The sequence below is a fragment of the Pholcus phalangioides genome, unplaced genomic scaffold (assembly GCF_987345545.1).
Source record: "Pholcus phalangioides strain wild (caught in Gottingen) unplaced genomic scaffold, Ppha-v1.0 ptg000014l_1, whole genome shotgun sequence".
NCBI lineage: Eukaryota > Metazoa > Arthropoda > Arachnida > Araneae > Pholcidae > Pholcus > Pholcus phalangioides.
This window is the reverse complement of record NW_028301607.1, coordinates 24,227,336-24,371,514: the sequence shown is the minus strand read 5'-3', so window position 1 is coordinate 24,371,514 and position 144,179 is coordinate 24,227,336. Positions and strand designations below refer to the sequence as shown.

The following is a 144,179-nucleotide window of genomic DNA, read 5'->3' as shown; positions in this document are numbered from 1 at the left end:
CTTGAAGTGATTAATTAACATTGTTGTTTCACGCAACTTTGTAAATTCTACATAGAAAAAAACACGGAATAGGGGGTGGTGGTGTAGGTATGCAAATCTCGTGGTTTTACTGACTTTTACGTGTCTGTGCGTATTGGGATAAAATATTTAACAGGGTCCCAGTGGTGGTCGGCTGAAGTTGGTTTTCTGTGATTCCCAAATTCAAGGCGCGAATGCGAGCCGATCTCCCCGTTGAAAAAGTCTCGCCACAGAGAGCAACAAGCCTACAAACGGTACAAATATTCAATCGTTTCACTTCAGAAATGTAGATGGCAACACTAAAAAATCAGACAACACTAGATACACACTCAAGACTGTTAGGCACGCACACACACGCACACACACACACACTTCCGGCACTGCTATTTGCTGCTAGAATGGGTAAATAGTGATTTACATGGCTATGTACAGCAGGGGTGCACAACCACCTGCCCGCGGGTCAGATAGAACGTCCCGGTGGAAAGTTATAACGATTGACGATATTTCCTTTTTTAAAATACTTCCCGTATTTTAAGTGGTCGAGGATCCATGGGGATGTAAGATTGGCAATTATCCCAAAGAATTGTCATATTCAAGTAAAGTTGACAATTATAGCCAAAAGTTATCGAAGGAAAGTAATGGTGCCATTTATAACTAAAAACAAAACAAAACAAGACAATGACCGGTGAAGTTGCTAATTACAGCCAGAAAAAATTGTCAAAGGCAAGTGAAGTTGCCAATTACAGTAAAAAAATAACAAATGTTGAAAGACAAGTAAAGTTGTCAATTGCAGATAAAAATTGCCAAATGCAAGTAAAGACGCCAATTCAGCTAAAAGATATAAAAAGGTAAATAAAGTTGCCAATAACACAGCCAAAATTTACCAAAGGCAAATAAAGTTGTCATTCACAACCAAGTCAAAATCAGGTAAGTTGGCAAGAGCTAAGCGTAGGGTTACCGAAAACTGAGAAAGGAGGACGCCTGTCCACGCGATCTTAGTGACGTCGCTTATCCCAATTTTCCCAATAGATGGAGCCACTATTCCTATTAATTAAAAAACCTTCCACAACAATAATTTTTCCCAACTCTAAAACAGAACCACTAAAAAAAAAAACCACAGAAATGGAAAAAATTCTGGAAATTTCGAGGGCTATTGGTGGATGCGTGTGGGGGGGGGGGGGAAACACAAAAACACTCTCATATCAATGAAGAAATATGCTTCAAAGTGGAAGGAACAAAGATTTCCACAGAAAAGAAAAATAATTCCGGAAACGTGAAAAGAGAGGAGGACAAAAGGGCGAATTTTCCGAAACGTAGGAAGACGGTCGGTAACCTCAAGCATGTTTCGTACTCGAGGAGTGCTGCCATCTGGCTTCGTTATTAGAAGCTGAAATGGCAGGTCCTGAAATTTCGTGTCTATGTAGTAAGTATCTCATTGAAGTTCCTAATGGCCGTATTCACGGAGCGACTGCGGCGAAAATATCTGCTTTGGCTTTATTCACAGCTGAAAAATATCTGCCTTGGCTTTATTCGCAGCTGAAAATATATGCCTAGGCTTTATTCGCAGCTGAAAATACAAATACAACGCCACAACAGGCAAATTGCCCAACGAGGTGGCTGACTTAAGAACATCATGGATCCCCGAGCCATTTTTGGAGGCCCTACCTACTACTACTACACCACCCCCGCGGAACCCCCCACGACCCCCGCGAACCCCCCACGAATCGGTACATGCGGGAATGTGCGTGTACGTGTAGTGAAACCTGACGTGAAGTTTTTTGTTGTTTCTCTGTAATGCTTGTTATGTGTAGTGCTGCCATCTGCCACAGTTTTTCTAACTATGAGTGAAGTGTTATGATTGAATGATTTATCGTTGTAGGACTGTTGCTCTCTGTGGCGAGACTTCTTAACGGGAGATCGGCTCGCATTTGCGCCTGGAAGTTGGGAACCACAGAAAACCAACTTCAGCCGACCACCACTGTGGGGTTCGAACCCGGATCCTCGCATCACGAGTCCGTCACTATAACCACTCGACCACCACAGCGGCCTAGGCTTTATTTGCAGCTGAAAATATCTGCCTAGGATGCTTATTCGCAGCTAAAGATGTCTACCTTGGTTCATTCAAAAGTAAAAAATGAGGGCGGGGGGGGGGGATTTATATCTGTCTCGTAAAATACGGGACGATTCAACGAACCGAAACAATAGATCGCCTCTCCCAACACGCCACCCTAGATCCACACCTGGGCGCCTATGGCAAATTCATTATATGAGGTATCATAAATTCAGTAGCGCTTCCAGTTGATTGATGACCGAAGTTCATCATCAAGTCGATTTTTCAGCTCAGATGCTGGCTTTAAAATCCATAAACCATATCCGGACCATGCACAGCAATCGACTCGGCGCACTAACTTGAGTAAAAATCGAATACATGACCATTTGTGTCCGGGATTAACGATCAAGTTACCGGAAAATTTCCCATGTTAGTGCTCACCTCGAGTTTTATACGGGTATTATATACGTATACACGTTTTATAAGAAGAGCGATAAATCCGGAAATTACTGACATTAATGTATTTCGCACTTAACACGATACCCCCCCTAAAAGCAACTTCGATTTCTGCGCAGAATTCCTCCAGATTACCCTGCAGATTCCTCGTTATAAGTTGAGGTACTCTAACCGCTGCTCATAACTCAACGCCGAAAGTACTCATTATGGTAATGGTCTACTTATTGAATGCCATCGAAGAACAGTTTCAACTTGTAACCCGAAGTAACGACGCTTTTGGAGCACATATCGGTCGGTGCTATTAGTTTCTCCTTCATCAATCACACCGTGTGACATTTTATTAGAAGGGCTGATGATAGAACAGAACCTTGCGGTACACCCTCGGAACTTGCCGTTCCGAGTTCGGTTTTTTGGCAAAATGCCCTAGGAAAATAAAAGCCGTGATTAGGAGCAACTGTGCGCAATATTTCTCTCAAATACAGTCGCGGGCAGAAGTATAGATAGAACCGGTACGGAATTGGATCGGAAGAAATCCAGAACTTTAGCCACCGACATTTTGCCCCCGACGTTTCGTCACCAGTACAATTCGCACCGGACATTTCACCGGTCCGAATGTATGAGTGACCGAAAGAGTGACCAAGTAACTGGCTAAATGCTTGGATGACCAAGTGATTGGGCGAGTGACCGTATGAGTGAGCGAATCAGTGATGACTGTATGAGTGACCAAGTGAGTATGGGATTGACTGTATGAGTGACCAAGTGAGTATGGGATTGACTGTATGAGTGAGTGATCGACCGAATGAGTGACCAAATAAGTGTGTGTGTGATTCATTGTATGAGTGCGTGGGTGACTGTATGGGTGAGTGAATGACCAATTGAGTGTGTGCATAGCCAAGTGAGCAGGTAATGAGTGTGTAGTATGAGTGACCAAGTTATCGTATGAGCGATCAAGTTAGTGATCGTATGAGTAACCATGTTGGTGACCGTACGAGTGATCACACTCACTTGGTCACATCACACTCTCTCATATGGTCACATACTATCACTCACTCATACGATCACCCACACACTCATGTGGTCACTCACCCCTTCAATTGGTCACTCATACGGTCACTTACTTGGTCACCCACCCACTCACACGGGCAGAGCAGGCGGAATGGCCAAATTTCCGTAAACCGAATCAGAAAGGGCACGTCTTACGAACATGAAATTTTCGTGATACTTAACATGAAAATAAGTTTAAAAAAAAATACTGTTTAACTCGGTTATAACGATCTCAGCTGTACGAAACGTTGGCTATAACGTGAATAATTGTCATATCTGCGTGACAATCATTTTCTTGCATATCTTGTGCATGCATTCACAAGTGAAGAGGACAAATTTCTCTACACCAAAGGGCCACCAATATGGCCGACATATATGTCGCCCTTTGGTGGCCTTGATGCCGTTCACGAGCCATTAGCTGATTGCTTGCCACCGTCCATCACACGGCAATGTTCAGCGCATGTGCTTCAGGGAAGGAATTCCTTATTGCTTTTATAGTGTAGTGGTAGCGAACTCGCTTGTGCTGCTAAAGGTTTGATTATCAGTAGAGGAAAATATGAATTTTTCTTCCCTAATTATCATTATCATCATCTCTGCTTAACAACCAGTTCCCCGCATATCTAGTGATAATTGGTGGTCCCAGCTGATTCATACAGCAGGGGTGCACAACTTCTCAGCCTACGGACTGCATATTCGGTTTTTCTGCCACCTGCGCGCCAGAAACTAGTGTATACACACACGGTGACCATACTACCCGTATTTTAAGGGACATTCTCGTAATTTTTGTCGTCTCAATCATAAAATATGTCCGGATATTTTTTGAAAGTTATACAGAATGTCTTTGTTAAAATGTCCCGTATTTTCAACGAAGCTTAATGAGTTTGCATTATTTACTTTACTGTCAAGTTTATGGACCTTTTGATAAAAATTTTTGGCTATATAATTGGCAACTTTTTCTCCCTCTGAAGTTATTTTTATTTTTTTGGTTATGATTGGCAACTTTTGGACCTTTGACAATTTTTTTGGCTATAATGTGTGGCTTCACTTTTAACAATTTTCTTTGCCGTAATCGACAACTTTACATACATTTGACAAATGTATAGATATAATTTGCAGTTTCATTTACTTTTAACAAATTTTCTTAGCAATAATTGGCAACTTTGCTTACCTTTAACAGATTTTATGGTTATAATTTCCAGTTTCACTCACTTTTAACAATATTTTTTGGCTATAACTGCAACTTCACTTACATTTGACAATTTAGCAATAATTGGCGCATCTATCCCGATTTTCCGTATTTTTATGAAGAAAATATAACTAGTTTTTTACTACTATTACTTTTCCGCCGGAACAACTTTCGCGGGTCGGATGGAACGCTTCGATGGGCCGCATTTGGCCCGCGGGCCTGAGGATATGCACCCCTTGACATAGAGGATAATCAACCCTGCTTATAAAGTCGATGGAAACACATCGACCTCGGATACAACGACACATTTTCTACCTATTTTCATAGTGTTTTTCTGAGGAATTCTTAGATTTAATAGCTCAACACACATCAAGTCAATGTGTGTGTTTGTGTTTTCTACAATACCTAACGCTAAAAATAAGATTTATTACATGTTTGACGCTCCGATTTGCTCACTGACATTCCCGTGTTATGGCTCTTCCTGATTTTTTTCGTTTAAAATAAAAATGTCCCGTTTTTCCGACGAAGCTGATTTTAATTCATAATCTTCACTATAATCGGGGGTAAGATAATTAATATAATTCATAAAATGTGATTTTATGAATATGAATATAAATATCTATTATCCACATGTTTGATTTTTCTTTCGTGAAATATTTTAAATGACTGCAGACTATATTTCACCGTATTTCTCGCCAATAGTCAATATTTGCCAAGGGATTTTATAAGGAATGTTTGGCAACTTCGCCGGCAGCTGTCAACATTTTTGGAGACAATTGTCTCGTAATTACGATCCCAATTTTTGTGAGCAAAAGATGCCACACTAAGTAGAAACAACGACTTCATAAGCAGTATTCGTTTGCAACTTGTTATATTGTTGCGAAAATTATGTAAATAGTCAATATTTTAGTCATTTTTTCGCCCGTAAATAACCATTAATGCATCACTCTGTGAATCGCCAAATTTACGACATAATTGGCCAATCTGGTGACAGCGATGTCATATCGTCAAGAGAAGTGTGAAGATGAAGAGAGAATCGTGGAAATTTTTCTTTCGTCTGTAAAGTGGCGCCACCAAAAGAGAACTATGAGTAGTCCGTCCAATTTCTTTGAAGAGATGAGATCTTATTTGTAGGTCGCTCTTTTTTGTTCAGCGTGTTTCGTCGAAATCGCTGTTTGTGAATACGTGTACATAGCTGTTCTGTAAAATAAATCTATGTTGTCCTTCGAATTGCTTCGTGGTTTGCTATCTCGAGTGGTTGTGAGAGATATTATCCGAAACAATATTTCTCTCGCCAAAAAGTTCTTGAAAACGTCAACGTCGGTTATAAAGACAAAATATCGCGTAATTTTTCGTTATATATAAGCGAGTTTGATCGTACATTTGAATTAACTGCAGACTTACTGTACTTCCCGCCAAGGGATCCGCAATAACTGCCAATTTCGCCAACTATTGGAAACATTTTTGGCGAGAATTGAAGTCTCGTATTTATAATCCATGTTTCATGCTAAAACATTAGTTTGAAATTTATATCCCATCATATACGCTGATATAAATTCATCCTCTTTCATGCTGACATCTCTCCTTCATGCAACATGAAGGAGAGATGTCAGCATGAAAGAGGATGAATTTATAGAGAGTCACTCTCCTTCATGTTGCATGAAGGAGAGTGACTCTGCCCTGAGTCAAAACAAAACATTATTTTCACTTTTTTTCTTGGCTAATTGGGTTGCTGTACATTAGAAATGTATGACATCCATATTCTCTGTTACGGGCATCTTTTTCTCAGCCACCTTGTTGGGCATTTTGCCTGTTGCGGCCTTGCATTTGTATTGCCATCTCATTCATAATGAGATAACTTCACGTATTTATTATATTATTAGTATTTTTATTAACATTTTATTGTATTATATAAGTATTATTATTTTATTAGTACAGCAAAGCCTCTCTTTTACGGACAGCAACGAGACAAAAAAGTTCGTCCGTAAAAGAGGAGTGATCGTTAATCAGAGGTTTGATATGCATACTTTTGTTATACATGGGAAATTATTATTTGGCTTCAAAAGAGTGGTGACCGAATCTGAGGGGGAGGGGGTGTGTCCGCCAAGAAAGGTGTAGTGATTAATGATGATAAAATCTATTCAATTTATTTATTAAACTAAAACAAATCACAAAAATCACTACATACGCATGGAACGGACATACACATACGCGACAACATGTGACACCTCAACCGAAAAACCGAGTGTCATCTCCAGACGGCTTTGACTTCTCTTCCAACCACAAGGAAAAATATGTATAATATCCGGACGGCTTTGACCGATTCCCCACAGGTAGTCCCCCACCAGCGATAGCGAGAGAACTACCTGCAAGGCAACCTGAATCTGACCCGTCTACCTGAGCGGGTGGTCATGAAAGTTTGGTCCTCGTCACTGGAAGTCTGTTGATCTTTTGAAGTTATTGTTGCTTGCTGATGCTTTGAACTTGTGGTTGCTTGCTGTGAAGTTGTTGTTGCTTGCCGTGAAGTAGTTGTTGCTTGCTGTGAAGTTGTTGTTGCTTGCTGATCGTTAGAAGTTGTCCGCTGATGCTTTGAAGTTGTTGCTTCTTGTTGATCGTTGGAAGGCTTGTGGGCATTGAAGGGCAGGTCATCACCACAGATGTAAGCCGGTTTGACTCTGTCTATGCTTACAGATACTGGTCGACCTTTTATTAGTATTTGGAACACCTTTTCTGATCTTGACAGTACTTGGTAAGGTCCCTCGTACGGAGGTTCTAGGCCTTTCTTCACTCTGTCCGTGCGGAGGAAAACATATGAGCAAGACAGCAGGTCCTTGCTGACAAAAACAGAATGTTTTCCGTGGCGAACAGTCTGTCTTGGGCTTAAATTTTCCATGGTGGTCTTCAACTGATCAACGAAGCTTGATGGATCTGGGTGATGACGACTAGGTACGAAAAACTCTCCTGGCAGCCGTATAGGTGCACCATACACCATTTCCGCAGTTGTAGCTTGCAAGTCCTCCTTCCAGGCGGCTCGAAAACCCAACAGAATCGTAGGAAGTACTGTTACCCAGCGGTTAGTTGCGTGAGCCTTGATAGCAGACTTAAGGTCTCGATGGAAGCGTTCTACTTGACCATTTGCTTGTGGATGGTATGATGTGGTCCTCTGGCGATTGGTTCCCAAGAACTTGGTTAGAGCCTTGAACAAAAAGGACTCAAACTGGACACCTTGATCTGAGGTGATTCTGTTAGGTGAACCGAACCGAGCAACCCATCCAGAATAGAAAACCTTGGCCACGGTGTCAGCAGAGCTATCCGGCATAGGGAAGGCTTCAGGCCATTTAGAGAAGCGATCCACACAGGTGAGGCAATATGTGTAGCCTTCTGATGGAGGCAAAGGGCCTACAATATCAATGTGGACATGTTCAAACCTGGCATCAGGTGGTGAAAATTCCCCATGTGGGCTCTTCGTATGCCGACTCACTTTAGACTTCTGACAGTTAATGCATGTACGTGACCAAGTGGTCACGTCAGCCTTCAGTGCGGGCCACACGAAACGCTCTTGAACTAGTTTCACAGAGGCCTTCACTCCAGGATGTAACAGTCCATGCAAGGCAGTGAAGATGTCCCTACGCATCGAGGATGGAACCAGTGGTCGAATGCGTCCTGTAGAGACGTCACAGTACAGCTGAAGCTTTGATTCATCAACAGGAAGAGAGTGGATTTTCAAGGAAGTAGATAAAGGATTGGTGAGTAGTTGCTGAATACCCTCATCTTTGAGTTGTTCCTCTGCCATTCGTTTGAAGTCGGTGGGAGATGGTGTGTCTATGGAAGATATAGATATCCGAGACAATGCATCTGCCACAACATTTTCTGCACCCTTGATGTGTCGGATGTCTGTGGTAAACTGGCCAATGAAATCCAAGTGTCGAAGCTGACGAGGTGAGCATTTGTCAGTAGTCTGTCTGAAGCCATATGTGAGAGGCTTCTGATCCGTGTACAGGACGAATGAATGGTCTTCAACCATGTGCCTGAAATATTTGATAGCAGAGTAAGCTGCCAACAACTCTCGATCATAGGCACTGTAATTCTTTTGTGCAGGAGATAACTTCTTGGAGTAGAACCCAAGTGGCTGCTAAGATCCTGACACACGTTGTTGCAAAGTTGCGCCCATGGCAATATCGGAAGCATCTACCACAATAGCCAAAGATGCTGCTGCCACTGGAAATGCCAAAGCTGTTGCATCTGCCAGATCCCGCTTAGACTTCAGGAATGCTTCATCGGCTTCTTTGGTCCAAACGATCTTCCTCTTATCGTTTCGCTTGGAACCCGCTAGAAATTTATGCAGGAGTACCTGCGTCTCTGCTGCTTTTGGAACGAAGCGACGATAAAAATTGAGGAGGGCCAAAAATCGTCGGAGCTCTTTGACTGTGTCTGGCTTTGGGTATTGAGCGATGACCGACACTTTCTCAGGAAGAGGTGCAACGCCAGTTGCAGAGATCATATGACCCAAAAATCGAACTGATGGTTGCCCCAGAACACATTTAGCAGCGTTGAGGCGAACTCCGAATTCTGAAAAACGTTTGAATACTTGGCACAAATGTTCCTTGTGCTCTTCAGCGTTTGTAGATGCCATGAGAACATCGTCGAAATACGGTACACAAAAGGTGAAACCCTGCAACACCATATGTATGAACCTCTGGAATGTTGCAGCTGCATTCGATAGTCCGAAAGGCATGAAGAGAAATTCGAACAGCCCGAATGGTGTTGTTACGGCTGTTTTCGGAATATCCTCTTGTCTCACAGGGATTTGATGAAAAGCTTTTGCGAGATCTAGGGTGGAGAATATTTGTTTCCCCTCTAGCACCTGGAGACAGTCCTGGATGTGCGGAACGGGATATCTGTCAGGGATAGTTGCAGCATTCAGTCTCCTGTAGTCGCCGCATGGTCTCCAATCGCCGTTGCACTTGGGTACCATGTGCAGCGGGCTTGCCCAGCAACTTTGAGATGGTCGGCAAACTCCTTGGGCAACTAGATGATCGAATTCCCACTTGGCTGCACGCAGCTTGTCCGGTGGTAGCCTGCGAGGTTTTGATGCAACTGGCGGGCCTTTTGTCTCAATGCAGTGTTGGACGTCATGTTTAACAGCATTAAACGTTGCTACAGTCTCTGTCAGTTCAGGGAACTCGGTGAGAATTCGATGAAATTCACTATTGTCCCGGATGCATTTCACTGCTGGGGATGGTACGTCCGCACCAGCAATCTTGCAATGTGAACGAAGCTGAGTGAGTGGATCGATTAATTGACCGCGCCGAACATTTATAAGCAGTCCGAAATGCCGCAGAAAGTCAGATCCGATGATTGGACGTGAAACGGCAGCAACGATGAATGACCAATGAAATGCACGACGAAGTCCTAGGTCTAGTTTTAACAGTCGTTGACCGAAGGTGTGTATGGCAGTTCCGTTTGCAGCAAACAACTGAAGCTTGTCTGGCTGACGTCGGGAATCTTCTTTGCGTAGTGGCAGTACAGATACATCAGCGCCAGTGTCTATGAGGAACTGCACGGAAGATGACTGGTCAGACAGATATAGCCGGAAGCATTCGAGTTTGCCGTCACTCCGAGTATCGAGTGACGGCCCAACTAGTTTCCCTGCTGGTTGAAACTGCAAGGCTGGACACATTTGGTTGCTTTTTCTTTGAAACGCCAGTGGTACCAGCAGTGCTGGTAATTTCTGTCACGACTGCTGGAACGCTGACGAGATCCTCGGCGATTTCTTGATTGGGATCGAGCACGCGTTTCGAGACGCTGCAAACGGGAAGAAATGTCCATTAGAATGGTCTGCATTTGCGAAGCTTCAGCTGAAACCGCATGAATTGCAGTGGAGCTTTCCGCGGCGGCAAGTATGGCATCAGCCATTTCTGCCAATTTATCCAGGCTATCATTGAATATCGCTAGTATTTGCTGAACATTTGTAGGCAGCCGCTGGAGGAAAAGAGACTTCAAAATATCATCACTCACCCGTTGCCCAGCTTTACTTCGCATTTCCAGGAGAAGGCGTGATGGTTTCCGATCACCCAGTTGCAATCCAGAAATCAGGTCGCGCAACCGCTGTTCCTCCGAGTCCGCATACTGCGTGCACAAACGGTGTTTTAGCGTAGCGTAAGATGTTGCGGTGGGTGGGCTGGTGATAATGTCCCCGACAACAGACAGCTCCTCTGGTTGCAAGGCAGATACGATGTGATGATACTTGGTCACCTCGGCTGTCACTCCTGCCAGAAGAAACTGACTTTCCATCTGCCTAAACCAGATCTCCGGATTTGCTCGCCAAAACGGTGGAGCTTTTACGGAAACATGGGCGATCTCTGCCGAACCAGTTGCGTTTTCATCTGCCATTTTGTTTTGCTTAAATCCTTTGGTTGCCTGTCCTCTTCACAATATAGGTCACCAGTTGTAGTGATTAACGATGATAAAATCTATTCAATTTATTTATTAAACTAAAACAAATCACAAAAATCACTACATACGCATGGAACGGACATACACATACGCGACAACATGTGACACCTCAACCAAAAAACCGAGTGTCATCTCCAGACGGCTTTGACTTCTCTTCCAACCACAAGGAAAAATATGTATAATATCCGGACGGCTTTGACCGATTCCCCCACAAAGGTTTCACTGTATTTGGTTGCACCTGGTTCAAATCAAATCATCGATCCCGGTTGTAACGACAGTTCAGTTATAACGATAAATCTTCAAAGAATCTTAGATGTCGTTATAACCGAGCATGACTGTACTTATTTCTGTGCTGCTTATTTTTTACATTTGGAAAGTCTTTAAGGCATCGTCCCGGTTGTAACGACAGTTCAGTTATAACGATAAATCTTCGAAGAATCTTATATGTCGTTATAACCGAGCTTGACTGTACTTATTTCTGTGCTGCTTATTTTTTACACTTGGAAAGTCTTTAAGGCATCGTCCCGTTTGTAACGACAGTTCAGTTATAACGATAAATCTTCCAAGAATCTTAAATGTCGTTATAACCGAGCTTGACTGTACTTATTTCTGTGCTACTTATTTTTCACACTTGGAAAGTCTTTAAGGCATCGTCCTCGGTTGTAACGACAGTTCAGTTATAACGATAAATCTTCGATGCCGTTATAACCGAGCTTGACTGCACTTTTTTCTGCGCTGTTTATTTTCACACTTAGAAAGTCTTTAAGGCATCGATCTCGGTTGTAACGACAATTCAGTTATAACGATAAATCTTCGAAGAATCTTCGATGTTGTTGTAACCGAGCTTGACTGTACTTTTTTCTGTGCTGTTTATTTTTCACACTTACAAAGTCTTTAAGGCATCGATCTCGGTTGTAACGACAATTCAATTATAACGATAAATCTTCGAAGTCGTTATAACCGAGCTTGACTGCACTTTTTTCTGTGCTGCTTACAATAAAATATCAGAGAATTCGGATGAATTAGATTAATAAAAAAAAATCGCATTATAAAAATACAAATTTGTGACACGAGTCTTTGTTGAATGTTTACGCAAAGCCAGCGAAGTGTTATTAATCATACGTCTCTTGTACTAATTGAGAAAAACTGAGGATTTTCGATTACGGAGAAAAGTCCATTTATTAAATAAAGAAATAGAGTCAAGTAAAGAAGTATAATGCCATCAAAAAGAGAATCCCTCTATTCATTATATGTAATAATTAAATTTCAAAATACTTCTTGCATAAAAGATTAGGATGTTGTTTTAAAAAACAAAAACCGAACTATTCTTGGGAACATTGCCAATGGAGAATTCGCAGCCATTTTGTTCTTTCCAAATCTGAATATGATAGAAACAAAGCTAGACGGGGAGGAATATCGATAAAACGGACACGTGTCAGATTCCAACCTCTCTTCTGGGAATCTTTTAAGAATCTCCTAAGAAAAATCCAATAAAATCCCGACGATTCCTCGAAGACGTGAAATTTATCCACGCTTGTGTCAGCGACAACATGCGAAATTTCATTTATGGATTAAAAGACAGAAGAAATGTTAAAACAAGGAAAAAGGAATGGAAAAAGGCAACTTTTTAATTTTCTGACATGATGATGAAAAGCTCTTTTAAAATGTTATAACAAAAAATTAATGTCTGTCTGGAAAAATGAACGTAATTGGATTTCCCAAGAACTTCAAACGTAAAATATAGCTTGTTAATGAGCTTTACTCGGTAAAAGAAAAAAAAAAACCAAGGTAAATGGTTTTGGCTTTTTACACAGCGGTCGACGTTATCGTCATGTCTTTGATGGGTGGAAAAAAATTAGCAATTAATGATTTATTTGTTAATTATTTCTGTTAATAAGAAGAGAGTGAACTAAAGAGTTGAGCATTTACCTAATATATATATATATATATGTATATTATAAAGAACTGAAGATAATATGGAATGCTAATTAATCTTCAGTGATGGAATATTTCTTGAAGCCAGTTCGGGAACTTAATGATGAAACATACTCAGGTATATTATTTATGCACAAAAATGTAGTGTTATTTTATTTATTTTTTTTGAATAAGTCTGTTTGCTATATCATAAACAGCGGTAATAATATGGAAAATTTCACTTGTACTGTGCGTGTGAGAGTGTGTACTTTTTTTATTTTAACAAATTAATTGCCATTTTCAAATAATGTTTGCACATTCATCTCTCCCTTTTCTAATTTTGAAAGAGAGTTTTCACATTTTTAGGATCCTTAAACCAGAATCATTGCAAAAATTTATGAAACTAATCCTCCTTCGATAGCGCAAGACCTTAATTTATTTTGATTTTTCTTTCAGTCACTTACTTACGTACTTGAGGAAAAATTTGTCTCTTCCGTCTTTACCACGACGAAGAGCATGCTTTAGTACTAAACACAATGCAAATACGTTTTCTTGTAAGTGTTCTTTCACAGGGCGAGCAAAGGAAAGGATACTTCGCTGAAGATCTCTTGGGTAAAGTATGATAATCCACTGTCTAGACACGAAGGACCACTCAATCTCATGCGTTTGATTTCCCATATAAGCGTTATTATACAGTTTATTTTCAATATATTCCGGAGACGAGATTAACATATGAAAGATTAGCCAATGCTTCGTTTTCTCCCGATTAGAATGAACTTTCCATTTACGTATGCTAATAAATGGAAAACTTATTCAGAACTATCTCAAAATTAATTTTTATTTTACTTGGTTGTAGTAATGTTCCGGTACTTCGTGGCTTATTGCTTAATAAGCGATTCCTTATCCATGCATAATATATGCGTGTATAACGAATACGTGCAGGCCTCCACCTATTACTTGGAGGTTGCGTCAAGAGAATATCGAGTGGAATGCCGTACTCAAGTCACAACATTACAGAAATTCACTGACTTGGAATTTAATGGGCCGGAAATCCGAAATAATTCCCGTTTATTCGTGGATGGTGTTTATCTACGTAAAATATACAGTCTGTAAGTTCTAATGAAGTTTAATATAGTAAGTGTAAGTATGGCTAAACTTCTCCGAGGATATAGATCAGATATCTAATATGATGCATGCTTCGCGTGTATCTTAATTTAACCTTCTTGCATCAGTTATGTCAGATGCCAGCTTATTTGTTAACAAAATGCGGTATTTCCTTTTCTCTTGGATAAGCTATATTTTTATGTTATGTGATGCTGTCATAGTCAAAAATGGAAGACGAAATTCGTAATGACGTTAGCATTAGGTGGCAATCGCGTTACCTGTCTCGCCCCTGAGGGCATACAGTAGGTTCTGAGGGTCATCACCGGCCCTGCTCCCATTGGTTGCGAGGACCGACGTTGCGAGAGCAAGCATGCTCAGCAGGACTGGTTGTGCGAAGATGCTGCTTGCATCTTTATGCGTATAAAATTAGATCAAACTTGGCCGATCTAAAACACCTTGGCCTTGTTGATCGACCATTTGCGTCAGGAGGGGCTGAGCCCGTCCTTTGGGTCAAATTAAAATTAAATTTACCTTCCTCTGAGCCTCATCGTCCCACTAAAAGACGTACATCACTGGGTGTGTCAGGACCACCGATAACTCTGGGTTAATTAAGACTTTAAGAGTTTAAGTTAAACTTTGCGAAATATGGCAACATATTTACAATATCCACTATCCCGACTGACGTCACACAAGAAAGCCATCGACCGCGACAACGACCTACGAGTCCGACTCGTGTTAGCGTTTTGACCTCCCTCTGGAGAAGCTTGCATCTCCCGGCTGTGCCGATGTGGTGGTCAAGTGGTCATAGCGACGGACTCGCATCGCGAGGACCCGGGTTCGAGCATCACCTCCTAGAGATAGAAGGCCTCCGCACTCTGCCTGTGACGTCAGTAAGTAGTCTATTTTCCCTCAGAATATTCACGGAAAAAAAATTCCCTGCTCGTGCCAGTATCAATGTTGTGAGGAAAAGAAATGATCGAGATCAGAATTGACGATTTCTACGCCCCACATCCAATCACTATGCGGTATTTGTGAGGCAATCAGGAAGATTCGACGCCAAAATAAGAAGAAACGAAATACGATGCTGTGTGGCAAACTTGCTAGGTAGCCTGAATGACGTTTATGGTAAACACTGCATAGGCGTTCTATCTCCAGGAGGTGATGGTTCGAGCCCCACCGTTGCCATAGTGGTGGTCGGTTGAATTTGGCTTTCTGTGGATCCCAACTTCAAGGAGCGAATGCGAGCCGACCTCCCATCAAAAAAGTCTCACCACAGAGAGCAACAGACCTACAAATGTAATTCGTAATTCAATCATAACACATCACTCACTTTACTTCTGAAATATAGATGGCGGCACTGAAAAATCAAACACAACACTACATAGGCACTGAAACTGTTAGGTACACACACAGGTACACTTCCGGCACAACTCACTAGGTAGTAAATCACCCATAGATGGTGAGTTGTACTCGATTTGAAAAAAAAAAAGAAGATCCTGGCTGTGCAGCGATGGCCCGTTGGAAAGGCCACGCCTCTCTCGCAATTAGCTCGAGCACAGTTCATGTACTTGCCATCGCATTGGCATTCCTCATGGCCCTCCCTCCTCACTCCAGTTTTCGCACACCTCTGGTCGTTTGAACTAACGTACAAGATGACCGAGCTATACCAGCACTTAAAGGCTTGAGGAACTTCTTTACCACACAGCGATACCAACCTACATAAACCGTGCCTCCCTACACACGCACTCAAAAAGAGCACGGGTCTACCCGCACTCGGGTAGACCCGTAAATGAAAAGAATCGACTCGGAAAATGTGTCTCTCTCTATTGCTCTTATATTTCTAATAAGCGCATCGGGATTTTTTCGCATTCCTCAATATAGAGCCGCTCGAGCTCTTCTACGAGCTGTCTGGGCACATAATCCTTGTCAGCTGCGAGGAGTTCGATCCCCAGCTTCTCGACCTCAGTTTTCAGGCTTCCGACCTCCCCAACGAGCTACGACTTTTCAGCCCTCAGTCTCTTGTTCTCCTCGGCAAGTTCACCTGCGGAAGTACTCTTTTCGTATTGAACTCTTACGAGACTGCGCTTGAGAGCGCCGATCTCGTTTTGCAACTCCTGTTTTTCTCTACTAAGGAGTAGGATCCCATGCTCACAGTCTTTATTTGACTCTGTTTTTTTATCCTGTAATTTTTCTTCTCCTTCAGGCGGTCATCTTCCATCTTCTCCACATTTTTGGTAAGGGACTGGACTTCGCGTTCTAACTCGAGTTTCATTAGCTTTTTTTCGGTGTCACAGTCGTGGTCGATGACCAGCCAATTCGTTGAGTGTCATCCTCCCCCCCCCTCGTCCGCTGTTTTTTCTCAAACCATCCAGGTCCGACCACGAGGAGGTGGGGGTAGGCTTCCCTACTTGTGCGCAGTTCGAAATGAGTTACAATTTACCCTACAAAAAAATTTTGCCAAGGCAAAAGTGTGTTAGTTCACTTTGCGAAAATTTTTAGACAACTGAGAACTCGAACTGGGGGCACGTGATACTCGGACCCTCTAAGCACTAGGTGGTGGAAATACGCTTCTATCACACAGGAACACTTATTAAACGCACATTCAAGAGGTTCGTTGCTCACATATCATTCTGCACATTCGGTTGCTTGATGTCTTAAAGAGATATAATACTACCACAATTACTTAACCGTACATGCACCTTGTAAACATTCTTCTGGAGGAGGGTAGGGGGAGATTTCTCTAACGAATTGGTGCATGGCGGAACGTGTGCTCTAAGTGTATGTGTGGCTCTAATGCTGTTGGAGTTCCATGTGTGTTACATGTTTTAGTGGTATTACCATCTGATTTTCCTATTTTGAAAAAAAAAAAAAAAGATGCAGATGTCTGAATTTTTTGTGTAGTGCTGCCATCTGCAATCAATTTTTAAACTATAAATTTTTCTCAACTCATAGTAAGTGAAGTGTAATGAATGAATAATTGTAAGGTTGTAGGCCTGTCGCTCTCTGCGGCGAGACTTTTTAACGGGGAGATCGGATCGCATTCGCACCTTGAAGTTGGGAACCGCAGAAATCCAACTTCAGCCGACCACCACCACCAGACCGACCGTGACCTCCGCTCTGTCCCCCTAGGGGATAAAAGCTGGTCCGTCCCAGGAGACGTAGGCCACGGTGGAAAAATCAAACGACATCCAAGACCAGCAAAACACCCACACCAAGCCACAAGCCAACCAGCAGCAGGACCCCTCATACAACTTCAACCCCCTCACATACTTCCCCCACTGTTTGTACAACACCATTGTGTCGCCAACGGGGCTCGAACCTGGGTTTTTCAATGAGAGTCGGGCACGATGCCCACATGACCGTTCAGTGGCTGCCATCATTACTACTACCGTACATTAGGGTGGAGCGAAACACGCTTTATTTATTTACTTAAGAAAGTCATCTGAGTTTATTTGAGTCATTAAATGGCACCAATCTGGCTAGAACGAATTGTCTCCAAAATATTGTCATCTTGGGGTTCCACACTTCAAGTGAATATTTATAAAGTGGGTCCCACTGTCCCATGTTGAAAAGCCGTGCTGTTGTTGACATATCATTAAAAATATTATTTTACCATTGATTTATTTCAAATTCTGTACACGTATATTTGATTGTATATTTGCCAACCTATGCCAATGTCAAAATTTTGCACATCGCATTTTCAATATGTAAAACCGGCTTAAAAAAATTAAATTTTCTCAATTTTTCAAAAAATTCCTTTTTTTGCGTGCATGATTAAGTAGCATGACATCAGTGTAATCGAATAAAAATAGCTTCAAAATAAAGAAAAAATTGTTAAGATTTTAAAATTATGAGAGGAATTGAGATTTGAGACTCACAATCTAATTTGAAATTGAATTTTGAATTTAAAATTAAAAAACAAAATTTTTTTCATTATAACCCAAGGGTTTATGAATGAATATCAAATCTTTTATGAACTGAATAGAGTTTCTTTTATTTTGAATAAATTTTTATTCAATTACATTGATGTCGCAGGACTGCAGCTATAGAAGAGCATATTGTTGTCTCAGAACCTGGTTCTGTTTATATAGGACATGCGACTCCGGATTCTGGGTCTAGTGCAAATATTATAAGAAGCATCACCAACTTCGTTACACAGAAAGGGGATTACGTTGTTGCTGGGCGTGATGGAATGAACGTCAACATTGAGAGGAAAAATGGCTTAGTTAGACGTGTTGAAATCTTTGTCGGCTATAGATTGCATTGGTTTGTATACTTATTGCATACCAATGAACTGCCGTTTCGTCGCCTTTTCCAGAAGATTGATGGAACATCTGGGCCAAAACAGTTTTCCGGAAACAATAGGAAAATCCCTGGAAACGTGAGAAACCCTTGCCGTGGCAATCTTTCTCCGTGGCTTGAGTCCATTCATATCATTTCATAAACACACTTGACAGTTTTCTTTATTTTGAATCAATTTTCCTTCAATTACATTGTTGTCATGCTATTTTACCATGCGTGCAATGTGTTAGCCACTTTACGATCAAGGACATAATTGCGTCCAAACGCATGTGGAATAAACTCAAACTAGCTCTCTCTCCGTTTTCTTTCCTCTCCCCTCATGATCGTGAGGCTTTGTTGTAACCCTACGAGAAGTTGTTCTTTTAACTTTCCTTTTATTTCTATACAATTTTATTAGTGATTTTTCCCCCACATATGATGTATCCTTCTACTGTATACATACAAAAGCAAAAGAGAACAGGTTGGGTGAGGTTGAAAAGAGAAATCTACTTCCTACACCTACTCTCTCTTACCCCTCTATCCTCCTTCTCTCTCCCCTCTTATCTGTACTTATCTATTATACTGTTTTCCTTTCATCTTTTTTTTCTCCCACTATTTTTTCCCCTTCAACTTCTTTCCTTTTTTATAACGTGCGGTTAAGTTAGGACAAGGTTACCATATTTATCGCCCATTCGCCAAATATATATCATCCGAATTTCTTGCCGATTCCTTGTAAGCGGAGGAGTTAAAAAGGGAATTTTTTTTTTTAAAACAGTGGAAACTTAAGTACTAGAAATATGTAAAATTCCGAGAAGGCATAGGTTGGCAAATGGACATTAAAAAATTAAAATAGGTGAACCAAATTTGAAGTAAAGCAATGTCTAAATAATATTTTTTAATGATATTTCAACAAGAGCACGGTTTTTCAACATGTGGGGAGGGGAGGGGAGTGGGTAGGGGGGGGGGACCCATTATAAATATTTACTTCAGGTGTGGAACCTCAAAATGGCAATATTTTGAGATGAAATTTGTTGGAGACAATTTGTTCTATAGAATTTCGGCCACGTTTAATGATGTAGGCAATAATAAAAAGAAAGTAAAGAAAAGTGTTTCTCACTCCATCCTTACCGCATATGCACCTCATATACATTCCTCTGCTGAATTTCTAACGAATCAGTGCATGTCCGAACGTGTTGTGTGAAAGTGTATGTCACTCAACACACATAAAGATTCATTATTTTTCACTCGCACGAGCTTTTGATTGTATATAATACAGGGGGGATTTTAATTAAAGTTAGTTTTCCGAATACTGACAGATGTTTAGGATATCTTAATCAGACCATGGAGAAAGATTTATGAAATGAAATAAATAGTTCAATTTTCAACCACCAGGTGAAAAAAATGGAGCTTTCTTATTGCATTTTAATTTTTGTCGCACCACGGCCATTTTCTGCACAAACGAGGGCTTAATTATTTCGGGACCTAAAATTTATTGCCGATTCCGAACGATTCCGGCAGGCTTGTTTTTATACTCATGTTGCCGTTTCCTGTAGTACCCCTGCGTCAGGAAAGTTTTCTGACAAGGACGAACCGGGTATCGAACTCGCGACATTTCTAAACATCCTTTGGTACTTTAGGCGAGTATCTTATCGACCCGGGCTATCGCCCCTTTTATTACATTTTACATTTTCCCATTGTCCATATGGCGTATAATACTAAGTTTCAATGGAATACGTTCACCAACCAGAACGAGCGTTACATCGGTCGGGGTAGCGTCACTATACTGGCAATTGCTACATTGGTCTGACTAGTGTCAGTATACTGAAACTACTCAGACCTATGTAGCGCCGGTTCTGGTAGTCATATTACATTGAAAGTTAGTATATACGCTATATGGACCATGTGAAAAATGGAAAACGCAATAAAAAGCACCACTCTTTCGCCTGGTGGTCGGAAATTGAACTATTTTTTTACCTCACAAATCTCTCTCTCTGTTTCTCTCTCTCTCTCATGGTTTCATTAAGATATCCCGAAAATTTTTCTGTATTCGAATAAGCAGCTTCTAAGTAAAAAAAAAAACTGCTCAAAGTACGGGAACTTTAATTTTAATCAACCTGTAGGTATATGGAACAGGACAACAAATACACTACATATTTTAATACGCAAGTCGGACCTACACGATGACATTTCGATGTCCAATGGAGGTTTCCGAACAACGCCTCCTTCTTGTTCGAGTTCGTGTCTCATTAATCTTTGTTTACGTCCACAGCTGCGACTGAAAGTGAAACGCGTGTGAAATATTCTTTCTCCCTCCCCCTCCCTCCCACTCTAAATCACACGACGTAATTAAGTTAGTATACGGAGTGCTCTTCAACAGGATATAAAACCCGTTTCTAATTAACTACCTTATAATTAGATAAGCGAGTTATTTTGACAATCGCAAAAACTCTATCTATCCAGTAAACAATTCCGTCCAACACTCGAAAGAACAAGTAAGAATGTGAACGCTGATTTGATCATGAGAAATTTCGTAACAAAATGAGCAAAAAAACCATGCTTAAGTTATTAAATGAGAAATGCAAGTGCTATTTTTATTTGCATGTGAATTATTATACGCAGTATCTCAGGTGGGTGCAGCTTTATTCTGTTTTAAGTCAAATGACTTCATTTTACAGAAAATTGATAGTTGTCTCTCCACCGGGGAGAATAACGCCAGAGATTTGGTACTTTCGAGCACGGGGCAGGAGGACAGTGCCATAAATCTTCACCAACTTCAAGTTTTTCTGACACATATAAGGTAACGGAAATTAGTTGCTTTTGCATCAGTTGCTATTATTCCGGGGTTGTGAGCGGTTCTATCCCGGCCCATAAAATAAGGGCTGTCTAATGACGCGCCGGAGTTGGTGACAGCTGGAGTCATCGCTCAGACAGAACCGGTTAATTGCCAATGGATATCCTGGTATTTCGAGGTAGCGCGCGCTTTAGTTAAAAAGTTTTTGAGCACTATCACTGAGTCAAGGTGGCAAGAGAAACCCTTAAAGGGATGAGATACCACTTACTATGTATAGCACTGGGCTCATATTTTTCTATCTACGAAAATATTCATCAGCGATTTTCACGCCAAAATAAGGAAAACAGGTGGCAGCTAAAGCAGAATACGAAAAAATCATAACTCTGACAACATAAATACACCACGGCCTCTCAGAACGCACGTTCCGACGTGTACCAATTTCTTAGAAATTACACAGAGGAATGTTTACACGGTGCATGTACTGTCAAGTAGTAGTATGATCAGGTAGATCAAGGCATTGAACAAAACAAGCCGAATTCACTGAGGGTCCACCTGGTGGTCTCTCATGGATGGAAACAAAGTCCTCTTCTGCCGGTTCCAAAGCCGATTAGCAAGTGCTGAGTTGATATGAATTGATTACAAACCATGCAGAGCCACCAGAATATCTCACATGGACCGACCGGCGAGTACGAAGACTCGGCTCGCATTCGAACCTCGAAGTTGGGAGAACCACAGAGATCTCGTATCCACTACTACTTTCTTTCTTTCTTTCAAACTGAACCCGGCCCAAGCTCTATTGGATCCACTCCTACTACCATTACTACTACGGAATCGGCACATGCCGGAATGTGTCCTGAATGTATATGTGGCCCTAACGTATTCATGCTGTGGAGTTGAGGTTGTTTCGTGTTCGTACTGCCATCTGTCTTTCATATTCTGAAGTGAATGGGGGGGGGGAAAGCTTGAATTTTCAAGTTATGTCGAAATCGTGCTGTAGGTCTGCCTGCTCTCTGTCGTACTGCATGGCGTGTGAGGCGGCACTTTTTATTTGTACCTACTCGGCACAAAAATCATTCACAACGTTTCTGAAGTGCTGGATCGACAGTACGAAATCGGAAGTCTATCTGTCAATCAGTGTTTATGCCGATTTCCTGCCGTTTCTTTCATTTTCCTTTAGCACGGCAGCATGTGCGTTAAAATTCGGAGTAGAAGGAGCGCGTGGACCACCAGACCCCAATGTTCATTTCAGTTTTATTATTAAAGCACAAGGAAATGAATTTGGTGTGGGTTTTTAATTCAAAAGACACCCAAATTAGACTCTTTCGAGTTTTCTTTCGCGTTCTTCGCTCTCTTCAGTTGCTCTGTGAGAGCGTTATGTATGCTAAAGTACTACATGGCTTATATTGGCGTTTTGTTCTGTAGTTTATTCGTCTACACTATTTTTGCCAATGGAAATCATCTTCAACCTCCACATTCCGTCTTCACAAGTTCCTAGTCAATGTTTCGAGACACGTTTTGGAAATCACGCGAAAACGTAACGACAGGCTGCTAGACAACAAATAGTTCCAGCGCATCAAAGAAAGGGACTATCCGGATATTAACCAGTCACCTGGCTACGGCAGTACCTGCCGTTCGCGTCCATACGTAACGATCGTTCTTACGACGGCATATGCCGTCATGTGGATTTTCGGTCTTTATCACATGGATATGATGGAATAATTCGTCATGCAGCTGCTGCCATCGCACAGGCCACTAGATGGAGTTGAACAATTATATTTCAAGGTCTGCGGTTATTATTAATATTATCTTCGCTAGGCTTTGCAAGACTGAATCCTCAAGCGATTTTTTAATATATGTTCTATCTTATAATTAGTAACATTCAAGGAAAAAATCCAAGCTTTACATATAATTTTACGAATTTCGTTACATTATTTTAACATGAATTACTTAGAAATATTTTTATGCATTCATTTTGAACTTGAACAACTCATGCTGTGTCATTGCATATTTAACTAAATAACAATTCAACATTTCTATTTAGAAATCTAATTAGTTTTACTAATAACTTTTATTGTTATTACTTCAGTGATTTTAAATACACATCCAAGAACATTAGTATTAAAGTTTTTATGAAAATTTGAATCAAAATATTTTAATAGCTTCAAACTTCGAAAAAGGGAAAACCGTGCTCATCTTTATAAAAAGGAGCACCGCGGGTAGCATACGGAGAAATTAATTCGCCAGATGATTGTGGTTAATACTGACGAGGGAAGGGTTCCAAGGTGTCGTCCTCAAAAAGTATGAAAAACTTAAATTACGTTTATTTCACCCAGGAACACATAAAAACCAAAAACAATTACCGGCGAAATGCAATTATTAAAGTCGCAAAAAATTGTTAGAAATGTAACAGTTGGCTACTCATCGCATTTCACGCTTCTTGGCAATATCTATACAAGAAACTTTTTTTCCCCCCACCTTCTTTCCCTTTCTTTCCAACAGCTTCTCTGTTCCATAGAAACTAGTTATGTATTTCACTTAACGTCTCTGACGTCATTCTAGGGTAGCGGGATTTTTTAATTCATTCTTGGCCTCTATTGGCGTTCGAAATATTAATATTTAAATTTTTTTTGAGTGACCCATAATATTTCCTCCGGATTTTTAAATATTTTTCCGCATATTTAGACGAGTATATGATCAGTGGTAATTTTTTCAAATCTTTTCGAAGACATCACCTTAGGACCCCTTCCTTGTGAGATGAACTTCCGAAAGAAAAGTTTGTTGTCACCGCAGGGAATCAAACTCCGATTTCTGTACCACAATCGAAATGTGAGAATGTTCCGAAGAAACTTCCCTTGAAAATTATCGCATGAATAGTACTTTTTCGGGAAGAGCTCTCTGGTAATTTTTAGGATTTCAAAATTATCACCACTTTTGCAACAGTTCGTTCAAGTCGAATAGAAGTGTATCTGGTAACTACGGACAAAAACTTGTTATTGAGAAAGGGAGTTATCTTCCTCCAAAATCTCCCTAAACGAATGTTGAAGATTATGTGACCTCAAACACAAAACCGCTTAAGAGACAACCAACATTTATTCCAGTAAAATCTGGTCAAAAGAAAGTTATGTAATGGTGACAAAATTACTCGGGAATTTTCCATCCGGATAAACAACGGGAACTCGGTAATTGTACCGTAAGTATTCCGGGTAATAACTTCAGTCCACACAATGGAGATTTTTCCCCCCACGGGGAACAACTTCTCTAAAACTGAGCCTGCGCAATGTTGAGGAAATGTCTAACAGTTCTTTGTCGGTAGAAATATTCCAGTCCCGTTACACAAAAACACATAAAAGACGAGGAACGAAGGAAAAGGCATTTTCCTCTCAGAAGGAAATACCAAACATACTCCCCGTCCATTTTCTTTCTACGAAAATGAAACTTATACTCGAGGACACAAAGGGACTTGCTGTGTATCAGCCATTTGGGATTTTTATCTATATTCGCTCCCTTGGTTTTAATGATTCTGAAGATCGTTTTGGAGCTAACAACAAAACGGATACTGAACTCTCGTCTTTGAGATAGGACTCGTGAAACTATTTGAATTCAGTCGCAAACATGCGCCGTGTATAACTTATAGTGTGTTTCATGTTTTTACTTAAACTTTATCCCATGCATTTTTTTGATACTAATGGTTATATTGTTCCGAATAATCTCCAACACAAGCACATGAAATAAGTAAAAGACGAAACAAAATGCAGGACACGTCACAGATTCCTTTAGAACAGCTATTTACTCGTTTTAACAAGCAGAGATCTGGCTATACACGCCAAAACCGAGACCCCCCCCCCCAACCCCTTTACGATCAAAAAACGCAAAAAACGCATTTGATCATTTTTTGTCGCACCACGGTCATTTCCCCCCCCCCCCCTTAAGAATAACGGCAGTAAATTGATTTATTATTTATGTTTGCGTTTCAAGAAATGCTGCCATCTTTCTTCGAATCCGGAAGCAACAATTGAGTATGTTGTTTTACCTGCATATGTATTACGACAGGAAAACGAGACGAAATACGGTCGAACTTCGTTACGAAATCGAAGAAATACAAACAAATTTCGTACTAAACGAATTTTGTATCAACCATCAAAACAGTTGATTTATTATATACGATGTGAGAAATATGTACTTAATTCGTATTGAGCAAAAATTATAGTGAGCAAGTTTGCCTTGAGAGTAGGTTCGACCACACGCCCGTTTTAGCCTTTAGTTTATAGATAAATTGGTTTATGGAAAACTCACAGCCAAAAATTTCACCGACGGAAAATTCACGCACTAACGATTCACCGACAACAGTTCGACACAAATCAGTGAGCGAGGAATGACCGAGTGAGTCAGTAAATGATACAGTAATTAGTGAGTAACTGGTAGAGTGGTTAGTGTTTGGGAGTGAGAGCAAACTAGTAATTGAGCGAGTGATAGAGTGAGTGACCTAGTGAGGGAGTGGGGGACCCAGTTGATGAGTAACAGAGTGCACGACCTAGTTAGTGAGTAAGCGAGTGGGAGTGAGTGAGAAAGTAACAGAGTGGGAAACTTGGTGAGCGAGCGGATGACAGAGTGAGCGATCTAGTTAGTGAGTAAGCGAGTGAGAGTGAGCGACTTAGTGAGTAAGCGAGTGAGAATGAGCGACTTAGTGAGTAAGCGAGTGAGAGTGAGCGACTTAGTTAGTGAGTAAGCGAGTGAGAGTGAGCGACTTAGTGAACGAACGAGTGACATAGTGAGCGATCTAGTCAGGGACTGAGTGAGCGATCAAGTCAGAGATAAACGGGGGTGAGCGACCTAGTTAGTGAGTAAGCGCGTGAGAGTGAGTGACCTGGTTAGTGAGTAAGCGAGTGAGAGTGAGCGACCTAGTTAGTGAGTGACGGAGTGAGCGACCTAGCCAGGGAGTAACAGAGTGAGCGACCTAGTCAGAGAGTGACAGGGTGAATGACTTAGTCAGAGAGTAATAGAGTGAGCGACCTAGCCAGTGAGTAACAAAGTGAGCGACCTAGTCAGAGAGTAACAGAGTGAGTGACTTGGTCCGAGAGTATTAGAGTGTCCGACCTATATATATATATATAGCCAGGGAGTAACAGAGTGAGCAACTTAGTGAGTGGGGGGGGGTGACAGAGTGAGGGACCAGGTGATTGAATGTATAGAAGAGTGAGCAACCTAGTGAGTTGATGATAGAATGAGTGTGACGTAGTGAGTGAATGACAAAGTGCGCAACCCAGTGAGAAAGTGAGCGACCTAGGGAGTAAACGAGTGACCTGAGACCCATTCGCAGACTCGTTTCTTCACTCATTCATTCACTCCCCTCGAACTGTTATCGGTGAATACTGCGGACACGGTAACCACCCTGCATAAAATGACACGCGCGTCACTTACGCAATAAATGACTTTATACACCAATAATTTCCAATTAAAAATGAATGGCGCAATTTACGGCTGTGGCTGACATCTTCTCTTGCGAAACACCGCACCATAACTACGACTAATGAAGAAAAAAATAATTAATTGACTTTAAATACTTCTTTCCCATTAAAAAATAATATTTAAATATCTATAATAATATAATAATTCTGAAAACTATTTCCCTCTAGAAATTGCAATTGCGAAAGAAATATACAAAAAACAAAAAAAGTATTCAACGAAATACTAAAAATGTTTGAAAAATGAAAACATTGTTTTTTTCCAGACGATTTACAACACAACAACAACAACAACAATCTTCACGATTATTAAACAATTTTTATATTTCTCTCTCCATCATTAACTATATTTCTTTGAACGAAATTGGGAATAGATTACCCTTTTATCCAGTCTTATAATGACCGGTAATTAAACAAGTTCCTTAAATTACGCGAATTTCTTGAGAAAAAAAAACTAATTCATTTTTAAAATTTATGTATTAATGAGTGATTTTTATTAAAGTATTTCCAAAAGTAACGAGTTAATTAATGGAATCGGAGATAGAAGTACGTACTTGGAAACTCGTTTTTTTTTTCATTTGGCACGAGAATTGAGTTAATTAATTGACTGTAAATATGCTTTATGAGGAATGTTTCGAAATGTTTTTGAAGCATATTAATTTTTTGTTATTGGTTGTTTTGTTATTGCTTTGTGGATTTTCGAATGGTTTTTAAATTGTTGTTTTTGGTGGCAATTTTATGTGTTTTTCTTATATTGATAATAATTCGAATTTTGTTGGTTTCGCGCTTGTTTTCATTTCTTTCGAGATGAATGTTCTAGAAACTTGACCTTTCTTGATACAGGGGTTGACTCAGCTGCTGCATTGTGTGTGTGTGTGTGTGTGTGTGTGACTGCGCTGTCTGCGGACGCCTCTGGATAGCTATCTTTTCCAAAGAACCCATTTATTTTTTGTGATTTACGGAAACTTTGCTCCCGATATTTCGCTTCCGACGTCTCGTCTCCCCGACGTTTCGCCCCAGTACATTTCGCCTGCCCTGACCGTATGAGTGACCAAGTCAGTGGCCGTATCAGTGACCAAGTAAGTAATATGTAAATGAGTCGAAGGTTTTTAACAACTGGCTGTTAAATTCAAGTCGCCATCTGGTGGCAACGTCAGCAGTTGTGAGCTTGGTCTGAATCTGGTCCGGCCGTCCATGTACGGTCCCTTTCAGTGTACACGAGCTCCAAGGAAAGATTGAGCGATTCGGTGCCTCTGTAGTCTAGTGAGTGGTCTAGGGCGTTGGTTCGATAAAAACCTTCGTATGGTAGCGGAGAGTGACGTCATCCTTGCATAATAAATGAGTGATCGCTTAAGTGACAATGTGAATGGCCATATGAGTGATCGTTTATATGGTCATTTACTCAGTCATACAGTCATGAACGCTCACTTATTCATACAGTCACTTACTCAATCCCTCATACAGTCACTTACTCAATCACTCATACAGTCACTTACTCAATCACTCATACAGTCACTTACTCAATCACTCATACAGTCACTCACCTCCTTATATGGTCAATCACTCACTTGGTTACTCATACTGTCAGAGCAGGTGAAATTTCTAGGTGTGAAATGTATCGGGGGCGGAAAGTCAGTGGCGAAATTTCCGGGCGTGAAATGTACTGGAGGGGGGGGGGGGTAAAACAAACTAAGGGCGGAATGTCTGGGCGAAATGTAGGAAGAGAAATTTCCGGATCTCATCTTCTCATATTTTGCAGCCTACACCTATGAAGCATTTGACTTTCCTTGGTGTCAGGTCTTTTCCAAAGAGCTCCCACATATTAGGCAAGAACCGCGTACGCGTCTTTTTCTAGACACAAGAGTCTCCGACCCTTTTCTGGAAAAAATAACCCTTTTCTAAACCTCCTTCCTCATTTCTAGCATTAAACAAGGCTATTTCGCATTACAAAACGTGGTAATATCGAAATAGCATTGTTTAATATCTCCGACCCATTTCTAACAGTAGGAAAGCCTCTCACTTATTCTCCAGGAGGTACTCAACCTCTCGTTCCTGAAGAAAAGAAGGCCTCTCGCCTTTTCTCTTGGGGGGGGGGGGGGGCTTCTACGCAGTTTTAAAGGTAAGAAAGTTTCCTAATTTTTCTCCAGTGGAACTCAGTCTTATTTCTAATGGTAAGGAAGAATCTTGTTTTTTTTCCAGAGGCACTGAAGCCTATTTCTAACTCAAGTTTTCTAATGGTAGAAAGCCTCCTTAGTTTCCAGAAATACTCAAGCTTTCTACGAATTTCCAATGGTAGAAAGCCTCCTACCTTAGTTTCCAGGAGTACTCAAGCTTTCTATGCATTCCTAATGATGGAAAGCCTCCTTAGTTTCCAACGTACTCAAGCTTTCCATGCATTTCTATCGGCTTCTTCTCTATTCTCCAGGAGTACTTAACTCAAGCCTTCTAAGCAGTCAAAAGACCGCTAAGCCTTCTAAGCAATTCTTACGGTAAGGAAGCTATACCTGCTGTCTCTCCAGTAGTATCCAACCAAGGCTCCCCACCCCTGAATTTCCAGGCGGCACTCGTAGCATGAAAGGTTGGAAAATCCGCTACTACACTCATAATTTTGGGAAGTCGCGTGAATGGAAATAGATGATTGGCGTAGAGTCATTCTCATGGGAATAGAGCGTCTGTGTTTTGGTGGCTTATTTTTTCTGAGTTTTGTTTCCTCTTCGTTGATGTTTTTAAGAAACGGATTTACTGGAGCGATTTCCATTTGTTGTTGATGCCGGCGAGGGGAAGAGGAATCGGTCGATAGAAAAGCACATTGATATGATGAGGAGGATCGCAATCGAGCGAAAGGGAGGATAGGATCCTTGTCAATAGATCCATCCAAGCGGATGAGGTGTAGCTTTCAACCATGGCTTCCAGAAGGGAGAGAGAGAGAGAGAGAGAGATAGGGACTATAGTATCATCATCAGATACCCCATCAAGACTATTGGGGCGTTAACAACGCAGCGACTCCCAGTAAATCCACTCTGTTTTCATATACACTTTAGAGTAACTTAAGGAGTATCGCATTGAAGCTTTATGTTACAGAATAGATGGAATTTTATATGAATTACTTGTCTTTTTTTCCCTTTGTTTCCTTTCCAGGGCATAAAAGACACAAGTTTTGAAGGCCAAGAGAATGTTTTCCTTTTCCAGGATAAAATCCCTTCTCATCCGAAATATCTCTTTAGAAACCGAATATTTCTATAATTTGAATATTCGGGTTCGTTATTGAGTGAACAAGTAACAGAGTGGGAAACTTAGTGAGTGAGCGAGTGACAGAGTGAGCGACCGAGTTAGTGAGTAAGCGAGTGAGAGTGAGTGACCTGGTTAGTGAGTGAATGACAAAGTGGGTGACCTGGCTAGTGAGTGAATGACAAAGTGGGTGACCTAGTTAGTGAGTAAGCGAGTGAGAGTGAGCGACCTAGTTAGTGAGTGAGTGAGTGACAGAGTGAGCGACCTAGTTAGTGAGTGAGTGAGTGACAGAGTGAGCGACCTAGTTAGTGCGTGAGTGAGTGACAGAGTGAGCGACCTAGTCAGAGAGTAACAGAGTGAGCGACAGAGTGAGCGACCTAGTCAGAGAGTAACAGAGTGAGTGACAGAGTGAGCGACCTAGTCAGAGAGTAACAGAGTGAGCGACTTAGTTAGGGAGTAATAGAGTGAGCGACTTCGCCAGGGAGTAACAGAGTAAGCGACCTAGTCAGGGAGTAACAGAGTGAGCGACCTAGTTAGTGAGTGAGCGAGTGATAGAGTGAGGGACCAGGTGATTGAATGTATAGAAGAGTGAGTTGATGATAGAATGAGTGACCAACAAACTTTACTTGCTTAAGAGATTGCGAAGTGGTTGAGGGATGGGCGTGTCAAATCCGTTGGAGCATAAATGTAGTGTGTGTGTAAGTGATCCCAAAACGGGAATGCTTCAACATGCTGGAACCATATGCGTTCTTTGATGGATGAAGGAAGACCCGGATTTGCACCCCACCAATACCACACTGGTCGGCTGAAGTTTGCTTTTCTGTGGTCCCCAACTTCGAGGCGCAAACACGAGTCGATCTCCCCCGTAATAAATCTCGATACAGAGAGAAACAGGCCAACAACAGTACAAATATTGAATCATTACACTTCACTTCTGAATGTAGATGGCAGCACTGAAAAATCAGACACAACTCTATATACTCACTCAGACTGTTAGGTACACACCCTCACACTTCCGGCATAACTCACTCGGAAGGAAATTGCCCATGGCGATAGACCGGAGTTGTGCTAGGTTTGAAAGAAGAAAAGAAATAAGTCCAGATACGAGTTCGCAAGAATTAGAATTATTCCTCAAGTAAACACAGGGGCCCTATTACTATTAATACTGCTACTTGACCGCACATGCACCTCGTCAACATTCGTCTGCGGAACTTCTAACGAATTGGTACATTCCGTAACACGTGTTCTGAGTCGTTCTAACTTATTTATGTTGTTAGAGTTATGTCTGTTTCGTGTTCTTCTGGTGCTGCCATCTGTTTTTACTATTTTGAAGCGAAAATAACTGATGCCCTAATTTTTGTATATAGATAGAACCGCTCACAATCCCGGACTGATGCAGAAGCTCCTCATTTCCGTTACCTCATATGAGGCAAAGAGTTGTGACGAAAAATTAAAGTTAGCGAAGATTTATGGCAGTGGCCTCCTGTGCCTGCGCTCGCAAGTACCAATTCGCTCCCGATGTTCACCCAGGTGCAGACAACTCAATTCAGTGTAAAATGAAGCTATTCGACTAAAAATCACATCCGTCAAGAAAGTTAGTCGCTCTCTCTCTACGAGCGCCCTTTGCCACCCTTGCTATTGTGGCACTACCACAAATTTTACTACGAAAGATGCTTGTTTCAGGTATGTTTCATCACCACTTGAGATAAGAACATACTTAAAACCATGTTTCTTTGAGCAAGATGTAAAACACCTTTATATTGGATATACAAAAATATAGTTACTACTTTATTACAGCCCTTCACTAAAAGCAAGTACTTTCCTTTTCCTTAATTATCGAATTTGTTACTACTACTTAACCGTACATGCTCCTTGTAAACATTCCTCTGAGGAATGTCTAACGAATCGGTACGTGTCGGAACGTGTGTTCTGAGGGTATGTGTGGCTCTCACATATTTTGGTTGTTTGTTTCGTGCTACATCGGTGCCGACATCTGTGTTTTAAATTTGTGTGCGATTGGAAAACCGCAGTGAAATTGCAGCATCAGGATGAGTCTTCAAACACCGGAGAGCTCATGTGATTCCAGCAATGAGGGAACTGAGGGGGGGGGGGGGCAAAGAGGGCAATTGCCCCGGGCAGCAAAATTTAGGAGACAGCTGATTCTTAGTGAGAACAGAAACCACCGTTATAAAATCATCGAATTTTTTAGTGGTGAGGGTGACAGTCATATTTTTGCCCCTTCCCACACACACACGCACGCACGCACATACACAAATCCCAGCTACAAAGCCCACCCCATGTTCATCATTAAATACGCACAACTGCCTTTACAGCGTATTTGTCCCTATTGTCTTTAGTGTATTGGAGATACACATATTGCTCTACATTTCTATTATATTTCAGTACGAGAAGCGCTTGTTTAGGAGAGTTCTCTAGTCAATTTTTTTTTTTACTTTAGTTTTGAAACACTATTCATGTTATGCCAACGGTAGAATTAAATCCCGCACATTATTCGTTAAAGTTCCTTGAATGGGAATTAATGACATGGGGGTATCTCTCATGATTCATGAGAAGAGATATGGCCGGAATGTTTGGTTCCTATAACACTCCCACCACTAACGAGATTCCAACTCCAGAAGCTAAATATATAGTAGTGAGACAATCAATTGCAACGAAATGCGATTTAAATGAAGCGGCGTATATACGTATACGTGAGTGTATATCAATGTGCGTGTCATCAAACATCGCCTGAGTGGTGCATGTTGCTTCGAAGTCATATAGTGATACGTATGTATACATAAGCTTTTGTGGAATTCGATTCGAGTGGATGGACGACGACGACGAAGATGGACTCGTCGGCGGAATTTAATGAGATTCTGCAAATACAAGATACTCTAACACTTTCCCTGTCTGGTAATGTTCTTCGATAAATTAGGATCTATATACACTATACACTGCCGTTACTGGCCGGGCACACGCAGGCCATTGCTCAACTGATGCTTGCTTGGTGTCAGTATGAGAAGTAGTGTTAAGGAGTCGCCAACGGATAAGGTATATACAGTATATACGAAAAATATATTTCTAATGCATTTCGACACACAGTGGGTGTCGTCTTCAGAGGAAAAAAAAATATTTAACCACTAATCACACGCTAACCGAGGATCTCACTTAGGTTGGATACTAAATCCAACCTCTCGTTTGCTCAGCGGAAAAAGTACGTCTGTTCACTTCAAACGTCGTGGTTAGAATGAAGCTTAGAGCTTGTGTGTAAGACTAATGCAGGGCCCTGATGGGATGCTTGCGAAATAATTTATGTTATTTAATATATATTTTTGATGGCCCGAATATATGTGCCTTCAGAAATATATTAGTAAATTACAATACATCAACACCACCGATCGCAATGTCATGGCTTACATTCGTTACGAACCGGAATTCTAAGCAAATTCGAGTAGACCAATCGGGTCGATCTATTTCGCAAGCGTCCAGTCAAGGCGCTGCATTAGCTTCACAAGGAGGCTTCCAGCTTCCTTCTGACCACGACGTTTGAAATGAATAGACGTACTTTTTTTTCCTGCTGAGCAACCGAGAGTTAAGATTTGGTGTCCAACCAAAGTGGAATCCTCGGTCAGCGTGATTAGTGGTTAAATGTTTTTTTCCTCTGAAGACGACACCCACTTTTGTGTGTCGAAATGCATCAGGAGTTTTTGTATTTTTCGTTTATTTGCATTTAACGAAGCTTCCCACCTTTTTTTCACTGGAGCACTCAAGCCGCCTGCGAATTTCAAAACCGTAAGGAAGTCTCCATGGGTACTCAAGCACTCGACACGACGCATTTGCAACGGTGAGGAAGCCTCCTACCTTATTTTCCAGGAGCACGATCGACTCCTTCCATGCATTTTTAACGACCCTTCAATAAGATTTGTTGAATAGGCCATTGTTTCAAAATTAATTGTTGAAAAATTCATTGTTAAATAGGTCATTGTTCAAAAATTTATTGTTGAATAGACCCATTGTTTTCTGTTGAATGGACAATAACTTCAACATATTTTGTAGAATAAGTCAGTGTTCCAAAAATCCATTGTTGAAGTGGCCACCGTGCAAAAATTCATTGTTGAATCGGCCATTGTTCAAAAATACAATGTTAAACGGACAATGACTTCAACATGTTTCGTTGAATAGATCATTGTCGTCACTTGTCCAGCTGGAGCTGAACATGCATTTCGTCGTCCCCATTTAATATTGGATTACAGGTTAAAGGTTCAGAAATGCCATGTCGAGAATAGGCTGCTTTTTAATGTCGCATTCTTGAATAGGCTACGTTTATTAAAATGCATTCTTGAATAGGCTATCGTTTATTAAAATGCATTCTTGAATAGGCTATCGTTTATTAAAATGCATTCTTGAATAGATATCATTCAAAAATTTCTCGTTGAATAGGCTATTATTTGATTATGAATTGTTGAAGAAGCTATTATTTGATTATGAATTGTTGAAGAAGCTATTATTTGATTATGAATTGTTGAAGAAGCTATTATTTGATTATGAATTGTTGAAGAAGCTATTATTTGATTATGCATTGTTGAAAAGAAATACGATAAACATGTTAAAGAGAAATACGATAAAAATGTTAAAGAGAAATACGATAAACATGTTAAAGAGAAATACGATAAACATGTTAAAGAGAAATACGATAAGAAATACGATAAACATGTTAAAGAGAAATACGATAAACATGTTAAAAAGAAATACGATAAACATGTTAAAGAGAAATACGATAAACATGTTAAAGAGAAATACGATAAACATGTTAAAGAGAAATACGATAAACATGTTAAAGAGAAATACGATAAACATGTTAAAGAGAAATACGATAAACATGTAAAAAAGAAATACGATAAACATGTTAAAAAGAAATACGATAAACATGTAAAAAAGAAATACGATAAACATGTAAAAAAGAAATACGATAAACATGTAAAAAAGAAATACGATAAACATGTTAAAAAGAAATACGATAAACACGTTGGGGTAAATCGAGAAGCTATCCATACTTAGGATAAGACAACCATAAGTATTCTTTATGGGCATTGTATAATATATTATCATGTGTATATATTGTTTAAAATTTTTTGTTAATTGCATTTTTAATTGGGTTGCTATATTTTTGAAATATATGACATCCATATTTGTTATGAGCATCTTTTTCTCAGCCCTCTCGTTGGGCATTTTGCCTGTTGTGGCATTGTATTTGTATTTGAAGAGGCTATTATTTGATTATGTATTGTTGAAGAGGATATTATTTGATTATGCATTGTTGAAGAGGCTATTATTTGATTATGCATTGTTGAAGAAGCTATTACTTGACTATGCATTGGTGAATAGGACGCGGGTTCTCGAACTGTGCGCCGCCAATCTTCCATCGCGGGGCGTGGGCTCCCGACAAAAAATTTTTCGAAGAGACTCCGTTAAAACTCTTTGTCAGACTCTGTACGCTCTGGGGTGCTCCGGATGAGCATTGTTCAGGGAAAGGAGTACCAAGGGTGAGAAAAGTTTGACAACCCCTGGAATAGGACATTGTTAAAAAATAAGGGATATTGAATAAGTTTATACATTGTTTTAAAACACATTTTTTATACATATCATTAGTTCTTCCAACAATCCATTATTCCCATCAGCCTTATTTGGAAGTTTCTGGAAGTCTACAGAACAATCAGCTGTGCTTCTGAAGATTAATCTGCATCATCTGAGACAAAAGGGTGAACCATGCAGGCCATTATTATTAACGGAACACACACACACACACACACATTTCCCAATATTTGTCATGGTCAAACGGCAAGTTATTGCCACGACCAAAAGATGATCAGTTTTAATCCTCTGCGGCTTCAGTCGTCCGCCCACTCTATTGAAAACATGTTCAAGAACTTGATGAGTTAATTAATCGCCAAAATGCAGCCAACTCTCATTAGTATTAATAATTAACGGTTGTCTCCTTCCTCCTCCTAATTGAAAAAAGAAATAGTAATTATGATTTTCACAGCAAAATATACACGCATATTTCCAACGTCTATTACTCATCGTGGTCCGATGTCCAAACTCCTTCCATATCTGTGTCATAATTTATAATTACACGAAGTCGCCATACCCTGGCGAGGATTATTGCTCGTTTCCAGCGCTGGAGAATTTATGACACTTCTATTCATTAACAGTTAATTAGTTTGCTCTACACATTCAACAACTTGAACTTAATACAGGGTGTTTGGTAAACAACTATACCACTGTGAGGGTTGAGAACGAAAGAAACGATTTACTGATAGAAATGTTCTGTTTGTTTTACTATAAAGTGCAACCCCCGCAAAAATATAACATGTCCGGCCAGTGGACTGAAAAGGTTGTGCTTCCCTGAGATGTAGTATATTTTCATTGGAGAGCTAGTAAATTTTTAACCAGTAAAGAGCTAGTAAAATTGTGGTCGGCTGAAGTTGGTTTTCTGTGGTTCCCAACCTTCAAGGCGCGAATGCGAGTCGATCTCCGCGTATAAAAGTCTCGCCACAGAGAACAACAGGCCAAAAACGATAAAATTATTCAGTCATTACTCTTCAGTCATAGTGAGAAAAATTGGTGGAAGATGGCAGCACGACACATAACAAGCATTACACAGAAACAAACTTCACGTCAGGTTCACAACACATACGCGCACACACATTCCAACACGTACCAATTCGCTAGAGGAATATGGCCGAGGTGCATGTGTGGTTCAGTAGTAGTAGTAAATTTTTAACCACAAATTGTCCATCGTCACACTTCACTCATGGTTAGAAAAATTGATGCAGATGGCAGCACACAGACACAATCTTCACGTTAGGTTCTCAATACGTACACGCATATCCAAACATGTACCAATTCGTTAGGAGTTCCGCAGAGAAATATGAACGAGTCGCATGCGTGGTTTAGGAGTAAATTTTTAACCACGCCGAGTTTTTCGTATTAGTTGCGAATTTCGCGGATAGATGGCATCAAAAAAAATACTGGCCAGTTATGAGCACTGCTGCTGCGGCCATAGTCATTCAGTCTTCAATTGAGCCTCGGAAAATCGTAGGAGGCTTGCGTACCGCTAGATATGATATGAGAGGCATGCGTTGCGTTACATAACTCTTGAAATGTTCAGGAGGCACGCGTATTCCTGGAAATACGTAGGAGAATTGCTTACCCTTAAACATGCTTGCTACAAAAAAAATGTGGGCGTGCGTACGGTTCCTTCGAAAACGTAGGAGACCTGCTGAATTCTAGAAATGCATAGAAAGGGTGAGGAAGACTTGAAATGCGTCGCAGGTTTGATTACGGCAGAAAGTACGGAAGAAGATCGCTTACCACTGGACTTGCGTGTGAACGACTCGATGATTTTCTCTGGTGTTCCGTGGAACCATGGGGATGTGGCAGTCTTTTGGGGTTTCGCATGATCAAACGCACATGGAACCCTTGAAAATCCCGTAACCCGGAGAGTTTTCAAAGAAAACTTTCTTGTTACTGATACTCGCAAAGCTGTCCTTTGTTACGAATCTTGACGAGATGGTGCCATTAAAAAAAAGACCACTTGTAAATGGCTGACCGAGAGAGCATGCAAGCATGTGAGTGACCAAAATTTTGGTTAATGCAACGGAGTAATTTTTTATTCGGTGAGAATTAAATTATCGAGTCTGCCTCTGTGCGGACCCACTCATGCTATCGTCGCGGACCATGGGTTGAGAAATGCTAACTTAGACTATAGGTGATTCCAAATACAATTTGAAAAAAGTTTCGTTGCAGAAAGATATATCGTTGTAGCGAGGTTTCACTGTAATATAATTTAGCTTATATTAATCAATTATCCACTGTGCCTCTCTGTGTGAATTACGAAAATTTGATTTTCTGTGCATGAACCATCAAAGTCGGTGGGGGGGGGGGGGACAGTGGAGTAGTGAGGTCAAGGATTACTCTGTTTAGTTGGTCGCTCCGCCTTCGGGGGGGGGGTCATATTATTGCTCTTCTAAGAGCGATCCCTTAACATGGTTCTACTGTCAGTTTAATAGGAAAATTCCTTTTAAAAACAGATTAGGAGTTTCCAGGCTAAAAAAAAAGACAAAACAAAATAGGGAATTCCGGAGAAACACAAGTTTTTATTTCCCTATTTATTTGTTATTTTCCCGTCGCCAACTCCCAGGAATGCGGCGCATGCGCAGAAACACATTTCGCGCGCGTGGGGGGGGGGGGGGAGGGCGCTCCCGTGACGACGACGCCCCGGGAAACCTCAGCCCCGGCCCAAAGGTATTCCGATAGTGTTTCGTTTGCCGGAAACACGCTCTTTTCGTTCCTCTCTTTCTGATACATGTAACAACACGTTCGAGAGACTTCTTATACTGAAATAAGTTCGTTCTAAGAGAATCTCCTCTCGTTGTTAATTTGAATATTCTCCGGAGAAAAATATTCTGGAAAATTGGAGTATTTTTGATTGGTTTTTGTTTTCTTATCCCGTGTGCGCAAGAAAATTGTTTTTCCTTCCTGTGTGAAAACTATTTCAATAACTTTTTTTACGGGTGCGTTCGAACTTCGTTGCTTCAAGTGAGTAAGAATTTGCATATATGTCTATTTGAAACTCAATTCTTAATTTTTATTTGCATATATTCCATGAAAAATTTGCATTTATCTTATTTTATATTTTCTAATAGTCCGTAGTTGTGTTTCTCGGAAGAGTTTCCGTGAAACCGTGGATGTTTTTGATTCATTAGGAGTTACGTGGAGAATAGTAATAAATACCGAAGTCAAATAGTTTTGATAATGTTCTAGAGCAGTGTATCTCAACCTGGGGAGCCATATGGCCCTCTTACGGTCCTGAGATACTCCACGGGTGAGAATCAAGTTGAAAGGAGCCGTGAAAGGCTGCTAAGGGGACCGCAAAGTGCTGCGAAAGAAAAATTCAGATGAAAATAAATGATACCTTAAAGTGAAATATGGTGGGGAGAAAAGTGTGACTATTTTTTTTCAGAATGAAGCAGAACTGCCCATAGAGCCAGGGTCGTCTTAACACATGCGTCCAGCCGGACACAACCCGGGGAGTTGAGGAGGGCCTCGCTATAATGAGATTCAGTACTATATTGTTCGAGAATAAGTATGCAAATTTGTGTACAGGCACTCCCAGCCAGGTAGCCCCATCCCACGATGATGCTAAAGTGGTCTTTCGTTTACCCTAAGGGGTCATTCAAGTATTATGTAAGCAGTTTTTCAGCCATTTTTGATCCCCTTGTCGGCAAAAGTCATAGAATATTTCATGTCTTCAAAAAGGGGAGGTTGATGACGTATTACTTGAATGACCCCTAAGCATCTTAACACATAGGCCCAACCAGACATGACCCTGAACCTGATGCCAATAGTGAGTACGGCCCCGCATATATCACTATATGATGAGATCTGGTAACATAATTTGCGTTCCAGCTAAAGTAAGGCGCTCTAGAACGTCTTTTGTTGCCCGAGGGCCAGAAGTGTTGATACGGCATTGCACAGAACCCCCCCCCCCTTCCACGAAAACCCTCACTGTCTAGTAAAGTCGCAATTGTCAATGTTGCTCTCAAGCACAACATGGTTTTCTTATATTTTTTAAGTAAATGCATTGTGTATATTTTGGGCTCGTTTTTCGGCATTGATGTTTTTTAAGTGACTCCTAAACAGTGGATTTTTACTTGTGAGCTGTTTATAAAATTTCTATAATTACCAGCAGAATGTGTGGCTCAAAGGTATATATACGTCTCCTATTTCTTGACAAGCCAAGCAAGAACGGTTTTTGGGCCTTGCATTTCAGGGGGAAATACATACCATGTGTTGAGGAGACTCATATTGTTATGCATGCTTCAACAGCAATAGGTAGCCCCATCGGCAAAAATTAAATGACATTTTTATACCATTCAAATCTGCATTAACTGCAGTGTGTTCTCATTTGCCAGGTACCTCAATGCAATATTTCTTATTTTCTTTGAAAGGAAACTTCGTTAGGGACAGTGCGAATTTTCAGATCCACGTCAGAAGAAGTGAAACGGAGGAACGGAAATGCCGTAACCTTTTCTTTCCCTTAAAAAAACGAATACCTTTCTTTCTTTTCTTCCTTTCAAACCGAAGACGGCCTAGTACTTGTTCGTATTGGCACCCGTACACCTTTCAAGGTGGTTCAGTCACTGGTGCCCGCTATTGTACTGCGGTTCTCGTTCCTCACGTGCGTGTTTTTAGAGGTGCTATGCGCTATGGGTCCTCATTTCTTCTTCATGGACAACAACGCTACACCTCATCATCGTACAGTGGCTGTCGCAGAGCTGTTGGAGAGTGAAGATATTCAACGCCTTGATATGCCGGCGGAGGATTCCCGCATCTAAATCCAATCCAACACGTGTGGGACACTCTGGGACAACCGTCTTCAACCCGTTGCTCGCGAGCACTATGGTGCTCCTCGAAGCACCTCAGTGCTCGTGTCTGATTTCGTGCTCGCGAGCACTTGATCTACGTTTTGATTTGACACCTTGTAAAAATTGCATCAGAACATAAAAATTGATGCAGATTTCAGGCATACATTATGTCAAAGTTGCCGTCATGGGGCACTCTTCATTTAATGATGGGTATATGCAGTGCTCGCGACTCGAGAAAGGTTGAAGACCCTACTCTAGGGAGACGCTTGACAGTACTTCATCAGTCGCCAGCAACGATTCCGGAGCTGCGATTGGCGCTACAACAGGAATGGGCAGCAACGCCTCAACATCTCGTTGACAACCTTGTACTAAACATGGGCAGACGATGTAAATCCTGCACAGCAGTGAGGGAGAGATGATCATATCCCCCCTACTAAAGCCTGAATTTCCCTTGTTCCCTTGCCAGTCACTTGTCACATAGACGTTTCTGTCTTCTGTCCAATTGCGTTCAACGCTATTTTTTCAATAAAGTTCCTTTTTATCCTCTGGAAAATTATGTTTACTTTCCCCATGTTCTTACGTCTTGGGGATCCTATGCTATTATTTGCGTCGCTTTGGAACACTTTTGCAGACGTTACATTAGAAAAACCATCTCGTCCTTAATTTTTGCACGCCAGTGTATTTTACGATCAAGACGAGACATATTTTATGATCAAGATTTGACTAAACATTGTTCGTTTAGTATATGTTGCTAATATAGAAAGAATATATAGTGTTAACAGGGTAATTTGTAATTTTACTCCGGCTTGAGCTGTACGTAATTTATGGTAATTTATACGACTGCTTAATTGCGGGAGGAATTCTGTGGTGTTTGAAATCGATAAAGAACTCGTTCTTCATCAGCGCCCTTTCTTAGCAACTCTTGTGTATTTAGTGTGTGGGTTGAGAGTGGTTTACAGAAGCAGCCGTTTGATGCAGCCATGTCAGGTGAAGATAGGGAGAGATCTGAATTCTGACTCTACTACAAGCGTGGGTTCGAAACGAAATGCCAGCTATTGCGGGGAGTACGTTGTCTATCCTTTTTTAGAATGGAATATAAACTAGTCCGATAGTTTCGTCCTCCATCTTGGAGAGGCTAAACCAGTTTTTGTTTGTTCAAATTGGAGTTTAATCGTTTAAAAAAAAGGGAGGGTGCGATAATGCTAACATCACACTTAACATAAACATCGCAGATCAGTCAAGGCTGACTCATCCGTCATCTCTGAAAAAAAAAAGTATCAGTATTACCGTTATATAGCCAATCGCTGTCCCTTATACTACTCTTTTTTTAACGATTAGACTTCACTTTGAGCTTTATTTTTTTTTCAAACTGAGCACAACTCCGGTCTATCGAATGGACAATTTACTACAGAATGAGCTGTGCCGGAAGTATGAATGTGTGTGCCTAATAGTGAGTGCGTATATAGTGTTGCATCTTATTTTTCAGTGTCGCCATCTATATTTCAGAAGTGAAGTAAATGAAGTGTTATGATTGAATATTTGTACCAATGTATGAGATTCCATAAAATTTTGGGACAGAGTATGCAAACCGAGAGCAACACCTTGCATGATTTAAAGCCAAGGTCTGTAATAATCATTTTAACAACACATATATGCACATCCACCCTTATGGGGTTTATTATACACTACCTCTATGTTTAGACAAAGCTGAGAGGATTGCGGATGGATTTTTGAAACACTTCAAAAGCTGTCAGTCACGCATTCTAAGTGTAAAAAACTATCACACCGAGAAGAATCCGTAATGGAAAAGTGTATAAAAGACTGACTCTAACTTGACAATGGCAACTAGGAAGCGGAGTGTGAACGTGACGGCTGGAAGTTGACACTCGTCACACACACACACACACACACACATGGGTCACGATACATCGGAGGACGTGTTACGGGTGTGGTTCCGAACTATATACAGAAAATGGATTTCGCTTTGTTTTTTCCGGTCGTGAAATGTCTGAAGTAATACATACAAAGTCTCAAATCTGTCACAATGAAAGAAACGTGCGAATCCGCTACTCAAACTCACATGACATTTTGGAAATTCTTGGAATATTTCATATTATTCAATTCTTGTATTTGGCACTTCCTATAATATTCAACGTTTATATTTTGAGTAAGGATTGTTTGCCAATATCTTTATGAAATAGTATATCTACTTATACGCGATTTAGCACACACATAGTGTCTTCCGATGTATTTTCGTGCATAAAAAAATATGCCATTTTAAATCATGTCGGCGATGTGTGTGTTTTGTGTTGTGTGATGGAGATAAAATTCGGTCCTTTCTAAACCGAAAGTGATAAAGAGATTTCTGACCGCAAAAAAAAGTTAGAAGAAAGATGACACCCCCCCCCCCCCCCCATTACAGATTCGTCGTCAGATCTATTGAGGGCACTCCGCTAACCGAATGACATGATTGATGGCGAAGTTCGTAGATGGGTGAGACTGTTCTAGGAAAGCCAGGAAAAATATAATCAGGAATCGCATTCGAGCCTCGACTGTCTCTAATCGTCTAATGAAATAAACTAATCTTGTGTGTACATTAATGTAGGTTCATGTTAGGCGTGGGTGAGGCCTTGTCTTAGAGCAGTGATACCCAAATGGGGTACTATCGCAAAAAATTAATAAATAAATGCTAAATTGAAAGGAAAAAAAACCAAAATAAATTGCTTAACAGAAAAGTTTGCAAAAAGAACCGCTGCAACGTTGGTAGACTGCAGCAGTAATATTGTTATGATTTGACAAAAATTGTACTTTATTGACATCTCGTCAAGGAGATGAAACGAGGAGATCTCTCTCGATAGGAGATGAAACGTTGTTTTATATCTTTTGGTTCTTTTGCAGTCCAATAGATGACATTGCTATCCCATCATATTAACTAGTACTGGATAGAATGCCTATCCCATCATATTAACTAGTACTGGATAGAATGTCTATCCCATCATATTAACTAGTACTGGATAGAATGTCTATCCCATCATATTAACTAGTACTGGATAGAATGTCTATCCCATCATATTAACTAGTACTGGTTAGAATGTCCTCCATTGTTAGAGAACATTCTCGCTGGTAGTTGGCTATAGTTTCTGCTGCTATAAATGGGGAGTCCATATCAAGATTTACCAGCGGGTAGAGGGTCCAGGACTAAAAGTATTTTGATACCGCTATCTTAGAGAATGCAGTCTTCAGCACGTGACTAGTGAGATACTTGTATGGGCCATAGAGGTCCTTGGTAACGTGTGTAAAATAGCTTAGAGTTTCGTGGGCCTCATTAAAATGTCATATAGCCTGCACTGTGTTAAAGGTTCTCTTTTTTTTTTCCTCATACCGAGAACAACTCAGGTCTATCGCCATGGGCAATTTACTACCTAGCGAGTTGTGCCGGAAGTGTAAGTGTGTGTGTACCTAACAGTCTGAGTGCGTATCTAGTGTTGTGTATGATTTTTCAGTGCTGCCATCTATATCTCAGAAGTGAAGTGAGTGATGTGTAGTGACTGAATATTTGTACTGTTTGTAGGCCTGTTGTTCTCTGTGGCGAGACTTTTTAACGAAGACTCTTGTCCTAGACTGATTTTCTGAGCTCACTCTTGAGAAGAACAGCATGACAAGTTGCGAGGTAGTTAACCAGTCCTTGGCTCTGAAGATCCTTCTCATGTTGATGTATCAATATTATTGCGTTACACCTCCCGAATCCTGTATGGCGCAAAATTGTGATGCTACGATTGCAATCAATTAGACACTAGTGGAGAGAAAAAAAAAAGGAAAAGCCAAACATTGTCTCATAACGAGTGAAAAACTAGTGGACCCGCCCCCAACATCTCAAACACAATGATTCAGACGTTGTCCTGATCCTGTCTTGGACAGTCCCGCTAACTTATGAACCTCACCATCGATGATGGAATTCGGAATATACGCGATACGCACCGCAAATTCGACTCCGACACATCGTTTTCCATAACGAATCTTATTTTACAGGTGGCTGGCTGCTTGATCTTGTACATTTCAATCGGATGACACGAAAGACACACAATGTCAAACTTATTCAAAATAGCTGAGATGCCGGAAGAAGCAAATGGTCCTAACTTCAAAAATAGCTTTTACAATTCCTTGATATAACTGAATTCCCTCTGAAAAACTCAGAATACATTCCGCAGAACAGTTTCTGTTTACAAAGATCGCTGTAGCAGAATTCGAGAGATATTTTTAGCTTTTTTCTCAGCCGGAGATATCAAGGAAACAGTTATTTTCCGGATATTATGCTGAGGTGAGCTCGGAAAGAAAAGTCATCACGTCTCCGCCGGGACTCGAACCCAGGCCCTCTTGCATACCGGGCAAGCATGCTACCATCTACACCAGAAGAAAGAAACCAGACTTCTTCAGCTATTCAATGATATGTCTCGGCTACTTGACAAATCTGGCGCAAAACTTGAATCAAATACCGGATACAACTTGAAAAACCGGATTATTGCAAAGAGCCTGTTCAACGACATGTGCGTAGGCTAATAGGTAAATCCAAACTTACTGATAAAGAGCCTAGATAAAACCCGGGAGGGGAGGGGCTACCATCCCTTCGAGCTTATAAAGAATAATCCGAGAGACAAGGATGGGTTCTCAACGATCGTTCCACGGATATATATTCGTCCAAAAGTAACCACGCCCTGATTCCAGAGAGTTATGCTTGAGGTCACGTGACACGAGAAGAAGGAAAAACGTCACGATCTTTTATTTTCTTATCTTCCGACACCTTATCCAGCACCTCCTAGAGACAGAAGGCCTCTGCACTGTTTGCCATAAACGTCATTAAGATTACCTAGCAAGTTTGCCACATTTTGAACCGAAGCATCCTATTTCGTTTTTTATTATTTTGGCGTAGAATCTTCCTGGTTGGCTCACAAATACCGCATGGCGATTGGATGTGGGGCATAGGAAGCGTCAATTCTGATGAAGATAATTTCTTTTCCTTACAACGATGATACTGGCACGACCAGGGAATTTTTTTCCCTGAATATTCTGAGGGGAAAATGGACTACTTACTGACGTCACGAGTAGCGTGTGGAGGCCTTCTATCTCTAGGAGGTGCTGCCTTATCTACCTCCGTGTAATACGGAGGGAAAACGCTGGTTGTTCGGCTGGTACGAAAATTTCCCTTTTATCCGTGAACAGCGCGGATTATCCGTATCTCTCGGATTATTCTTTACAAGCATGGGGGGGATGGTAGAAGGTTGTTAGAGCAAATAATTTCAAGCCGTAAAACTATTATGCTTAGAAAGTGTTAAACAATGACCAGGATTTTTGAAATAATCCGGATTTTTCAATTACCCCCTAGGACAGATACGTTTGAAAGTATTGTAATTAAATTTCTCCATATTACAGCGCTATTTATCGGTGATATTTGTCACTAATTTGAAAATTAATAGAATGATTTAAAACTTACTGCTTTTTCTTTATGAAGATTTTGTGAATTTTTTTATCGTCGACATTTTTTTTTAGCTATTTAAGGTGTGTAGTAATTTTCCGGACACCCCGTATGCGTGTAACCAAATGTATTCGACGTCTCGCGTTCGCCTTGTTTGATAGAATTTCGATCGGAAGAAGATAGAAGAGAAGAGTCGGAAAATGAAGGACCCCGTGGAAAGGACGTTTCTATTTTTAGATCAACATCTCGTCCACATTTTGTTTGTTATTTCTCTATGGGAATCTTCGAAGAACGAGACCTCTTTTTTCTTCTTCTTCTCCTGAATGACAAATAGATTGGTTAAATGGAAATGACGGCTACAACCATTATCCGACGTCGCGTCTTGAAAACGATCTTGTCCCCGATGCCCTTTCTTTTTTGTGCGTTTTCTTAGATCTTTCTCGGTTTATTCACTAAATAACTCGTATTTCGGCTATTTCATACTGATTTCTTTTACCATTTATATATGGTGTTTTGTCATTGCAGCATGTCTCATTAGTAAAAGTATTTATCAGTTATTCAGCTTTCAAATTAGTATTATAATTTGTCGCAGGAACTAAATTTGTGAATAATGCAAACTAAAATACAAAGCTTTTTCAAAAAATTCATTTGTTTTCCCATACCCGGCTGTTTGGCAAACGAAGTCAAAGCTATTTGAAAACTGCTAATTATCATAATATGTAATTCATTCTGACCATCTGTAATCAATTTTTGCCTTATGTAGCCAATTTCCGCCAAACATCGCCTATTTAAGGCAGCAGGGTGAACTAATTTGGTTGGATATGCTCTCTCGGGAACACACACACACACACACAGAGATCGACGGGAAACATTGAGACAGGTTTTTCAAATCGCGATGTCTGGTGAGTGATTATAGCTGTAAAGCAGGGGTTTTTTAACCTTTTGTGTTTTACGGACTTTTTCCGTTATTCTTCATGCAATATTTACAGGGTAGGACCCCCCGATTTTAAAATGAAATAATTCGGAAACAGTGATCGTAGAAGAATAAAACAAGTGATATGACCGTAAAAATCTGATACACAGGTTTCAATAATATTTACAAATGTTTTTGACCGATGCCGCTGTACGCTGTAGTCGCAGTACGGTGTCCAAGAAATAGACTATATAAAATGTCTTTTACAAGATGGCCGTTGCAATCACATCACAATCGATTCAAAACGTGCGAATTTCGCTGCACAGAGAGGGCGCAAAGGAAGAATGAATTTTTCAGTCTCATATCTCAACGGAAATTGACTCACATTCCCCACAGATCAAACCTTTAAACTCGTTCAGTGTTTTAGGATTGTGTGTTCCGGAAAAGAGTGTCCTTCAATTTTTGCCCCAGAGAATCACAGCCACAGAATTTGTGATCAACCGATCATGACTCTGTGGTTACAATGTTCGGACCAGCGCTGTCTCGATGCCAAACCATAAGGATACTTATACAGGGTGCATATATGTAGCAAACAAAGGGGGGCGGGTTAAAATGCCATACGTTGATTCTAGAGGCATAATTTCAATAATAAAAAGTTTTCAAATAACGTGTAGTATTCAGATATACCATTCATGTTTGAAGGGGTTGTATAGTTATTAAAATATGAAAAAATAACTTTTTTATACGATCCCCGTGTGCCCCAAAACACAATTACACAGTTGTTGCCCTAATGCCAACAAAAAAATTTCATGTTTCTAAGTGCAATATTCACTAAGATATTCGAAAAAAGGATGAAATTCGATTAAAAAAAAACAGCGTACGGTAAAAATAGTTTTTTTCGCATTTAACGCTGTTTTTCCAACTTCCCTCCATTTTTCGAATGTGAATATCTCAGTGTAAACTGCACTTACGAACATGTAATTTTTTTGGCATCAAGGGAGAGACAGGGAAAGAACTTTCTAATTGAGTTCTGAGGGGCACACGGGGACCGTATAAAAAGTTTTTTCTTTTTTTATATATTTTAATAACTATATAATCCCTTGAAACATGAATGACATATCTGAGTACTACAAATTATTTGGAAACTTTTTCTAATTGGAAGTATACCTCTATGATCAATAGTTCGCCAGTAAAATAGCATACACCCCCCCCCCCCGTTTGCTATGTACCCTCATAGCGTCCTTTACATAAATGTTGGTGGGTTGATAATTTAATGAATTCCGTCGAAATCACAGAATCGATACCGGTGTTTGCGCAAGCGTCTGGCTCTCGGTTTGATATAAAAACTCAAAGCTATTCATGAAATGAAAATATATTCGTAACTTTCATTAGCGGAATTTCGAAAGGCGAAGCCAACGCTAATTACAAAAAATTCGAAACAATGAAATTTTAAAATATTTTCGATGTCTTTTTTTTTTAAAGTTATTATTTATTTAGATTTATTATGATTATTTATGATTTATTCATTTGCAAAAACAAAGATTTTTAACTAATGATCCGTAAAAATCTTGTTTTGAAACAAAAAGCCATCATGTAAACACAATTGTTGAATTTTTTATGTCTTTGCATTCGTATAGAAATATTCTTAAAAATATTCATGTTTAAGTTTTTTTTCTTCAAAAATTTCAATCTCGTGTTTTTTTTGTAAATTTTATAATCAAGCAAATATTTAACAAAAACTGTAAATCGATTCTCGTGATTAAAAAAACTTCAAGTGTTTCAGCTGCAAATAAGTTGGACATTTCATGTAATAAACACATGCTGCCCTGCATGATCCCCCCATGCATAAAGAGAGGTTAATACCTCATCATACGGGGAGGGGGGGGGGACCAAAAAGTGATAACACTTTCTTTAAAAAGGGGTTCAAATTCATCGATAAAGGGGAGAGGGTTTCGGGTTTGCTGACTTTTAATGACGGGGGTGGGGTGTTTGAATGATGCTTACGTCATCAGCCACTCCTGCCTCTTCGCAAGGAGGACACGCAAAGTCGTGAAGCGTTAAATGTTACGATAGCGTGTTAAGAAGGAAGCACGGCATAACAATCATAGGGCCAATATCATACAATCCTTGAAATTTTGGTACCTAACTTGCATCATTACTAGCCAAAAGGAAAATAACAAAGAATTTCATGCACAGAATTTTTTGCAATCGTGTTTAGAGTTATTACATGGATTTTTCTTAAAATTTGACATGAAAATGTTTTTTTTTTCACAGAAAATGACGTAGGTAACTTAAAATGTATGTACCGTTTCATCATTTTGAGGCACTTTCTATACCAAAAGAAAATGTTATTAAAGTTCACTGTAGTATAATTTTATAGAAAATTGCTAACATCCCCCTGTATGCGGATGATATTGTGATACTGCATGACTCAAAAATGCAGTTGCAGAAAAAAAGCAATCTTGTTGACTCCTATTTTAAATCTAGCCTCCTTACTGTGAATCTAAACAAAACCAAAATCATTGTATTCTGAGAGTCTGGCCGTCCGCAAAAAATACTAACTTTTTCTGGGGTAATGTTATACTCGGGGTCTTCCCTTTTCATCTTCAGGAAAATTTTCAATAGTAGCTAATCATATGATTAAAAAGGCTTTGGTGTCTATGAACCAACTACTTAACTTACTGCGTAGCTCCATAAACCCCTCGCTTCGTGTGACATTCAAATTATTCGATAGCCTCGTACTACTTCAAATATTATTCGATATATACTTTGTATTCTGCTTCACCAGTTTGGGGTTTCTTCTATGCTAATAAAAAGGAAAGGGGTCCATACGAGTTTTCTCAAAAAGTTATTAAATACAAGCAAATGTTGTCCTGGTTATCTTAGACTTGAGCTTGGTCGTCACCCAATTGCCACTCAAATGTTTAACCAACTCGTCACGTATTGGCTTAGGCTTCTAAAAATGGATGAAAACCGTCCACCAAAAAATTGCTTTCTCGAACTCTGCCTGTACACAGACTCGGAAAACTGGGCAAATTCACTGAAAAAACACTCAAAGTTATTTTTGAATAACTACGGTCGATCTGATTGATATCTGGCTCACGAACCCTCTTTACTCTCCAGCAGTAAACTCCTCACTCCAGCAGTTTTGACATCTCTTATTAATAACTATATCGATATCTCTCTCTCTCCAAGAAGACAGATCTCTCGACTGTCCGCTTCAACATTATTCCATTTTACCGATAATTTTGAATTTACGCTGTCCCTGCAATCTTACCTTCTCTTCAATCTCCCTCTGGCGGTTCATAGGAATATAGCTAGGCTCTACGCCTTTATCCTTTTATACTTTACACTAACAAAGGTATATTGCAAACATTTAACCCCGATGAACCTTGTCAGTTTCGCAACCAACTAAATAGCCATAATAATCTTTATCACGTGCTTAAGGAATGCACATTTTTTGAACTTCAAAGACATACTCATATTTCTAAATACCTCCGCCATATCTATTCCCGATCAAAAAAAAACTTTTATGCACTCCCCTCTCCTTCTCTCGATCTGCATGTTTCCCGACTTATCGAAGACATATCGAAAATTCCATTTTTCTTGCAACAACACAGTTTTGATTCCTCTCCTTCCCCTTTTCTCCCTTTCTGTTTTCAACTTCTCCTCCTCTCTGACCGTGCGCAAAGTCAATAGTGCGTAGAGACTTCAAAAATTCATAAAAACCGTACAAATAATCGAAATAGAAAACGGTTTGCAGGGTTAGCATCGCTAGGTCACGGGAATTTTTTTAAGATGGGGGGAAAAACTCAAAAAATCGCTGATAGGTGGCGTTGGCACGAGCGACTTCCGTGGAAATATGCGAATAAGACGGTTATAAGAACTTGCGTTCCTAATTCACAACCAGTTCAGCGTTGTAAACCGTATATGTGGATCTGCTGCACTCTGCCATTGCTGGATTTGTGAATCTCCTGCAATGTGTTATCTCCTGAGGTGGTGATCATGTGGATTACATACTGCTGTAATAAACGATTTGGAGGCATTCTGTTCGTTAATTTGCGTATCTTTTTCTTTGACTTATGCACATTAGCGCCACCTGTCGGCTGTTTTTTCGTCCCCCCCCCCGTCTTAAAAAAATTCCCGTGACTTAGCGACGCTAACCCTACCCTGCAAACCGTTTTTTATTTCGGTTATTTTTCCGGTTTTTATGAATTTTTAAAGTTTCTACGGACTTTTTGCCCACCCTGAATTATTTTTATAACATTATATTTATCTATGAATTGTTGTGGAAGGTCTTGCAGGGCTCTAATATCTCAAACATGCATAAGGGGGAGGGGAAGTCTTTTCGTTTGGATTCGAGAGTGTATATTATGCATATATATTCTCTGTGCTTAGACTTCATTGTATTTATTTCTGTTTTGCGTGTATCTCCAGAAATTTAATCACAAATATCTGTACTTGCCGTCCACTTGGTGTATTGATAGGTAATGGATAGGCGCGATTGTGCAAATCATTAAAGTTTCAGTTAATAGAAAATTTCTGAGAGAAAGGTAGTCGGATACATCAAGAAATACAAATTAAAGCATCTCCATTATATTCAAATCCATTTCAACTCCATCTCAGGTGATAAGAAAAACGTAAAACTTACGATCAGACAATATCATTGTCAATATCAATCACTAAATATTAAAAAGGTCTTAATAACGTACGACTATGGAAGAAATTTGATTAGTTTTGCGATCAATATGCGTTATTGAGCAGTTCTCCATAATAATATTTTATAGAAGCGTTTTCCCCTTCCATTTCATATCATAAGAAATAAATTTCTAATTACTTAGAATATAGGAAACGAATTTCTAATGCATCATAAAATTCTAATTTCCTTAAGATGTTTTGCAAAAATACATATACGAGATATTGAGATGATAAATAGGGAAATTTTAATTTCCTGATTTTTCTTTGAAATTCGAGGATTTCTTTGGATGATGCGTTCACTGCGCTTATTGATTTCATGTTTTTTTTCGAAAATTCCTTTTAATTTCAATTTTATCCTTATTTGAATGCATATTGAGCGAAAAAAAAAATATTTTTAATCTGCGAAATCTTTTAGAAAAACATTTCATATATTACAAAAGATTCTCTGCATTACATACCCGAGAAATTTTATGGAAAGGTATTCACAAAAACTCTTTTCGAATAATCAATTTTAGGCAAAGATTTTATTTAAAAATTCTTTGTGTCTGTGCGGAATAAATTCTTGTCTCGTAGGAACTGACACGTGCGTGAGACAGGTCTCTATATTTTTAAATAGTTCCCTCGGATTGTGAATTTCCAATCACTTTTCCTTCTTGAACTGGACCCCGAGGATTTTATCTTTTTTTTGGGATTTCTTTGTGAATTTCTAGACTGTTTAGTATATATAAATATCTAATTATAAGAATTGAATCTCTCTCGGAAGCATTGAAAGAATTTAAGAGTTTTATATATTCACCAGAATTTACGTGTGTGTGTGTGTGTGGAATTATAAATTTTTATTTTTACATAAAGATAACCTGTCGTGCTTTATTCAAATTATTACCGTCGCCATCAAAAGAAGAAATAAGATCCAGGTGTTTTGGGCAAGATTTGTAATTAGGCTAGAGCGTAGTTTCCCAAACTTTTCATTCCATCGCCCACTTCTGTAGAATTTTTTTTCTCTCATCGCTCCCCAACTCAAGTAAACCCAAAGGATCCTATGCTAAATCCGTAGCTTCTATCGCCTCTCTGGACCATTCCATCGCCCACCAGGGGGTGATATTGCCCACTTTGGGAAACACTGGGCTAGAGCGTAGTTTCCCAAACTTTTTGTTACATCGCCCTCTTCTTCAGGAATTTTTTTTTCTCTCACCGCCCCCTACTCAAGCGAACCCATAGGATCCTGTGTTAAACCAGTAGCTTCTATCGCCCCCTGGACCATTTCATCTCCCACCGGGGGCGATATTGCCCCCTTTGGAAAACGCTGGGCTAGTTAGTGCATCAGCCGATTCGTACTTTTAACTCTTGATTTTAAAGCAAATGCTGAACCCTTGGCCCGTAGGCGAAACGTTGAACCCGGAGTCATCTGAAGTGCCGCTGTGGTGATCGAGTGGTACATAGTGTCGGACTCGCATCGAGAGGACCCGGTTCGAACTCCACCGTTGCCACAGCGGTGGTCGGCTGAAGTTGGTTTTCTGTGGTTCCCAACTTCGAACCGCAAATGCGGGCCGATCTCCCCGTTAAAATGTCTCGCCACAGAGAGCAACAGGCCTACAACGATACTACTATTCAATAATTACACTTCACACTCATAGTTAGAAAATCTGATGGTACATGGCGGCACTACACATAACAAACATTACGGAAAAACAAACTTCCGTCAGGTTCACAACACATATACGCAAATTCCAACATGTACCAATTCGTTAGAAGTTCCGCAGAGGAAGGTGGACGAGGTGATTGTGGGATTTAGTAGTAATAGTCATCTGATGTGACCCGTGAACTGAAATCTAGTTTTGCAAAAATGAAGTAAGTGTGCACATTACCAGGCCATTGAAGAGACCCGCAGTGCAGTTCCATATCATTAAGTGCCTCACAGCACGTTTCCTGATCACTTGAAGGACCTACGACACAGTGGCAACTTAAGCGAAACGTGACACATTTCCAGATCACTTTAGCGACCCACGGAATATTTCCAGATCACTGAAGTGACCCGTGGTGACGTTCTACATCACTTAAATGGTCCGCGGCATATTTACAGATAAACTGAGTGACCCACGCTACACTTCCAGAGCAATTGAGCAGCTTGCGGTACATTTTTATCTTATTCAAGTGACCTGCGACGTTGTTATCCTAGATTACTTAAGTGGCCCGCGACACTATTTCAAGTGGCCCACACTCTCTAAAAGGTTGAGCACCCTTGTTTTAAAGGATATAGTTTTTTATTTGTCTGGGGTTGAATAATTATGTGTTAAGAGGTTTTATTTTTCGTATGCTCAATACGAAATTTGAAACTAATACTAAATAATTTTCTATAACATTTTGTTGCTCCATTAACCCTTTCCGACACGCTACCCTTTAAAGTTGGAATTTCACAAAGAAAATTTGTAGGCAGTCTTTCAGGCCTAGAGAAGTACGCATACATAAATTTGTAAAGATTGCACTAACCGTTTTAATTTTGTGGGTGTGCCCAACCTTGAATTCGGGACTCGATTTTGGGCGAGCTTTGAATTCAAAAAGTTAAAACTTATACAGAATAAAAAGATTGGTATATGGAAACCCACAATAATGCCTAATACAAATAATAATTGTTTTTCATGAATTCAAATCGAGAAAGTGTGTTAAAAAATTTTCGCCAGATTCTGGTGAAAGAATCTTTCGTCAATAATTCTGGTAACGGATTTTTTGTAAATGATTCTGGCTACAAATTTTTCGATAATGCTTATGATCATAAACTTTTGACAATGATTAAGGTAATAATTTTTTTGAAAGAATTTTGTTTTTCTGGTAACAAATTTTTCAAAAATGACTCTGATGGCAAAAGTTTTGGACAATGATTTTAGTAACAGCTTTTTTTTGGAAATGCTTCAGGTAACAAATTTTTCGATAATAAATTTGACAATGATTCTGTTGGCAAAATTTTTCAACGATGATTCTGGTAACAAATTGTTTGTAAATGGTTCTGGCAAAAAAATTTTCAATAATGCTTCTGATCATAAATTTTTTAATAATGATTCAGGTCATAATTTTTTTGAACATGTTTCTGGTAACAAATTTTTCAAAAATGATTCTGGTGTCAAAATTTTCAGACCATGATTCTGGTAACAGATTTTTTGGAAATGCTTCTAGTAACAAATTTTTCGATAATGATTCTAATCATAAATTTTTTGACGATGATTGAGGTAATAATTTTTTTTGAACATGTTTCTGGTAACGGATTTTTCAAAAGAATGATTCTGGTAACAATTTTTTCAAAAATTATCCTGTTAATGAAGTTTTCTACAATGATTCTGGTAGCAAACTTTTTCGACAATGATTCTGGTAAGGTTGTTTGGTAATGCTTTTGATAATACATTTTTCGACGGTGATTCTGGTAAAAAAATATTTTGATAATGCTTCTATTAATAAATTTTTCGTCAATAATTCTGGTAACAGATTTTTTGTAAATGCTTTGGGTAACAAAGTTTCTGATAATGCTTCTGAGATCACAAATTTTTTGACAATTTTAACATGGTTTGGAAAATGGTAAATCTCTTCCCAATCATTCTGGTAATAAGTTTTTCAAGGTGAATTCTGGTAACAGTTTTTTTTGACAATGAGTCTGGTTAAAGTGTTTTTTGATGATCATTCTGGTTATCGAAAAATCTATCACTCTCTAGTCATCAAACAGATTTTTTGGAAATGTTTTTAGTAACAAATTCTTTTTGACAATACTTTTGTAAAAAAAAATTCCGCAATGCTTTCACAATGCGTTATAAATAATAACAACTTTAAAAGATATTTCTCTTTTTTTTTCGACTGAAAATAATTTTCATCCGATAACAAATAATTCCCAATAATTACTTTAGTAACAGTTTTTTAGACATCTAATGATTTTTTAGTATAAATTCTTTTTCTCTGAAATGTTTCTAGTAACAATTTTTTTTACTCACAAATATTTTTGTATGTTTCTGGAAAATTCGAAATTTCGACGATGTGACAAATTCATATATTTCATTATTTACATAATTTTAAATATATTTTTTTTGTATTTGTATGTGAATAATGAACGTTATTATTGGATATCAATATAACAGAAAAAGTATCCAGAAGCGTATTACAAACGTGTTTTTTCGATCGACATCCTAATGTAGATGTTTCTATAGCAATAAAGTGCATATTGAGATTGTGATGTTCATTTGCGCGAATGGACATTGCAATAATGACCAACACTACTCCTTTTTTTGCCTCAGTAATCCATTCGGCTTTTAGATGGACAGCATTAACGTCTGGAGTAGGTTCTGTGTACCAGAGAACGGCTGAGTGGCTCTGCACTTCGGTCATAAAGAATCTATATTTACACACACACGTAACTGGCTATTCCCGGCCATATGTGAATTACTACACGGAAAAAGCAATAATTCAACCGCTTTCTCATTAATAATGCATTTGTGTCCATTTCCTCGAAGGTATTTGTGTCAATATTGTATGCTGTCGTGGAATGTTATTATATTTTACAGGTTCGAATAGACTAAATAGTAAATTTTAACATTTTAGTTTTTTCATTGATAGAATAAAGGTAAATAGACATAACTTTCCTCAGAATTTTAATTGATGCTTTATGTTGTGTTTGTTTGTCCATAAAATATTGTAGAATCTGAACTTGTGCATGTTTTTACTAAGGTTTTATTAAAAAACACGCGTATTTCGTTTAACAGGATTTTTACATTATTAAAAATGTTTGGGCTATCCTTTAATCTGAGTGGGTGGGGCGAGTGTAATTAAACTGATACTACTCAGACGTATCTATATAGCGCCTATTCTGGTAGACGTATTTCGTTGAACTTTGGTATGTAGGTTATATGGACCATAAGAAAAAGAAAACTGCAATAAAATAGTTAAATTTTTTGACCACCAGGTGAAAAAGTGGCGCTTTTTTATTGCAGTTTTCTTCTATGATTTGAAGCATTTTCAAAACACATCTGTCACCAGAATCATTGCCGATAATTTTCCTACCAGAATTTAATTGTCGAAAACTTTTGCTACCAGAAACATGTTCAAAAAAATTATCACGGAAAACATTGTCAAAACATTTGTTACTAAAAGCATTTACAAAAAATCTATTGCTAGAATTATTGACCAAAAATTTTTTCACCATGGTTGAGTTGTGTTAGTTTAATTATAACCTTCCTGTTTAACGATAACTAATAGAGTTGATGTTTGTTAATAATCTGCTTAAAGAAATGCATTATTTTGTAAAAACAAATACTGCCCACAATGCTTTTTTGTTAACACAAATAATTTTTCAATATATTCTGCTACTGACAAGTATTAAAAAATATGCTTTTAAAGAAAATTTTTCAGTAGTGCTCTAAGTTACAAACATTTTTCCTCGTTTTCAGTCACAAATCACTTTTGACAATGTTTTTAATAATAGATATTTTTGATCATTGATTCTAGTACCAAATATTGTTGAACATTAATTTCACCAGATATCAGATATTGTTCAAAAATTATTTTAGTAGCGAAATTTTTCCCCAGTGTATCTGGTAACAATTTTTTCGACAACACGATATCAAGTACAAATACTTTTCGACCATACTTTTAGAAACGGGTACTTTTAACAACGCGTTAAAAAGTTAATATTAACTATTTGAACAACAATTTTGTTTTAATTGCTTTTAGCAACAAAATATTTTTCAACAATGTTTTCAGCAACAAAACATTTTTCAACAATGTTTTCAGCAACAAACAAGTTTCAGCAATTTTTTTTAATAAGAAATAGTTTTCAACGATTTGTTTTATCAACAAATTATTCTACGATCATTTTAGTTTAAAATTTTGAGCAATGCTTTTAATAAGAACTATTTTATAACAATACTTTTATAGCAAATTTTTTTCAATAATGCTTTTAGCAATAGATACTTTTAAAAATTCTTCAGATGGAAAGTTTTTCCATTGTTTTAGCAACAAATACTTTTTGACAACATCCAGTGATATATTTTTATTCAATACTTTTTCAGTAACGAATTCCTTCAGTACTTCGATATCAAATTTTCCGTCAATTCTTTCCATAACAATTTTTTTTCTATACTTTCGGCCACAAATTTTTTCTTTCGATACTTTTAATTATAATTTTCTTCTCCGATACTTTCGGTAACAATACTACAATAGTTTCAGTGATAAATTTTCCTTCAAGTCTTTCGGGAACAAATTTCTTTTCAATAATTTCGGTAATAAGTTTTTCCTTCAATACGTTTCAGAATTTTTCTTTCAGCACTTTCAAGTAACAAACAAATTTTTCTTCAATGCTTTCAGTAAAAAAAATAATTTTCAATGCTTTCAGTGAAAAAATTGTTTTCAATATACTGGTAGAAACAAATTTTTCCTTCATTTTTTTTCGTAACAAATTTTCTTCCAATAATTTTTGCTTCAACACTTTTGTTGAAATTTTTCTCTCTAATTTTTTTTCTAATAACAATTTTTTTTAATGATTTTAGTAGGTAAAAAAAATTTCTTTTTAAATATTTTCAATAAAAAAATTCTTTTCAATGCCGAATTTAAAAATTTTTCCTTTAAATTCTTTCGTAACACAGTTTCTTCCATCACTTTTCAGTAACAAAATTTCCTTCAATATTAAAAACATTTTCTTCAATAAAAAATTTTTCTCCGATATACTTTTTCTTTAATGATTTTTTTAATATTTTCGGAAATTTTTTTTCAATACTTTCGGTTTTTAAAAAACAAACTTTTCTCAATGCTTTTTAGTAACAAAACATTTTTCCTTCAATTTACATTCGTTAACAATTTTTTTTCAATACTTTCGTAACAAAAATTTTTTACCAATATTTTCATGAACAATTTTTCCTTAAATTATTTACGGTAACGTTTTTTTTCTTTCAAATATATTCGGTAACAATTTTTTTTTCAATACTTTCAGTAAATAAATTCTTTTCAATACTGGCGGTAATGAATTTTTTCCTTGAAGCTCTTTCGTAACACATTCTCTTCCAATACTTCTTGGTAACAACCAATTTTTTCTTAGATTTACTTTCGCTAGCAATATTTTTTAACAATATTTTCAGAAACAGATTTTCTTCAATTCTTTTCGTAGCAATTTTTTGCCTTCCATATTTTCCGTAACACATTTTTCTTTCAATATTTTCAAGTAAAAAAACAAAATTTTCTTTAATTGATTTCGGTAAAAATATTCTTACAATAATTTCGATAGAAACACTTTCTTCAATATTTTAGTTAAAAAATTTTTCTTTCATACTTTTTCAGTAACGTATTTTTTTGATATTTTCGGTAACAAATTTCTCTTCAATACTTTCGGTACCAAATTGTACAACATGTACGAAACTAGGGGAGCATATAAAACTAAAAGAAACCCCCACAGCTTTCCAGATATCACGGCTTTTAATGGAAGGAATTCCAATCATACGGGAGTCTTAACAAAATTTAGAATTTTTCCCAACCTTTCTATTTCGACGAATTCTTATTATTACAATCCGAAACTTCTTATGGTACTGAATGAATCCCATTTTGAGGAAAAATGTTTTTTTTTCTCTTCCCGAACTTTGAAATCGCGTCTGGTTTCGTGAAATCTGGAGAAATAGTGGATTCAGTACTTCTTACATACAGTATATTCAGCGGTCTGGGAAAATGATTCACACTCTACGACGAAGGAGGAGGAGGGGGGAATGAGATTTATTGCCCTCCTCTCAAGATGGAGATCCATTAAATGTGATCTCTTTTTTTATTATTATTATTATTTGAATGATTGGTTTCTGAGACGGATTTTCTCGTATTTATTGCTAGCACGACCCATAAAAAAGAAGAAGGAGAAGAACGTCTTTTTCGGTTTTGAACGTTGACTGGGTCTTGGAAATTCTAGCTGTTCCTGGACGTTCATCTCTATTATTGCCCTTTTCCGCCTTTTGCTCTCGAACCGAAGATTATACCACTTATATGCTGAGCCATTAAAGAGGCAATAATTTTTTATCATTCGGGTGTATACAAGTCATTCAAGTAATTCCCATCTACTTTTACTATTTCTTTCCGCAGTTGGATCCTTGACTTATTGCCCTTTTCCTATTCACGATATTATTTATGCCCGTATTTTTTCCAAACTTTTTACTCAAACTTCCATGGCAGCGATTCTTAACCGGAGGTGCCCACACCCATGGGTGCGAGAAAGCATTTCTAAGGGTGTGAGAGAGAAAAAATATATATTGACTGATCATTCAGGGAAATTTAAATTGTGATAAAAAATGAATATTTTAATTCTTAAGAAAGACATGAATTATATATAGACATTTTCACACCTTCTCTAATAACTTTCGCTTGTAGAAATATATCATATGAAATTCGCGTTGACAAGAGTTTCTTTTTCGATTAGCGTTCGTATATGTTTTCCATTTAGATTGAAAAAAAACCATTAATACCCAAACTATGTGTCGTGGTTTAATTTACATTATCGTACCTCGTGTTATTAACATGTTTCGCTTGGGTTTGATATTGTCGTGAGCATGACTTAGGAAAAACGTCAGAAAAGTGCCACTCAAACAGTGTCGTGTAAATCCTAACTCGAACTTAATTCCCATCAACTGTTCATCGCAGAGGTTCCATTTTATGAAATTCTCGAAAGTCGTCAAATCCACCCTGTATCAGTTTCGCGGGTGAAAACACAGTGTGTCAAAAAATAAAAAAATCTAAATTTTTGTATGGACACCTTGAAGGTCGCAACTAGATGCTTGGTCAGCCGGAGCAAGCACGCATTTTGGCATCCCCCCACCCCCCCCATAATGTTGAAGGAGAGGTTAAAGAGTGATATTTACGCCCCGTTTAGTCAGGCGCCCGGGGCACCAGACGAGCCTGCAACCCCTTAGTGGTACTGGACACCTTGCCCTAAAAAAATCAATTAGGGAAAGTTGTTGCCTGTTTCGTCGCTGAGACATTTGGGGAAAAAGTTGGGGAAAAAAACAGCTTAAACGATGGAAAAGAGCATTGTACATTTAGTTTGTGTTGTTTTTCCCAACTTTCCTCCGATTTTGAATTCATTCCAATTCAAATATATCACTGGGGAACGCGAATTGTTTTTGCTGGCCTCAGAATAGGCATGGCAACAACTTTGTAATTGGGTTTTTAGGACTGCCTGTGTGCTCGTATGCAAATTTAGATTTCGTTATTTTATGACATACTGTGTTTTCACTCTCAGAAATGGTACAGGGTGATTTTGAACTCATTTGAGCATTTTTTTAAATTGGAACCATTTCTTTACGATGAACGTTTTAAAGCCTGAGTTAGGACTTACAGGACACCCTGTGTATTGTTGTACCGGCTTGAATTAATAAGTGAAGAATAATTCGTTGAAAAATTTTCCCGAATTTCGGAAAATATTTAAAATAATTTTTTTTTAGTTTAGTATTTCATTTTTTATTTATATATAAAGAGGAGAGAGAAGCCAAAGTTAAACGTTAATGGTAGCCAAAAAAAAAGGAATTGAATAACAAGTAAAAGAGCTTATAAACACTAACTGCTGTAATTGATTACCGGGGGAAAAAAACGAATAACTGATTATTCAAGGGGGTTGCGGGATGGAAAAAAAAAGGTTATGAACAGCTGCACTGTGGTTTACCCCCCATAAAAACACATTGATTTTTTTTTTACAAAAAACGGACGTAAATTGGTGCTTTTAACATATTTTGGATTGAAACAGTACATCAACGCAGCAATTTGATTAATTAGAGTAGGTTATTCAATTACCTGAAAAAATGGTTAATGAAGGGTAAAAAATATACTGTTAGCCTTGATTTTAACGTTATCTATTAAACAGATAAAATCTTGCTTGGCAAAATTAAATAGCTATGCCTTGAATTCTTCTTAAAATTCCTCAATTTGGTTGCTATAATAAATATTTGAATGGTTTGGTGACAGATATGCACGGTACATTTTTGTGCATGAGGAATTTGGTGACACTTACGCAAAACATGGGCTCTTCTTGCCGTTCTGTTTTTCTTCCTGCCCTTCCTTCTTTTTTTCTCTGCCATAAATAGTGTGAGGTTATGAGGAGCCTGTATATATATCCACATGAAATTGTGCCACTGAATAATACACTCACTTAAAAACATTCTCGTGCAATTCAATCCAACTTCAAGTTGAAAAGAAAAATGAAAATGTGTGAACGGTTGTTTCGAAACATTTTCTTCTTCTTTCTTCAAGAATCATTACTTTGTCGGAAGCCTCTTCTAAAGAGCCGTGTATATGATGGGAACATCTGCGAGTTCCCGGAACTCAACGAGACTTCGGAAAGGTTTCGAATAACATCTGTGAGTGCGTATCGAAAAAAAAAAATTACAGTCTCTTGAAACCATCAACTTTATGTGGTGAACATGAGACCTCCGACGCATCCTAATCTTAACCGGTGCGGGGAAAAAAAATAAAAACTGTCCACAAACATGATGGCCCTGGCACACAGCTAGAGTGTATATAGGAAATCAATAGCGAAGAGTAGAATTTTCTCTTCACTCTTTTCCAAGAACCACATCGGAGAAGAGAAAGCTTTTTTTTACTTCTTTTCAAAGTCGTGCACATGCACACAGCTGATGTTTTCCGACCATTCGTATGTAGAAAATGTATTTTTTGGATTCATAAGAAAACTGTCAAAGCATTGCAGAGCGATGGGAAAAATCCTGGAAACAACGCATTTAAAACGTCTCATCACGATGAATAGTTTAATGTACGGGGATGTTGCAAAGCACGCTTTGATGTTGGATTTCATTTGAGATCAAATATTGTTTAACGAAATTAGTTTTGATTAGTCCAACAGATGGCTTTATGTCTGCATAGGTGTAGCAGACTAAAAGCTATATTTGATAAATATCTTTACCTTATTTACTACAACTACAACCATAACTGCACTTACTAAACTCTTTTCCGAGGAATTTCTTGCGAATTTTTACATGCCGACACTCATGTGTATGTCTTGATGAATATTGATAAGATTGTGATATAGCGATAAGAAAGAAGAAAACCAAAGATACTTGATGATAAAAAAATGATAAAGAAGGGAATAATACAGACACATAATAACCAATAGTAATAAATAAGTTTTAATAAGTGATAAAGAAAGTGATAAAAAGCGCCAAAAAATAATAATAAAAGACAACGGTAGTTGTTGATAAAAAATGGCAAGGAAGTGAAAAATACGGGTAAAGGTTAATCAGTAGTTATAAGAAAGTGATAAACAAGGGTAAGAACAAAAACAACAATAAAAAAATGTGAAAACGTTAAACAATAATAAGAAAGCGTGAAAACGTTATACAACAATAAGAAAGAGGAAAACCGAAAAACAACGATAAAAAAAGAGGAAAAACGTCGATAAAAAAGGGAAAAAACGATTAGAAACAGGGAAACATCGATAGATACTTACTGATAATAAGGTGTGATATGAAAATGAAGAATGTAGACACCTGGTGACCGATAGGAATAAGAAAGTGATAAATAACGATAAGAAAGATACATTTTATTAAACAGTGGAAAATCAAAGATAAGTTATCGTAAATCCGTCCATAAAAATAGCGATCGGTTGCAAATTATTGGAATTACATTATTAACGTAATCTTCCTCTTTCTGTAGTTTTCAATATAGAACTGTTCATCATTTCATGCGTATCTGCACATATTTGTTTCGCAGCGATAATCTTTGTTTTCCCCGCAAAATGTAGATTTATCAAACGTTAACTGACTTTTAGATCACCCAACCCACATCACCACATAATTATCTCCATCAAGTTTTCAAAGGATAAATAAATCGACTGAAAGAAAGCAAGAAAAAATATGTAAATATATCCATAATATATTCCTCTTGCTGTGATTTGCAAAAAAAAAAATCATTGGAATTCACAAAATGGAAGCTCATTAAAGCCCTTCAGGGAAATTAACGTCAGCATCAGCAAAAAAAAAAAAAAATATCAACTCAGCACTCGAATAATCAGAAAAAAAAGTTAATAAATGAACTATTTGTTGGCAACCCCCCCCCCTTCCTTCCACCTCTCAAGGTTATTAAGATTCAATATGGAGTTTCCTTTGGCGCATAAATGACAAGACATTACAAGTAAACCAACGCTTAATTGCATCACGGAATCGAAAATCCAGTCCATTCATCGGAAGCGAAAAGAATTTGGCGGCGGATTTCTTTTTCATAAATATTATACATAATAACCGACGAAGTACTTAAGGGTACTGTTGCCAACAAATAATAATAAATATTGCACGTTGAATCTAATACATACAGGAGAAAAGATGAAAATCGGGGTAATGAGAATGATTATAATCCGCAAAAAAAAAAAATCGATACGTTCGTCTCGGTGGATCGTTAATAAAGCGGTTTGACGGAGTTTTTAATAAAATACCGCATTTATTTGATATACTGCACTCGATGTAATGTTCCGGGTGTATTTTCCCAGGTTCTATTACATTCGAGTCGATTTTTCCCGCATTTTTGTAGTGTATTGAGAAACTGAATGTTTCCATTTAGAGAATGGATACATTAACTGAATATTGAAAAAGCCTTTTTTACTGTTTTCTAATTAGCGATTTTGAAATGCGTGCTTAAATATTGCTGATCTTTATTTCTTTAATGCAGCGTGTTTTTATGAAAAATAAAATTTTTGTAATTTTTGTCGATAACAAAACATTTTAATTGGCTTTTCGACACAATATAAATATTCTAATTCTATAATAAAAATGTAATACTACATATTGATTGCGCGAACAGTCGTTTTCGCTTTCGAAATTTTTGTCATCAGTCCTTTTTAATCATACTTTTATCAAAAAAAAATGTTTCCTTATTTTCAGCAACAATCAACGTTCTTTACCGTATTTTCAGCAACAATCAACGTTCTTTACCGTATTTTCAGCAACAATCAACGTTCTTTACCGTATTTTCAGCAACAATCGTTTAAAATCATACTTTCTCAAAAACAAAATTGTATCCTATTTTCATCAACAATGGTTCTTTACCGTATTGTCAGCAACAATAGTTTTTACCGTATTTTAAACAACAATGGTTTTTTTACCTATTTTCGGCAACAATCGTTTAAAATCATACTGTTGTCAATTTTTTTTTTCATATGTTCAGCAACAATCGTACTTTACCGTATTATCGGCAACAACATGGCCCCCACAAGGGTGGGGTTCACAGGTCTCCAGCCCTGGGGCCCGACAGACCAGACACGACCCAGGCTCTGTCCCTCCCGGGATATAAGCCTTTTACCCTTGCGAGTTGGGTCGCGCTGAAAAAAGTACCAATGGGCTCGACCGGGATATGAACCACCCCTGGGGCCCGGGACGATTGTCATCATTTTTTGATTTCCAAGCTATAAATTAACTATAGAAGGGACCCTGCTCAAGGATGTGGGAGGCCATGGGCAACAATCATTTAAAATCATACATTTCTCAAAAATAAAAAAAAATTCCCTTATTTTACGCGACAATAATTTTTAATGATACATTTTGTCATTGATTGTTTTTACTGACCATCAATATCTAACCGTTCATTCTAACGATATATTTGTTTAATACGAGAAATTCTATCAGATAAGAAAATATATTGACTGAATATTATGTTTCCTAACGATATTTTTACCTTAAGATTGTTTCCCCCTAGCAATAACTTTGTGAATAATTATTTTCCCTAACGATACATTTATCAAGTCATATTTTATCTTTTATGTTTTTTTAAACACTTTTTACTTTTTTACTCAACAATAGTTTTGTCAAGAATCATTTCACTTAACAATAATTTAATGAACAATCATTTCGCTCAACAATGGTTTTATCAACAACTGTTTCACTTGAAAAGCTATTGTTAATGAAAGTAAAGATGAGTAACACTTATTGTTGACAGAATTATAAATTTTGTCATCTTTACTTTTGTGTATAATGGTTTTTTTAAATAATTACTTTAGTCAATAACCGTTTTCGAACGATCACTTGATAGCAACAATTCGCTTGAAAATTTTGTTAACAGTCGTTACATTCAACGATAAATTTATTAATACTCGTTTTAGATGATTTTACCATCAATCGCTTCAGTTTACAATGACTTCTAAAAAGTATAATTTCACTCAACTATATTTCCTACGACTTATACTTTTGTCAGCAATGGTTTCAGTTAATAATTTTGTCAACAATCGTTCCACTGAATAATTTTGTCAACAATCGCACCACCCAACAACTTTGTCATCAACCTTTTCACTCAATAATTTTGTCAGCAAGCGTTCCACTTAACAATTTTATCAACACTTGTTTTTCTTAATAGTTTTCTCAACAATCGTTTTACTTAACAACTTTGTCAACTTTCATTTTTAATCATTTTACAGCGACATCTTTTCTCTCTCTCTCTCTTTCGCTTCTGATATTTTTCTTTCTTTCATGTATACAATTATTTCTCCTTTGCCCACAATCGTATCTTCCAACAACGAAGCTTCATCTTGTATCTGATTTTTTTTCTCACTTTGCAGCAAAACAACTTCCCATTCCATTGTCATTATTCAATCGAGTTCGATAAATTACATCAATTAAAAACAAAAGAAAAATACATATTCAGCAGTGATTTGTTTTCTCCTTCTATTCGACAATAAAAGTCAACTTTATGGAAATTATTGAATTCTCTGAATTTTTTTTCAAAACTTCGAACGCCTAATTACACAATATTCATAATAATGCTTATTTCATTTTGATTAATCCCACAAAATTCCTTAAAAAAATCAGTCGTTGTTTTATTTTTAATTATAAACAAATTCATTAAGAAAAAATGAATAAATTACTTTTTGCGTGGTAAAATACCAACAATGTACTTTATAACGTTTGGAAGAAAATCCGATCCTAATTTGCCCGGAATCGAGGCAAAAGATGTGAAATAAAAATTAATTAAATTCGGAGTTATGTAGAAAAAAGAAATTAACACTGAGAAAGCAATTAACTACTTATAATTTAACTTTTGGTCTTTTCACGAATAATAAAAGATATTGTTTCTTTTTTTGTGGTTTTACTCCTTTATAAGGGTATTTTCTATATTTTCATGGAATTTTATTCAAAAAATGTTTTGCTTTTTGATTAATTAAACCTCTTTCTGTAATTAATGAAACATACTTTACCCGTTAAAGAATATTTGTCTCAAAAATGTCAGTTTGTTTACCTAACAAAAAAAAAATATTGTTATAATATTCTCAAGATAACAATGAGTATTAATTAATAATGTATAGTGCGTATAGAAGAACGGTGTATAATGAATGCAAGAAATTATGCCAGTGCAAAGAGATGTTGTTTAATGATTGGTTAAAAATGTCACATATATATATATAAATTAGCACAATAGGATATCAGTGATGCTCACACATGAAAGTGTACTCATACTTTCTTTCTTTCTTTCTTTTAAAACCGAGCACAACTCAGGTCTATCACCATCAATGGGCGATTTACTACCTAGTAAGTTGTGTCGGAAGTGTTCGATTTATATTTGATATATTATATATATATATATTATTTATTATAGTATATATATATATTATTTATTATAGTATATATATATATTATTTATTATAGTATATATATATATTATTTATTATAGTATATATATATATATATATATATATATATATATATATATATTTATATTTATATTATATATATATATATTTATTTTATTATATTTGATGTATATGATGACTTTCTTTCTTTCTTTGACACCAAGTACAACTCAGGTCTATCACCATCTATGAGCGATTTACTACCTAGTGAGTTGTGTCGGAAGTGCAAGTGTGTGTGTGCCTAACAGTCTGAGTGCGTATGTAGTGCTGCGTTTGATTTTTCAGTGTCGCCATCTATACTTCAGAAGTGAAGTGAGTGATGTGTTATGATTGAATTACATTTGTATTGTTTGTAGGTCTGTTGCTTTCTGCGGCGAGACTGTTTTAAATGGAAGACCGGCTCGCATTCGCTCTTCGAATTTGGAAAACCACAGAAAACCGAATTCAACCGGACATCACTGTACCGCCAACGAGGTTTGAACCTGGATCCTCACGATGATATAGATGATCAGCTGAAAATGATAGTGTTTTATGAGTAGAAATTAAAAAAAAAAATAGTGTTTAGCGCGAATGTAAAATAATGGTGTTTACTGAATGATAAAAAATATATTTACGGAGCAAAAGAATGGATACAAAATACTAGTAATTATTAAGTGCAAAATAATAGTAATTAATGGAAGCAAAAGAATATTAATTAATAAATGCGAAAGAATAAAAGATATATTCAATTAATGCAATATGCTGGGGATACTGAATGCAAAAGAACAAAAAATATTTAGTGAATCCAAAAGAGTGAAATATATTCAATGGAAAAAAAGTATATTTAATGAATGCAAAAGAATGAAACGTATTTAATGAATGCAAAAGAATGAAACGTATTTAATGAATGCAAAAGAATGAAACGTATTTAATGAATGCAAAAGAATGAAACGTACTTAATGAATGCAAAAGAATGAAACGTATTTAATGAATGCAAAAGAATGAAACGTATTTAATGAATGCAAAAGAATGAAACGTACTTAATGAATGCAAAAGAATGAAACGTATTTAATGAATGCAAAAGAATGAAACGTATTTAATGAATGCAAAAGAATGAAACGTATTTAATGAATGCAAAAGAATGAAACGTATTTAATGAATGCAAAAGAATGAAACGTATTTAATGAATGCAAAAGAATGAAACGTATTTAATGAATGCAAAAGAATGAAACGTATTTAATGAATGCAAAAGAATGAAACGTATTTAATGAATGCAAAAGAATGAAACGTACTTAATGAATGCAAAAGAATGAAACGTATTTAATGAATGCAAAAGAATGAAACGTATTTAATGAATGCAAAATTATTATATTTATTGAATTCAAAAGAATAATAGTTAATGAATGCAAAAGAAGAATATTTAACAAATACAAAACATACTGGAGACAAAGGAATAATATTCAATGAATGCGAAATAATAATAATAATAATAATTTATTTGCCTACCGGGCCATTCCCATTGGATAAGGATGGCATACAAAGATAAAATATACCAGTGATAGATTACAAATCATTAGTATGCAACACACCAATTTAAAAAAAAGAAGGATACGTAACGAATGCAAAAGAAGAATATGTAATGAATGCAAAGGAATACTTACTGCATGCAAAAAGTAATATTTAATGAACGCAAAAGAAAAATATTTAGTGGATGTAAAGAACATTTAATGAATGCAAAAGAGCATAATGAGGTGTATAAAATGAAAGTCATAAGCGAGTGTCAACACTTACCATGGTATTAATAGGTAATTACTTAACCGTGAGTCTTTATGGTAGTTTCCAATAACTAAAAATGCTTCAAATATTGTCACCCGTTATTCTATAAGACATTATTTAAGTCGAAAAATTATTTCTCGAATGCAAAATATATAAATCTTTGTATCGGTCCTATAAATCGGATTCATTAAAAAAATCTCCGTCTATTAGCATGCTGAACAAATAGATAAAAACAAACAAACCATTAGTTTATAACTACAGTTATCAAACATTGAATTTCATGGATTTCAGACATCTGATCATTCAGAATCATTCTGAATCTTAAAATATTTATAATGTAGTTACATACAGTTTTCGAATAACAAATATCCCAGTCGCCTTATCCCGGGGTGATTTTGGCCCAGTTTTGTAAAAAATGTTTTCCGGGGCGGTGTAAAACTTACCTGGTTGATCGTTTGTGGCGCTGCAGTCACCAAGGCGTTTGCTTTACACATAAATTAGATGATCTGAGGTTTGGGGGCGTTTCCTGATAAGTGATATCGACAATAAGCCGGTGTTTCGACGAGATTCAATATCAAGAAAAATTTGAAGACCTTAAACTTTCATTTGTGCAGAATTTTTGATAACCAGGCGCGAGTCCCATCAGTTATTATTACTATTAATAGAAGTAATGTAAGATTACAATCTTACATCTACTATTACAATTGAAGAGTTTTGATTTATCACCTTACCGGAAGTTTTTAATTTCAGTTTTACCCCAATTTCCATAGGAAATTTGGGGGGTCACTTTGCCAACTTTTTAGTTGTCATTTTGTTTCAGAGTACCAATTTAAGAGATGTAAATGAATGAAATCTTATAACGTATACTTATGAATTGAAACTATGCAACAGCTTGGAAAAAGAAACAAATGGAAGTTTATTTAAACGCGAGATTTCCCTCTTATAAAAGAACCAATATACACAGAAAATAGCTTGATTTTATTCATGATTTGTTCCAGGACGGCCTCATGAGATTTCTGTTTAAACCATTCAACCTTGTTACTTTTACTGCTTCAACTCCTATGTTTTCTTCTTCATTCCGGAATTTTTTTTTTTACTTTTCAATGTCAGATTTAACGTATTTTCTGAAGATAATACGTGCATGGTGCTTTGAACTATGTTAAGTTGTTTTCTCCGTATGTCAATTTATATTGCAGTGAAGCTATTGTTCCGGCCAATTTTTTTCGTTATTTTCCCTTCGTTCCTTTCGAAATTAATTTTTTCTAGAAAGCTTACATCCTTATAATTATAAATGAATTTTTAATGTATATAATTTATCTCATTTCAACTTTTACATGCGTTTTTGTAATTTTTCGTAATGTTTCGTTGGCCCTCTTTAAGGACGAGTCATAATTAAGTCATGTTTTAAAAATTAAATTTCATTGCATTGTTTTGCGTTACTTTTATTGTCATTTCGGTTCTCTTGACACCCATTGTTGGCCACATTGCCCAAAATATCCCCACTCACATTTTTGTTATATACGCAAATCAGATAGTGGACAGTCACCTCATTATGCAGGGTGACTGCCTGCCTGTTTTTATTTTTTCATATAAAAGGGGGTAGCCCATTGAAATTAAAGCTACATAGATCGTACCTACTAACCATGAACCAAACATGAAAATTTTATTTTTGACTCTTAACCAACGGGTTGAAAGAAAATTTTCAATTTTGAAACTGGGCAGTCGCCCCAGTTGACGGCATTCGACATGAAGGCATTTTTCGAAGAGATGAAATAAACCAAGCTCTAAAAGGCACTCTAAATTGTAATATTAATAACCAAAAACCATAAGGTATATCAATTTCTGAAAGATGTTCACATTTCACTCTCGCTTTCCGATATGATTCATCGATAAGATTTATTATTATGTATTTTTTTCCCGGATTTTCTTTTACCCCAGACTATCATTTAAAACTCACACAACGATAAGGGATATATGTATATATATGTTCATCGGAAATATATATACATACCATCATTTCCAATAAGTGAGCCTCGATCCACAGAATTTACGCCGATTTTACGATCTCGTTGGATGGCGTTTTGGGATCATTTCTCCTCATTTTAAAACTGACATGTATATGCTTTCTATGCTCTTCAGAAATGGTTGCCTAGTGAAGCAAAACGTAGAAATGAAGCTTAGGAGGAAAAACTTTATCGCATCGAGGAATCTCTTTGAGACCGATCTGTATTGATAGAAACAATAAAAGTTTTTTTGAATCTTTTCCGGAGGAAGAAAATATAGATTTTATTTTACAAAGAGAAATGAGATATCGTAATGGGTTTTTTTTAACTTCATACCGGAATCAAAGTAACAGATTTAGATTACTACGTTACTGAAGTCGATGCTGTATATTTATTACTAGCTACTGACGAGAAAATATTTGTCATATGACATGGAGAAAGAACTGTTCGGTGAATTATAGGGGGATTTATAACGTAAATCCCATTTGGCATTTGCTTCGATAAGATATCGACCAAATTTGTGTAGCTTCTAGGCCATTGAATGCCCTCCGCCGAAGTAGTTATGTATTTTATTTTGACGTGGAGAGAAATGAATACAAAATAGCAGTATGAATGTAGTAAATGTATTGAAATAGCGTGGTATACATTTAACATGAAAAGATAAGAATACGAAATGCAGCAGGCATTTCATGATACACTTTTTTAAGATTGCGGCAGACGTGAAGATGGGGTTGAAAATTTTTTTCAGAACATTTCATTTCATTCCTCGCCGATCTCATGCCGCAATTGGCAGTCTATTCCGTGGCATCGCTAACTGGGAATCATTGCCGTGTGATTACCAGCCACAGAGAGTCATGCTACATCAATAACACTACATATTTTTTGATTCCGACAAGACTTCCTGCCATAAAAAAAACAAAGTACTGTTTAGGTTTTTATTCCTGACAAGAATTCCTAGCAGAGGAGAAAATTGAGAATCCTGGTGTTTTTTTTGACCCGGACAAGAATTCGTCGCGCAAAGAGAATCCCGGTATTTTATTTGATCTGGACGAGAATTCCTTTCACAAAAAGAATCAAGAATATTAATATATTGATTTAATTATAAAGTGACCCTCATGTATTTCCAAGACATCCATATGATCTGTTGTCCAGGTAATGGACATAAAGGACCATATGGGGAGAACAGATCATCCAGGAATCACTCCTGCGAATGAATCCGGGGAATGACAGAATATCCCGCAGTTTTTTGGATACTGACAAGAATTCCTAACGCAAGATCAGAATCTTGCTTTTTTTTATTCTGACAAGAATTCTTGGCAAAAGGATCAAGGATCCATCATTTTTTTTTGAAATCTTGGTGGATGTTCCTGTCTAAGAAAGAAAAAAAAATATATATGGAATGAAGAATCCTGTAATTTGTCTTTTCAATCCTGATAATTATTTCTGGCATTGAGAGAGTACGGTGCTCTAACCAGTTGCGACACTGGGGACTAACTCGAATTTTAGACAAGGGTATGAAATGTGGGGGGGAGGGCACATTTCTAGACCGGCTGCTTATATTTCTTCGTTGAAACTGACCGGCGGCCATGTTCTGGTTAGGAGGAGGAGGAGCCACTGAGAGAGAGTAAAACCCATTCTGCTATTTTAATAATCCTGACAAGAGTTCTTGGCACAGAGAGAATTATAAGAGTTCATTGCAATATTTTTTTAATCCTGGCAAGAATTCCCGTCACAGAGATAAAATCAAGAATCTTGCAACTTCTTTAAATCCTGACAGGATCTTCCGATGCAGAGAGAACCCTTGACATTTTTTCAATCCCGGGAAAGACAATTAAAGATCCTGCAATTTTTCTGATTATGACAAGAATCCCTAGCACAGAGAGAGAGAGAGAAAGCATAAACTCTGCAATGTTTGAATCCTGGCACAAAAAGAATAAATAATTCTGAAATTTTACTTGACAAGATTTCATTCCTGGCACAGAAAGAATGAAAGTATAAATGAGCATCAGAACTCAGCCGCCGGACTTATCCCGCTGCCGAGATTTCTTCCACAGCCAGCTTCCTGAATTCATTCATTTATGGCACAGAGAGAATAAAGAATCTTGAAATTTTTCTAATCCTGGAAAGAATTTCTCTCACAGAGAAGGAAAGAGAATCAAGAATCCCGCTATATTCTTTTATTCGAACAAGAATTCTCTATCACAAAGAGAATTACGAATCTTGCTATCATTCTGTTCGCACTTTTCATTCTTAGCACAGAGAGAATCGAGAAGCAGGCAATTTTTTTTCTTCAAATCCTGACCCATGGAAAATACATTAATTTGTTTGATGCGTTTAACATGTGCGGAAAATTCACCGCCATAGAAATCACCAACAACAATTCATCGCCATGCCATTCACTGCTAAGAAAATTCACCGATCAGCAATTCACTGAATAGAAAATTCATTGGTGAGAAAATCCGCCGACATAAGTTCGGTATGAGTGAATGGATGGTCGAGTGAGCAAGTTATCGAGTGAGTGAATAAATGAGTGAAACCGACCCTTCACTAAAGCTCGCTCACTCACTCACCAGTTCACTCAGTTAATCACTCTAGGTAGCTAGTTCTGTCACTCACTCACTAACTAGGTCGCTCACTAACTTCCTAGGTTACTTACTTTGTCATTCACTCACTGGGAAACTCATTCTATCATCAACTCTCTGGCCTGCTGACTTTGTTACACACTCAATCAGCTGGTCACTCACTCGGTCAATCGCTCATCAACTAACTAGGTTGCTCACTCATTCTCACTCGTTTACTCACTAACTAGGTTGCTCACTCATTCTCACTCGTTTACTCACTAACTAGGTTGCTCACTCATTCTCACTCGTTTACTCACTAACTAGGTTGCTCACTCATTCTCACTCGTTTACTCACTAACTAGGTTGCTCACTCATTCTCACTCGTTTACTCACTAACTAGGTTGCTCACCCATTCTCATTCGTTTACTCACTAACTAGGTTGCTACCTGACTAGGTCGCTCACTCTTTCACCAGGTCACGAATTTACTCACTTCTTAGGCCACTCAGTCTACCACTGGGTAACTCACCATGACGCTCACTCACCCACTTATTAACTGCTGCATCATTTACTCGGTTATTCCACGCTTACTCATTAACTGATTGACTCGTGTTGAACTGTTTTCGGTGATTGTTAGGAGAAGAATTTTCCCAGCGGTGAATTGAATAGAGGTGAATTGTTGGTCGGTGAATTTTTTTAAGCGATGAATTGTTGGTTTACGAATTGTTCCGGTCAATTTTCCGTAAACCGGCAGTAATCCCTGGCACAGAGAGTGAATGCTCCATCAATAGTTTTGAAATCCCGACAAGAATTCCTACGATTTTTCAACTCCCAACAAGAATTCCTGGCATAGAGAGAATTAAGAATCCTTCTTTTTTTCTAATCCTGACGAGAGTTCCCAGGATATATGTTCAGAGGAAATATATTCTGTCTCTGAACACACTCTTCCCCTATTTTCTCACTATTCGCTTCCAACCTACACAACGAATCGATTTCTATCTTCAAGTATGAATAACGCTACTTTGTTATGTAGCGTTGCGACTCTCAAAGATATTTTTCTCTCTCCAAAAGTTTCTTATATTCGCACCGGAATCCTTAATATCAAAGGAATTCGTGACATCCACGTAGTAAGCTTTATTTGAGACTTTCTTAATAGGCACCGAATCGTACTCAACCAAGTTCATCCAAAATGCAAATTCTGAAGCAAAAAAAAAACCTTAACACAGTCAGTATTTCGTATTTGATACTGAATAGAAGAATATTTGAAATCAATATTTACTACTATAGATTATACAGGTTGTCCTGCAAGTGCTAGTGCGGCCTTTATTTCATTACCTGTCCGTCGTAGAGGAACGATTCCAGTTTAAGAAATGCTCAAAAGACATTCAGAAATTACCCTGCACTAGTTCTGAGAGTGAAAATACAGTGTGTCACAAAATAAAAAAACTATAAATTTTTATACGGCCCCCCCCCCCATCCCATAACTTCCAATTGTAAAGTTGTTGTCCTATATTTCCTGAGGCCAACAGAAAAAATTCCATGTTTCTAAGTGCAATATTGGTTAAGATATTTGAATTCAGTTGGCCTCAGGAGATATAGGACAACTTTATAATTGGAAGTTAGAGGACGGGGAAACCGTATAAAAATTTATATATTTTTTATTTTGTGACACCCTGTATTTTCACCCTGAAAAATGGTACAGGGTAATTTTTGAACGACTTTTGAGCATTTTTCAAATTGAAAATTTTCCTCTACGACGGACGATTGTTGAGATGAAGGCCGCATTAGTACTTACAGGACACCCAGTATACAAGTCCCAATTCCAATCCGAACACGAACATATTTGTTCCAAGATGGAATTGCGTAAAAAAATCTGATCACGTCCACATATTTGCTATCATCAAACTATGAGAGTATCTTTTCCTTCAGAAGGAATTTTTTTTTATCCTCTTCTTCCGTATTATTATAAGATGTCAATATTGGACCAGCAGCATCTAAGAATTTGTCTGAAATTTCATCGGATAATTGAGTTCCCAACAATCGCTGCAACTTGAAGTACTTTCGTTGCCGGAACAAGAATTATAAGAACCTTTCTATCGAATCGGAAGTTTCTCTTTTTTATACGAACTAACATTTTGCTTATGAAATTTCTTCGGGCGGTTGTAGGTTGATGTAATTTTTCGGATTAGGATCTGATGTGCGTGGGCGGTTGGTTCATATCTTCCTTTTGTGAATTAAATGGATACACAAGATATAAAGGGTGTTTCATACAATACGCAGATTTTTTAAAAAAGCTGTGAAATTCCTAGCTTCTTTTCTCGAATCTCGTCCAGTTTCAAGCCTGTTATTGTAAATTCTTTGAATTTCCAGCTCACTTTACTAAATTTTGATAATTTTCTGCTGATTTTCCGAAATTCTAGGAATTTTCTGCATATTTCCGAAATTCTTAGAATTTCCAGCTCATTTCACGATATTTTTGGAATTTTCGGCTGAATTTCCATAATTTTGGGAATTTTCCACATATTTAAGAAATTCTGGGAATTTTCTAAATATTTTCCAAAATTTTACGAATTTTGACTAACTTTCCGCGCATTTTCCGGAATTCCCGGAACTTCCGTCTCATTTTCGGAAATTCTGGGAATTTTGTCAAATTTTCCGTAATTCTGGGAATTTTGACAAATTTTCCGTAATTCTGGGAACTTTCCACATATTTTCTGCAATTCTGGGAATTTTCGGCTGGTTTTTCGTAATTCTGGGAATTTTCGAATATTTTTCGAATTCTAGGAACTTTCTTTATATTTCCGAAATTTCCTGAATTTTCTGCATATTTCCGAAATTCTAGGAATTTTCTGCATATTTCCGAAGTTCTAGGAATTTTCTGCATATTTTATAAAATTCTAGGAATTTTCCAGATATTTTCTGAAATTCCAGGAATTTTCAGCTCGTTTTGCGAAATTCTGGGAATTTTTTGCATATTTTCAAAATTCTAGGAATTTACGGCTGTTTTTCCAAAATTCTGGGAATTTTTCGCATATTTTCTGAAATTCCTGGAATTTTTAGATCTTTTCCATTTCTTTAATTTTAGGAATTTTTCACATATTATACGAAATTCTGGGAATTGTTCACATATTATACGAATTTCTGGGAATTTTTAACATATTATCCGAAATTCTGGGAATTTGTGACTGATTTGCCGTAATTCTGGGAATTTTCTGCATATTTCCAAAATTTTGGTGAATTTTCTGCCTATTTCCAAAATTTTGGTGAATTTTCTGCCTATTTCCAAAATTTTGGTGAATTTTCTGCCTATTTCCAAAATTTTGGTAATTTCTCTATATTTTCTAAAAACTTTAGGAATTTCCAGTTCATTTTATTTAATTTTGGTAATCTCAATTTTCGAAATTTTTGGGATTTTTAACTATCCAAAAAAGCATGTGTAATTACGTAAATGTTTTAATAATGTTTTCTTCCAAGTAAAATAAAATGAAATAACTTTTGTTACTATTTCGCGGAGTACACTGAAAAATTTAAAGAGAACTTTAAGAGTCGGTAAAATTTCCTTTTAGATTCATTCTATTATTAAATTATAAAATATGGTATAAAGATTTTTGTAATTGCAATCAGAGTTGCAAAGTGAAAAATTTAAATTCTTAATTCAGTGAAAAATATCTTTTAATCAAAGGATAGTTTATACAAAAGATCTCTGATATTCTCTGCCATGGGAAAAACCTTCACTGAAATCCAAAGATGTTTGCACGCACGTTATTATAACAATAATCTAATATAACGAATCTTATCATTCATTAAGTCTTTAAGCGGCAATGACGAAATTTATGGTCTCCATACAAGCTTCTTATTTTAGCATGGCAAACCCAGATATTTTATAGAGTGGATTTCTCAATGGGAATATCTGTTCCTATAAATTTTTTAGTTGCACCTACTGAAAATCGGAAGAAAGCGAACTTCATTAATAAAAGATATGGCATTCTGAAGTGGGAATTTCCGAGTCTAATGAACGCTTAAAGTGTTAATGAGTATATTAGACTGTAATGTAAACTTGACATATATATACGGTTTCCTCTAACAGTTAGAGCAAAACCTATGTCAATCAAATTGATTAGCTTAATTTCAAATTTTCTGCTTTTCCATTTCCTACACGTGAAAGTTCAAATAGAATTACTCAATGGTTAATGAGCGTTGAAACATAAGGAAACTCACTTTTTTGTATGTGAGGAACAATACATTCTATTACTTGTGAATGATGGTAATGCATACTATAGACCAGCGTATCTCAAACTTTTTTGAATTACGGAGCCATTCTGATGTATATATATTTCGAAGGTTTAACAACTGGCTGTTGCGAAGATATATTTTGGAAAGAGTGAAAAAATTCACCTGCCCCTACGGGGAATCCAACACACGTCCTTTCACTTTCAGGGCGAACGCCTGAAAGTGACTACTAGACTACAGAGGAACCGAATCTCTTAATGGAGCTCGGGTACACTGAAAGGGACCGTACACGGACGGTCCTAAATATAATAACAGTCAGTTGTTAAAACCTTCCTATGGTAGCGGAGAGTGACGTCATCCTTGTATAAGTCGCCATCTGGTGGCAGCGTCAGCAGTTGTGAGCTTCGCCTGTGTCTGGTCCGGCCGTCCATGTACGGTTCCTTTCAGTGTACATGAGCTCAAAGGAAAAATCGCGTGCTCGATGCCTCTGTAGTCTAGTGGTCTAGGGCGTTCACCCGGAAAGTGGAAGGACGTGGGTTCGATTCCCCGCAGGGGCAGTTGAATTTTCTCTCTTTCCAAAATATATCTTCGCAACAGCCAGTTGTTAAAACCTTCCTATGGTAGCGGAGAGTGACGTCATCCTTGTATATATATATATTTCAACTAGAGAATTTAGAGTTCAGTCCAAACATACCTATCAGATAAAAGGTTTTCATTTATACTTAGGACGTTATAAATTATTATCTATGTTAAACGCCTGTTTTTGTATTCGGGAGAAATATAAGGACTCGCTGTCTTTACAATAACGTATACACGGGTTCATGTGAATGGGGTGAGCGAAATGAAGGAAAAATGTCTTTTTACAGCTTATCATTTTGTCGTGGTTTAATTTTAAAAAATGCACTTATAAAATAATATAGCTTCACTGAATCTTGAATTAATTTTTGGAAATATTTGAAATTTTCAGATCGTTTCCTGAGATTGTTTTGAAACCATCAGCTTCTCTACCAAAACTCTGAAATTTGCAGGTTGTCGTAAAAAACTGAAATTCCCAGCTTCTTTTCTCGAAACTCGGCGAGTTTCAAGCCTGTTTTTGAAAATTCTTTGAATTTCCAGCACACTTCACTAAATTTTCATAATCTTCGGCTTATCCTCCGAAATTCTGGGAATTTACATGTATATCTTCCGAAATTCTAGGAACTTTCCGCATATTTTCCGAAATTCCAGGAATTTTCTGCAGATTTTGCGAAATTCTAGGAATTTTCCTTATATTCCCCGAAATTCCAGGAATTTACTGCACATTTCCCGAAATTCTGGGAATTTTCAGCATATTTCTGATGTTCCACGAAGTTTCAACTAGTTTTACGAAATTCTGGGAATTTTCCGCATATTTTCTGAAATTCCAGGAATTTTCATCTTTTTTTACGACAATCTGGGAATTTCCTGCATATTTTCTGAACTTCGAAATTCTAGGAATTTTTATATCGCGCAGTAAACACGTACGCACTATATGCACTTTCTCTCAAAAAATTTGACTTGAAGGTAAACAAATTTCCACATTTTGGCAAAACAGTGTTGATTTGGCTAAAAGAAGTTTCAAACGTATCTCATTTGGCTAACACACATAAACAAATCTGGCGTGAGTTGCCAACACAGGAGACGAAGCGAATACGTAAGTTATACGTAATATCAAGGTTATAATATACTAAGTGAAGAGAAAAAACGCCAGTCGTGAAGGAAGAAGGCAGAACTTGGCTTCTATGTATAGGCTTGGGATCGGATATTTCAGTTAATTTTCAAGAAGTGACAACCCGCTACTGGCGGAGAAATGTACTTTCGTTCGGAGTTTGGCACATAACTGACCGTTAGGAAAAAATGACATGTCACCAAATTTCCAAAGCTTATAACTCAATATTCGTCGGATCCAAAAATGGAAAACATTTTTCCGTATTAGTTTTCACAAGGAATCACGTTTGTAATTATTGGGTGGTTGATAGTTACCAACCTGCATATATAGTGGTATATTTTTTTAGAGAAAGGGTTAATGATCATTATTAATACAATACTGTATTAATAATGATCCCTGATTACATAATTATTTAATTACGGATGTATACGCACAGCGTATGCGGCGCGTTTGCCATGTCTAACTAAAGCGCACTCATCGCTAACGCAAGCGAGAATCAATCCATAATTGCGTTTGACCATCGCTGAATCTCGGGTTGTGAATTATATCCACTTGCAACATAATTGAGTTGCCGATTCGAAACCAGATATACTCGAGAGAGAGAGTGATAGATGAGGACTATAATACCGAAACTCATAATGGTAGTTTAACACTGGCGAATAATGTATAATAATATATTAATGATAGTATATTAATAATAGAGTATTAATTTTTAATCATAAGTATACATACACACATACATAAGTTTACTTCGGCGTAAGAATAAGGGTATCTTATAGTCATTGTAGAAGGACTATCGAACCTTTTCAATTCTGAACTTACTTTTTCACATCACTTACTTCTTTCATTTCGATTCGGAAATATGGATGGCAGCATTGGGGAAAATTAGACACAACTCTAGATACGCGCTCAGACTGTTAGGTACACACATACTCACATTTCGGCACAACTCATGAAAGAAAGACTATATACCATAGCAGACTCATCGAGGGTGGAAAAACCAGTTCAAAGTAACGTCTAAGCGTTAATAAAACTGTATAGGTTGTCACACTGCACATTAATTGTGGATGATGAGTCGGCCTGGGTATCCAGTCGCTATAGTCTTGTTCATAATGTGTTCAACTATGACAGCTTCCATAGGCAGCACTCCTTGTACTGCTAGAGCACTGCTTACATCATGTCTGTGTTAGTCAAGGACCGTCAACAGTGTCTCTTTTGCATACCACAAGCTTCACATGGTATCTTCTAATTCATACGAGCCCAACCAATCGCCCTCTGGCGAAACGTTGCCCTTGGAGCCATCTGATGTGGGCCGCGACAAATATCCAAACTACTCAAGTGACCCACGAAAAACTATATAATGACTCAAGTGGCCTGCGACACATTCCCAGATTATTTAAGCTACCAATTCAGATCACTAAAACAACCCCAGGCACATTTCTAAATCACTTGAGCATTTTTTGGCACACCTCCAGTGCCAGAACATTTCCAGATTACTCAGATGGCTGACGGTGCATTTCCAGCACACTCGTGTGGTCAGTGGCGCGCTTCGAAATCGCATAAGCATCCCATGACACATTTACGGTCACCTAAGTGGCCCACGACACATTTAAAATTCACTTAATTGATCCACAACACAAGAAAACTTCACTTGATCGTTCCACTGCATTTTTATAAATTGTTTAAATGTCTCTCAGCATATTTCCAGATCACTCAAGTGACCAACATCATACTTCCAGTTATTGCTCGCGGCACATTTACAGATGACTCAAGTAGCCCGCGATGCATTTCCAGATCACTCAATCGGCCAACGGCACACTTTCAAATCACCTGAGTGACTCAAGACCAATTTCCACATAACTCAGGTGGCCCGCGACACGTTTCGAAACCAATGAAGTGACCCGAACTCCCCCCCAAAAAGATTGCGCACCCTCGCTCTAATTCTATCGCTCGTGAGTGTATAAACTATCCGTTCACCAGAAAACCAGCAACATTACACTGGCAGACAGACCTCGACATTGCGATAAACCCATAAGCCTTCAGGTACTTTCCTGGCATTAGCAATACATAAAATATATGAGCTGATTGTATTCTCGAAGAAGCAGGAAAAATGCTCATTATTCATAACAAGGAAATACGTAAATCCTATATTGAGGAAAATATTTTCTGGGAATCTCTGAAATCTTGAATATATAAAGAAAGCATCCAATTTCTGTATATACGTATAAATGTTAAAGGAAGGGAAATCCGAAACCCCAGAATAAAGAAAGGAGTGAACTCGTATTATATACCGTAGTTCGGTATATTCCCTATATGTGTGCGTGTGTACCTTATTCTTTAGAAAAATTTCTTATACTTGAAGAGTTTTCGCCGGAAGCGAGTTGAGAAAAACTTATGTTGGAAGATACCGAAGCCATATAAAGAAAGCGCAAAAATCAGAAACGTATACGTTGCCATTCCGAGAAACCGAATAAAAGATGGGATAAAGAAACATACTCTCACAGCTTTGCATTATAACTCACTGAGAATTTGCGATCCGATATTTTTTGAAGTACTGAAAAAATTCAATGTGTCCAACGATTTGCATAGCATTTCTGCGCTCAGATGACGAAACGTTTGTTGTGAGTCACTCTTCTCAAAAAATTGAGTTTGTTCGCATTCCGGAGTGTCTCGCTCGTTAAAATTTTGCAAGGTGGCAAAATTTCGTCTTTCTCTTTCAGTTTATGAGAAAACAGCGGATGCCAAAATTGTAATAGGTCAAAGGGCCCCCCACAGTATGGCATGATGGCAAAATCCTATTTACAAATTTGCCGTCGTGAAATTTTAAAAAGGGGACTTTTTGACATTTTGCCATCTGAATACAGATTTAGTCATTGCAAACACTTTTGGAAACAAACAACGAAAATCGTAGAGAAATTTAAATTTTTCTACGATTTTCGTTGTTTGTTTCCAAAAGTGTTTGCAATTGATCATGGGTATCTAAAAAGGGCGGGAGAGAACAGAAAAAAGAAAAAACCTCAGAGAGTCTTTGTTTTAACCCACAGAGTGCTTCCATAATCCATGGATGATTTGGATTTCTTTCTTTTTAACATGAAGTTCTCAAAATGACGTATAGATGGCGATAACATAGATTCTTTTCTTCTTTTTTTTGATGTCTCAAATTATTTTTTAATACGTTTGTTTGAATTTCCGCTTTGCATTCATATTCTATTCTTTCTATATCTTTCAAACCGAGCACAACTCAGGTCTATCACCATCTATGGGTGATTTACTACCTAGTGAGTTGTGCCAGAAGTGTAACTGTGTGTGTACCTAACAGTCTGAGTGCGTATGTAGTGTTGTGTTTGATTTTTCAGTGCTGCCATCTATATTTCAGAAGTGAAGGGAGTGATGTGTTATGATTGAATTACGTTTGTACTGTTTGTAGGTCTGTTGTCTCTGTGGCGAGATTTTTAAAGGGGAAGATCGGCTCGCATTCGCGCCTTGAAGTTGGGAACCACAGAAACCCAACTTCAGCCGACCACCACTGTGGCGACGGTGGGGTACAAAACACGGGACCCCGCGACGTCCGTCTTTACGACCACTCGACCACCCCAGCGGCCTTACATTTATCAGAATAGAATATGAGACATAAAAAGAACATATGTGTTATCGCCATCTATACGTCATTTTGAGAACTTCATGTTGAAAAGAAAGAAATACAAATCATCCATGGACGATGGGAGCACGCTGTGGGTTAAAACAAAGACTCTCTACGGTTTTTTTCTTTTTTCTGTGTTCCTCGCCCTTTTTAGATACCCATAATCATATTCTATTCTGATAAATGTCCGTTGAAAGTGAAAACGACGTATCGTGTGGATCCTGCGGAAGAAAGAGAGCCTTTTCTGCACACAAATCAAACACGGGGACCCTATGGAAAATTGCATTACCGTATATTATGTAAGAATATGTGTGAATTTTAAGATACCCTGCGAATATATAAATCGGGTTTTTCGGGGCCAAGAAATTATTTTCGCACTGGGCCTTGCGTGTGGCAAGAGCGCACCTATACGCCTTCATATATTGTGTACCTTTCGGATTGATTTTTGTCCATAATTCGTCACTAAATTGGTTAAGGGGATTGGTTGGTGCATGATTATGGCTTCCCATGCTTTCCTATGAGAAAAATCTCCTATTTTTAAAAAAGCATTAAACACTTTCTATTCACTTTGGGCACTCGATATTTTTTCTCTCAAATACTTTATGGGCATTTTTATACTATTTAATAAGAGCATTTAAAATTTTAATCGTTGGTAATTTTTTTCTCGGATTTTAACTTCAGCATGTAGCTTTTTTGAAAACCACCGAAATTTACTCCTATTTCGTGAAATGTATTTAAATCATTTCAATAAGAAACCCTCTCGTTATAGTATTGCAACACCATAGTGTTAAGAGCAATACAAAGTTTCAAGACATTTAAGCGAGTGGTGTTCGAAAACATTATCCTTTTCTGATAAAAAATAACTCAGTTTTGAGAAAAGAGCATTTCAAAGGAAAACATTAGTATATATATATAATGCCTGCCAGCAGTTCATATTAAAATATATTAAAAGTACCTCTAGTGCAGGTAGAACAAAAACTCAAACACAGTTAGACGCAGAATAATTTTATAGTATTTGAAAATTGGTAAATGTATTTTTTTTAGAAAATTTGCGTGTACCAACTCCCTTAATCTGGCACAGTGCCGGATTTCCCTATAGTCCAGACAGGCTTCAGTTAAGGGCCTCGAGGTCTGCAAGGACACAAAAGTTTAAAACTGCTATTTATTATTATTTTGTTTTGGTGAAATTTCTTAAAGGTCAAATTTTAAAATAAAGAAGTAGGAAATTTAGAATTTTGTTACCTCACATTATACAGAAAACATCCACAGTTATTAGTTGAAAAAGGACAGCTAGAGTTGAAGATATAACGGGCCCCATTGAAACTAAATCCGGCCATGATCTGGCACCCGGTACCGTAAGCCCGTAACTGCGGAAAAAAAGCACACGGATCTCAAGAACCGGTGAGAGCCAAAACTGTGCGAATGTAAACAAAAACACCAGTTTCAAGATTTTGAGCTGGATCTGTTTGAGTGACATCTATCTTTCACGAAAGACAACTAAGAAAAGTAAGAATTTTTTTACGAAGCTATTTTGAAAGCAGTTTTTCTCTGACTACTCTTGCAGGCAAAATATTCGGAATTTCACAACAAAAATAATTTATAAATAATGACTAATATGATAGTCTTAGGAATTTGTCTTATAGGATAATAATCCTATAATCAACCAAATACAGTCAACGTCGGATATAACGATTTCGGTTGTAACTACACACCTCGGCTGTGATATTAATAATTGGAGATCACGGCTGATTCCCACAGAAAATAATGCTTATGGTAAATATATATATATAATAATGGACCTTGTTTATACAACGTAGATGAAAACGCAACGACCTGGAATGTAACGACATTTTCGTTCCTATGAGATTTTTAAAAAAAACATTCCGAGTATTAGAGCTGATCACATTGGGGAATGTTTTTCATTGGGGAATTCTATAGATACCTATAGCGATGAAAAAAAAAAAGATTCATTACATGTTCGATGCTCTGACTTGCTCATTGATATGACCCGTAAACGGGACATGCCCGTGTTTTGACATATAATTTTGCTCTTTCCGACTTTTTCATTTCATCAAAATGCCCCGTTTTTTTTTTTTGTCATTTAAATAAAAATTATTTATAATCTGTACTGAAGTCGGAGACAAAGATAGTTTTCATAATTTAGAAATTACATTGCAATGCATTCGACTATGCATAGATACAATACGTTCATTAAACAAATGTGACGTGTTAAATTATAATGAATCTAATGAATAAATGTATAATAAATCTAATAACTTTAATAACAACAGTTTCTGAAACGATTCGAAAAGTAAGTTTCCTCAAAAAAACCAAAACGTGTGTAATAACTGTTTCCAAAACATTTCGAAAAGCAACAAGTTTCATAAAACCATTCGAAAAATAACAACAGTTTTTGGAACGATACGAAAAGTAAGTTTCTGAAACGATAAGTAACACAGTTTCATAAAACCATTCGTAACAACAGTTTCTGGAACGATCCGAAAAGCAACAAAAGTTTCTGGAACGATCCGAAAAGCAACAAAAGTTTTTGGAACGATCCGAAAAGCAACAAAAGTTTCTGGAACGATCTGTAAACTAACAACAGTTTATCAGTGACAAGGCTGTTTATAAACACTAATGATGAACTTCGCTGACAATTGGTGAGAATTGGCGATTTCCCGTGTTTATGATCCTGATTTCTCGCATTTTTCTCGGTAACATATGATCACCCCAATCGTAATGAAATTTCAATAAATAAATAAATAAATAAATATATATATATATATATATATATGCATCTCATTACATTTTTCAAGCTTGAAAGGTCTTGAAACCTTGGTTGTAACTACATCTCGGGTATAACGGCAAAATTTCACAATCTTCGATGTCGTTATAACTGAGTTTACCTGTATATCATACATCAAAATTACCAGGCAGTAATTTGCATAGACGCGAGACGAAAACATTATTCAAGTCCCTATATATCCCGTTTTTTTTGTTTTTTTTCGTGATGGAAACCTACCTTCTGTTACAGGAAAAAGATATTCCCACGAAACACACACATACACTTCTTACTTATCGCCCTAAATATATTAGGGCATTCTGCCAGAAAACTTTTGCCATCGTTTGACATCAGTAGTGGGAAATGGGAATGGCAAAAAAAAAACAGGATAAGGAATAGAAGTAATTCCGGGCTATACTCGATTTAAGTGGCAGACTGTTCTTATTATTCTTTTGGCAGCGGACTCCAAAGTTCCATCCCGTAAAGGACTCGTGGATAGAAAAAAAAACCAAGAAAATCATCGATAGTTGAAGAAATAATATATCTTTTTTTATTTGTTTTCTTCTCGTATTTCTTCTTTAACTTTTTCGTGTCCATCGATTTCCAAAAGGTAGGATGAAAAATATCAAAAAAATATCCGTCTAGGCAATTTCCTCCCAGGGCGTGGCTCTCACTCTCTTCGCTCATCTGTTTCTTCTACATATTTTCAATTTCTCTCTCGTCCTAATTTACAGCACGGAATATGCGAATACATATACATCAGAGAAATTGAGAATAATAATCATCATCATATCATTGTATATAAATTATTTAGGTTTGTTGGGCTTGGGATTCACTGTTACGTGAAAAAATTGCGAAAGAAATAGCCTTTTCTGTTTTTAATTATAGTAATTAATTGATGTAATGGCATTGATGTTCATAAAGATGAGGTGTTTCAGGAGGGTGGGACGTTCAGTGTTGCAGGCCACTGTTTTTCCAAAAGTCCTACAGATAAAACAACAGCTCCATAAACAATGTTGCAGATAACAACAGTTTCTAAAAGCATCTTACAAATAATAATGGTTTCTAAACCGATTCGAAAAGGAACGGCTTCCTTAAGAAAAAATCAAAAGGTAATGAAAGTTTCTAAAACACTTCGAAAAGTAACAAGTTCCATAAAACCATTTGAAAAGTAACAACAGTTTCTAGAACGATCCGAAAAGTAACAACAGTTTCTGAACAATAAGAAATGTGACAAGTTTCTGGAACAATCGAAAAAAAAAGACAAGTTTCTGGAACAATCGAAAAAAAAGACAAGTTTCATAAAACCATTCAAAAAGTAACAACAGTTTCTTTGACAATTCGAAAAGTAATAACAATCTCTGAAACAATCTAAGAAAGGACAGCAGTTTTTGAAACAATCTGGAAAAAGTAACCTTTTTTAAAAAAATTCAAAAAAAAGTTTCCCAAAACAATCCGAATAATAACAAGTTTTTGAAATAATCCGAAATGCAACATTCAAAACAGTACAAAAGCAAAAACAAACAAAAAAAAAAAAAGTTTTTGAAAAAATCCGGAACGTACTAACGGTTTCTGAAACAATCTGAAAAGTAGTAGTAGTTTCTGAAGCAATTCTAATAGCAACACCCAAAACAATCCAAAAAACAAAAATCACGACATGATTTTGAAACAATTTAAAAAAATAACCAGTTTCCTAAAAAAATTCCCCATAGAGATGAGAAAACCTCCACCAACAATATTGCAGTTAACAAGTTTCTCAAACAATGCTGTAGGTAAAAATAGTTTCACGAACAAATAAATTGATTTTTAACAAAAAATAGTTAATAATTCTGGATATCGTAGCATTCAATATTTTTAGGATATCTTTGTAAAAACAATGTTTTTACCGAAACCATTGGAGAAATGGTTCTTTCCAACAATATTACGTACAACAATCGATTCCCATAAAATCCCCTAGTTAAATTTAAGCCTAATAAAAAGTGTTACAGTCGAGGTTAGAATCGCTATAAGATTTCTTTTGTAATCTTAACCCACAATAACTTCTTAAAATTTTGCTAGATTGATGTAGAAAACGCTTTCTCTCTAAACAATGGCTATAAAAACAATGCTGTATGAACCAACAGTCAAGAATCCTACAGTAACAATCGATTATCGTTGTTGCTGTACCATCGCGTTTTTTTGATCGTTCGTGATGAAACCGACGGTTGACGTTTATGATTGGTTAGCTTCGTTGATAACACTGATCAAATCACTAGATAACGTGTCGCAAAGGACTGATGCGACCGGATCAATAATGATTTTGGGTAACGTTATTGCCATTCCATGATCGATGAACGGTAATAAAAAAGAATCCAGGTTGGAGAGACCATTAAAACAGGCAGTACTGTTTGGGTTGCTTGCGTCTTTCTTTTTTTCTTCCGGGCTCTGGCGTCACGTTAAAATGTCATCCATCAGGAACGCCGGCGTGAGGCGATGGGGGGGGGGGGGGGTTCCACAGCACGAACTTAAAGAATCGTCCGAGTGATGATGATACGAAAATAATGACTATTCGGGAAAAATACAGTCAAACTTGATTTTTACGATACCGAAGATTCCACGAAAATCTGTCGTTGTAACCGAGGTTTCGTTAGAAACGAGGTTGACGTTTTTGACCCATTTACGATCACGGGAGAAATATTTCGTCTAAACGCAAGAAATAAATTCAATCCAGTTGTCTCTGTTTTCTTTACTCTCTCCTCATCATCCGAAAGCTTTATTTTAACCCTATGAATTGAAGTTGTTTTTTAATTCTCTGTCTTTTCTATACTCGTGTTAGTGATTTTTCCCCCTACATTTTCTTATGTATGTATCTTTCTACTTTTTTCATGTAAGCGTGAAAGAGAATTCGTAGGCTGAAAGACAAATCCACTGGAAACTCTCTTATCTACTTATCTAATATATATATATAAAAAGAAGAAGAAACAGTGTGTGTGTATCTATATATACACTCATTGCCATAAAAATTTGCGCACCAAGAAATAATTGTGGAATCATCGAAATGAAAGTTGGCCTGAAGGTACATGTCGGGCAGATATGCAAATGATTAGAAATGCAGCGTGATTGCGCATTGCGTAATGCCACTAGAGGGCGTTGAACTTCGTTCTCCTTAGAGTATAAAACAGGTAAGCAGAGCTTGCTGGAGTGTATTTAATCGTTTGCAAAGGAAATGCTGAGGTAGACATGCCGTTGCGCCGCCGTCGAAGATCATATGAGCAGTTGTCAGAGTTCGATAGGGGAAGAATCATCGGGATGATGGAAGCTGAGTGGTCAGCTCTGCGAGTAGCTCGTCACCTAGGCCGTTCTGATTTTACTGTGAGGAGGTGTTGGGACCAGTGGACAGAAGAGACGTCATTTACACGGCGACCAGGTTCAGGACGCCCTCGACAGACCAGTCGTCGAGAAGACCGTCACATCATCCGAAACGCACGCGTAGAGCCAACTGCCTCATTGGCCGCTATCCAGACACAGGCAGCAGCTTCACTACGGGCCCCTGTGTCTTCCCGAACCATCGCAAGGCACCTGGCTGAAGGACATCTGGTATCGCGGCGCCCATTACGTGTGCTGCCAATGACACCCACCCACCAACGCCTCCGTTTGGAGTGGTGTCGAGCACGACGGGATTGGACTGCAACGGAATGGAACCAGGTCTTCTTCAGCGACGAATCGAGATTCAACTTGAGCAGTGATGACAATCGTGTTCGTGTGTGGAGGCCCCGTGGTGAACGCTTCAATCTTGCCTTCGCTTTACAGCGACACACCGCTCCCACAGCTGGTGTCATGGTATTGGGTGCCATTGCTTACAGTAAGGTTCCGGGACGAATCGTCAGGGAAGCTGCTAAACGAAGAAGCAAAAGAGGGAAAAACTACCCTGAAAAAGATAGCGCGGGAGCCAGAGAGAGAAGAAAAGAGAAACGCTCCCCCCGGGGTCTTTTTTTTTTCCTGATGATTATTATGTGGGTGGGTGTTGTAAAGTGATGTGCTCGTTGTGTAGCACTTTTCTCGATCCTCCTTAATCAAAATAAATATGATTATTGTTTTGAAAGACGACTCATCAATGAGTACGTGTTCAGTTACTCGACCACGAAGAGGGAGGATCGTTACTGGCGCAGTCGACAGGATTTAGAACTAAAAAAAAAATCGGGGGAACATTTTGAAGAATAACACTTATGAAGAAGGACAAAATGGCCACAGCGTTCCTCCATTGTCAAGCTATGAGAAAGAGAAAGCATGGACTGCTGATGACGGGTGGTTCCTGAGAGCACCATTGCTCTGCAGTTGAAAGGTGACGAGCATCATTGCTCAAGAGGCGTAGGTGGTGAGCATCAGCTCCAGAGGCGTAGGTAGCGAGCATCAGCTCCAGTGGTGTATTCAGCGACCAGAGGCGTAGGTGCGAGCATCAGCTCCAGTGGCGTATTCTGCGAGCATCATTGCTTCAGAGGCCTAGGTGGCGAGCACCGAGCATCAGCTCCAGCGGCGTATTGAGCGAGCATCAGCACCAGTGGCGTATTGAGCGAGCATCAGCTCCAGCGGCATAGTTGACGAGCATCATTGCTCCAGTGGCGTATTCAGTGAGCATCATTGCTCCAGTGGCGTATTCAGCGAGCATCAGCTCCAGCGGCATAGTTGACGAGCATCATTGCTCAAGAGGCGTAGGTGGTGAGCATCAGCTCCAGAGGCGTAGGCAGCGAGCATCAGCTCCAGTGGCGTATTCAGCGAGCATCAGCTCCAGTGGCGTATTCAGCGAGCATCAACTACAGTGGCATAGGTGGCGAGCATCAGCTCCAGCGGCATAGTTGACGAGCATCATTGATCCAGAGGCGTAGGTGGCGAGCATCAGCTCCAGCGACGTATTCAGCGAGCATCAGCTCCAGCGACGTATTCAGCGAGCATCAGCTCCAGTGGCGTATTCAGTGAGCATCAGCTCCAGCGGCATAGTTGACGAGCATTATTGCTCCAGAGACGTAGGTGGCGAGCATCAGCTCCAGTGGCGTATTCAGCGAGCATCAGCTCCAGTGGCATAGGTGGCGAGCATCAGCTCCAGTGGCGTATTGAGCGAGCATCAGCTGCAGCGGCATAGTTGACGAGCATCATTGCTCCGGCGGTTCGTGTGGCGAGCATCAGCTCTAGTGATATAAGTGAGAGCATCATTGCTCTGTTGTTTATGAAGTGAGAGCATCATTGCTCTGTTGTTTATGAAGTGAGAGCATCATTGCTCTGTTGTTTATCAAGTGAGAGCATCATTGCTCTGTTGTTTATCAAGTGAGAGCATCATTGCTCTGTTGTTTATCAAGTGAGAGCATCATTGCTCTGTTGTTTATCAAGTGAGAGCATCATTGCTCTGTTGTTTATCAAGTGAGAGCATCATTGCTCTGTTGTTTATCAAGTGAGAGCATCATTGCTCTGTTGTGTGTTGAAACGGCGGTAATTACGCGAGTACTGATTTTTTTTTTTTTTTTTGGAAAGATACGTCAGTATTATTCGCTCAGGATATGATATTTTTTTTTGAAACGTCAGTTTATTATTGAGAATGTGATTTTTTTTTTTTGAACAGCAGTATTATCGCACATACTAATTTTTTTTTTACAATTATCTTTGAATGTACGATTTTATTTTTTTTTTTTTTTGGGTTTGTTTGAAATACGTCAGTATTATTGAGCATATATCTATCTATATATGTATATTTTTTTTTACGAATGATTAGTCATTAACATATGACGGTGGACGTATACACTTAGACTAAGTGTGAACATTTATAAGCGAAAAAAAAAACCAAAAAAACGATATACCAAGCAACATGGCATATCTCGGGCGTGCAAGGAGGGGTGATTTGGTGGTTTTGGCAGAGGAGTTGGGTCTGGTGGTCAAGGACGGATCGAACATATTGGACTTGAGGAATAGCATCCTCAAATGTGACGGCTATGACGAGGAGTTCGTCCGAGAGCAGTTAGCTGTCATCAAGGGAGACAGGGAAGCACGAGAAGAGCGTGACCTAGCTGAAGGGAGGATGCGTGAAGAACGAGAACACCTCTTTCGAATGGAAAAACTCCGCCTGGAGATGGAAAGGACGAACGCGTCCACAAATGGACGACAGAATTTAACCTCATTCAGTACGGAACTGACGAGGCTTGTTCCAAAATTTGACGCCAAGGAGGATGACATCGCCTTATTTCTCATAATATTTGAACGCCAGGCGAATAGGATCGGGGTGGACAAAAGAAACTGGGTGTCAGCTTTGCTGACCTTATTGCCGTCAGACATAACCCAATTAATCGCTCGAGAATCGGAAGAGAAGTTTGATGATTATGAGTACATTAAGGAGATCCTCCTTAGGAAATTCAAATTAAGTCCAGAACATTTCCGGCAAAAATTCACCAAACATCAACGCAACCCGGCGAAATCATGGCGAGAATTTGTCTTCGAAATATCGAATTTCTTCGAAGAGTGGATCCGGGGTCTGGATGTTGGTGACTTCGAGACACTGAAGAGCCTTGTCATTACTGACCAACTAAAACGACGAGTTCCCGGCGATATACGTGACCATTTCGTGGACGAATGGGCCGCTTTCATATCTCCGTCTATCCTAGCTGACAAGCTGGATGAATACGAAAGTGTGCGATCAAACTTCAAGAAGGTGGTCTCGGGCAATGATAACGTGAAAGATGAAGCAGGCAAATATGGTAACAGTAGAAGTTTTCCTCCTATAGCACCGAATTCCAGGCCAGGACTCAAAACCGAAACACGTAGAACCTTTGTGAAGCCAACTTGCTATTCTTGTGGCTCGTTTGGGCACATATCGAGGGCTTGCAACAATAACGCGAAAGGGCATGCCGTTGTGAATGCACAGAGTCAATTAACGACGGTGGAACCAAGTGAAGCCTCGAATATTTTGACGGTGAAAGTTTCGGTTCCTGTGTCTTCTGCGAAGGTCACGGGGAAAATCAATGAACTTAAAATTGCACCCATCAAATGCGGAGTGAAAAAATTCAAAGCGATTATTGATAATGGAGCTCAGATATCAGTTCTGAGAGAGGATTTGGTGCCTTCGAACTGCGACGGAGAAGGTACTATACGAATAATATCTGCGTTCGGGGAAACTGAGGTAGCGGCACTGAAAGTTATCCCGATGAGAATCGATGATGGTATGCACAGCGACATTCCTGTAACTTGTGCCGTGTCGAAGAAACTTGTTAACGACATGTTAATATGCTCAACTGCGTACGAGGCGCTGTCGGAAAGTGTGCAGCTCACTGGGTCCATTCGGCATACCGGAGACTCAACGATGTCGGTCGTACAACTCCTGGATTCAAACGTGGAAGGAGGGAACTGCATCCCTGATGCATCACAAGTCCCCGATAAAGGAGACAAAGGCTTTATCGGTTTGCAAATTGGAGACGGCGATCTCAAGGAGGGCTGGGACTTAGTACGTCTGGGGCAAAGATCTTATGGCGTAAGGAATGGTGTTCTCACTCACTCCGAGAACGTAAACGGCGAAAATATCGTACAGGTTGTCGTTCCCACCTGCAAACGAATGGAAATGCTTCGGACGGCCCATGAAATACCTTTGGCAGGACATCTAGGGGAGCGCAAAACGAAACGACGCATGAAGTATTCGTCCTACTGGCCCACCATCAAAAGGGATGTTCAGAAGTTTCGTAGGAGTCATCGAGAATGCCAAGTCAGACGCACCGTCACGTATAGAGATCGCCTACCCATCCAACCAATCGTGAGACCCGAAAACCCATTCGAGGTCTGGAGCATTGACTATATTGGACCCTTAGAACCCAAGTCAAGCAGAGGCCATACATTGCCAGAGTACATCACGTGGGACTGATATTTGATCAGGACGTAGAATTTGGAGATGTGGACTACGCTCCTGTTCACATAAAATGAAATTAGTACAGGACATTCAGAACCACGTAATGGGGTTATCTGATAAGCTGGAAGTTCACAGCAACGGCAATTATTCGAAACCGAAAGAATTTTCAGACGTGTTCAGCAGTACGCCTGGACAAGCAAAAGTCGGGAAATGTATATATTAGGAAAGTACACGGAAAATGTTTGTAAATGTGAATGCATTTCAGTGCATATGTATTACTAATGTGTACCCAGTATGGTATTTTCATTGATCCCACGATGGTAATTGTTGATTTTGTGATTTTTTTTTTTTTTTGTATATGTGCTTGAACATGTTTTTCTTTGTTCATTTCTTTTCTTAAATGTGGTAAGCTCAGTTGTCTTGAAAAAAAAATAGACAATGAGCTCCCAAGGGGGGACGAGTAAGGTTCCGGGACGAATCGTCAGGGAAGCTGCTAAACGAAGAAGCAAAAGAGGGAAAAACTACCCTGAAAAAGATAGCGCGGGAGCCAGAGAGAGAAGAAAAGAGAAACGCTCCCCCCGGGGTCTTTTTTTTTTCCTGATGATTATTATGTGGGTGGGTGTTGTAAAGTGATGTGCTCGTTGTGTAGCACTTTTCTCGATCCTCCTTAATCAAAATAAATATGATTATTGTTTTGAAAGACGACTCATCAATGAGTACGTGTTCAGTTACTCGACCACGAAGAGGGAGGATCGTTACTCTTACGATACACGGTCACCCCTAATATTGATCCATAGCACAATGACAGCCCAGCGGTACGTCCATAACATCCTTCAGCCACATGTGTTGCCACTCATGGCAGGGCTCCCAGGAGCCATTTTTCAACAAGACAATGCTAGGCCACACACAGCAAGGATGTCACAAGACTGCCTCCGCCACATTACCACCCTTCCCTGGCCTGCTCTATCCCCAGATTTGTCACCAATCGAGCATATCTGGGATCATTTGGGACGGCAAGTTGGACACCCTACGAGGTTGGTCGAACTAGAGGCGCATTTACAGCAACTGTGGAACGAGATGTCTCAGGACATCATACGGAACTTGTATGCCTCAATACCCGCTCGTATCGCATCGTGCATTCGCGCTAGAGGGGGTCCAACAGAGTGCTAAAACTTCTGTTCATCTGCACTTTTTTCTACAATAAATTATCCTTTTTCTTGGATTTTCTAATCACTTACTTGTATCAACGTAGTACTTACATGTGTAAAATTTCGTTTCATTTTGACGACTTCTTCTGGGTGCGCAAATTTTTATGGGCAATGAGTGTATATATATATATAGATAGATAGATAGATATAGATACACACACACACACACACTGTTTTTTTTTTCTTTTTATTCTATTTATTTTTCTTCCTTTTCCTTCTTCTTCTTTTCTCTGTGCGGTTAGATTAGGACAAGGTTACCAGATTTATCGCCGATTACATCAAACATAGACCATCTAAATTTGTTGCCGAAAACCTATATGTAAAGGTGGTTAGGACCCTTTTTGGCGAACAATATAATCAGATGAAATCATGTATTGTGCATTAAGTTTTTATTTCATTGTGATTATGGTGACCATGTCAAAAAAAAAAGTTTTTAATTACCAAAAAAGCGGAAAACAGTGTGTGGAATGAATATAATAAGTGATATCACCGATTCTAACCAAATATGTTGCCAATTTTGAGCGAAATCACCACAGTTATTGCTTATAAATAATCCTTGGCGAGAAATACAGTGCTTCAGCAAGTCTGCTAAAATGCATTTCACGGGAAAGAATTGAACATGAGATGAATATTTGTAGTCATATTCATTATGGCACAATTTATAAATTACACAAATTACCTCTATTCCTGGGTTTAGTAGAGATTGAGAATTAAAGTAAGCTTCGCTAAAAGAACGGGATATTTTTGTAGGGAAATTATCGGTAAGAGCAGTTGTCGGTTGTATGCTGGACATGGTAATGAGTTTGTCGGAGCGTCAAATGTGTAATAAATCGGGGGTTTTTTCAACGTCAAGTGTAAACATAAAGACAGGCGAACATCCCCTGAATGCCATCAGCTTTTTCATTAAAGCAAGGCACACTACAATTATTCTCTATGGTAGGGGAGTGGGTGCACAACCTCCGACCCAAGGGCCAAATGCGGTCCACCGAAAGAGCCCTATCTGGCCCGTGAAAGGATGAAAAGTATCAATACACGCAACACAATAAATACCTAAAATACGGGAAATCGGTATCCACAAGAGGTATCGCCAGCCATCGCGAAAATGTCAAAAGCAAGTAAAATTGCCAATTGCCGATAAGGGCCAACAAAAGTCAAAGGCAAGTAAATTTGCCAATTACAACCAAAAAAAAAATAGTCAAAATGAAGTAAAGTTGCCAATTAAGCCCAAAAAATAGTCAAAAGTAAGTAAAGTTGTCATCTATCGCTAAAATTACTGAAAAATCGCCAATAGCGGAAAATAAGGGCTACTGCAAGTCGCAATGGGAAAATGTAGTTCACCAAAAAAAAAATTCATGTTTGAAATATGTGAGATGAATTTATTTATATTTGACTATAATTAATTTTGATAATTATATCAGGTGTTATGATAATTTAATAAGAATCACAATTATATCATAATATAATTTCGTAAGTCATGAAAATAATCTTAATTCTTGGTTTCAAAAATTCAAATTAGCCCCGTTGAAAATAAGGGAAAAACGTGAAATTTTAGAAGAAAGTTGGGATGGCGAAAATTACGGTAATGTGTGTGTCCTGTGAAATGTGGGTCATATGGTCATTCTTCAAGTTTCTGACCGTAAACTGAAAAGTTTGTGCACCCCCAGCTATATGGGAATCATCCAGGATGGCCAATTATTGACTTTACAGTTCTGAGTTGTCGTTATAACCGAGTTTGATTGTATTTAACATACTTGCATCAACTTGATACAAAAGAAAAAATAATCCACCTTTTCCCAGAAAAATACGCCTCACACTTTTGTTAATGCTTAAGATAAGATTTGTTAATGCTTATAGACGGGACTAACGAGATGTTACGGGAGATCCCGTTTTTCTTGTAACTTGATAACGCACGGGGGGCCATGGAAAGCCGATAAATCAGTAATGATGATAATAATGGGATTAGTGAACCGTGACAGATTCGGGCTGAAGAGGATTTGCATGGGGCTCACGCTATTATCATTCGACGGCAGTGGAAGGAAATGCATCTAATACTTCTTCTTCCAATGGAAGCATGATATCGAACCTGCCAATGCGATAATAGTTGCTCGATGAGGAGGACTCACTACTGTTATTACTCTATGGGAGGACCCTAATATCTCTCTCGAGCTGGCATTAGCGGACACTTGATGCTCGATAATAAACTCTAGTCATCAATATTTGTTTACTTGTTCCCAGCGTGTGGGATACATCCATTCTGGCAGGATTCCGAAAACTTCCGTTCGCGGTACCTTCCGTCAGGAAAATATTTTCGGGATCAGTGACACAAAGTAATAATTTCTAAATTAGTGACAGAAAGAAATAATGCCAAGAAAATAATTTCGGAATCACAGTGACAGAAGAAATAATCAGTGAAAAAAAATAAAAACAATTTCGGAATGAGTTTGACACAAAGAAATAAGGGGCCATTCAAGTATTACGTCAGACCATGGGGGTGCTGAAAAGAGTGACTTAGAGAGAGCGAGACCTGGTGTAACCTACAAGAGCATCCTAGGGAGCGAGAATGACCAAGTAAGTATATAACTATGTAAGGGACCATAAAGTGTTAGGGACAGAGGCGTATTTACAGCTGCGAGGGCCAAGCGGGTTATATTACAGGCCGGCAAATTTGAGGAATAAGTGATCAAAAAATTAGACTAGACGTGGAGGAGGGCGGCTAAACCACAAATCCGCCTCTGATTCCATCTGTAACGTTATTTCTTTTATAACGATACATTTCTGGGATTGCTTGAGAATCGTTTATACAGCAAAACTCTTTTTAACGGACACCTCTCAGATGCGGTCACTCTATTTTACGGCCAAACACTGCTTTCTCCGTGTATAACAAAACAATGCTTTTTCAAACATAAGATTAACGGTCACCCTCTCTTTAACGGATGAATTCTTTTGTCCCACCGGTGTCTACATAAAAGAGAGATTTTACTGTATTACTAAACCACACATGTACCTCATTTACATTCCTCTGCGGAATTTCTAACGAATTGGTACATGTTGGAACGTGTGTGTAGTGAGCCTGACGTGAAGTTTGTTTCTGTGTAATTATTGTTATGTGCATTGCTGCCGTCTGTCATCAATTTTTTCTATGAGCGAAGTGTAACGAGTTAATAATTGTGTCGTTGTAAACCTGTTGCTCTTTGTGAGTATCTTATTTAGGGGTCATTCAAGAATTACGTAAGCAGATTTGCAGCCATTTTTTACCTCCCCCCCCTGTCAGGAAAGCCAGCAAAACACTGAACCCCCCCCCCCCCCCTCCCATCAGCCAAATTTCTTCAGCAGCTTAGAATATTTCATATCATCAAAAAGGGGTGGTTGATGACGTATATATATATATATATAAGCAACCTTTAAATCCCCTCCCGACCTTGTCTTCAAAAGTCAGCAAATCCGAACCCCCCCCCCCCGATGCTGACGTAATACTTGAATGCCCCTTACTGGTAATTGAGGTAATTACAATTTATAATTATTATGCATAGTAATATGTAGTTCATTTCCTAAAAATCTATTACGTGTAGGAAAAAGTATCCCAGAGTAAATAGAATCAGAAATTCTACGTCCAAATAAGAGATTCGTATCCCGGAGAGAAATTAACTTGGAATTCTGGGAAAATCAGGAGATCCGAGAGAGCGAGAGCCAATATTTGGTTCAAGGGATGGGGGGAGAGGGGGGGAAGGAAATACATCAGAGCGTTCAACCACGTCGTCAAAACCACCGGAAAAATATTTATCCAGCGATCCAGGATTTCTGAAAATCGGGAATATTTGACGTTTTCGCTTTGATCGTCTCTCCGTACAGGCAAATGTGTTTTTCAATGTGTGTGCGGAACCAACTCTTCCTCTCTCTCTGTACTTTGTTATTTCTGGAAGTACAACAAACATCCACGGGGGGAGGAGAAAAAAATCATAATTGCGTTTGTTAGAGAATAAACATGGATGGGCCGTAACGATGCGGAACGTTTCTAATCAGGAATCATTCCTTTTATTTCATCAGCAAAATAGTTGTTGTCCTTATATAAAGTGATTCTTCTATAAATGCACTTTTATTAATTGTCGCCGGAGTCGGAGAGTCTTCAGGAATGAGCTGGCTTTAATAATTGCAAGCTCAAACGCATTAGAGCAGTGGTTCTCAACCGGTGCCCCGCGGAGACCTTGGGGGTTCCGTGTGCACTCCCCGGAGGCTGCGTGGCCGTTCGAGGGGGGGGGGAAACGAACAGTATATTTGAAAAAAATAATAATTATAAATATTTTTAAATAATAAAAGTAAATCAGTAAATTTGATGAATATAAATAAAGGAATGTGCCTACGGGGCTCCGCCATGGAAATTGTATTACAGGAAGGGATCCGCGAATCAAAAAAGGTTGAGAGAGAGAGAAATAGAGTGAGAGAAAGAGAGAGAGGGATCATTCCTGGCTGTTAGTTAATTCGGTGGTTGAGTCACTTTTGATATGTAGATGTTTCGTCCGATACTTCGGTTACCATCTTCAGTGCCGTAGGAGTTGTTGTCTCTTCGAAGAGCAATGAATATATGTTATTTCCCCCCCCCCCCTTCTTCTTTTTTTAAAAAATAAAAAGAAGAAAAAAAATGAATGCCCGAAATTCGCCCGGCGAGCGTCCCAATTTCTGGCTTTTGCCAGCCAGTTCACGAAGAGGCTACTACTACTCCTGCTAAACCACACATTCCTCCGCGGAATTTCTAACGAATTGGTATATGTTAGAATGTGCGTGTACGAGTTGTGAACCTAACGTGAAGTTTGCCACTGTGTAACGTTTGTTATGTGTAGTGCCACCATCTGCCATCAAGTTTTCTAACTATGAGTGAAGTGCAACGATTGAATATCTATCTGTATGGTTGTAGTCCTGTCACTCTCTGTGGCGAGACTTTTTAAGGTGGAAATCAGCTCGCATTAGCGCCTGGAAATGACCACGAATGCGAGCTTGTAATCCCTATGTGTGTGTGTCACGACAGTATCACAAAGTGGCTGGTAATTCCTGGCCGAAGTCCGAAAAAAAAGCATAATTCCGGGTTGTCGCCAAGTTGCTGTATATTTTCGCGATCGTATAACCATATTTTTTACTATTTATTATCATGCTTCCATCGTATATTAATTATCACGTTTTAATATTAATTATATTGTGTGTTTTTTCTCTAAGGATTGTACCAAGGACTACTAGTCAGAGGGGTTTAGTAGGTCGTCCCCCTAACTGCGAGCGTGGTGGTGACGGGGGTACGGGGAGTATGTCTATATTAGTACACTATCTGCTACCCGCCGCTTCACTCGCGTGGATTTGGTAATCTAAAAATTACGCGGTGATGATTCTCCCCATATAACATTTGAAAGTCTCATGACCCCCCTTTTGCGCTGAATTTTTAATAATAAAATATAATTATACTGACTAATATCTTACAGAGTAAAATATAAATACTGGCTAAATTTCATATTTATAGCTTCAGTGGTTTCGGCTCGGCCATGATTGCTCCATATAACCTTTGAACCGTCTTATGACTCCTACCCTTTAGAGGTTGAATTTAAAAAAATCCCTTCTGAGTACGTCTCTACATTATAAAATAAAATTACTAACCAAATTCATTTATAGATTCAGCGGTTACGGCTCAGAGTGATTTCTCTATGCAACCGTTGAACCCCCCCCCCCCACTTTATGACCCCTTAAGGGGTGGTTGAACTTGAAAAAATTCCTTCCTAGTTAATATTTACGTCATGAAATAAAACTACTGACCAAATTTCATAGATATAGTTTCAGAGGTTTCGGCTCGGCGATGATAAATAAGTGAATCAGTCAGTCAGGACATGTCACTTCATGTGTATAGATAAACCCCTTGTGAATTTCAAAAGAAAATCCCTTTCCTTTAGTAAGTCTCTTCATCATCAAATGAAACTTGTCACCAAATTTCATATTTGCAGCTTCAGTGGTTTGTGCTCGGCGTGATTTCTCTATGTAACCTTTGAACCTCCTTGTAGCCTCCTTAGGGGTCAAAATTTTTGAAAAATCCCTTTTTAGTGAGTCTTTACGTCATGAAATAGAACTATTGACAAAATTTCATGTTTATAGCTTCGGCGGTTTCGGCTCGGCGATGATGAATCAGTGAATCAGTCAGGAGATGTTATTTGATATGTATAGATAAATATATACAGGGTGCATGGCAAACGGGGGTTATGGGATTTTACTGGCAACCGTTGATTCTAGAGGTATACTTCAAATTAGAAAAAAGTTTTCAAACAACGTGTAGTACTCAGATATGGCATTCATGTTTCCAGGAGTTGTATAGTTATTAAAATAAAAAAAAATAACTTTTTATACTGTCCCCATGTGCCTCAAACCCCAATTCAAAAGTTGTTGCCCTGTCTCTCCTGATGCTAACCAAAAAAGTTACACATTGAGATATTCGAATTCGAAAAACGGAAGAAAATTGAGAAAAAACAACTTTAAATGCGGGTAAAACGGTTTATCCGTATTTAAAGGAAAGACCCTATTATAACCCCTAGAAATGTAGTGCGTACCGTTCAAACTGCAAACAGCCCGGGTTCTATCGTCCGGTGACAATTTCGACCATTGCTTCCGTGAAGAAACGAGACCGAAAAATGCATTTCAGACCCTTAAAAATGCGTAGGAGGATTATATGCCTCTAGAGATGCACGAGAACCAGGCTTATGTACTCGTAGACATGCGCGTAAGATGTGTGCGTTAAGTACCCATAGAAACGCGTGGTAATGTGATGTGTGTGTGTGTGTGTGTGTGCTCTCTAGAACCATATTATAAAAAAAGACACAGCCACACAGTGTCTCTCTAAACCAGTACACTGACTCTTCTGCGGAGTCCTACGCATACAAGGGGCTCGGTCAGTGCCCGGTATGCTGACATCACCTGCATTTTCATGATGGATATTGCCCCCGATAAAGCCATAAATACCGTGTAATTAAAACATCTGCGGAGCATCCGAAATCAATATCCAATTCCATTAGAGATGGCCTCGCTGCCATTAATAACGGGATTAACAATTCCGTGGAATAATTGAACACTTGGTTACACTGTTTGTGATTAAGATGAATTCCCAATTCATTGTTTATTAATTCATCCATCGTTCTTTGATGAAATTAATTAATTTCATTCTGACATGAAAATCCTTCATTTTATTCAAAAAATTATATCCCATAAAATTAATTAATTTTTCTAAAAGAAATAATCTCATTGGATGGATTAAGTCGAGAGGTCTAGGACCCCTTTTCCCAATGAAAAAAAATTGAATTATTGCATAGTTGTTTTTTTTAGAATTAAATTTCCGTCGTCAGGAAAAATTGCTTAATTACATAGGGAGTAAGGAGGCCAATGAACCTCTCTCTGTCTCTCTTTGGTTACTTACGACACTGGCCTGTTCGGTACGCCATCGATCGGCTCGTTCACTGAGATCCTTCAGAATGATGAGATCCGGGAAGGGTCACATTGTGTGTGTCTAGATTTACATATATTTATATAAAGATCTTTTGCAAGTTTCGAGGAGACAAGACTGCATTCATCAAATTCCGCTTCTCTTTCTCGTAACAATAGACTTCAGAATAAAAGACACGTGTTTGTCCAAAGAAAGAACAAACTCGCTCTCTCGCGTTGCAGAATAGATGAAAGACAAATGACCAAACATTGGCTTCTTCGATAAATAGAGGAATATAATAAATAGAAAGGGGTGGGGGGGGGGGAAACCTCATCTCTTTCCGCGATATGATTGGATAACAGCGAGCAACAAACTGTTGTTTTGTTCATGGAAAAGAAACAAAGTCGTACAAAATCATTATGATTTATTTCTTTACAACAGAAGAACTTAGGGAGTAAAAAAAAATCACAGTAACGACATTTGAGTTGCACTCATAAGAATATTCATTCATCGCCAGTTCCGCTTATAGCCCGAGTGGCGTGGTGGTGAGATGCTCGTCTACCACGGTCCCGGGTTCAAACCTGAGGGAGGATATCGATGAGATACTAACGATAGACAACGCCTTCATTTCCAATCCATCTGATTAATGGCAGTAAATTGCAATATAGTGATATGGCCAGAGTTGGTGTTTTTGGTATAGTAGTTCCGCCTAAATTGAAGATTATCTTTAGAATGCTATGGGTTTAGTATAACATCCTATTGTTCGCTTGAGTTGGGGGGGGGGGAGAGCAATGAGAACAAAAAAATTAAAAAAAGGGGGTGGGGGCGAGAGGACAAAAAATTTGTAAAAACGGTTCAGAAGGGAAAAATATGTGCCTCCATCTATCTGCCGAATCGGGACTGACAAAGTGCCTTCACATGCGAATGCGTAATGAATGGCAGTTCGAATTTTTATGACTGCACATTTTTTATGCATTTTGCATATTTCGCTATTTCTACGAGATGGAGCATTTTTCATAATTTTTCAGTATCATAAGGCATTTTTTTCATGATTTTCAGTAATTTTAGGACTTTTTTTTTTATGATTTTCAGAATTTAAGGCATAATTTAATATTTTGGATGAAAAAAGTCTCGCCGCAGAGAGCAACAGGCCTACAACGGTAAAATCTTCAAACATTACACTTCACTCATAGTTCGAAAAATATGTGGTAGATGGCAGTACTATAACGAGCATTACACAGAAACGAGCTTCCCGTTAGGTCTACAACACGGACACCCACATTCCAACATGTACTGTTTTGTTAGAAGTTCCGCAAAGGAATATGGAGGAGGTACACGTATGGTTCAGTAGTAGTAGTAGTGGCCTATTTTTATTTCTTTTGGGGAACATAAGTGCTTTTTTTACGGAGCATATTCTGTTGGTTTTTAGGTCATGAAAACCCTAGCCCTAGTAATGAACGTTTCGGGTGGTTGTTTCCGTTAAAATGTCGGCATGCTGTGTGGACGCAATGGAACCCCTCTAAACTGTTAACCCCCACAGATGGAGGTTACTGCGAAATACTAAGAGATTTCTTATAGAGGCTTCAATAAGAACCTCTGTTTTGCAGTCACTTCTCTTTTATGACGATTTTGTTTTGTGTCCGCAAAAGAGGGGTTTTACTTCATCTTATTGCTAGTTAGTTGAATGGATATTCCAAAAAATCATTCAAAGTGGGACGGCCTAAAGGGTGTTTCATAAAGTACGCAGCTTTTGAAAATGTAATACATCACCCAAAATCGGAGCGAAATTCAAAATTATTAGTTAATTTCATTAACATATACTTCGATTTATGTTCGATATCACCACTTTCCACTTTCTCTGCAGGCAGTCACCCGACCGTTGAAATTAAGAATAACTGTCGATTTCCCCGATTACCCGTTGAATTTCCCTGTCAATTAAATCTTGTAGGGGTGCATGGGAAGATTTTTTTTCACTATATATTCGATGCACCGAATATGTAGACACACCCAGTTTTTGTGATCGACGATGAAGCGACTGCACGGAACTCACTCTCTCACTATCTTGCACTACCGCAATGTATTGTTGCGTTCGAACATTACGGTTTCGACCGGGTGATGTTCTGGTTGAAACTGACCCAGATTCTTATAATTTTTGTATCAACCTCGACAAGGCCGTAGCGGGGGGGGGGTCTTGGGGGGTCCGGTCCCCCCCCCCCCCGAAATGTGAAAAAATTACCGAAAAAAGGGAAGAAGATGGCCAAATGGCCAAATCTATTGTTGTATCACTTTGGTTCCCCCCTCCCCGAACGAAATTTCTGGCTACGGGCTTGAATCTCGAAACTGTTGTTGCGGTAGGGGCATCGCATAGGCGGAGATAGACTTGGAAGTCTGGGGGGGGGGCACGGTGATTATTGCTGGGGGGCCAAGATGATGATGATGTCAATTCATATATACATTAGATCAGTGGACTCCACCTATGACGCCCCCCCCCCCGTATCTCCGCCCATGGGGCATCCTCACGTCTAAAGATCGCACGAAGTTTACGGACATTCTCTGTATAGCACTACGCATTTTTGTAATGAGTTTTCCCAATAATAATGCATTCGTTACTCCATGCTGAACCGCTCCAGGGCTACAAAATGAAAAAAAAAACGACAACAGGTCTTTTAATCAGAGTGATAATAAATAACGAAAACGATAGGAGGAGTGCTGCAAATCTTCGAACAAAGAAAATCACGCGCAATTAAAAAACTGCGTACTTTATGAAACACCCTTTATATCTTATCTCGGATCCATTTAATTCACAAAAGGAAGATATGAACCAACCGCCCACTCGCATCAGATCCTAATCCGAAAAATTACATCAACCTACAACCGCCTGAAGAAATTTCATAAGCAAAATGTTAGTTCGTATAAAAAAGAGAAACTTCCGATTCGCTAGAAAGGTTCTTGTAATTCTTGTTCCGGCAACGAAAGTACTTCAAGTTGCAGCGATTGTTGGGAACTCAATTATCCGATGAAATTTCAGACAAATTCTTAGATGCTGCTGGTCCAATATTGACATCTTTTAATAATACAGAAGAAGAGGATAAAAAAAAATTCCTTCTGAAGGAAAAGATACTCTCATAGTTTGATGATAGCAAATATGTGGACGTGATCAGATTTTTTTACGCAATTCCATCTTGGAACAAATATGTTCGTGTTCGGATTGGAATTGGGACTCGTATACTGGGTGTCCTGTAAGTACTAATGCGGCTTTAATCTCAACAACCGTCCGTCATAGAGGTAAATTTTGAATTTGAAAAATGCTTAAAAGTCGTTCAGAAATTACCCTGCACCAGTCTTCAGGGTGAAAATACAGTTTGTCACAAAATAAAAATAAAAATTAAATTTCTATACGGTCCTTCTGTCCTCTAACTTCCAATTAGAAAGTTGTTGCCCTGTCTCTCGTGAGGCCAACAAAAAAAAAATTCCAAGTTTCTAAGTGCAATATTCGCTGAGATATTCGAATTCAAAAATCGGAGCAAAGTTTATTTGTATAATTATATTGTAAGCACAAATGTGGGAAAGGAGTGTTGAGTCTGTTAGTTTTCCCTGTTCTTTCGTAACTTTTCCGTGATTTTCAAATTCAAATATCTTAGCGCATATTGTGCTCTTAGCAACATGGGACATTTTCTGTTGGCCTCAGGAGATACATAAGTTAGTAGACACAAAGGGAGCCGTATAAAATTTTAGATATTTTACTTTGTTACACACTGTAATTTCAATCTCAAAACTGGTACAAGCTGATTTTTGAACCCCTTTTGAGCATTTTTTAAATTCGAATCATACTTCTACGATGGACTTTTGATTAGGTAAAGGCCGCATTAGCACTTACAAGACACCCTTCATAATGACGGGTTTAATTCCGAATATTTATTGTGTATAAAATTTTCATTGAATGACAAAATTCTTCATAAATAAGCATTTTAAATCCTCAGGAGTCATATTTTGTAAACGCTGTTTGCAAACGCTTTGTATCCTTTTTTACCTAATTGTCTTAGTCGCTCTCATGAATGTTTCATTGCACGATAATGAGCAGGCACGTGAAATATAATTAATCTGGTGACTTTTATGGAAATGAAGACAAACGCTACAGCCAATTTCGTATTGAAGTCTAATCCCGACTGGATGGAATATTGTCCTAAAGAGACTTCTGGTGTACTGCGTGTTCGAGATTTTGATTTAGATCGGATGGATTAATTTACGATGCTGGAATATTATGATCATTAGGCTATATATATCCTATGTACAAACTGAATATATTTTCAATTAAATTGGGTTTCTGGATGAATTCGCCTTGAAAAATTGAATGCCCTTGATATGGAACACATATTCAAAAATAAACTGCACGTACGATTTTAAGTACCCTGTACAATGTGACCGGAACTCTAACGCCAAAATTAGGGTCCCGAGAAATACAAGGTATTTATCTGCCATCTTTGAGCACAAGTGTGATGTCAGTATTATCGCAATAGCCAATCACTGTTCACTCGACCTGCTCTTTGTTCAACGATTAGACGTCACTTGTAGAAGCAAACCAATCGATCTATCAAAGATTTATTTCATATAGGCATTATCCGAATACAGCTTAATGAGACCATGAGAGAGAGATTTATGCAATAAAACATATTATTCAAACATATTATTTTGACCGGCGGGTGAATGTGAGTGGTGCTTTTTTATTGAATTTTCCTTTCTTTCATGGTCCATACAGCGAATATACCAAGTTTCCATGGAATACGTTCACGAGAACGGGCGCTTCATAGGTCTTAGGCTAAGAACATAGTGGGGCGGCGAGCAAAGCGATGAATGAAAAGGAAAAGAAGCAAGATGCGAACATAGCCGCGTTAAGAATTTAAGATTTGCAAAAATTTCATAATTATAAAACCATTGCTCAGACAACAGTTTAGAAATAATATGTTGTGAATATCGTTACGCGGGCTCTTGAGTGATCTGAAAATTAGTTGTGGGCCACTTGAGTGATCCGGAAATTTGTCGCGGGCCACTCAAGTGGTGTGGAACTGCATCGCGGGTCACTTGAACGATCTGTGTCGCTTGTTTACTTCTTTACAAAATTAGGTTTGAGGTCACGGGCCACTTCAAAATGATCCACTCCGAAGGGCCACATTTGGCCCGCGGGCCATTGGTCGAGCACTTATGATCTACATCGGCAATTGAAATGAATACGTAATTTTAATCATTTCCAGCATGAAATTACGAACTTCGACTGAATTTAGAATAAATTAAATTCCACGTTTCGGACGCATCATACTCAGAATTTAATAACAATAACAAAAACTTGATTCCGGAAGTGAAAAAATTGATTTCAAGAACGACTTTTTGACTGACCTATAGGAGAGAGAGGTCTCAGACAACAAAAAAGTTTCTATAGAGAGAAGACTATCTATTCTATATTCACCGGGAGATAATGGTTTCTGTAACGATTCATGGAAAGATTATAAAATATTTAAAAAAAACCATTCAGGAAATATTAAAGTTTACAAAGTTAAAAAGCTATTGTAACCAAACAATAAACTCCGACAAAGTATTAAGTAAAAAACATTATTTCCGTCAAATGTAAGCAAACTTTATAAAGATTACCTAAAAAAAACCCATTTTTTGAAAGCTTCCCGCTAATGGACGCTCTTTATACGAAAACCAACCAATATTTTTTTAAATCTTCTCGTCATTATTTTTTAAGCCAAAAACGCTTTTCTTTCTCCCATCAACGATCAATATTAATATTTTATAGTGTTATTTTAAGAGTGAAAACAAAATATTTTAAATGGTACGTTATTTTAATCCCGTTATTTTTTTTTTCTCCCAAAAAATAAGAAAAAAAAGAGGAAAATTTCTCGAGGCATCACATCGATGAGATCTTGAATTTTTTTTTTTTATATATATATAATTCTCAAATATATAAATTATTACTCCTTTTAATAATCAGTACTCTACCTTAATAAATTTTATTTTTACGTAGGAGTATCGTAAGGAGACTTATATAATATATTCACACACATTCTAGTTTTCTTACATCAATATTTATTCTTACGACGAGATTAACGTTCAAACCATTAATTCGTGAGAAAAGTTCGCGATTTTCCGCTTTTAAGTCAACACTAAGCATATATAATTTAAGATAATACAGGAATTAAAGATCGTGTATAAATACAGTATGAATGATCGGTTATGGGCCCGCTGCTATTCATAATCTTTATTAACGATCTTTGTAACCTCGACATAGTAGGTAAAATTATAACCCTTGCTGATGACACAGTCATACTTTATTCGGGAACGGAATATTTGGCACTCACTGACATTATTAACAACGACCTCATCAAAATTAGAAATCGGTTTCAATGCAATGATTTACAAATAAATGTAACAAAAAGTAAATTTATAAATTTTTCTCTTCAATCCATTCCTCAAATCAACCATAATATAACTTTCCGTGTCTGTTCACACTTCACCTCGTGCACGTGCCAATGTCTTGAACAAGTAACATCCATTAAATACCTTGGCGTTCATATTGACCAAAATTTGAAATGGAAATCGCATATTAAATACCTTCAAACTCGGCTCCGTTTCATTTTATATAAGCTCTATCTGAAACCGTACATTAATAACCATTTCCTTATAACATTCTATTATTCAATGTTTCATTCATATTTAATGTATGGTCTCTCAGTTTGGGGAGGAGATTATCTGACTAATATTAAGCCTATTATTTCTCTCCAAAATAAAGCTATCAGATGCATCACTAATGATTATGTTACCCCTCTATTTGATCAATTTCATCGATTAAGAATTCTCCCAGTGCGTTACCTCTACTTTTATAAATCCTTATTAATAATAAAAAACACCAATACTCCTTACCTCTTAACGTATCCCGTACTTCTGCTCGTCTAAATGCCATCTACTCACTGCCATTAGTTCATAAAAATATTCTTAAAAAGCACTTTTGCTTTCTGATTCCAAAATTCTATAATAATCTACCCAGAGAAATCACTGACACTACTGCATTTACTTCCTTTAAAAAACGCCTCAGACTTTACCTGCTCGAACTCATTAACATTGAGTCCCATTTCCGATTACATCCTCTAACATTATGCTTAATTAAATCATATCTTTAAATCACCTCCCATAATCCTGTACAAATTCATGTGTTGGCTCCATATTTATTATGTATATCGTTAATATGTTATAAATTTTTTTTTTTTTCTTTTGTGTATTTCGGGTCAATATTAAGTCTATACTAAGAACTCATGTTGATATTATTCATATGTAATTTTTAGCACCTCCGCCGTTGCATTAGAATATCCTTTACTATTTATATTGCAATTTTTAACATATTTATTTTTTGTTAATTATACTATTTTTATCTGTAACTACTATCTTTTTTATATTTTTTTCCCATCATATATCTGAAAATAATATCACTGTACTATATTTTTTAAACCTATTCATTGCAACAACCAGTATGGGACATTTGTCTCCTTGGTTGCCAATAATATCATACATATAACATGTATTCACACAAATTTTAAAATAAATTTGAAATTGAAATTGAATAGGGATGACCATACGTCCAGTATTTCTCGAGACAGTCCCGGATTTTTTTTTCTGTTTTTCTGACTGTCACGTTTTTTTTTTTTTTTTTTTTTTTTTTTTTTGCAAAAATGTCCTGGTTTTCACTTATTTTCGTCGAAGCCAACTTGACTTTTTATTCTTCAAATATTACAATTATCTTCCCAACTCAGAAATTACATTATGATAATTACGACTAGAAATAATTCATCTCACATATTTGTTGCTTCTTTTTTTTTAAATCACTGCAATTTGAAGTGGCATTTCATTTCCCGTGATTGGCGACTTGTCTGTGATTTTAACATGAATTGGTAACTTAGCTTACTTTTGGCATCATTTCTGGCGATAATTGGCATTGTCAAGAATTTCTTCGTATTTTGAATTCCGATTTCCCGTATTTTTCTCGAACAAATATGGTCAGCCTAAGTGTGAGTACATGCAGGATATCACTAGTTCTCGCCAAGAATGCGAAAAAAAGTCAATTGTGGTACTTATTGATAAAGATGTTGCTCTTTGGGTGAAACAGCGCTAATGAAATGTGTAAGATTTATAGGTTGACCATATTTTCTTAAATAAAATGCGAGACATCGCCAATTGTCACCAAAGTACAAATACAAAGGCTGCCAAAGTTGCTGATCGTCACTAAAATCCATCGAGCTTACATTAATTACTGTTATATACGTATAAGCTCGATGCTGAATTCACTGAAAAATCATCAGTGGTGGTAACTGAAGAGCTGCTGCAAATCAGAGTGTATTAAAATGTATTTCACGTAAAAGATGTCTGATATGACAAATATGTGGATGACCTATTTTTTCAATCTCGCATTTAAGTTATTAATGAATTGGCCATATCACCCGTATCTCCCGCGTCATATATATGCCCATATTTTCCCCGTAATTTTTTACCGTATTTTCATAACGAACCCTACTTAATTTTTCATTCTTTACTGAAAAATCAGGAATTAAAATAATTTTTCCAACCTTTATGTTAATTATGCCAAGAATATTCATCCCACATGTTTGTCATGTTAAATGTTTTTCCCATTTACATCCATTGGGATTTGCTTTATATTCTGCTATTGGTGATCTCATTCATAATTAGAATTAGTAACTTTGCTTAGCTTCGGTATCATTTTGATGATGCCAAAGACGCATAATAACCGGGATGTAATACAGATGATGCATGCTCACCGATTTATCACATTTACCGTAACAATGATATCTGAGAAAATCTGAATTAGTTACGATTATTATCTTTAGAGTCTATCGGGTTTCCCAGGAAAAATAATAATTGGTACTTTATATTCATTCTCATCTTGGAATTAGAATCTCTATAAAAGATGATTAACACAGAAAAAAAAATATCCCCTTTTTAATCATTATTAGCTAATAGTGCAGTTGGTCATGTTACCAAGTGGATGAGCTTTTAAATTACGTACTTAGTACTTGATACTCTACATTACTTTTTGAATATTTGCAGAGTATGAATATGGAAAATGTGCGTCTTTTATAACGAAGTATTGAAAAAGTAATTTGTGTGTGTGTGTGCGTTTCATGTCAGAAAAATCAGTCATTATTATTATTATTATTTAAATAATGTGATAATCAAGCATTCCCAAGAGACCATTGCGATCTGCCCAGAGAATTCATACGATACAGGGAGTTTTTTTAATGATACCTCCCGTACTTGGGATAACAATTTCACAAATTTTTCTTTGAATGCGAACCAGCGCAAAAATTTATGAAAATTCAGAACTGGGAAATAATTTTAAATTAATGAAAGAAATAATATTTCAAAATTTTTAATGAAAGAAATAATTTCAGAATTTTTATGAAAGAAATAATTTTAGAATTTTTAATGAAAGAAATAATTTCAGAACTTTTATGAAAGAAATAATTTCAGAACTTTTATGAAAGAAATAATTTCAGAATTTTTATGAAAGAAATAATTTTAGAATTTTTATGAAATAATTTTAGAATTTATGAAAAAAATTTAGTTTATGAAATAATTTTAGAATTTGTGAAAAAAATTTAGTTTATGAAAATAATTTAGCGTTTATGAAAGTAATTCAAAAATTGTTATAATTCAGAATTTATGAAAATAATTCAAAAATTTGTATAATTCAGAATTTATGAAAATAATTCAGAATTTATGAAAATAATTCAGAATTTATGAAAATAATTCAGAATTTATGAAAATAATTCAGAATTTATGAAAGAAATAGTTTAAGGATTAGTGAAAGATTTCAATAATTTGCCTATTCGCTCTGGGTACGCTTGCCTCACAATTGAAAAGAAGAAACATCTATTAGCCCAGGGCACATATTTTCAATAATTTAATTGCCTTTATTTCTTCACTTTTATTATCGTTAGCACTACCCCACAAAGCTTGGCTCCCAGTGCGACCGCACATGTCACGCACGCACACCCTTAGGCACTGCTCTGCAATTTAATCACAATGTCGGGCAAGTCTCATAATCACAATAACTCCATAAGTCTCAAATTTTCCTCGAAGTTTTTCTTTTTGCCCTAAGCGATTTCATACTATAACATTTGATTAAGGAAGTGATTATTGTTTTTTCCAAAAGAAAAACGCCACATTTTAATTATATTCAAAAATTATTCCACTAAAAGATTTACTCGCGTATTTTAATCGGAAAATAAAGCAAATCAATGAATCGAAACTAAAGATGGTCCTCCGGAAAAACAACGCGGCTCATTAAATTGGGTTTAGCGCCAATTAGTACAGAATGTCTCCGAAGGTGTATTTATTCAAATTGAGAAGCGGAAAAACAAAACACACGGAATGGACGACGTTCCTATTCGATCATTAGCCATTTTGTTCGTTCACCTTGCAGAGAGAATTCTTTTGTTGTTATTGCCAAGTATTTGTCGAATACTTTCAAATGTGTGGATAAATAGGTTTTTATGTGTGATAGAAAAAAAAAAAAAAATAGATATTTGTCGATAAGGGCTCTTTCAAAAGCAACTTAAAAGGAAATCGTATTTACCAATTATTGAGCTTGAAAAAGAAGGAAACGAAAAAGTTTTTTTTATTCTCGAATGGCAACACGATTTAAATAACAACTTGGAAAAATAGAATAAATAAATGACTATTTTTCAATGTGTTGCAGTTGATTTTTTTGCATTATTTGAGATCATTTAGTTGTCAGAAAAGTCAATTTTTTAAATTCACATTTTCATTTGCGTTGGGATTTTTACGTTACATGCATTGGAAGACCATAAGTACTGTGTTTCGTATTTCCCGAAATATTTCCATACTTTTTACGTAATTTTGGCCATCCCGATTTTTTTTGTGTAAAAATATCGCGTTTTTCACACAGTTAGCAATTTTTAAGTGATTTGTGCAACTGCTTACCTTAGACATACATTTTGGCGATAATAGGCGATGTCCCGTATTTTAACGCATATTTCCAGTATTTCTCTGGACCGCCCGAATGGCGGCGTAGTAAGATGCTCGTGTTCCACTATGGAAGTTACCATCAAGGTCTCCATGGGTTCGAATCCGGGCATAGAACGTTAGAAGCAAGTTCTTTGCCTACCGAGCCTAGGCAACACCAACACCACTTATAGAGCAAAGCCTCCGCACGAAGCTTGTGACGTCAATGCAGAAGGACATTTCTCCTATTACCATTGGATATACTGCAAAGAAAGGTGAAGATATCGCTTCCGTCGGCCTGCTATATCCAATGGCAATAGGTGAAATGACTTTCTTCAGTGACGTCACGAGCTTCGTGCGGAGGCCTTGTTCTATAGGTGGTGTTGCCCTGGGGCGACCACCGATGGACGGAGCCTTCATTTCGCACCCAAATCCTTTGGTCGGAAATTGCCGTATGGCGATATATGTGACCGGTGTTGGTGTGCGGTAAAGTAGTAGTATCTCGCTGGAGGTAATTTGGCCCGCTTACATACATCGGGATGCAGAACCTTTTCCGTGTGCACGCCAAAAACTGTTGTACAGGGTGGATACCATCGATAGCCCAATAATTATACATGTGATTCCTTGTGAAAAACTAATACAGAAAAGTGTTTTTTTCCATTTTATGTTCGGACGAATAAATTAAGGGAGTTATATATTGCTTTGAAATTTTGTGACGCGTCAGTTTTCTAATGGCCAGTTACGCGCGAAACATCCAACGAAGAAAAATTTCCCCAGTGCAGCGTGTTGCCGCTAAGGGGGTCATTCAAGTATTACGTCAGCATCGAGAGTCGGAGGGGGTTTCAGATTTGCTGACTTTTGATGATGGGGGGGGGGGGGGGGTTTGAAGGGTGCTTACGTCATCAACCACCCCTTTTTGAAGATATGAAATATTCTAGGCTGCTGACGAAATTTTGCTGACGGGGGGGGGGGGTAAAAAATGGCTGAAAATCTGCTTACGTAATACTTGAATGGCCCCTAACGGAAAATCAACTGAATGTTCGACTCCGTTAGAGAAGGCAAGTTCGGCTTTTTTTCTTTCACCATCGATGTTTTTTCCTCTTCGTGTAGAGCAGTTCCCCCAACTCGTTTTTTTTTGTCCCGTCGCCCCCTTCTTCAGAAATTTTTTCTCCCAACCCCCCCCCCCCCAACGCAATATAACCCATAGGATCCTATGTTATACACGTAACTTCTACCTCCCCCTGGAACTTTCCATCACCCCCAAGGGGACGTTACGCCCACTTTGGGAATCACTGGTGTAGAGTGATGTTAACCTTGTTATAACCTTGTTACCTTCGTTCCACTGTATTGGGAAATTCATCACCAGATTTATAAAGCGTTAGATAAACTATTGTATTAGTATAAAGCTCCGCGATGGTGAAGAGGAAAGGGAAAAGAAAACACAGAGAATTTGTTTGAATTCGTCCACTCGTTGCTTGGACACAATATTACGCCCGTGGCAACTAAACTAGACCTACTGGAAAAATTGTTTTATCAAAATCAACACTTTTTGCGAAAATGTGTGGTAATTATCTTTCCTTCACTGTTAAGCCAAATTTTTTGAGCTGAGCTTTCCCTCTATGGTTCGCACACCTTTAGCTTTCTTGTTTACGCTGAGGGTTATAGCATTGTTCTCGGCTTAAAAACGCCAAGTTTGGCAGGATTCGATATAGTGATGTCATCGATTTTTATAATACGTTATAGAACTCCATAATTATTAGTCAAATCAGAAAACTGAAAACACTTTTCCGTATTAGTTTTTAACAAGGTATCACGTGTGTAACTATTGGGTGGTCGATAGTAGTCGACCTGTGCGTAGAAATCCATGTGACTTCTATAATTTTTTTTCTAGCTAGGCTTTCCGATTTGCTGACTTTTGATGACAATGGGGGAGGAGGGGGGGGTTTGGATAATGCTTACGTCATCACCCACCTTTTATGAAAATATGAAATATTTTTAATGGCATCTTACTCGGTGCGCCAAAAACGAGAAAAACCATAGTTTGTTGGCACTTGAAGTAACACCCCCCCCCCGTTATTGATAAGTGCCCTACAGACCCACTTTAGGGATCTGTAAATGTTTCGCGGATCCAAGTGAGCTGGAAATGTGTTCGGGCCACTAAAGTGCTCTTGAACTGAGCCACGCATCACTTAAATAATCTGAGAATGTGCCGCGGGTAATTTGAGTGATGTAGAACCGCACTGGGGGCCACTTAAGTTCTCTAAAACTACGTTACATGTCACTCAAGGGATCTCTAAATGTGTCGCGGATCGCTTAAGTGTTCTGGAACTGTGTCTCGGGTCATTTAAGTGATCTGAAAATATGCCACGGGCCGCTTAAATTTTCTGGAATTGTACCACGGGACACTTAAGCGATCTGTAAATGTTTAGTTCATTTTTACAAAATTAGGTTTTAAGAGGGCAGGCCGCATTAAGTAATCCCCAGGGCCATATTTGGTCCGCGGGCCAAGGCACTTTATGTGATTTATCATTATATGGCTTAGAGGGTGGGTCGCGATGAATTTATTAAACATAAATTTTGAGTTTATAGCCTCCAAATGGCATTGAAATTAACAGAAATTGATTATAATAACATATGAAGGTATTTTCTTCTGAAATTTCAATTTAAAAAAATAAATTTTTGATCGTGGAAAGGGCGCACGAGAGAACCCCCCCCCATGCCCCCCCCCCGTACGTCTCTGATCCCACCAATATGCGTTAGGTTTCAGAGGGGCAGAGCTGATGACGAAGGAGAGGGTCAGCATTTTGCTTACTTTTGCTGACGGGGGGGGGGGGTTCAAAAATGGCTGAAAATTTGCTTACGTAATCCTTGAACGGCGCCCCTTATTACCTTTCCCTACCCCCGTGACGCTACACCCCCTGGCCACACGAGAGTATATTTCTCACGCGAACGGAAGTTTTGTGATGTCACAGTGCAAGCTTCTAATCGGCTGCGCTGTCAGAACGTAGAATACATCCAGTGAGAGCGCTTCACTTTTTTTCTTTTTCGTCTTCACTCCTGTACTAGATCCTTGTAAAAGGCTTGCAGTACTGTGTAATTGACTGTTTTTAGGCAACACGCAATAATGAATACCATTTCAATTGATAGAAAAGCTGTCGTAGTATGCGTGAGAAAAACTGTGAGAAATCACTTTAATGATTAATTTTGCTTTCCTCATGGATCTGATGATGTGTATAAGGGGGAAAGAGGTTTTAGAAGAAAAGGGTTAACAAGACAATCTTATTTTACATTAAATTTAAAATTTCTGAATTCAATTTTAAATAAGATTGAGTCAATAAAGTCTCAACCTTGTGTTTCATTTCATGAATTGAACGATTTCTTTTACTTTGAATGAATTTTTATTCAATTACATTGATGTCGGACTATTTTATCATGCATGTAAGCTGTTTTTAATGCATTTTTTAACGTTATATCGATGTGAGGCGAGGGGATCTGGTGATGTAGAATAAAAAAGCCGTATTCTAATGATAGTACAGTAGGACCTCAGTATAGCGTCACCTCTGGGGACGGAACAAAAGTGACTTTATAAGTGGGGTGACAATATGATTTCACTAGTTGGTTTTCTGTGGTTCCCAACTTCGAGCCGATCTCCCCGTTAAAAAGTCTCGCCACAGAGAGCACAGGCCTACAAACAGTACAAATATTCAGTCACTACACATCACTCACTTCACTTCTGAGATATACATGGCAACACTGAAAAATCATACACAACACTATGTACGCACTCCGACTGTTAGGTACACACACTTATAATTCCGGCACAACTCACTAGGTAGTAAATTGCCTATGGCGATAGACCTGAGTTGTGCTCTGTTTGAAAAAAAATATATATATATGATTTCACATTTGTGTCAAGCGCATTCACACAAGTGAAAGCGCGCTTTACGCTAACGTATATACAACATAATTCACTATAAAAATTTGTTCTAAGCACAGAAATAGCAGGTTAACCTAGAATTTATATAGAAATGGATTTTTTTTTTCACTTTTAACCCTTTTACGATCACAGGCGTAATATTGCGTCCAAACGCCAGTGGAATCAATTCAAACAAGTTCTCTGTGTTCTCTTTCCTCTCTCTCTCTCTCTCTTCACCATCGAGAAGGTATGGTAACCCTATCAACTGAAGTTGCTTTTTCTTTCCCTCCTTTTTTTTTATTTTCTTCTGCTAATGATTTTTTTCCACACATGTAATGTATGACCCTTACTATACATGTAAGGGTCTCCTCACACTTAAATCTGGCAACTTATAGTAGACTCGCTATCCAGAGGACCGGCACGTATATTTCTGAAGAGCTCTTCATTCGAGCGTATTGGCAACGGAGTTACTTGGCAACTCGCATGCTAGTCGAAGACCAACATTTGTTGCCAACCGCTAGGATTCCTTCATATTTTCGTCGGTTGAGATTGGACGAGAAGTGCCCGACACTGAATTTTGTAACAAGATAAACAGTTACATTATTTACACAGAAATGTTCTCTGATGCAACCCTTACCCCAAATCCCTCTCGAATGGAATGTGTGTAACATAAATATAGGTCACGTACAGGACACCGTGCGTGTGGGAGTAAACCCCCTTACAACCTATCCTTCCAAGATAAACACAGCTGTTTTTTTTTTCGCTCTCGGTATGGTAGCAGCATAGTCAGCTCTTAAGAGGAAATAAAGCTTCTCCACGTTATAGAACTACAACTCCCTGCAAATAGTGGATATTTACAACATTAATTTCACTTACCTTAATTAATGATTATTAGCAGTCACTCAAAAGGGCTGACAGGTAACCAGTTGATTTAGTAATTTTCCGGATAGGGCTCTTTTCCAATTCCGTATAACGCAAGGAATCCGATTCACGTTGGCCAAGACGAATAGTGTACAATGAATGTTATTTTAAATGTAATGGATATCGTACACATATTTTCGTGTCTATTTATCTTCTTTTTTTCCAAAAAAATAGTGTAGGATAATAATTATTATACAATATCAACTCCATCTCTGCTAGAATCGCTAAAAATTTGTTTTTTTCTCCTATATAATATATACCCCGGTTCATTATTTAGTTACAGGTTGACAAGGAGGTGAACTAAGCACTGCGTCGTTTTTCATATTCAATAGGAAATAGCGTAAATATTAAAATTGTCTACAATGATAATCTGTCAGTAACAATATTTTTCTAGGTCCCTATAGTATCGTTATAGGCAGGTTTTATGATATTATGAAATGTATATTCATGAACTTTAAATCTATTACCAACAATGTTGCAACATTTAACATGCTTATCAACGACGCGACGCTTGGGTATTATGCATAATCGCTGGAAGAAGTGGTTATTTTTTAGCAGTTATTAAATCTACCAACTAGACATTGCATAATCGCCGGTAAAAATAAATAATGGAAATTTACCAAATGCTTAATAACCGGTGATTATGCGTAATATCCGGTTTATTACAACCGGATTTATCACGTTTACCGTAACATATACAGTCTAACTCGGCTATAACGACACCTCAAGACTTTATTGGTCAACCTTTATGCAATACACGTTGTATAATTGGTATTTCATCACCCCGAAAAAATCTATAAATTTAGACGAAATTTATAGCTTTCGTTATTTACCAGTACAGTAGAATCTGGACTAATCCCAATGTGGCCGAAGGGCGGTCCGGATAACAGAAACGTCTGATGTGGGGGGGGGGGGGGTTGGAGTTCTATAAATGCTCACTTCCTACTCCCACCATACCATAAAAAAAACACCATTTTAATTCCAAAAACTGCTCCTATTCATATTACAGCACATATTCATTACGTTCAGTACAGTACATAACAAACATCTGCATTATGCATAAATTTATGTATAAAGTACATTCCATTTATATATACATAATGTAAATGTTTGTTATGTATTTACTGTACTGTACGTTTTGAAAATTTAACACAGGAAAAAGGAAGCCCAAGAATATAAATATTGCCACGAAAATTAAGTAAAAAGTTCTTATTTATCATTTATTATGACATTTTTCGGCTGTAATATGAAAATTAACGCCTTCCTCTATAAGTACCGCCAAATTAACAACAAACTTGGCGAAGTTTTGCGACAGCTCCAACGATTTGGCGACGTCATTGTGCCAAGTGACTATTCTGGATAGTCGATATTCTACCTGTACTTCATTCAATATTTTATTCACCAAAACCAGAAACATTTGCAAATAGAAAAACGATTCTGACATCCACAAAATCCAAATTGATAAATTTCATTCCGGGTAATTTTACGCCGCCCCACTACACTACATCGCAATTTTGTTGCTTCAGAACAGACCCAATATTCACACAAATACCAATTCAAGATTTATCTATTTCCGGATACAAAATGGAATAGATCAGCACATCCCTCAGAAAAAAATTTCTTCTTTTCTTTTCTGATTTTAATACCCCTTTTCTAAAAGACGTTTCAAATTGATCTCCACATATCAACCTTCGAAATACGAATAACAGAGGGCTTTTTCCGCGGTTAAACTTGGGTATACCAGGAGAATTTCGAAATTTGAATCATCATAATAATAGTATAGGAAATGAAAGAGAATACGTAATGTATATAACATTCCGGGAAAATAAAAAGTGAAATATAACGTAGAGATGGGGGGAAAAAACTCCTGCGGAAACGGAAATTGCATCGCAGTCGCATTTTTCCGGGTCCATTTCCTTATACCCTTATACGAAAGAATAGGAAATACGCCATCCGGGAGTGATGGCGTTAGTATTCCTCTCGCTACTTATAAGAGGATTTCTCCTGCCAGTATTTCAATACAGATAGTGTGTTTTTTTTTCCCGGAGTGGAGAGAAATGTCGGAAAACGGATTTTTATGACTATATTATTAGGGCCTAAGTCTTATTTTTTTTACTGTACTGGAAATATGAACTTTATTCAATGCATTGAAAATCCTCAAACTAGGCTGAAACGAGTGTTATCTTCCTTTAGGAGGACAAGGGACGTTTAAAATGAAGATAATATTTCTTTAATGTTTCTCCAAAATTTATCACGGGAAAAAAGAAGTCCAACAATATAAATATTGCCACGAAAATTAAGTAAATAGTTCTTATTTATCATTTATTATGTGTCATTTTTTCGGCTGTAATTAGACATTATCTTATGTAAAAATGAAAATTAACGCATTCCTCTATAAATACCGCCAAATTAGCGACAAAATTTGGCAAGTTTTTCAAAGTTTAATGTTATTTTTCAATGCAACTTTGGCGAAAGGCAACGCGGTTCAACCACTCCAGAGAAAGCGCCCTCACGCAGCTCGCCGCTTGCTTTCCGACCTACAGTGTATGGTGAAAATTGTTTGTTTTAGTGAGTTCTATCAACCCCTTAAGGCCTCTACACACTCTGAGTTATACCCGCACAGTGGGCCCTGTGTAGGTATAACTGAGCGTGTAGAGGCTATATATATATGTATATATTGAATCCATTCATATTTTTCCCCACAAACATTTATAAGCATGCATCAAGAGATGTGTCCAACGGTTATGTGAGAAATATATATATACTAGCTGTAATACCCGGCGCTGCCCGGGTTTTCTTCAATGAGGATTTTTATAAATCACGTAATATCTTTCTTTGAGGGACATACAAACCGTGTCTAAGTTAACCAATATGGCGCATTCCTCCGCGAATCATGAAAGAACAAATCTAGATTTAAAGAAACGAATATACGAGATGTTTCAAAAAGAATTATTTGATTTAAAAAAAATCGTAACTATTCAGCTTTTAATTCGTTTTGATCGAATAATGTATAGGTAGAAAGAGGGAAATCTCGAGTTTAACGCAATTCCCGACAGGTAGAGCTAACGCTCTTCCTTCGGCCACCACTTCGGTGTTTGTCAAGATTAGCTTTTCCCATAGTTGGAAACCGATTCGGATGACTTCATTTTCCAGCAGGACGGGGCACCACACTGGAGCTTGGACGTTCGAGAATTTTTGAACAATCGCATTCCTAAATGATGGATCGGCCGTATGGGACCTGACGATTCAGTTAAACATCACTCCAAGATTACCGGACCTCACAGTGTGCGATCTCTTCTTGTGGGAGATTTATAGAAGACTACGTTTATGTGCCTCCCCCTTCCAGCTACATTTGTCGAACTCAATATATGCATAACAGCAGCCGTGGAAGCAGTGGATGCAAACATGCTCGCGAAAGTTAGGAACGAATTTCACTACTGTAAAGACATATGCCGTGCATCTCAAGATCGCATCTTGGGAGCACCTTTAATTTGGTTTGTAGAAACTTTACGATTAGCCAATGTAATGTAAAAGTAAGCTTAAATGTCTCTCTATGTGTTCAATATTTTTCGTAATATACACATTTCAAATCGTGTGATTCTTTTTGAAACACCCTGTATTTTTTTCCTTTTTTAAAGTCCCGTTCATATGTGCAGGATTGGGGGTCGCTTTGGTGATAATTACCGGCATGGCAACTTTTTTCTCCACGTAGGGAAAAAATGGTGGGAGAGAAGCTCATCTCAACAAAAGCCCATCTTTCTTGGGGTGGATTGGTGGTCGACACCGACCTTCTCTCCCATAATCCTTTGCGCCGCGAAAACTACTGTAAGCTCCTTCGTCAGCCATCTTGAATCAACCAATTCCGTTCAACCCACGTAACCAGTGATGACTTCCGGAAAGAAGGGGGAGATTACCGGCATAAACTAAACGTCATGTGAATGGCGGCTAATTACTTCATATTTAATTTTCTGGGCTTCGTATCTCTAAGCGAACTCAATATGTCACAAATCGAGAATTCAATTCATAACTTACCGAGATTTTACTGTGTATTATTTCCCTTAGGCCAATCAAGGTTTTTTAATTAAAAACCGAGAATGGAAAAAAAAATAAACGAAGTGAATAAGACAATAATGCAGTTTGTTTTAAAATTATATTTTTGTGAAAACTATATGCTTTTTACTACTTTTTAAAACTATATGCCATAGTTTCCCAACCTTTTTTGCCCCCAATGCTACCTAACCCATAGGATCCTATGTTATATCCGTAGCTTCTGCCGCCCCCGGAACATTCCATCACCCCCAGGGGGGCGTTAACGCTCAGGTTGGGAATCACTGCTATATACTATACACTTTCACGAAACCGATATTCTTTTATGTAAAAAAAAAAAAGTAATTTTCATGATTTTCTTGAACGTTCCGCATACCCTTAATGGGGAGTTTCCCCTCGATGTAATTGAAAAGCAGCAACGTGGTTTATTTCCAATTCTTATCAATGCTGGAATTTTTTTGTTTTTTTCCCCGCGGAAGAAAACCGTTTCAAGAAAAATTATGAGAATAAGAAACCCAGTCACGTCAGAAACGTTTCATCTATTTATTCGGGAAGGGGTTGGAAAAAAAAATACCCGGAACTGTGTGTTGATAAGCTCTACTTGCAGCATTTAGTAAGTGGAATATAACTTATCTTGTTAGCTCGGATGGGACGTGAGAACTAACGTCAAGAGCATGCCACGAATATTTGATATCCGAAGTTGTAAGCCTCCATGTGTTTAGCCTCACTTTATAACTCCTACACGTTAGTGAATCTTTTTTTCTTCCTTTGGTAGCTCGGTGGTGGGAGAACTTTGAGTATTCTATATGTACGTACTTCGATCCTTATGTTGCATGTGTTTTCATGGTTATTTTGGTTTCTTTCCCGGAATATTCGTATTTTGTCCAAACAAAGTTACTGTAACAGGCTTTTCAGAAAATAAAGTGTCTGAATTGTTATTTTTTATTTAAAGAAAATGAAATTTTATTACTTTTCCTGTGAAGTACTAATGTACAGTAAAACCCCTCTTTGCGGACACCCGCGGGATAAAAAAAAAATTCGTCCGTAAAAGAGGGGTGACCGCATCAGAATAGGTTCCTGTTGCAAAATACAGTACTGACCATAACTGAAATGGTTCTTTGTTTGCAAATGAATGAAATTCTGACAATATAAGATGCGTTTGAAGCATGAAAGTACTTGTACAGAATCAAAATTACGATGAAATATTACACAAATTTACATATTTTAGAAAAACTGATCAATCGATGTTTGGAGGGTTTGCTGAGTATTCCAACTCCTTCTCAAACATTGGCCGCATGCGGCCCGCTGTCGTCTACCCCTGGTGTATATATATGCATAGGGTTAATATCCCCCGATAATTTTTGGCAATTTTTTACTCCATTCTTCGCACACTCATCATTCACATCAACAGATGCACCGAACAAATTCTTGAAAATAATTTCGTGACGCACACGAAAACGATCCAATCAACCATTTCAAGCTTTGAAGTTAGTAAGTTGAAATTCTGCTGCAGCTTCTTGAGCTTTTTCTTGTAGAATCGGGTCAGAAACAGGTAAATTCTTGCTTTTTGTTGAAACAAGCCAATCATACGCAGCTGCGTCTGTGGCAAGTCCTTCTGTCTTTGGAAATTTATTTGTCACAGCTTGATTTCCATTGCCAATGTTCCTTTTGCTCTAATACGAAACATATATCGGCGTACTTCCGAAACATTGAATTCGTTTGTTAGAACGCGAACTCGCAGGTTACGTTTTTAATCTTATACGAGGACATCAATTTTTTCTCTTCAGAATCTCTTCACAAAAGAGAACGATGATTACTAGAGCTAGCCATATTAAACAGCGCGAAATCATGCAAAATACACGAGCACAACCAGCAAACTGACATCAGAGTTGCCAGACATAAACAAACTTCAAGTCGAAATTTCATTGAAAAGTAGCCGAAAATGGATCAAATATTACATTTTATGTTGCCATCTAGTGAGAATAATTGGAATCAAAATTCCAAATATTAGCGCCCTAACCGGGGTAACAACATCTCACGGGTGACCGTCAAGAGGGGTTTCACTGCATTAAAAATCGTCGTTTTTTTTAGGGTTTTTTTTTTGTTCTTCTTTTAATACGGTGTAGGCTATAGCTTACGCTGTTCATACGCATAATTCTTCATTAATATCATTCATTCGTCAGGGAACTTCTGAGCGTTTTTGGTGATAACATATAAGCTGTTGGTGTTTTTCATGGAAAGAGACACATCAGTAGCTGATAAGGGGTCATTCAAGTATTACGTCAGCATCGGGGGGGGGGTTTCGGATTTGCTGACTTTTGATGACAAGGGGGGGGGGTTGAAGGTTGATTACGTCATCAACCACCATTTATGAAGATATGAAATATTCTAAGCTGCTGACGAAATTTTGCTGACAAGGGGGGGGGGGTCAAAAATGGATAAAAATCTGCTTACGTAATACTTGAATGCCCCTAAGATTAGGAAGGCCGGGTCGACACCCAACGAAAAAAAATTTCCCCAGTGCAGCGTGTTGCCGCTAAGGGGTCATTCAAGTATTACGTCAGCATTGAGATGGAGAGGGGGTTTCGGATTTGCTGAAATATATAATTTAACATTCAGCAATATATATAATTTAACATTCAGCAATATATAATTTAACATTCAGCAATATATAATTTAACATTCAGCAATATATAATTTAACATTCAGCAATATATAATTTAACATTCAGCAATATATAATTTAACATTCAGCAATATATAATTTAACATTCAGCAATATATATAATTTAACATTCAGCAATATATAATTTAACATTCAGCAATAGCATTTAGCATTCAGCAATACATTTCAGAATTTAGCAATTAGTATTTGGTAACAGGATTTCAATAGGACTCAGTATTCAGCAATAGAATTCAGCATTTAGCAATAGAATTCAGCCTTTAGCAATAGAATTCAGCCTTTAGCAATAGAATTCAGCCTTTAGCAATAGAATTCAGCCTTTAGCATTTAGCAATAGAATTCATCCTTTAGCATTTGGCAATAGGACTCAGCATTCAGCAATAGAATTCAGCATTTAGCAATAGAATTCAGCATTTAGCAATAGAATTCAGCATTTAGCAATAGAATTCAGCATTTAGCAACAGAATTAAACGTTTAGCAATAGAATTATAGAATTTAGCAGATTCATTTATCGGATTCATTTGTCTGCTTGCAAAAAGTGGACGACTTTCTCACGAACTTTTATATATGAATAGTCGAAAACTCATTTGTTAGTAAACTCAATAGTTAAAAATTGATTTTAGACACTTGAGATATGCATATATGTCACATATGTCTCATTATATATGTCTCAAATAAACGGAAGCGATGCAGCTCGAATTCTCAAAAACGCTCATGAAGTAAGTCTGTGGAGATGTTTACACTCACGTGGGCGAACAGTTCAATGATTTCGCGAATTTTGGAAATGTTAAATTTCAGTCTAGAAGATGGAGATCGGAGTGATTACCGCCAGTGACGAGACTGTGAAGCACGAACAAAAGGAAATCCGAATGGGCTACTGTAAACATATTATATTGCAAACATTTCTGAAAGAGTAGTTTAGGGGCCGTTCAAGTATTACGTCGTCATCATCGATGGGGGGGGGGGGGGTTTCCGATTTGCTGACTTTTGACCAACCACCCTTTATGAAAATATGAGTTAGGATTCAGAGGGGCAGAGCTGATGACAAAATTTTGCTGACAAGGGGGGGGGGATCAAAAATGACTAAAAATTTGCTTACGTAATACTTGAACGGCCCCTTACAAACATTTCGCGAAAACAGTCGGAGAATAAACTGCATGGACTAAATATTTGGTTTGTGGCATTGAAAAATGCTTCTTTTTTTTAGACTTTAACCATGTCAGCTCACTCAAACCAACTTACAGAAGAGACTTGGATTTTTCATCGCTACCGCCATACTGTCAAAAGACATTTCCATGATTTCTTTTGCATTGAAATCCGGTGAATTTTACAAGGACTGAATTTTAAGAGTGCCCGAAATACAGATTATGGATTCAGTGAAAATTTCGAAAAATAGAGGCGAAGTCTCAAACTTTTTCCTTCGCTCAATAACAATCGAAAATACTTTCAGACCTTTCAGAACAACCTAATATTTACACTGTTACATCATTAATATCATAGATTGATTATAAGTTTTTTTTTAAGTATTAAAAAAAATTCACCATACTTCGCATACCCTTAGTCGCCACAAAATATTTGTTTAGAATGTATGCTTATATATGGAGGAATCGCCATAATTTCAAAGTTTGGAAGAGAGCCAAGTGTCTCATCTTTTATTTTGTTCCGCAGAGTACAAAAACATGTTGATAGCTTTTGTGTGGACCGAAGTTTTCCTTCTTTATAACACTGTACTATATCACGTAATGCTGCTATGCGTGACATTTGGAGTTTGGGCTCAGATCATGAAATTCCATATAAAAATATAATGAAAATATGAGGCTATATATATACACAGTATCTGTGAGAGCTATAAATCAGCCGAGTTCAATCAATAAATTTTATGGGCTTTGGTTGAATTGAAGCCATATTTTCAGCTCAAAAAGGACTTCCGACAAAGGAAATTTTATTTTTTACTCTCATTTTTGGGTTCTTCAATTTTTGAATCAAGGTAATCATTTGAAAGAAACCACACAAACACAAATTTTCTTTGTATGAACTCCAAACTGACATAAGTATGTAAAATAATTTCATGTCATTTTAAGACATGGCGTATGTTGACCGCCGTGACTTCAGTTTATTTTTAAAGCACCTATTTAGAAAAAGAAGAAACTCGTCGTTCTCCATCTTTAAACAAAAAGCTGGTTTTGACACTAAAACGGATATCTGACCGCTGAAAAAAAAAATCATGAAAGGGAACAACTAGTGGCTATAGGGATAATACTGACGTTACACTTGCACTCAAAGATTTCGGATGAGTCAGTCTGAAGTTCAAGAAGATCAAGTTTTTCCCCGCTGGAAGCAAATTTTGTAATGTTTGATAGCGCTGAAAGCGAAAGTGAGAAATTCGATTGGGTAGTTTCTAGACCGATTTTTTGTTTCGTAAAGAATAGAATCTCCTGAGGTCGTGCGGCACGAAATATCTAAAAGTTCAATCCCGTTCTCGAAGACTAAAAATCAGGATAGCTCAATATTTTCGAGAGTACGGGAAAATAGAATGATTTGGTAACCAGTCGAGGTATATGGAAACCTACGCGCGTATCAGTGATTTGGAAACCCGTTGAGGGCCACTTGAGTGATTTGGAAACTTGCCAGAGATTACTGCAGTGATTGGAAATCCTGTCTCAGGCTAACTGAATGATTTTAAAATATTTCACGCACCACTTGAGTGATTTAGTTGTCTTTCGTAAGCCACTTCAGTGATTTAGTTACCTTTCGTAGGCCACTTGCATGGTTTGGCAAATTATCGTGAGCTGCAGCCAAACAAGTATTTCATAACCTCAAATATTTTTTTACGTCTTGTATCGCACACTGAAGATATTGAAAAAGAAACTAGTATAATTTTTCTCACATGGGAGGGGGGAGTGGGTGCCTATCTACGCTGGATTTTGGTGCAATTCTAAGCATAGGTCAGTTGGCATCCATAGTGTAAGTTACAGCGGAAGAGTCCAGCGTCGGATATAACCACTGTTCAATCACCATCATATAAAATAAACCAAACAGTACTAGTGTGAGCATTGATTCACAGTTCATTTTTACAAAGTTGGGCTCCAGGTCACGAGCCCCATTTTTCCGGCGGGCCATGGGTTGAGCTTTTATGGACTGCACAGATCTTTTGAGGAGGAACAAACACATTTTAATAAGAATATTTTTATCTTAAAGATGTAATTACCTCCAGTAATTTCGCAATTTTTCCCGTTCTACCTCCTTCATAACGCAAAATGGATAACAGAAACATGAATAAATTAATAAAAAACCATCTCTTCAGGGAAAAGTCTGTTTCATATAATTAGAATTAGCGTTCCGTATAAGCTCAGAATATCAAAAGAATAAAAGCACCAAAGTCTTAGGTTCGTATATTCAGGAGATATTTACTCTCATTATGCTCTAACCTAAAAATGCCAGAATCCTTTTTCACCAAATATCTGCATAAAAATTGGGGGTTTTATCTTCTCAGGTGCTTTTACAGGGTGCTCCATTGACTTCTAAGAAACGACGTAGGCTATTCAATACAATATACGTATTGTCCACACTGAGAGGATTATTCGAAAAGAGAATCGTCTCTGGGATAACATATATATAAGACGAAGGATAAGCTTTTATATGCATTTATGTTTACTCCGAGTACTAGACAGAAACGTTTTCGTACTTGTTTGTTCCGTTTTTTTGAGCTCATGTTATGCATATGTTTGTATGGATCTTATCGAGAAAGTCAATCGCTTTCGAAACAATTGTACGTTGATGTTGAGACAAAAGACGTTCGGGTAGTATAATAGATAGCATTTCTGGCCATTTTCCTTCGGCTTATATTTCATTTATGGCGTATCTGATGGATAGCTATTGGTTTCGATGCCTATATCGCTGTCCAGATATAGGCATCGAATTCTTTCCCCTCGTAATCAGGGACGTATACAGAAACAAAAAACATATGGAGGCATCTACAGGGATTGAAAAACAGCGCAGTATGTGGAGCAGCAGCGATTGGCTATATCGGTAACTAGCTATAATACGGTGCGCGGTACACTATATATAAGCGCTGTCCGGGTTTTCTTCAATTAATGGAGGGGGGGGGGGAGGGATTGGAAAAGTAAAAAACTATTATAAAGGCATATGCATGTATGAAAACACATTGCTAGGACACCACGGTAACCAAAGTAAACATTCCTAGTGATTTCTTCCAAACATTAGCGTACGCAAAGGAAGGAAGGGGGGGTTGGGAATCTAACCCCTCCTCCCCCAAGCCGAGATTATAGTGTTATTTTGCAGGAAAAAAACTTAACCCCCCCCCCATCTCCTTCAGAAGTAAAACAAAACTGAACCTCCCTCCCACCGAGAAACTTCTGCGCACGCATTATGCTACCAAATATATTATATAATTACTAGCAATACCGCTCTGCAGCGAGGCTTTTTAACGGGGAGATTGGCTCCCATTCGCGCTTCGAGGAAAACCAACTTCAGCCGACCACCACTGAGGCGACGGTGGGGTTTGAACCCGGATATTCACGAGGCGAGTCCGTCACTATGACCACTCGATCACCACAACGGCCGTCATTCATACTTCAAGAGATATTGTATAGCATAAATTTAAAAATTAACTTTTTCTACGGACACCTTATCCTCAAAAACCTTATTAGAAAGTTGTTGCCATGTCTCTCCTGAGACCCTAAAAATAATAATAATCCAGTTTCTACGTGTAATATTCGCTGAGATATTTAAATTCAAAATCTGAAAAAAATCGGGAAAGAACAACATAATTTCCGTTATTTTTTGCTGTTCTTTTCAAAATTTTCTCCGGTTTTTAAATTCAAATATCTCAGCGAATACTGAACTCAGAAACGTGGGATTCTGTTTTTTGTTGGCCTCAGTATAGTCAGGGCAATAACTTTCTCTAATTGGGCTTTTGAGGACAGAGTGACCAAGTAAAATGTGGGTTATATAAAATCAATTACTATACAGCCCTTTGCAACATCAATGACGTCAGTCAACACCCCCTACCGAACAAGGCCTCCGCACGAAGCTTGTGACGTCAGTGAAGAAGGCCATTTCCTCCTACCACCATTGGATATACCGCAAAAAAAAGTGAAGGTATCGCATGCGTACACCTGCTATATCCAATGGCAATAGGTAAAATGGCCTTCTTCAGCGACATCACGAGCTTCGTGCGGAGGCCTTGTTCTATAGGTGGTATTGCGTCAGTTCCACGCGTTACTTGGATACTTTTTCTAATTGAAAGTATGCCTCTACGATCAAAAGTCGCCAAGAAAATGTGAGAGTGGTGGGGGGGGGGGCTATTGTGGAATCACCCTGTATATACGCAACCAACGGAGAGCACGTTACCATCTTAAAAATAGGTTTGGCGACTACTACTTTACCGCACACCAAAACCCCGGTCATATATCGCCATACGGCAATTTCCAACCAGTGGAGTTGGGTGGAAAATGAAGGCTCCATCCACATCGATGGTCGCCTAGGCCAACACGTGACGTCACTGAAGAAGGCCATTTCACCTATTGCCATTTGGTATAGCAGGCCGATGCATGTGATATCTTTTTTGCAGTATATCCAATAGTAATAGGAGAAATGTCCTTCATTAACGTCACGAGCTTCGTGCGGAGGCCTTGTTCTATAGGTAGTGTTGCCTAGTCCCGGTAGGTAAAGAACTTGCTTCTGATGTTCTACGCGGGAATTCGAACCCATGGATCTTGATGAAAAAAAAAAAGAAGGTTCGAATATATTTCTTTTCAATCCACTCTAGGCCGAGATATCTCGTCCCTACGCGGAAAGAAGGTCAAAGTTGTATGACTCTCGTTTTTTTTTCATATTCTTTAGTGGCATCTCACCCACTCCAGTGGTTAGCCTCATCAAGAAATTTAATTTGGTTTTGATGAAAGACACACACACACACAGTCAAATCCCGTTTTAACGAATACCATTATAGCGAAAAAATCTCGTTTTAATGAACACTTTTCTAATCAATAAAAATATTTACATAGGAACAATGCAAAAACCTGGAATTTCTTTATAACGAAGTGATTTCTCCTGTCTCTTGGAGTTCGTTATAACGGGTTCAATCACTCTTTAGACAGCGATTCTTCTACCACTTCAAAACCTTTATAAATACAGGGTGGGCGAAAAATTCATGATACATATTGAAAACCAATAATCGACCAATTGACATTGAAAAAAATACGGTTTTAAGTAAAAAATATTTAATCATTTTTAATTCTTTTGATAAATTAAAAAATTTCTCAAAATTCTAATCACAGATGGCGCTGCATCATAAAAACTCGACATAACAAATGAAACGCGACATAATTAGTGTAAAGGTACATACATCACATCAGGGATGGATCTACAGATCGCTGTTTGGAGGGGTGATATTACAAATCGCTGAAAATTAGTCTCAGTATTGGGTGGTCATACGTCCCTCATTTTGCCTATTATTTTCCGCGACACACAGTCCCGTTTTTCTGTTCTTTTTCCCCCCCATCCCGACTTCTTTTTGAAAAATGTCCCGGTTTTACCCGTTTCTTAGTCGAAGTTTTCTTGAATTTGTTAATTGATGTGTATTAAAAAGCAGTTTACGTGTGAAGCGTAATATTCGATTAAGCGGAGAAAAGTCGTTGAAATTATCATATTAAGCGGAGAACTTTAACATTGTCTCTATGGGAGAAATGTTGGTTCAGGAAGATTTTATCCGTTTAAGTAGGGTATCCGATTAAGCAGGACTGACTAAAATTCCAATGTGTATGTGTGTCACATACATGTCTATATTTCTTATTTGTTACAATAAAAGACCATTTCTTATGTCACGTTCCGACATGAGAGAGAGAGAGGGAGAGAAAGGGAGAGAGAGAGAGGGGGAGGGAGGGAGCGAGAGAGAGAGAGAGAGAGAGAGAGGGGGGGAGAGAGAGAGAGAATGAGAGAGAGAGAGAGAGAGAGAGAATGAGAGAGAGGGAGAGAGAGAGAGAGAGAGAGAGAGAATGAGAGAGAGGGAGAGAGAGAGAGGGAGAGAGAGAGAGAGACTGAGAGAGAGACCATTTCTTATGTCAAAGTTGAAATGACGGCCCTGCAACAGGCCTGCAACGGTTCAATTATGGTATTCACACCTCACTCATAATTAGAAAAATTTATGGTAGATGGCACCACTGCACATAAAATCCATTACACAGAGACAAACTTCACGTTAGGTTCACGACACGTACACGCCCATTCCATCATAGACTTTTCGACAACCCTGTATATTGAAGATATTTATAAATTATATATGTATTAAAGATATGAGGTTGGAGAAACATCATAACACTTATGATAACATTTTCATCAGAAAAACGAGAAATATATTTCCCGGTTTCTTTTCAGCTAATGTTCCCGACGTTCATTAAACATAACGCGACATTGACATTAGCAATTTAACACGACAGATTTGTGTCTTTTGCAGCAGGAAATTTGCAAGAACAAAACCGATTCGTGACAAGTACCGCGAAATTCCCAAGAAAGACGTGAATAAAAATAACAGCTATATAAAGACGGATATATAAGAATTTCTTTATATTGTGTTTCGGTTTCTTAAGATGTTGAACGACGTTCCGGAGAAACGTCTGTTTTGCATATCCCATAAGAACTTCATAAACTGTATCCCCTCGTAATACGATAAAAGAAGAATATCATTCTTTTTGGCTTCATCCTGCACTTTCCTTCCCTTAGAAATAAGAGAAATAAAAGCCGGGTAAATTTGCCGTCGTGAATAATTTACTTCCTCGCACCTTAAAAGTGTCGGAAGGTGAGAGAGAAATTGAAGCGGATTTCGTTCATAGAAATTTTATTCATAACGTACAATTTCGTTCGGTTATAATATCTTTAAAAAAAGGGGATTACGTTTTGTTTGGATAAAAAGCGTTCTGGAAACGTTGCGATAGAAGTTTTATCCAATATAAACATAAGTTTCTTTTTCTCGTAAACGGGGGTTTCGATTCTAACTGTAAGGACTGGTATTTTAGATTAGTCTTTAGGTGTGAGTGTGTGTGAGTGTGAGTGTGTATCGACAGACATGTCGATATTTCTTACAATAAAAGAACATTTCTTACGTCACGTTTCGAAACTGAATTATATATTGAATCGCCTCCAAGAACAAACATACACGTAGACACATGACGTCACGTACATCCTATAATTCTTTTTTTTTGAAGCATATCTTAAGTTCAACAGCTGCGAATTCAGTTTTTGTCCTTTAACCCCCCCCCCCTTAACACTTAACGGACGAAATATTTCGTCCCAACACCAGTGGAATAAATTCAATCCAATTCTCTCGGTGTTTTCTTTCCTCCCTCGCTCCTCACCATCGCGAAGCTTTATTGTAACCATATGAACAGTATTTGCTTTTTCCCTCCGTTCTTTCTGTACTCCTGTTAATGATTTTTTTTTTTCGACATATTTTATGTATCTTTCTACTATGCACGTGTGTAATAGCGAAAGTGAACATGTAGGGTGGAAAAGAAATCTGCTGTAATCTCTCTACTGCTTTTCCTCTTCTATTGAATTTTTTCTTTGTTTTACTTTTTCTTTCTCCTTCTTTTTTTCTAAAACGGACGAACAAGGCTATCAATAGAGAGAGAGGGGGAATCTAACGGTGTTCACTCCCAGGGATACTTAACTCTTTTACGGTCACGGACGAAATATTTCGTCCGAAAGTGGAAGAAATTCAAATCACAGTTCTCTGTGTTTTCTTTCCTTTCTCATCATCATCCATATTATTGTAACCCCCATGAACCGAAGTTGCTTTTTCCCTCCGTTGTTTCTATAGCCCTGTTAGTGATTTTTTTTCCCATTTATAATGCGTCTTTCTACTATATACATGTAAGAGCGAAAGAGAACACGTAGGGCGAGGAGTGGAAGAGAAATCTACTGAGTGCATTCCTATTTATACTGTGTTCCTTTCCCATTTCTTTCTTTTCTTATATTTTTTCTTTAACCTTCTTCCTTTTTTTCTTATTGCCTATCGTACTTTTTACTTTTCTCGCGTGGTTGCAGGAATTTTTTTATGAATTTCAGTCTTTTGATAAGCCGCTGTGGTAATCGAGTGGGCATAGTGGCTGACTCGCATCGCGAGGTCACCGGATTTGAACCCGCCGCCGTCGCCAGAGTGGTGGTTGGCTGAAGTAGGTTTTCTATGGTTCCTAACTTCAAGCCACAAATGCGAGCTGATCTCTCCGTTAAAAACTTCCGCCACAGAGAGCAACAGGCCTGAAACGATTCAATTATGGTATTCAATCATCACACCTCACTCATAATTAGAAAACTTGATGGTAGATGGTACCACTACACGTAAAATTCATTACGCAGAAGCAAACTTCACGCAATGAAACTGTGAAATTTTAAATGAAATAAAGATAAAACACCACTAGGGAATGTAAAAAGCAACGCCAGGCCCAAAAGAAATCGCCATTCTGTCTTCGTTTCAAACTTCGCCAATAATTCCGCCAATGCCTAAAGTGACGTATTGCTACCTTTGCTACTCATTCCGACCAATCACGGGACATTAAATTTCTGCCCAAGTCACATCCAGGTAAGGTTTCTTAAAATACAGCCGCTCCCTTATTTGAGAACGTGTGAACTCACAGAGAGCAGACAAAAACACAAAAAATTCTAGTATTTGCTAATTTCACTTCAAAATATGGAAGTCGGATGGTAGCATTTCTTGAACACAAAACACGCAGAACTCTGACATCATAAATATGTTAAGACCATGCATATGTACACACAACAATTTCTGGCATGAACCAATTCTCAGAAATCCCGTCCCCTCTCCTGTAATGCTGTTACAGTTGTGACAGTAGTAGTATTTATCTATAATCGATTCTGGTTCCAGCATTTCCGCGTAAAGTTTTCATGAGTTTACGTACTGAGTTGACTGTATTGTGAATCAAACCAGCGAATATCCAATATATATATACTGATGAGTAGTTTTTCCTCTTTCTTTCTTTCCAGAATGTTCTTTTGGTAATGAAATCGTGAACTCACACATCATAAATGGTGGACGAGCAAAGAATCCGATTGGTCGTTTTGGGTGGAGGAGGCACCGGCAAGAGCTCGATAGTGAAGCGGTTCCTCTTCAACAGCTTCTGCGAGAAGCACAGGCCGACGGTCGAGGACCTGTACTGCCGAGAGTTCGACCTCGAGAGCGTGACGCTCAGAGTCGACATCCTCGACACCGCTGGAGATTTCCAGTTCCCGGCCATGCGGAGGCTCTCGATCGCCAACGGGCACGCGTTCCTGTTGGTGTACAGCATCGATTGCCCATCGTCGTTCCAGATTGTGAAAGAGTGCTTCGAGGTAAATGGCACCCTGTGGTTCTTTTTTTGTATTAGGATTATTCGATGAAAATTTTAATTACATTTAAGGTATCCGACTACGTTGAAAACGTCATTTTGGAAGAAAATATAGAATATAATTTTTTTATTTTTTTATAAAAGTCCTATTTGTTGTGATTCCAAAACAGTCCTTGTTTTGTTTATATGGCGCTTGAAATCAAAGTTACGTTCACTTTAGTGCTGCGTTTTTACATACAACTAATACCCAAATAAAGACTAAACGTGTTTTACGAAGAATGCTATTTTTGACATTTTACTTGAGTTTGTGACATGATTTGTAAAAATTGATTCATTGCATCCTTACGAAATTTTAATGTGATATTTTGCTATAAATTGTTGAGGTTATGAACCAAAATCTAAGGTCTACCACATATATTTTTTGAATTATAGTGTTTTATAGACAAAATGTAAGATGAAATTTCAAAAAATTCAAACATACATAAACATATTTTGGTGTAACTTATCAGCATATCATGCAATCCTTTAAATTTTGGTTCATGACCTGCAACATTAGAAGATGAATGTACTGTGAAAATTACAAACAATTTCATTAACAAATGTTTTTGCAATCGTGTTTTGTGTATCACATGAATTATGCGTAAAATTTGACATAAAAACGACTTTTTCATAGAAAATGTAATAGGTAGACCAATATTTATCACTGTTTTCACCATTTTGACACACTTTCTATCAAAAAATGTTATTAAAGTTCACTCCAGTACTATATGGAAGGAAAGTGACAAGAAAGGTAGTCGGATACCTTAATACTTTCGGGTCTGAGCTATTTCGACTATGTTTGTCCCTGTGTAGACTGAGGGGGTTTTTTTTTTGCACTTTTCATGATTTTTTTTTAAAAATACTTGAAATATACACATCTCAACAGTTTTTATTCAGCTAGAAATTTCAAACCCTTTTCTTCCATAATATAGCAGTTATTTAAAGGTAATAATAATTAATATTTAATGAGAAATATCTAAGGGGGTTGGTGCTCGCAAATTTTCCAAAAAACACATTTTCCAATTTTTCAATTTTTAAATACTATGAAATTTTCTGCGTCTAACTGTGTTAAAGTTTTTGTTCTCTACCTGTATTAAAAATATTTTTAAAGTAATTTTACATTAACTGCTGGCAGGCATTACACATGCTAATGTTTTTCATTAAAATGCGTTTTTCTCAAAACTATGTTTCTTGTTAGATAAGGAACATTTTTTCGAACACCGCTCATTCAAATGTCATGAAACTTTGTGTGCCTCTCAACACTATAGTGTTACATACTTTAACTCGAGCTTTTAGGATTTTAATTGTTGTTTGTTTTTTTTTATGGAAATTTAACTCCAACAACATGCAACTTTTTCAAAAATCATCAAAATTTGCCCATATTTTGTGCCATAAAAAATTTAAAATAATTTTAATAAAAAATCCTCGTGATAAGGTGTGTAACACTACAGTGTTGAGAGACACATAAAGTTTCGTGACATTTGAATGAGCGGTGTTCGAAAAAATGTTCCTTATCTAACAATAAACATAGTTTTGAGAAAAACGCATTTTAATGAAAAACATTAGCATGTGTAATACCTGCCAGCAGTTAATGTAAAAATACTTTAAAAATATTTTTAATACAGGTAGAACAAAAACTTAAACACAGACGCAGAAAATTTCATAGTATTTAAAAATTGAAAAACTGGAAAATGTGTTTTTTGGAAAATTTGCGTACGCCAACCCTCTTAAGTATGTTTTAGCGTTTTAAAAAAAGTTCCTCATAAGAAAACATTTTTTAGCATAAAATTTCAAAACAATTCCGAATAAAAACTTATCCAAATGTTGTATAAATATCTAAAATTGGTTTTCATTAAAAAAAAAATTATCAACTTGTAATCAACAAACATGGCTACCTTACCTAAGAAGAGGAAGACAAATGCCTTTCAACTATTAAAGAAATACGATAAACATTTTGGGGTAAATCGAGAAGCTCTATCCATACTTAGAATAAGACAACCATAATATTCTTTATGGGCATTGTATAATATTTTATCATGTGTATATATTGTTTATAATTTTTGTGATTGTGTTTTTAATTTTGTTGCTGCATTTTTGAAATATATGACATCCATATTTTTGTTATGGGCATCTTTTCTCAGCCACCTCGTTGGGCATTTTGCTTCTGTTATGGCGTTGTATTTGTATACTTACTTCTACATCATTTCATAAAGCTACAAGCTACATACGTTGGCTGCTGTCATATATATATATATAATTATAATTTATATTATTTTTTGGAACTAGAAGATCTATAGATTAAATTTAAAAACACTGGGAACATATATATTCAGCCATTTTATAACTACTGTAGTTAAAAGTTAAGTAGTTTAAAGTTAAGTAGTGGTAGTTAGTTTCCTTGAACAAAAACGGCATCCCGAGTCTCAGGCTCGGGCTTAGACCCGAAAGTGTTAACTACGTACAATCAAATGAAAAATGGTGACGAGGGTTGATACCCATTGCACGAGTATGACATTACGCATTCAAAAGAAAGGTGCCCCGAATATATAAGAAACTACACGGCCGTCAGTATAACTCTTGCGGGTTCAGCCTGATTTTCTTCTCCGATGATCAAAGAACTAGATCAGCAACAGTACTTAACCATCTTCTTAAATGACCTAGGGCCGCTATTGATTCATCTTCTTCAATGGCCCAGAGACGTTCTGATTTCTGATTCACCTTCTTCGATGAACTAAGGCAGCAGCTAATTCGTCTTCTTATGACCGAGGGACGCTTCTGAATTTATCTTCTTCAATGACCTACGAGCGCTTATACTTTCTGATTCATCTTCGATGACCTAAGAACACTGCTGATTAATTTTCTTCGATAACCTAGAGCCGCCCCTGATTCATCTTCGATAACCTTGGGCTACTTCTGAATCATCTTCGATTATCTAGAGCCGCTGCTGATGCATCCGTTTCGATGGCCTGGGGTCGCTGGTGATGCATCTTCTATAAACTAGGGCCGATTCATCTACTACGTTATGTCATTCAATAAGCATTTTCATGTTATGTCAGTATCGTGTTGTAGGTCTGCCTGCTCTCTGCGGAGAGACTTTTTCAAATGGAAGACAAGCTTGCATTCACAACTCGAAACTGGAAAACCGCAGAAAAACAACTTCAGCCGACCACCACTGTGCCGTCAACTGTGACCCAAGGCTGCTGCTGGTTCATCTTCCTTGGCGACGATTCATCCTCTTCGATGTCTTAGGGCCGATTTATCCTCTTCGATTTGCTAGGACCGATTCATCTTCTTTGGTGACCTAGAGCCTCTTTTGATTCATCCTCTCCGATGACCAAAGGCCCCTGCTGATTCACCTTCTTCGATGTTCTAGTATCACACCTGATTATTTAATGTTCTTCGGTGACCTATGACCGTAGTTAATTAATATTCATACACATAGAGTGTAGATATCATTACGCATAGAGTAACAGTCTGGTGTACAGTTTGTGACTGTCAGAATTAAGAAACGGTCTGGAATGTTGAGTGCGTGGTGGAGTTTTGTGCAATAAATCCCCCACATACACAAACGGCTCAGTAAATTATCAGTCTTTCCTGGCAAAGAACTAATACAACCACCTTACTACCCGGACTTGCTGTTTTGACTCCCCCCCCCCCACAAAAAAGCATGTGAAAGAACAAGGGTCAACGTCTGACGACGTTAAGGTGAAGCATTGATTTCTCCCACAGTTACTACTACCACCACTACCTTACCGCACACGAACACCGGTCATATTGCAATTCAGCAATTTACTACCGATCGAGTTGTTTCAGAATTGAAGGCACCATCTATACTGGCTTGTGAAGGAATGAGATCTCTACATTTAGGCTCCGAGAAGTTATTTTATAGTTGGGGACCTCCGTCACTTTTTCATTTGATGTATAAACTCTTATATATTAGTACGCAAAACACATAGAAGAACTTACGATATATATTATATTTTATACATGTTTTGAAATAAAATCTCAAGTTTTATGTGTATATATTTGAAGCTACACAGTGTGTTTCTCAACGATCGATTTCTCAATAATCATGTCCTATTTTTCCCAGGAAATCCGTCAGCAAAAGCCGGATTTCCAAGATATACCGATCGTGGTCGTCGGCAACAAGATCGATCTGCCCGAAGAGAACCGCCGGATTACCAAGGATAACGCGACGGAGTGGCTTTTCTGCGAGCTTCCCAAACTCCAGGCGAAAGTCATGGAATGCTCGGCGAGGGATAACGTCAACATAAAAGACATTTTTCGAGCTTTTCTCCTCTTGTCCAAGATCCCGATCCCCACCGAAGGCCTGCGCAGGCGGTCGAGTGCCCACGCTGCGACTACGGGACCCAAGAGCGCTACCATGCTGTCTCCGCATCTCGCCGAAGGTGGCTGTGTTAACGACTCGACCGACCCTGGTGGAGTGAATCGAAACAAACCCCGAAGCAGGAGTCTCATCAGAAGGGCCAGTAAGAAACTTTCAAAGTTGAAGAACACCGCTCACGCCGCTGCAAGTGCTAACATTGACGAATGTTGCATATCTTAAACACTTTGAAAAATGTGTGTGAACTCTGATGCCATATATAAACCCATTATTTAAAACCAAAAAAAAAAAAAGAGGATTACAATAATTACGTATACGCATTATAACAAATCTTAAAAACAACGTCCAAGGGAGATGTGTCATGAATCTTCGTATTTGAGTCCATGATTGTCCTGAATGGTAATCTTTCATTCAGAATCATCCTGATTTCAAAAGGATCTTTCGAAAGTTCTTACAGACATTGGAATGGCATGCATCACTCAGTACCTACAAGGCTTGAGAGATTTCATTTTTCCCCCTTCTCATATCATTTTCCGCAATTTCGAATCTTGACCTCTGAACTGATAATAATTGAAAGGGAAAAAGGCGTCATTTTTCCGTCTGCTGCCATTTTCGTGTACTTCTACCCTAAATATCAATTAGCTAAGCAGTGTCCTTGAGAAAGAAGACTTGCCACTTGTTTTTTGTTGATTGAAAACTTGTCATCATTTTTCTTTTTCTTGATTGCAGACATCTCATCATTTTTTCTCGATTGCAGAATTGCCATTTTTTTCTTTTTCTTCAGTGCAGGCTTGTATCATTTCTTTTGTTATCAATTTCTTTTTCGTGATCTCAGATTTGCTATTTGATTTTCTGAACCTCAGATTTGTCATCTTTTTTTCCCTGATGGTTTCCCAGACTTGCCATTTTTTCTTGATTGCAGACATGCCATCATTTTTTTCTTTTGCTTGATTGCAGGCTTGTCGTTTTCTTTTTCCTTCATCTCAGATTTGTCATCTTTTTTTTCCCTGGTTGCACACTTGTCATATTTCTCTTTATTGCAGACTTGAAATTTTCTTTTTTGGTTGTAGATTTGTCATCTTTTTTTCCCCGATGAAAGACGAAATTTTTTTCGTGATTGCACGCTTGTCATCGTTTTTTTCTTGATCATGTATTTATTATCTTTCCTTTTCCCTGATTACACACTTGTCATTTTTTTTTTTTTTTTTTGATTACAGGCTAGTCATTTTCTTGTCTTTGATTGCTAAATTGTTATCTTTCCTTTCTTGACTGCAGATTTGCCATATTTTTGTTCTTGATTGCAGACTTGTTATCATCTCTTCTCAATTGCAGACTTGTAATATTTTTCTTCTTGATTACAGACTCGAAAGAATGTGTTTTCATGAAGTTATGTTTCTCATTGGGAAGAAAATCAGAAAACATTAATTGAAACGAGTCAAAATTTATTGACAGAACCTAAATTCATAGGATTGTTTGACAACGATTCAGCATTAAGAAAACTCTTTTTTTTTTCATCTTTCCATTCGTTCTGCATTTTTAAAGAATCCCAGATCACTGTTTATCTTAAAAAGTGATACGCCACCATGTTTGAGCCGGGTGAAATCATCCGTAAATCGCTTACAGGGCGCAAAGCTTCTTTAAAATCTTTTAAAAACATTTTTTGCTGCTATTTCACACAAAAAAAGGGGAAAAAAACCCTTTGAATATGTTCTTATAAGTTTGCGATTGATGTGAACGATATGCGTACAAGCACCAAGAGGGAGCAGACGAACATGATACACACTCTTCCATCAAAGAAAAAAACAATCCTCGTTTCTTTTGTGCTCCCCTTAGGAGATGACATGGAAGAAGTTACAGTTCGATAAAGTATTGGTCTCATAATTTCCGTCGATTCAATTATTAAAATACTAAGTGAGGAAATCAAGAGCTTGATGTAATCAAAAATTGATGCATACCGCTTATTTCTAAAAATATACGGGTAAGACACATTCTTTCATTGAAATCCGATTCTTGATACGATCGGATATCGGACAGTAACAGGTATTTAGTGCACATATAAACTTACATCTCATGGCAGAAATACATCAGGAACTTATGAAAGTTCCTGATGTATTTAAACTTAAGTAAATTGTACTTAATTTTAGACTTATCAAAAGGTAGCCGAAACAATTTTTTCCTGTTTTTGATCGTCAGAAAATAGAAAATGCCACAATCCTTTAGTCCTGAAAGTGAATCCTTATCGACATCCAGCGTTGCTCTCTAGGCGGCCTATCAGTTGGAAATTCCTTTTAATATGGACTGAGTCGTCGTTCAGTTGGCCAGCATCCTTCACCAACGTGCCTCCCGATGGGCAATGCCCTGCTTTTAAAAATCTGGGATCTTGAACACATAGTTGTCTGGAGGAGTCTCAATCAGAAGTCTTGCCCGATCTTCAAAGGATTTTCTACTAAGGGGGTTGCCCAGGGATTGAAACGACTAATATTCCAGGGCAGGACAAATCCCAGGCGCCAAGTCGCCATGGCGATTAAAAAATTGGTATTGATGTCTAAAATTTTGTTTGCCTAGTTACTACCTACGGCCGAGAGCAGCGCAAAATGTTTGGAATTTATACCAGCATATATGCCAACACGAAAGAAGGCACTATGACTTGAAAACATCAAAAGAAGCGTTAGTTTGGCCCTTTTTCTTCAGGTGAAAAAAAATTTTGCCGCCTAAAATTTTTTTCTGGCATTTAGATTTTTTTTGCGATTTGTCCAGCCCTGTAATAGGTAACACTCTATATGCACAAGGTCCAACGTCGGTCACCCACCGTACTTTCAGGATCTGTTTGCACTTTTCGTAGACCTCAAAAGGGCATTCGATTCTATCAATAATAGAGTCTTAACAGCCATTCTCAGGAGGCAGAGAATTTGTGAAATGCATTGCAAGATGACTCGAAATTTAGTATTCAAAATAGTAAACCTCTGGCCTTTCCTGGAAACTGCCTTCATGGGAAATTCATCAAAAATGGAGACTTGTGACAAAGTCCTTCGGATTGCTTTGCTTCAGATTGGTTCACCGAGTTATACCACCGGGCATTGTGAATAATGTACTGGATGCCGCTAGTGATGTTGTGGACTCATGCTTCAAGGTTCACTTTTTTTCTCCTAGCGATCAGAACCGGCGCGAATTTGTTTTTGGCTTACCTTCATGGAATTCATAAAGGTTGATTATCTTAGAATAGAAGAACAATCCAGATAAGAGCTGGTAAAATGGGTTCGAGGTTGAATTTGGTTATTATGAACTCCGAATTGTAAGGGTACGTTTGGAATGTAACACAATTCTGAAAAAAAAAAGCTGAATGTCTGATTCATGGTCTGAATTTTTGCAGTTGATACTCCCAAAATATGCGGATGAGGACGTAAGCTTTTACATATTGATGGGGGGGGGATTATATCCTCTGGAAGCATATTCAAATAGCGTCTTCACTCGATGCAAAGAACCAGATGCTGCCCGAGTCTTTGAGGATCTTCCGCCTACTTTAAATATTTATCGATTTTTTCGAAAAATAAGAAGGAATTTGCACTAAACGGCGACGCTATGGCTTGACGCCCATTGCTGGTGGTGCCAGGCTGCACGCACAGAAAATCCTTACGGAACATTTAACCCTTCTCTTCCCTTTTCCCCCATTTCTATTGAAATGAACACGGTTTCTGTTGCTGCAGTTTCTGGTGTAGTAATCGCTTTTCGTAGTGCATATGCAAATATCAAAAATCCAATTACAGTCGTTTCTGTAAAAGCGGGGAGGAAGATGATAGCAGTTTTGCTGAGATCATTTCGTTTGTGTGTATTCGGTTATGCAGATTCCAGTCCGCGCGTCTCTCTCGCTTCGATTTAAAATGGAATAAAAAATTCTAGCGCGGAAAAACATGAATTTAAAATGGTGACTGTAGGTATCATATCCACATCGGAAATTTAGACCGAGTACGTCGGGATATAAGGATGAAGGAAAATTTACCTTGACTGTCTGAAATCCGTATTGGAACGTCAATAGCAGTCGAAACACGGAAAATCTTCATACCAATGAAAATTTATGATACAAGAATATGGCAGTGTGTGAAATATGTGTCAAAACATTTAGAGTACCTCCGACAACTCTTTTAAAAGACATTTGAATATTGGTATACGAAATACGTCAGGATACGCATGTTTGTTGAAATTATTTCTTAAATTTGAAGGCTATCAAGTTTCAGTTTCTACCTATTGCAATTTTTAAGAGTAATAGTTTTTCATTACAAATATAGAATCGAATAGTGTAGGAGATGTCGTTGGTAACCCCGGATCTGGACACAATCTAGACCCGTGTTCTTCAACCGTTGCCTGGTCCGCGGACTGGTGCCGGTCCGCGAAACATTTCGCTTAATTCATGTAGCCACTATGGGTGTAACTAAACTGATGGTCAGAACTGTAAGGGATGATAACACTCGCCAAAACATAACAACTTTCACCATATAATGTTGGAAAGCAAGCGATGTGTCGAAAGTGTGCAAGTGTTGGGGTAGGAAAGCAAGCAGGCGAGCCGCG

General features: G+C 37.9%; 3 protein-coding genes across 3 annotated transcripts; 2 read left to right on the top strand and 1 right to left on the bottom strand.

Moving 5' to 3' along the window:
- Positions 1–10,582: 10,582 nt before the first annotated feature.
- LOC149078311 (uncharacterized) lies at positions 10,583–11,147 on the bottom strand. Its single transcript, XM_089241435.1, has 2 exons — positions 10,773–11,147; positions 10,583–10,672 (listed from the first exon to the last, which is right to left on the bottom strand). The coding sequence occupies exons 1-2, from the start codon at positions 11,145–11,147 to the stop codon at positions 10,583–10,585; spliced, it is 465 nt and encodes a 154-aa protein (XP_089097561.1).
- A 27,151-nt stretch (positions 11,148–38,298) lies between these two features.
- Positions 38,299–139,915, top strand: LOC149078309 (ras-related protein Rap-1b). Its single transcript, XM_089241956.1, has 3 exons — positions 38,299–38,591; positions 134,892–135,236; positions 139,362–139,915. The coding sequence occupies exons 2-3, from the start codon at positions 134,934–134,936 to the stop codon at positions 139,836–139,838; spliced, it is 780 nt and encodes a 259-aa protein (XP_089098082.1). The 5' UTR covers positions 38,299–38,591; positions 134,892–134,933; the 3' UTR covers positions 139,839–139,915.
- Positions 91,604–93,640, top strand: LOC149078310 (uncharacterized). The gene has a single exon (XM_089241434.1). It carries the CDS (start codon positions 91,604–91,606, stop codon positions 93,638–93,640), a length of 2,037 nt encoding a protein of 678 aa, XP_089097560.1.
- Positions 139,916–144,179: the final 4,264 nt, after the last annotated feature.

Bases quoted from the DNA above. Each gene is read 5' to 3' on its own strand.
- LOC149078311 (XM_089241435.1), bottom strand. From the start codon at position 11,147: ATGGCAGATGAAAACGCAACTGGTTCGGCAGAGATCGCCCATGTTTCC. The intron at 10,673-10,772 runs GTGAGTGATGAT...ATAAATTGGCAG, and splicing joins GAAGTAAAGCTGGGCAACGG to AAATGGCTGATGCCATACTT.
- LOC149078310 (XM_089241434.1), top strand. From the start codon at position 91,604: ATGGCATATCTCGGGCGTGCAAGGAGGGGTGATTTGGTGGTTTTGGCA.
- LOC149078309 (XM_089241956.1), top strand. From the start codon at position 134,934: ATGGTGGACGAGCAAAGAATCCGATTGGTCGTTTTGGGTGGAGGAGGC. The intron at 135,237-139,361 runs GTAAATGGCACC...TATTTTTCCCAG, and splicing joins TTGTGAAAGAGTGCTTCGAG to GAAATCCGTCAGCAAAAGCC.